Below are 144179 nucleotides of genomic sequence, written 5' to 3'. Positions count from 1 at the left end.
GCAAGTCATTCAAATTCAAATAAGGCAGCATGGAGCAGTGGAGAGATTACTGGACCGACCAGGAGGCAAGAGACCTCGTTTATCTTTTCAGCTCTGCTTCTAGCCAACTGTGTCATTTAAGAAAAGACCTTTCATCTCCCCAGGCCTCCATTTCCTTCTCTGGAAAAGAGGGGGATAAAGGAGTAATTCTACCGCCAACACCGTATACCCTGTGTTGTCCTATGTACCAAGATCCCATCCAGTTCTATCATTCTGTTCTAAGTTTTCATCCATCTCAAGCACTGTGGGCTATGTTCTAGAGTCTTACCCAGGCTAGGATGTTCTTATCTGTGTTCAGTCGTTCTATGTTGACCCATCCCTTCAGGTCTGACTTTTTATGTTCTTTTTTTTTTTTAGATTTGAAGACTGTTTTTATTCTTTGGTCTCCCCTTTGCTCCACTGTAGCTAGATAGAGAGATCTTAATAGCAGCCAATTTCTATAGATGCTGCAATTTTTTTAAAACATTATTTTATTTGGTCATTTCCAAACATTATTCACTGGAAACAAAGATCATTTTCTTTTCCTCCCCGCCCCCTTTCCCACCACCCTTCCCTCTCCCATAGCTGACGCACGATTCCACTGGTTATCACATGTGTTCCTGTTTCTAACCCATTTCCATGTTGTTGGCATTTGCATTAGAGTGTTCATTTAGAGTCTCTCCTCAGTCATATCCCCTCAACCGCTGTAGTCAAGCAGTTGCTTTTCATCTGTGTTTTTACTCCCACAGTTTATCCTCTGCTTGTGGATAGTATTTTTTAGATCCCTGCAGATTATTCAGGGACATTGCATTGCCACTAATGGAGAAGTCCATTAACTTCGATTGTACCACAGTGTATCAGTCTCTGGGTACAATGTTTTCCTGGTTCTGCTCCTTTCGCTCTGCATCACGTCCTGGAGGTTGTTCCAGTCTCTATGGAATTCCTCCACTTTATTATTCCTTTTAGCACAATAGTATTCCATCACCAACATGTACCACAATTTGTTCAGCCATTCCCCAATTGATGGACATCCCCTCATTTTCCAGTTTTGGGCCACCACAAAGAGCGCAGCTATGAATATTCTTGTACAAGTCTCTTTCCTTATTATCTCTTTGGGGTACAAACCCAGCAGTGCTATGGCTGGATCAAAGGACAGACAGTCTTTTATCACCCTTTGTGCATAGTCCCAAATTGCCCTCCAGAATGGTTGGATCAGTTCACAACTCCACCAGCAATGAATTAGTGTCCCTACTTTGCCACATCCCCTCCAGCATTCATTACTTTCCATAGCTTTCATGTTAGCCAATCTGCTAGGTGTGAGGTGATACCTCAGAGTTGTTTTGATTTGCATCTCTCTGATTATAAGGGATGTAGAGCACTTTTTTCATGTGCTTATTAATAGTTTTGATTTCTTTGGCTGAGAACTGCCTGTTCATGTTCCTTGCCCATTTATCAATTGGAGAATGGCTTGATTTTTTGTACAATTGATTTAGTTCTTTGTATATTTGAGTAATTAAACCTTTGTCAGAGGTTTTTTATGAAGATTGTTTCCCAATTTGTTGCTTCCCTTCTGATTTTGGTTACATTGGTTTTGTTTGTACAAAAACTTTTTAATTTGTTGTATTCCAGATTATTTATTTTGCATTTTGTAACTCTTTCTAAGTCTTGCTTGGTTTTGAAGTCTTTCCCTTCCCAAAGGTCTGACATGTATGCTATTCTGTGTTCGCCTAATTTTCTTATAGTTTCCTTCTTTATGTTCAAGTCATTCACCCATTTTGAATTTATCTTGGTGTAGGGTGTGAGGTGTTGATCTAAACCTAATTTTTCCCACACTGTCCTCCAATTTTCCCAGCAGTTTTTATGAAATAGTGGATTTTTGTCCCAAAAGCTGGGATCTTTGGGTTTGTCATATACTGTCTTGCTTGAGGTCACTTATCCGAGTCTATTCCACTGATCCTCCTTTCTGTCTCTTAGCCAGTACCAGATTGTTTTGGTGACCGCTGCTTTATAATATAGTCTGAGATCTGGGACTGCAAGGCCCCCTTCCTTTGTATTTTTTTTTCCATTATTTCCCTGGATATCCTTGATCTTTTGTTCTTCCAAATGAACTTTGTTATGTTTTTTTCTAAATCAGTAAAAAAAAATTTTGGCAGTTCCATGGGTATAGCACTAAATAGATAGATGAGTTTGGGTAGGATGGTCATTTTTATTATATTGGCTCGTCCTACCCATGAGCAGTTAATGTTTTTCCAATTGTTCAAGTCTAGTTTTAGTTGTGTGTTTTGTAGTTGTGTTCATATAGTTCCTGTGTTTGTCTCGGGAGATAGATTCCTAGGTATTTTATTTTGTCTAAGGTGATTTTGAATGAGATTTGTCTTTCTCGTTCTTGCTGCTGAGCTGTGTTGGAATTATATAGAAATACTGATGACTTATGTGGATTTATTTTGTATCCTTCAACTTTGCTAAAGTTGTTGATTATTTCAATTAGCTTTTTGGTTGAATCTCTAGGATTCTTTAAGTAGACCATCATGTCATCTGCAAAGAGCGATAATTTGGTCTCCTCCTTGCCTATTTTAATGCCTTCAATTTCTTTTTCTTCTCTAATTGCTACTGCTAGTGTTTCTAGTACAATGTCAAATAATAATGGTGATAATGGGCATCCTTGTTTCACTCCTGATCTTAATGGGAATGGATTTAGTTTATCCCCATTGCAGATGATATTAGTTGATGGTTTTAGATATATACTGTTTATTATTTTTAGGAACAGCCCTTCTATTCCTATGCTTTCCAGTGTTTTAAATAGGAATGGGTGTTGTATTTTATCAAATGCTTTTTCTGCATCTATTGAAATAATCATGTGATTTTTGTTGGTTTGCTTGTTGATGTGGTCAATTATGTGGATGGTTTTCCTAATGTTGAACCAGCCCTGCATCCCTGGTATAAATCCTACTTGATCATGGTGAATGATTCTTCTGATCACTTGCTGGAGTCTTTTTGCTAGTAACCTATTTAAGATTTTTGCATCTATATTCATTAGGGAGATTGGTCTATAATTTTCTTTCTCTGTTTTTGGCCTGCCTGGCTTTGGAATTAGTACCATGTTTGTTTCATAAAAGGAGTTTGGTAGAACTCCCTCTTTGCTTATTATGTCAAATAGTTTGTATAGTATTAGAGTTAGCTATCCTTTGAATGTTTGATAGAATTCACTGGTGAATCCATCAGGCCCTGGGGATTTTTTCTTAGGAAGTTCTTTGATGGCCTGTTGGATTTCTTTTTCTGATATGGGATTATTTAAGGAATCTATTTCTTCTTCTGTTAGTCTAGGCAATTTGTATTTTTGTAAATATTCATCCATATCACCTAGGTTGGTATATTTATTGCCATATAGTTGGGCAAAGTAGTTTTTAATGATTGCCTTAATTTCCTCTTCATTGGAGGTGAGATCCCCCTTTTCATCCTTGATGCTGTTAATTTGCCTTTCTTCTTTCCTTTTTTTAATTAGATTGCCCAGTACTTTGTCTATTGTGTCTGTTTTTTCAAAGTACCAGCTTCTAGTCTTGTTTATTAGCTCAATAGTTCTGTCACTTTCGATTTTATTAATTTCTCCCTTAATTTTTAGGATCTCTAGTTTGGTTTTCTTCTGGGGGTTTTTAATTTGTTCATTCTCAAGTTTTTTGATTTGCATTTCCAATTCCTTGATCTCTGTCCTCCCTAATTTGTTAATATATGCACTCAGGGATATGAATTTTCCTCTAAGTACTGCCTTGGCTGCATCCCATAAAGTTTGAAAGGATGTCTCGCCATTGTCATTTTCCTCAACAAAATTATTAATTGTTTCTATGATTTCTTCTCTAACCGATTTTGGAGTATCATATTATTTAATTTCCAATTAATTTTTGATTTGGCTATCCATGTACCCTTACCAATCAATATTTTTATTGCCTTGTGATGTGAAAAGGCTGCATTTATTATTTCTGCTTTTCTGCATTTGAGTGCCATGTTTCTGTAACCTAGCGTATGGTCAATCTTTGTGAATGTGCCATGTGGTGCTGAGAAGAAGGTGTATTCCTTTTCATCCCTATGTATTTTTCTCTATATGTCTATTAACTCTAATTCTTTTAAGATTTCATTCACCTCTTTTACCTCTTTCTTGTTTATTTTTTGGTTTGATTTATCTAAATTTGATAGTGGTTGGTTCAAGTCTCCCACTAATATGGTTTTACTGTCTATTTCCTCCTTCAGTTCTCCTAGTTTCTCCATTAAAAATTTGGATGCTATACCATTTGGTGCATACATGTTGATTAGTGATATTTCCTCATTGTCTATACTCCCTTTTAACAGAATATATTTACCTTCCCTATCCCTTTTTATCAGGTCTATTTTTGCTTTGGTTTTGTCAGATATCATGATTGCAACTCCTGCCTTCTTTCTATCAGTTGAGGCCCAAAAGGTCTTACTCCAACCTTTAATTCTAACCTTGTGAGTATCGACCCACCTCATATGTGTTTCTTGAAGACAACAAATGGTAGGGTTTTGGGTTCTAATCCAATCTGCTATTTGTCTACGTTTTATGGGTGAGTTCATCCCATTCACATTCAAAGTTATGATTGTCACTTGTGGATTTGCTGGCATTTTGATATCTTCCCCTAGTTCTGACCTTTCTTCTTTAGCTATTTCCTTTTGAACCAGTGATTTACTTTGGGTCAGTCCCCCTAGTCCCCTCCCTTGATATGCTTCCCTTTCTAGCCCCTCCCTTTTATGCTCCCTTCCCCTCCTCCCTCTCCTTCCCTCCCTTTTTATACTCCCTCCCCCCACACCCTCCTTAATTTTCCTTTCTTTCTTGCCCTGTTGGATAAGATAGAATTCAGGATCCCACTGGATCTAGATGTTCTTCCCTCCCAGATTTGATTTCACTGAGAGTAAGGTTTAAGTAATTCCACTTCACGCTCTCTTCCTCTCCTTCTCATATGAGAGTTCTTCCCCTCCCCTTCCCATGTGTATCTTTATATGGGAAAGATTATTCTATTAAGTTCCCCCCCTATTTCTTGAAGTAAATCTTGGTATTATCAATGGTTCCCCCCTCCCTTTTCCTTTCTTTGCCCCCACTTTCACCAAATCTTCTTGATGCCCCAATCTTTCCCTGTGCATTTTTCTTCTAACTACTCTTATGATGCATACAATTTTTGAGAGTTACACAAAACATTTCCCCCACATATTAATATATATAATTTGATGTAAATGTAGTCCTTATAGAAGGGAGTTTGACTTAAAGAAAAAGATAAGATTTATCTCCTTTTTCCTTTCTTTCATATTTACCTTTTCATGTTTCACTTGCTTTCTGTGCTTGGATATCAAATTTTCCACTAAGTTCTGGTCTTTTCTTAGCAAATGCTTGGAAATCTTCTATTTTGTTGAATGCCCATACTTTCCCCTGGAAATATATAGTCAGTTTTGCTGGGTAGTTGATTCTTGGTTGGAGACCCAGCTCTCTTGCCTTTCTAAATATTGTGTTCCATGCGTTGCGGTCTCTTAGTGTGTTAGCCGCTAAGTCATGTGTGATCCTTATGGGAGCCCCCCTATATCTGAAGCTCCTCTTCTTGGCTTCTTGTAGGATTTTCTCCTTTTCTTGGAAGCTCTTGAATTTGGCAATTACATTCCTGGGGGTTGTCTTTTGGAGATTTAGTATAGAGGGTGTTCTATGAACCATTTCTATTTCTATTTTGCCCCCTTGCTCCAGAACGTGTGGGCAATTTTCTTCAATAATCTCCTGTAGAATAACATCGAGGTTATTGTTTATCTCTGGTTTTTCTGGGAGACCGATAATTTGGAGGTTGTCTCTTCTTCCTCTGTTTTCCAAGTCTTTGACCTTTTCAGTGAGATATTTTATGTTTTCTTCTAATTCATTAATTTTTTGGCTTTGCTTTATTGATTCTTGCTGTTTTATGATCTCACTTTCTTCGAGTTGCTTAATTCTGGTCATTAGGGACTGGTTTTGCTTTTCAGCTTTGTCTGCCCTTCTATTGGATGCTTCCCTCTCTTTCTCCAATTGCGCAGTCTTATCTATCAGACTGCTGATCTCTTTCTCCCATTTTTCTTTCCAGAAGGTTTCCATCTTTTGGTAAGCTCCAGTTTGAGATCTTCCAGAGCTTGTTGATAGTTTCCTTTTTGGGAGGCATGTTCTGATTTTGTTTGGATTTCATCCTCATTATCTTCTTTTCCTTGGGTACTCCCACCATAAAAGTTTTCAGTAGTCACCTTTTTCCCTTTCTTTGTGGAGGCTTGATTTTGGGCCATGTGAGCCATTCCTTTGGTGGTTTTATTCCACTTTCATTTTTGGTCTGGGGTCTGGGTGATATGGGCGGATTTTCTGTGAATTTAGGTTGCCTCAGACTAGTTCTTCCCAGCCTCCGAGGTTTCTTAGAGCTCTGGGACCCTGATCACAGCCCAGGTGTTCAGCTCCGCCCAGATACTCAGCACAACCTCCCCGAGTACATCTCTGTGGGCCCCCTATGCTCAGCGCAGGATTCTCCCATGAAACTGCCCTCAGACGTTGTTTCCTGGCAGTCCCCAGATCTCAAGGACCTTGGAGTTCCCCCCCCCCCAGACAGAGACATTCCCCACTCACTCGCTGTCCCAGTGAGCACTCCGGTAGCTCACTCTGGTTTGGTGGGGGAGGTGTGGGGGGGGGAAGGGCGGCTCAGTTCACATTTCTGTGCAAGCTTTTCCTCCTTATTATAGTGTGGAAATGTTCAAACCCCACGTACCTTTGCCTCTTTGGGGTACTGGGGAGTCCCTCTGTTCCTCCAAGGTGATTTTTATGCTCCTTTGATGTAGTCTATTTCATTCGGTGCCGGGGAGAGGAAGCGTGTGGCATCTAGATTGCAGCCATGATTACCCGGAAGTCTCGACTTTTTATATTCTCAGACTCTTTCAAGCTCGAAAATGCTCTATTCTCTGTTCTAACATCTTTTGTTCTAGGTCCTTCTCACTCCTAACTTTTTTTGTTTGTTTTTTTTTTTGTTGTTGTTCTTGTTGGTGGTCTAAAACATGAATTATCACTCTGGAGCCTGTGAATGTGTGTTGTGCTTATTTAAATCTATTTTGATAACTATATTTCAATGCAATCAATTGCCTTTGTAACCCCAAGTATTTTATTTTATAGCGGCATTGGGGTGGTGTAGTGGATAGAATGCTAGACTTGTTATGAGGAAGATTTGCAAATTGTACAGTCAGATTCCAGATTGATGTCAAGAAAAATTTCCCCATTATTAGAGTTGTCCTGATGAAATGACTTAACCTCTCTCATTCTTGGCATCTTCATCTGTAAAATGGGGATAATAATAGTATTCAGCTCAGAGAGCGCTTTGAGCATCACATGAAATACCACTATGTAAAGCACTTTGTACATTTTAAAGCACCACACAAGTGTTAGTTATTATTATTGTTGTTGTTTTATTATTTTTATTTTTATTTATTTTATTTTTATTATTTATTACTCTAATTTTAAAACTTTTTTTTAGGGAAGGAGTCACAAGTCTGGCAGAGGAATTTATCACATATATGCACACAAGCTCATGGTGAAGAATCTCTGTTCTAAAGTCTGTTCCAGATCTAATATTCAGTATTCTGTTGTTCTATGTTCTTAGCTTCCTTCTGTCTATAATGACCATGTTCCATGTCTGCCATGCAATAAGCATTTAATAAATGTTTGTAGACTTGAGTTGGCTTGTTCTTAGTTTCCTTCCAGCTCTAACATTTGCTCTTGGAAGGTCACTGACACCTCTAGCCTTTTATGGTCTCTGATTCTGTGAAGTATGGCAACCACAAGATTGGACAAGAACTTCTCCATTTTTTTTAAAGATAGCCTAGATATTTTTTTAAGCCACATTTCTCCGGTCCAGGTTCCTCTATGCTGTGGGAATATACCCAGTAAAGAAATAGGGAGATTGCCCTGAAGTCCTCTGGAATAGAAAGCCAGCTCATGTCCTTGGGGTCCCCATGAGGAGTACATCAGGCCAACTCTTACCCCTAGGGTCCAGCTGTGAATCAAATATAAGAAAAATAGGGACATTAGTGGTGCCCAAGGGCTCCAGTGCAAAGAGGAGCTACTCTCCCCTAGAGATGGGTTTGTTTTGCAATTAAAATTGAATGTAAGGCCTTCTCTGTGAGTTCTGCTTGGGGACCCAGAAGGTAAAAGGATACCAGTAGACATCCTGTACCCTGAGTAAGCCACTCAGTAAGTGCTTTTTAACTCACTACCTTACAGAACAGGTCTGTTTCAAGGGACCTCCCTACTCTGTGGCAGTGGCATCATCTAAAGCTGATTTCTAAATCATCCCTTTACAGTGACATGATGCTAATTCAAATTACAGGTTCTGAGAATCTTGGAGTTGGAAGAGACCTAAAAGGCCATCTAGCCCTGCCCATAGCTGGACAAGAGGACTCTCTACATCATATCTGTCAAGGACTCATCTATTTCTTGCCACCTCAAGCCCTCAAATGAGGGGGAAACCACTGCATCCCATGACATTCCATCCCACTCTAGGACAGCTCTACTTATGAGGAAGTTTTCCTGATTTCAGTCTAATCTGGCTCTCTGCAATGTTTATTCAATGTTCTCTGGAACAAAGTTTTAAAAATTATAACTCTCCCCCTTGATCCATTTCCTCTCTGGGACAAACATTCCCAAATAGACCCTTCTAAGACATGATATCTCTCCATTCCTTTTATGATCTCAGATACTCTCCTCTGGAAACTCTTGAGCTTCAGCAATTTCCTTCCTAAAATTCTGTGCCCAGAATTGAACCCAGCATTCCAGAGAGCACCAACTTTTTCTCCTGGTCCATAATACATGTATCATCTACATTCCAATGGATCTGTGATAGGATCAGTTCAGAAGTTTGCTCCAACTGCAGATATCTACCCACCCATGTCGTCTAACCTAGGAAACTCTTATTCACATCTTCCTATATTAGCCAAGGCATTCCTCAATTTTTCCTGACATCTCAAGAATAACTGTAGAGACCACTGGTGGTCCACCTGTCATTCCTCACCATTGCCTTGTGGTCAACTCATTTTTCCTTCTAATCATATAATTCCTTGTTTCCATATTTTTTTGCCTGCTCCTCTTCCAAATTCCTAACTTGGTTACATAATGCTGCACATGGTGCCTGACACATATTGGTCATTCAGTCATTTTTTATTTATTTCTGACTCTTCATAACCCTATTTGGCATTTTCTTGGCAAAGATACTGGAGTGGTTTGCCACTTCCTTTGCCAGCCCATTTTACAAATAAGGAAACTGAGGCAAACTAAATTAAGTGGCTCGCTATGGGTCATATAGCTAGTAAGTGCCTGAGGTCAGATTTGTACTCAGGAAGATGAGTCCTCCTGACTCCAAGCCCAGAACTCTGTCCACTGTGCCACCTTGCTGCCCATGGAAGAGACAGGGAATTTATGCTCTAATGACCTCTTGGATCATAGAGTGCCAATGTAGTCTATGAGGTTTTCTTGATCCTGAAGTGCTTTAACATTTACTTCTCCAGTGGCTTAAGGCAAACAGAGATTAAGGTCACATAGCTAGTGTTTGAAGCCAGATTTGAACTCAGGAGCCTTAAGAGTTTCAGAGTACTAAATAATGTCACAAAAAAATTAAAAATGTTCCATTTTAAAAGACAGGAAATTGCTTGTTATTAATATGGGAAATAATTTATGAACCAAGGTTTTATATCCAAGCAGAACACTTTGTTAGAGCAAAGATCAAAAGGTTAGAACAAATAATTTCAAAACATTAAAATGGATATAGATAATTAATACAAATTATTGTAATATAGGTCACAATAAAAGAACTCCAACCTGACCTATTTAAATGACTGGTGCCAAAATGAGATATGGACAAAAGAAGGGACATAGACACAGACTATAATAATTCCATATGGTTTTCCTAAAATAATTAAGTTATTCCAACAAGGAAACCTCAAAGCACTTTGGTTACCAGACACATGACTTACCAAATGGAAAACCATAGCCCTGTACAGCAGCACTGACTTCAAATACAAACATGTAGTTAGGTTCTTACACAGAAGGATGGTAACTGATTTAGAGGACTATCACTTCAAAAAATGGTAAAAGGCAAAGATAATTTAAAGAAAACTTGGCAACAGAGGCAATATGGCACAATGGAAAGAACATTCATTGTCTTTGAAGTCCAAAGCCCATATTTACATCCTGCATTTGATGTTTACTGGCTGATTGGCCTTAGGCAAGCTGGGTAGCTTGAAATAGCTTGTAGCTAGTATTCTATTGCTACACAATGAAATCAAGATGTTCTGAGTTCAAATCCTGCCTCATATACCTATAAACTGTGCGACTCTGGGTAGACCACATAACCCCTGTCTCCCTTAGTTTTATCATCTTTAAAGTGGTAATAACAATGACACCTACCTTCCATGATAATTGGGAGAATCAAATGAGATCTTATTTGTAAAGCACTTAGTAATGTGCCCAGTACACAATAGTTGCTTTAAAATGCTTGTTGAATTATTTTTTAAAGTCGATTCACCTCTGCATCTTAATTTCCTCATCTTTATAATTAGAAAGCTAAAATTAGGCAGCCCTTGATGTTGCTTCTAGCTCAAAATCTCTGATCTTCAGATTCTACTATGCAAAGTCACTGGTAGGAACTTAAGGATGAAATCTGGAGAATGAGAACAAAGAGATGAAAGGTGGAAAAGACCTGGCAAAAAGTTTCTTTTTTTAATGTTTTGTCTTTATTTTCTTTTAATAACAAATATCTACATGTTCCCCAAAGTTATATGATTCATGTTGTCATCCTCTTTTCTTCCCTCTTCCCTCCCAAAATTGACAAACAATTCAAATCTTGGTTATACATGTATTAGCATACAAAATGTATTTCCATATTATTTATTTTTTTAAAACCCCAAATGATATACCCAAATAAACAAGTGATGAATCCTAGGTTATCTGCAATTTATACTCCCACAATTATTCTTTTAAAGGTGGACCTCATTCTTTTTCATAAGTCCCTCAAAATTTCCCTCCAGAATGGTTGAATCAATTCACAACTCCACCAGCAATGCATTAGTGTCCCAATTTTGCCACATTCCCTCAAATACTTATTATTTTTCTTTATTTCCTTATCTACTAAGAAATTTCTAACAAACTTTTCATCATCAAGGAAAATGGAGCCACCGAATATGGCTTTAACATTATAGTCTTAGATGTATGTATTTATAGAGAAAGTGGAAGCAAAACAGACCAAGTATACATGCCTAAGACAATACAATTTTGAGAGTGTTGGGGGATCAATTATCAAAGAATCTGAAGGGAGGGGAGAAAGACATCAAAAGTGGAAATAAAAATATTGAACCTCATTACTACCTCCAAAAAGGCAACAAAAAAAACTCCTACATTTCTAGAGCTCTCTATACCTATTTTTCTATTTATATGATATCTTTATGAAAATTACCCAGCCTATACACCAAGGGCATCCTTGATGGAGAGGTCAGGGAGAAGGATGACATGCAGGCATATCTTTGATAGTGGACACCTGAAAGGTCATCTTGATTCCACCTTCATACCTACCTTCGAAGTCTACCAAGGAATACTGGAGCAGTATCTCAGCCTGATTGAAAGGTGTTGGAGTAGAATATTAACCCTCAAATAGCTGGTTGACCCCTTATCCAGGACAATAAGCTATGGTCAGAGAAACCTTTCTTCCAGTGGTTTCTACTCATTCTTGCTAAGAAAGGGGGCGGCAGGAGTAATAAGGAGCCTGGCCAATGTTAGGAAGAAGGAACACCCTTCAAGGTACAGGGAGCCAATTGGATGATCCTCACATTCTCCATAAGACACCCAGTTAACTCCCATAAGGCACCATGTTGCTTAGGGGCACTTGGCAGCCAAGATTAAAATTATTTTTGGTATCTCACTTAAAGCTCCTTCCCTCCCTCCTTCTCTCCCTCCCCTGGCTACTGAGTGCCCAAACCCAACTAATGGATTTTCACAGGTGGCTTTCCATAATAAGCAACATTTTTGCCATCATACAGAGGACTTGCAGCATTCAGATTTTAGCCAATAAAGAATGAAGCCATTTCTTCAAGAATAAGAATGGATCCTTTTCACTAGTCTCCTTCCACCACCCCCCAAAAAATAACCCAGTAAGACCTGCCTCTTGCTCATACAAAGAATGTTGTCCTCTTTCTAACTGGCCCAACAGTTCAATTGGTTGGACTTCCCCTGGCAGTCCACATTGGTGGATATTTCAAAAGAGGAGCTGGATTTAGAGGCTTCAGCTACTAACTCATCACATCATCACAGGGCAGGTGGTTCTTTGTCTTATTCCTGGATGACAGCAGCCATGTGGCTAGCCAAGTGTACTTTCAGAGTTCTTCATGGTTGATTAGCCCTACCTGTAATCCTTTTTTATCAAGAGGAAGCTCCCAAATCAGTTCGATAGCCTAGGAGGGAGTCAATATTGGAATAGCCTCAAGTTTTGGCCTGACCTTGGGAAGCTACACAATTCAAAATTAATTTTCCACAAGCTAAATGCTATTAAGGGATTGAAAATTCTACTGTACTTGTCTGCTAATTATTTTTTAATTAATTCAGTAGATCAAAATGCCATTCTAAATCTATCTTCCAACAAGATCTCTCCCTGATATATGTCAAAATTGCACAATATCTCTTGAACTATAAAACAAGAAAAATGACTTTATTCCTTGACCCTCTGGCTACAGATATCAGTGGAGAGATAAAATAAGGAGACCTGTGCTCAACCACAGGCGACCCATTTTGGAGTGGCCTTCTTAGTGAGTGCCCAAAGGAAAACACAAAGTCAACAGAAATGATCCAGCAGCATCAAGTCTCCAGCTTAAATCCAGCAGCTAGACATGAATGAATGATCCATGAAGAGGAAAACAATCAGCTCTGCTATTTTCACTAGGGCTTACATCTAATAACATGAATGCCCTGTACACTGGCTGTACACTCCTCAGACAAGTGAAATACTACCATGTGGGCATTTTTCCCCTCCAGACTTTATATTAAAATCACTTCTTATGCTCCATGGTTTCTTGTTTGTTTTTAATTAAAGCCAAAAAACATCTCTTAAAAAGCAATGGAGCAAAGGTGAGCATCAAATTATGGCAGTGCTCACTCAAAACAGGATCTCTTAAATGAAATGTCCATCTCATTAAGACGCTTTTTCAATTAACAAGCATTTGTCAGATTCCCCATTTTCCTTCCAAAGCAGAAGGCAGCAGCTTTCATTCCAAAGTTGATGCTGAAACTTGAAAAGGGTTTATGATGAAAGCGCTCTCTGAAAGCCACTGCAAAGTAATTCAGGCTTGAGTTTTAGGCGAGCTAGAAAGGCTGGAGCTGTGGGTAAAGTTTATTCTCTGATCTGGCCAATAGCCCATGTTGGCTGCTCTAATAGATAGGACAGAGGGACTTGGATCCACCAGGATAACCCTTGGAACAGATGTGCTGAAAAGGTGATTTCTTTCCAACTCAAAGCTCTGATTTATGCACTTAGTCACACCATATAAATATACGTATATATTCAGCATATATGTATATATAGAAAGATATTTGTTTTTTTTAAACCCAAAGAACACAAAATATAATTCTACAAAACAGGAAAACAATGAAATGATGTCAACAGAAGCTAGGATTGACTTGAAAACTTTCCCTAGAGTTCAGTTCTAATCCTACTATCCTTTTTCTAGGTGGTCTCCTATTCTTCAATGCTAACAGTCAGTCCCTGGGCCTCAGTTTCCTCATCCATAAAATGGGAGGGAGTTGGAATTCATAGCTCTTGAGGTCTCTTCCATTTGATCCCATAACTATAATCTCATTATCCTACATTCTGCACAAGTACCCCCCAGAATGGCAAAATCTGAGAAAGGCTTTCTAGAATTTTCACTGGATCTCCTCTGAAGAATTCAATTCAAATCACAAAAAATATATGATTAAGTGAATCTTAAGAACAATGATAGATGATGGAGATGCAAAGAAAAATGAAATGGTTCCTGTTTTCATGAGCTTTCATTCTAGTTTGGGACTATGGTAACAACTACCCAGGATGAGAAGATAAAATTTCTTTTTAACCCTTACCTTCCACCTTAGAATCAATATTAGTACTACCTCTAAGGCAGAAGAAGATTAAGGGCTAGGCAATGGGGGTTAAGTAACTTGTTCAAGGTCAAACAGCTAGAAAGTGTCTGAGGTCAAATTTGAACCCAGGACCTCCCATTTCCCGACCTGGTTGTCTATCCACTGAAACACCTAGCTGTCCCAGATCCACTAATTAAAAGCCTGCAGCTCCATAGGAACCTCTCTGCCATTTGTGTTGGGGATATTTCATTCTTCCAAACCATATTCCACTGGTTTGCCTCCATATGGTAGCTTAGTGCCTTTAAAGATATCCTCAACATCATATATTCAAATAAATTCATGAGGCCACCTGAAACACTAGAGACCAGAATGATGTCTTGAAATGGGTTTCACTTTGGGAGAACATTGTAAAGGGAAGACCATTGCGAGTTAGTTGTTTTTATTAGGGTCTATTATTTTTTCAGCCCAGGGTAAATGATCCCACAACAACTTAGCATTTGAATAAATGAATGAAAATCCAATAACTCAGGCAGAAAGGGTGAATAATGTATAAATCTATGGGATGAACCCAGTTTTCTTGCAGCAACTATTTGTGTCCATAAATACCAATAGGCATGTAATTACATAGTAATTATCAGATACTTTCCTTGGGTGATCCAGTTATCTCTCCTGAAAATTGTGTATCACTTATTCCAAAAGCAATTATAAATCTTTCCACCTGAATACAATTATCATGAATTAGCAAATCATTGGCATCTTTAGGTGGAGAAAAACTGTGTAAGGTTAAAATGGACCCATTAACATGAGTCTACATTGGCATGTATTTGCAACAAGGATCTAGCTCACCCATGACATTAGGTATATTTATGTGTGAATGTGTAGGCGCATTTAGTTTCTCAGAATAAATATTCAGATTGAATTTCCTTTTTTACCTTGAGCAGAATTCCTCCTCAATGCAACTTAGCCACAATGGTCAATAATCAGGTTAAGGATAAAATAAGTTTAAACTAGAATGAATAAAGTTTGGTATGGATGAGTTTCTCCATCATTTTTCATATCACAAGTCTAAAATGTTTTGGGAAATGGACGTGGGTAGCCCTTAATTCAATAATTACAGAGAACCTGAACTTGAATCAGTCAATCAAAGACTTTTATACTCAGTTCAAAAAATCCTGGATTAATTTTTAATCTCTAAAAGCCATTGGATAAAGTAAATGATATCTAACCAGTTAAGGACTGCATCCTACCCTATGGGTATAAAACCAGCAAGCTAGTTTGGTTTGGGGGAATTCAGTGCCTGACAATGAAGAAGAGATATAGACCCCAAGAATTGAGCTGTCAAGAATCAATATCAAAGGGAGAACAGTCAGTCCATTTGTGACAGAGAAGGCAAAGATCAAGGAGAACCACTGACCCTATACACACCATAACGTATTTCTTTCCCCAACATTCTTACTAACCTGAATTTTACCTCAACTACTGGAAAGATTAGAAATTGGACAAAGGCAAAATAAAATTGAATTAAGACAAAGCCAAACTTCTAAGTATTAGAAATCAGCCTAGCAAGGGTTCAGGGTAAATATACTTCCAACTTTTCATTTAATATGAACTCTCTAAAGCAACAGAGGAAGGGACTATTATACTGCCATCATACCCATTATATGTAGTATATTTATGTTAAATAATTATATATTACTGTATATTACTATTATGTTATAGATGTATGTGTATGTGTACATATACAAGCTAATTATTGTAACTAGGATTGTAGAGCCCTAGAGACAAAGGGCTTGAGAAGAAAGGGCAATGGCTTCAATCCCTAGTTGCTTGCATCCTCATCAGGGATACCTACAATCCCTGATGTTAAATTTGTATCAATAAACCAAGGTCCTGTCTCTATCTTCTATTCTCATCTATGTTCATGTTCATCCTGGTAGAATATAAATTCCTTTATAGCAAAGACTAATTCATTTTTTGTCTTTTTATAGCCAGTACCTAAATGTGCCTTAAAGGGAACTCATTATTTTCCCCCCCAAATCCACATCCCTTCAGAACTTCCCTATTGATATTGGGGACACCATCATCCTCCCAATGTCCCATGGTCTCAACCTTGGACTCACCCTTCATTCCTCACTCACACTCATCCCATGGATCCATTCAGGTGCTAAATCTTATTGTTTCTACCTCCACAATAGCTCTCTCTGTATCCCCTCCTCTACACTCACATATCCATCATTCCTTGGGCAAATCCTCATCACCTCTCATCTAGACTATTTCAGTGATCCCTACCTTCAGGCTCTCTCCCTCTCCAATTCATCCTTCTCATAGCTGGTAGAGCAATTTTCCTAAAACACAGTCCTTCTATTCAATATATCCCTATGAGTGTATGCCATGTCCAAAAAGTCCTTGATTAATTCAGAATTCCAATTAATTTGACATTTAAATATCTGTACAACCTGGCCCTTTCCTACACTTCCAGTTCCCTTATGCCCACTCCCCTCCTTTTACTTTACAATTTAGTCATACTGGTTTACTCAACATTCCACACACAAGAGAACTCATCTCCCATCTCCATGCCTTTGCATTGGCAGTCCTCCATGCCTGAATATCTTCCTTCTTCATCTTCATCTTTTGAAATTCTGGGGTTTTTTTCAAGATTCAACTGAAGTTCCATCTTCTATATGAAACTTTTTATGATCTCCCACTCATTGTTAATGAATTCCTCCCCAAATTATCTTTCATTTATTTTGTACATTTATATTTTATCTGTATTTTATTTTAGAAAGGGCTTCATAAACACTGATTGATTCAATCAGCAAGCAATTTATAAAGCACTTATTATATGCACATGTGTGTATATATATATATATGTGTGTGTCATCCTTACATATGTACTTGTCTTCTCCATTAGAATTTAAACTCTTTTAAGAGTAAGAATTGTCTTCCACTTTTCTTTGTATCTCTAGTATTTAGCATAGTGTCTGGCACCTAATACGCAATTAACAAATGATTACTGATTCATTGAATTAAATCAAATTGTATTGAATTGAGGCATTAGAAGAAAAGCTTTAAAAGGTATATGGAAGTATCTTGTCTGCTTTTTCAAGTTAACTCCTTTTGAACTAGATTTCAAGATTCTTGGGAGAAAAGACCAGCCTCCTCTTTTGTTCCTCATCCTCCTTCCTCCAGTGTCTAAAACATGGCAGCTCTCAAATGTTACTTTTTTTGACTATGTAAAATTCCTACACACAGTGCAAAAGAGGAGAGCTTGAAATTCTAAGGCGCAAAGATAAAAAAGAATAATATACCAGGCATGGGATAGAAGCCTGTGCAAAGACTTGAAGGCTAGAGATGTGACATCATAGATGAGGTATGTCCAACAAGCCAGTTTGCCCTAAAGGCAGTGTATGCAAAGGGAGGAGTGTCTAATGTCTGACAGTCCCAAGATTTTACAGTGAGAGGGAAAAGAAACAAAAAAAAAATCTCATCTCACAAGAGGAATCATTTAATTCATGTTTTCCCTCTTCCTTGGAGGAACAGCAATCCAGTAGTTTGTCTTTTCCTTTTGTATATTGTTTCTTTCTTCTTCATTATCAATATTAACATCAGCTTCACTATCTTGTTTCCAATCTCTTGTTGTGTTTCCAGTTACTTCAAGTGCTTTTCCCATCTCATTTCATCTTTACTCATTTTTCCTTTTTTTAAACTTTCCCTATTTTTTATTTGTTTATGTTACATTAAAATTCTCAATTAAATCCTACCCAAACTAGAGAAGTTATCATTTGTCAAAAAGATATATGTATATATAAAACTATGTCTTGTTTGTTTCTACTGATCAGATCTTTCTCTGGAGGTGGACATACCCAAGTATATGTTTATTAATTTTTATTTCAAGTTACAAATTCATATATTTCTAAGTAATTAGAGGAGTCCTCAGTGACTATGAATCCAGTGACCTGGGTTCAAACTAAGCTTTGCTGTTTAGGACTTTGGGCATATAAACTTCTTTTCTGGGTCTCAGTATTCTAATCTGTAAAATGACTAAGTTGAACTTGACAATCCTTAGGGTTTAATCCAGTTTTAAAAGTATGATGCTCTCTCATGCAATTCCATTATTTTATAAACTATATATTTTAATAAGTCTCAGAGAGATCATTTAACATGGTCAAAGTCATACTGAGAATTAATGTAGAAGTAGCTAGGAGGTGCAGTTGATAGAATGTTAGAACTTGAATAATGAAGACCTGAGTTCAAATCTTACATCAATCAGCTAGCTGTGTGACCTGAACAAGTCACAACCTCTTCATGCCTCAGTTTCCTCAACTATAAAAAAGAGATAATAATAGCATCTACTTCACAGGGTCCTTGTGAGGATGAGATGAGGTAATATTTATATAATATAATGTAAATGGCATTTCTATAACATATATTTATATAATATAATGCAAATGACATAATATTTCTATAACATATATTTATACAATATAATGTAAATGACATATTTCCATAACAAATATATTATAATACATTATATTGTTTATAATTATATATAATTATTTATTAAAATCAATTAATATATAATAATGTAAACCACTTAGTAAATTTTAAAATACTATATAATACTAGTTATTATTTAATCATCATCATCATCATTATTATATAATAAAAATAGTTCTTGAACACAAGTCCCCTGACTCCTCTGAGTCTCTAGGAATTACTGACATCCATGTTAACAAATGCCAAAGTATATCGGTTACTGAGAGACAACTTGGCAGAGGAATAGCTAAGACAAAGCAATGGGTCTCTTCCCCAAGGTGCTTAATTTAGAGGGCACCAATCAGCAGCATAGAAATAATAAGATTTAGCAACAAGTTAGCAAGCATCATTCATTAAAATCCAAAGTTATAAGACAAGAGGCTGAAATGAGTTATTTTCCCCTTTTCCCATCTGAAAATAGTAATATTGACAATGAGGAGAGGCAGCCTTGAAATCAGGAAAACCTGAGTTCAAGTCCCAACTCTGACATATCTGAGCTATGAATCATTGGCAAGTCACTTCACCTCTAGTATGCCTGGAAGCTTTCTAAGACAAAAGTTTTAGAACACTAGCCAGTCCACATTGGTGAAGGGAGTTTCTTCAGTGGGAGTTTCTGATAGATATAGAGATAGTGGGAGAGAGAGAGAGAGAGAGAGAGAGAGAGAGAGAGAGAGAGAGAGAGAGAGAGAGAGAGAGAGAGAGAGAGAGAGAGAGAGAGAGAGAGAGAGAGAGAGAGAGAGAGATGAGCAGATAGATGGATAGGTGGATAGATGGATAGATGATGGATGGATAGATAGGGAGATAGATAGATAGATTATAGGCAGATAGATAGATAGATAGATAGATAGATAGATAGATAGATTATAGGCAGATAGATAGATAGATAGATAGATAGATAGATAGATAGATAGATAGATAGATAGATAGATAGATAGATGATGGATAGATGATGGATAGCACTTTAAGTATATATATAAATATCTACATCTCTAATGAACTATCTCTAAATTTAGATCTATGTATTTGTTGCAAACACCTTCACATTGGTGGGCTTCCCAGCGGTGTCCAGGGGCCACCATCTAGAGGACTGTCTCTCTACCCACTGAGCCCCCAGCCGCCCCTTAAATTCAAAGTCAAAGGCAGTGAAAATAATGACGTCTTTTTTTCCTGTCTAAGTTCTCAGCATCCCAGCGTCCCGCAGACCCGGGGGTAAGAACTGCTGGACTGAAGGATCTCTTAAGTTCCCTTCACACCTTCAGATGCTAAGCTCCAATGAGCCGAATTGCAAGGGAATGGCTCCAAAAGACACCCCAAGTCTGGGTCTCCAGCTTGCTAGGGTCTCTGCTTTGTCTGACTCCGCTAGGGACTCACGCTGCCTCGCTGCTTCCCACGGCAGCTGGAGAGGCCACTCCGCCCTCCGTGCTGAGCCCCGTCCCCTTCTGTGGGTGCTGCCAAAGGCAGTTTTGTCTCACTCCGGGGCCACGACTGAAGAGCTATAAAAGGTCACCCTTCAGCAGACAGACAGATGTTCCTAGTGGTGTGTATCCCTAAAACCGAGGTTCTCAGACAGAGCTTGGGGCAAGGCAGACCAGGCAGACAAAAATAAAGAAGGCAGCATTGTCCCTCTTCCCTGCCACTCACTCCGCGTGGCAAAGGGGGCGGGGGGAAGGGGGGGCAGCCCCTCGGAGCAGCGCACCTGCCCAGAAGTTAGAGAGGGAAAACAGGAGGTGGCCAAACGAGGGCTGGAATGCAGATGACTTCTCCCCATGGTGGAGGGGGATGAGGGCGGGGAGTGGGCTTTCCCATGGAGGTGTGGGTCGGTCGGCTAGACTCCCAGACACAGAGCCAAAGTCAAGGCTTGAGCAGGCTTCCTCGGTCTTTTTGCTTGAGGTCCATCCCGACAAATGGCAGCTCTGGGAGGGACCCTCCCCACGACCCCCCATTCCCCCCCTGAGCCCAGGGCTCCTATGCCATTCACACTGTGTTGGCTGCCAATGGAGTGTGACATTGGACATAAGGAAAGCAGAGGTAGTTTGTTCTTGCTTTTAAAGGCACAGTAAGGAAAGGGAGAAAAGATGGCATAACTGAAATGAAATAAAGGAGGCAGAAAAAGCCACCAAATGTTAAAGAAACCCTTGGATTCCCAGAATGCCTCTCCAAAGCTAGCCTGGTTTGGTGGCTAAAGCTCTGTGCAGAGTGGAGTTCAAATTTGACTCCAGACACTAGCCAGCCACCTAGCAATAACAGTAATAATAACTTTTACTTGATGTTTTAAGATGTGTAAAGTGTTTTACAAGTAATAACTCATCTTATCCTCATAATAACCCTCAGAGATAGGTACTGTGATTAACCCCAATTTTTACATGTGTGCAAATAGAGGAAGATAAAAGTCAAATGACTTGTCCAAGGTGGCACACTTAATAAGTGTCTGGCCCAAGGTTTTAGCCACTGCTTTCTCTACTGACTTCCCTGAACTTCAGGTTCTTCATCTATAAAATGGGGATGAGGGAAGTCGGCAGAGAAGTTGAATACAAAGACCTCAGTGAAATCTCTGAGACCCTGAGACAGTGTAGGGAAGTGGGAGACAGAGGACCCTGGTTTGAATCTTCCATCTGCTGTTCACTTTTTGACTTTGAACAAGTTTCTGGGCCATAGTTTCCTTATCTATGAAATAGGAGGATTGGCTTTAATGTTCTCTAGGATCCTACGAGTGATGCCTCATGGGATAAATTCCTGTGGCTTAGATTCTAACCCCAAAGATCTCTGAAGGTGTGTTTAATCATCATAGGCATTTAATGTGATGTACCCTGTGGTCTAGTTCATAAAGACCCTCAATATAGCATCAGAAGAGATGCCAGAGGTGATCTGGTCCATTTTACAAATAAAGAAACTGAGGCCCAGAGAAAATTACTTGCCCATATTCATACATGTAGTAAGAAAAGGCAGGATCTGAATAACATTTCTTGACTCCAATTCTAGTTCTTACCACTGACCCATTGCCCCCACTGAATGAGGGGAAGGGTAATTTTTATTCTATTTTCTGGACCAGGGCATTATGGAGGAGCACCTAGATAGCTCCATGGGTACAGCTGTGGGCCAGAATGAGGAAGACCAGAGTTCAAATTCAGCATCAGTTACTTACTAGCTATGTGACCCTGGACAAGTCACTTAACCCTATTTTCTTCAGTTTCTTCATGTGTAAATGCACCTGTCTGTATCTATCTATCTAGATCTGTGTATGTATAGCTAACTTCATGTTTCTAGTGCTTTTCACAGAGTCTGACACATAGTAGGCTCTTAATAAATGCTTTTTAGCTAAATGACTAATTAAATTGTATGGAAACTAGATGATGCAGTGGATAGAGGGCTGGGACTAGAGTCAAGAAGACTCATCTTCTTAAGTTCAAATCCAGCCTCAGACATTTACTAGATATGTGTGACCCTTATCCCAGTTTGCCTCAATTTCCTCATCTATAAAATGAACTGGAGAAGGAAATAGCAAACCACTCCAGGATCTTTGCCAAGAAAATCCCAAATGGGGTCATGAAGAGTCAGGCACGACTAAAACAACTGAACAATGAAATTGTAACTTCAAACACTCATAAAATGAAATTAATGCATTCAACTATCATTTAGTTCAGCTCTCTCCTTTTACAGAGAAGGAAACTGAGGTCCAGAAGCATTCTGTGACTTCATTAAAGTCTCATAACACATAATTACAGTGCTAGGATATAACATTTGCACCTGGAGCAAAAATAGGGGCAAAAATGCATAAAAATAGGATAGTCCCAACACAGGTTCTAAGAGAAGGGGCAGTGGGACTCTCATTCTCTCAGGAATTGGGGGGAAAGATGACCCACAATAAGGGCAAAATAGGGGGAAGCTGGGTAGCTCAGTGGATTGAGAGCCAGGTCTAGAGATGGGAGGTCCTGTGTTCAAATCTTGCCTCAGATACTGCCTAGCTGTGTGACCCTGGGCAAGTCACTTAACCCCCATTGCCTATCCTTTACCACCCTTCTGCCTTAGAACCAATACCCAGTACTGATTCTAAGACAGAAGATAAGAGTTTAAAAAAAAGAAGGGCAAAATAGCAATAAGACTCTGGGGAAGAGGGTTTCATCCAGGAAGGATTACATAATTCCACAGCACAGACCAACATTCACAGTGAAAAGAAATCTTGCCCTTCTAGGGAAGAAATACTATTTTACACACTTATCATGTCAATGTCTTAGTCTCGTTCACTCCATGCTACTTATAGTTCTACTCCTGGCTCCCTTACTTGAGTTCTTTATCTTATATTTCACTACTTTTCCAGTCCACACCCATCTTTTTCTTGTAATAAATTCTTGGTAATCAATTGGTACTTAGACAATATCAAAAACCTAATATTCTATAGCAGTGATGGTGAACCTTTTGGAGACTGAGTGCCCAAATTGCAATCCTCATGCTGTATGTGAGCCCCCTTGCCCCTTACCCCAAAGAGGAGAGGGAGGAAGCACTCCCATTGGGCTGCTGGGCAGAGGGGCAAGTGATGGGAGAAATGTCCTCGATTGCAGGTGGAGAGGGGGAGAGAAGTAACCGCCTCTGGCATGTGTGCCATAGTTTCACCAACATGATTCTATAGCTTGGCTATGAAGACTTACTGATATTCTTTTTTCCCTGTTCTCTTCAATTCTACAACTAAGAAGATAGCCCCAGTCACTGGGTTCTTTGATGATGAAATACCATTCAGCAAATCTCTACCATGAGCCAGTGAATGCCACTGTAGGTAAATATGAAGACTGATAAAGCATAAATCATGGTCTCCAGGAGATTTGACAATCCCCAAATGACAGAATCAGACGGGTAGGACTGGAAGGATCGACTAAGGCCAGAATTTTACAAATGAAGCCTGTGGACATTAAAATCGACTTGACTAGGTTGCACCTTGTGTCAGCGATCTCTACTTGAAGAGATTTCCCAGGCTGACTTCAATATCCTCCCTTTACAGATGAGCAAACTGAGGCTCAGAGCGACGAGGGGATTTGACCAAAGTCAAGCAGCTGGGAAGCCTCTGCCTCGAAGCATTCAATCAAAGCATTTCTTCCTCGATTTCAACATCATCCGCTGTTTGGATATCTTGCAGGGGCTTCTCTGCCTTTGTCCTTAAAGCTCACCGTGCTCAGAAAAGGGTCCATTTTCTGATGATGGGGAGCATCGTCTCGTCATTCCTCCCCATCCCCACCACCAGCAGCTTAAAGATATTGGAGGGCTCCCTTAGAAGAAATCAGCCAACGCAGAGCCTCCTGGGTAATAGATGGACTTCTAAAGCCCATGGAGGCTGTCATTCCATTTACAAGTGGCCTTCCCCACCACTTGAACAAAAGATGTCTGGCTACGTGTGGGTTGTGCGTGTGTGTGTGCGAGTGTGTGTGAGTGTGTGTGTGTGTTAAAGTCGTGTTCTGGGATGATTATAGCTCCCCTGCTGCTTGGGAAAGATAGTTTCACTTGTAACACTAATAACTTAAGCAGGGGAGATGCCTGGCCTGGTGAATGGAATGCACTTCACTGCACATCTTGGCTCGGCTGGAAATCGGAAACAGATGGTCCTTGCGGCTGGCTTCCCACTCGAGCTCACTCGGTGCCAGCCCGTGGTCTTCGGCGGGTTGCTGCTGGCACTCTGTGACTTGAACATAGTAGGACAGTGGCAAAAGAAATCAAATCTTTTCCATTGAGCAGCAAGCCATAATGAAATTGGACAGATCTGACATTCTATCCTCGACAATGAGTTAGAATATATTAACCTTTTCATTTTTTTAAGCGCCTCACTCACATAAGTGATGAATATGCTTATCAGAAAGTTAAAAAGAGGGCTCTTCTCGCTGCAAAGAGGATGGGGAGGTGGGGTGACAGTTCGTTGTCCCGGGTTCAAATTCTGATGGAGCCACTTACTACCTGTTTTGTTGGGGGATTTGGGGGGACGGTCTCTTTCTGCTTCAGGACCTCAGTTTCCTCTGATATGAAATGAGAGGAAATGATGAAATGACCTCCACTTCAAAATCGGCGTGATGGTCCTGGGTCATGTTCCATTTAGAAGAGATAGGATTTCTCTCAGAGGAGAAATAGTAAAATCAAGAAAATTGGATCTAGAGTAGATGGTGAAATGAATGGAGTTTGGACCAGAGACAGGAAGACCTGAGTTCAAATCCTACCTTAGATACTTACTGCATAACCCTGAAAAAGATTACCTAATGTTGCTCAAGTCCCTCTTCTGTAAAATAAGGATAACAATAGTACTTCCTTCCTAAAGTTATTAAAAGGCTCAAATAAGGTAATACATAAAAAATTCTCTGCAAATGATAAATGATGGCTCTCACTATAATTATCATTATTATGCTATTATCATTCCTATACATTAACATTATAGAATAAATATGTTCTATCTTTTATATAAACATGTTATATGTAATAAAAATAATAACCAATAACATTATGTGATAAACATCATGTAAAATGTCATCACTACTAGTCAGACCAACTGGATTCACATCATGGCTCTGACACTGTCTACCTGTGTGACCTTAGGAAACAAATGAACCCCTCTGAGCCTTTGTTTCCTCAACTGTAACCTAAAAGGGGTGGGATTAGCAACCTATATAGTCCCTTTCAGCTATAAGTCTGCTATTATGATCCTGCAAACCATTTCTAAATGGAAAAAAGACTAGAGACCTACTGACTTTTCTCCCCAAAAATAAAATCTGCTTTTGCAATATCCTGCCGGTGAGTTTGTATTTTGAAAAAATCAAGGTTCGCCTCTGCAAGAAAGCACCCATAGGAAAGGCAACAGAAACCTGCCACTTCTCAGGAGAATCCAGGGGGACGTCCAAGGGAGGGAGCTGGCGTTTTGCACGATATCATCCATCGTGTCAGCTCTGCAGATCTTCCCTCCCCAGAATGGCAGCAGCCAACGAGTTCTCTGTGTTGTCTCTCATCCCTTCTTGACATTGAGCTCCTTGTGCTTTAGCATCCCTGGTGAAGGATGTCCCCAGGAGCTGACAGGTCCCTCGGTAACAGACAGCCGTCACCAACAAAGCTGGCGTTCAAAAAAAAGTCCTCCCTTGGACCTCCAGCTCTTTATGTCTTCTTTGCTGAGCCTATGGGGAAGAGTGTCTCTGTGCCGAATTCTCCGTCTTCAAATGCTCTGAGTGCATTCTAAGTGCTCATTACCAAGAATACAGCAGTGACAGCAGAGAATCTTAGGACATCATTGCAGAATCAAAAGTGGTCTCCAAAGCCATCTGGTCTAACCCCAACCCCACTCAAAAAAAAAAGAGGGGGAGCCTCAATACAACACATCTGAATAGAATCCCACTTTTGCTTGAAAATCTCTGGGGAGAGGGAAACAACCACTTACCAAGGCAGCCCATCTCGCTTTAGAAGAATTTCAATTCTCAGGAAGATTTTCTTGGCAATATGACTCAGTTTGCCATTTTGTAATTTCCACCCATTGTGTCTGGTTCTGCCTTCCAGGTCCAAGCAGAGCAAATGAAATCACTGTTCCAAGTCAAATCAACCAGCATTTATTAGCCACCTATTATTTGCCAAGTGCTGTGCTAAGTCCCAGAGATACAAAAACATGCACCAATAGACCCTGCCTTCTAAGAGCTCACAATCTAATAGGGGAGGCAATATCCAAATAGCCTTGTATCTAGAAGATATATGAAAGCCTTCCAGATGCTTGAATGAAGCTTTCATGACCCTCAGAGTCTTTTCTTCTTGAGGCTATACATCTCTGGTTACTTTGACCTACAAGATATGGAATGACTTCAAAGCCCTTCACCAACCCGGATGCTCTCCCCTGGATACTCTCCAGCTAATCAATGCCCTTTAAAATATGGTATCTACAACTGGAAATGATATGACAGTGATCTGACTAAGGCAAAGAGCAGAGACTGTTGTGTTCTTAATACATTTAGGATTTTTCAGCAGGAGTAAGACGAGCTAAGGAAGCCAGGGTGCTAAGAGGCTACCATCCTATTCATAAACAGAGCTGGTCTTTCTTTTAGCAGAAATAAAATAACCACACTTGGAAGCCAGAACTGGCTATATTTAGGTTTTCAGTTCTAGGAAATCCACAGATAACAATTCCCAGCTTCCAGGTTTCCAAATGCCCCCTTGCTCAATTCTCGTTGGCTTCTCAGGTCTTATAACTGCTCTACTAAAAGCAAATAATTAAATCATTTGTAATAATAATCAACTGATTAATCTCATTTTTCTTCAGGCCTTAAAGATGAGATGTAAGATTTCATCTGTATGAGCAGTCCAGCCTCGGTACCATGATGATAGCCTTGAATGTCAGGAAAAACTGGTCTCCAATGCTTCCTCAGACACATTAGCTGTGTTACCCTGCTCGAGTGACTTAACTTCTCTGGCTTCCTCCTTCCTTCTCTGGAAGAGGAGGATAATGATATCATGTACATCACAGGGTTGTTGTGAGATTCCTGAAAGAGATGATGAAGACAATAAAGTCCTCCAGAAATGCCAGTGATTAGGAGTAACAACATAGATCATGATTCCCTCTACATCTTAATAGTCTTGGCCACTGTGGCCAAAAGTAGCATCCCCTGTGACCAATTTGATAATGAGCTGAGTGACTCTTCAGAAGACAGAGCCATGCACAATTCCTCAACAAGAAGCCTTTCCAGTTCATATTCTGAGCTCTCTAAAGGCAAGGATTGATTTCTCTCTTTCTGTCTTTTTTCTTTCTCTCTTCTCTTCCTCTCTCCATCTTTCTCTGTCTCTGTCTGTCTGTCTATCTGTCTCTCTGTCTCTCTCTCTTTAGTTTTTGTGGTCCTGGGGCTAATAATTGCTGTAATGCTTTAAAGATCTCAAAGTATTTCATTTCATTGCATCCTTACAGCAACCCTATAAGGTAGACAATATAATTATCCTCATTTTACATTTGAGGAAACTGAGGCTAGGAGAAATTAGGTTATTTGCTCAAGGTTACACAGGTAGTAAATATAAAGGGTAGGATTTAAACTCAAGTTTTTCTGATTTCTGGGCAGCTAGGGTGGCATCATTATGTAAAGAATGCCTAGCCTAAAGTCAGGAAGACTCATCTTCATGAGTTCAGATCTGGCTTCAAACACTTCCTAGCTATGTGCCTCTGGGAAAGTCACTTCAACTCCATTGCCTAGCTCTTACCACTCTTCTGCCTTGGAACACAATACTGATTCTAAGAGGAAGGATAAGGAGTTAAAAAATAAAATAAATAAATGAGTGTTGACTAAGTCACTTACTGTTGAATTTTCAGTCAGAAGACCTGGATTCAAATCTTAGACTGTACCTAGAAAATCTAAGTGAGGACACTGTAATACAGGCAAGTCTTAAAAGCCCATAGCAATTCAACTGGACACACAATTACTGTCTTAGTCCTTGGAAAAGTCAACTGACTTCTTCAAGACTCAGTTTTCTCATCTGTAAAATGAGCGGTTTGGTTTAGAAAACATCTGAGGTCACTTCCACATCCATGAATCTCTGATGCTATGATTTACTCTAAAAAGTTATATTAATTTATTGACTTTGTTCAGGATGATGGAGTCTCCTTAGAATATTTCACAGTGGTCCTGAGACTAAAGTTTCTCAAGATCAAAAATGTTCTGTATTTCAAATTTGCTATTTCTCATCCTTCCCATTGAAAGAAAGAGAGAGAGAGAGAGAGAGAGAGAGAGAGAGAGAGAGAGAGAGAGAGAGAGGGAGGGAGGGAGGGAGGGAGGGAGGGAGGGAGAGAGAAAGAGAGAAAGAAAGAGAGAGAGAGAAGGAGAGAAGGAGAGAAAGAGAGAAAGAGAGAAAGAGGAGAAATGAGGAGAAAGAGAGAAGAGAGAGAGAAAGAAGAGAGAAGAAGAGAGAGAAAGAAAGAAAGAGGAGAAGAGAAAGAAAGAGAGAAAGAAAGAAAGAAAGAAAGAAAGAAAGAAAGAAGAAGAAAGAAAGAAGAAAGAAAGAAAGAAAGAAAGAAAGAAAGAAAGAAAGAAAGAAAAGAAAGAAAGAAGAAAGAAAGAAAGAAAGAAAGAAAGAAAGAAAGAAAGAAAGAAAGAAAAGAAAGAAAGAAAGAGAGAGAGAGAGAGAGAGAGAGAGAGAGAGAGAAAGAGAGAAAGAGAGAAAGAGAGAAAGAGAGAGAAAGAGAGAGAAGAGAGAAAGAGAGAGAAAGAGAGAAAGAGAGAAAGAGAGAAAGAGAGAAAGAGGAGAAAGAGAGAAGAGACGAAAGAGAGAAAGAGAGAGAAGAGAGAGAAAGAGAGAAAGAGAGAAAGAATGAAAGAAAGAAAAGAAAGAAAGAAAGAAGAAAGAAAGAAAGAAAGAAAGAAAGAAAGAAAGAAAGAAAGAAAGAAAGAAAGAAAGAAAGAAAGAAAGAAAGAAAGAAAGAAGAAAGAAAGAAAGAAAGAAAGAAAGAGAAAGAAAGAAAGAAAGAAAGAAAGAAAGAAAGAAAGAAGAAAGGAAGGAAGGAAGGAAGGAAGGAAGGAAGGAAGGAAGGAAGGAAGAAGGAAGGAAGGAAGGAAGGAAGGAAGGAAGGAAGGAAGGAAGGAAGGAAGGAAGGAAGGAAGGAAGGAAGGAAGGAAGGAAGGAAGGAAGGAAGGAAGGAAGGAAGGAAGGAAGGAAGGAAGGAAGGAAGGAAGGAAGGAAGGAAGGAAGGAAGGAAGGAAGGAAGAGAAAACCCAACCCAGGAGAAAACAAATCAAAGTCATCCTTAAATTTTGTCTCCAAACTACTTTTACCAACTACTCTTTTTAAACCTATATATATATACATATATACCTATATATATACATATATACCTATATACAATACTATGTATTGGATTCAAGGAAGAAGAGCAGTATAAGGGCTAGGAAACAAGAGTTAAATGACTTCCCCAGAGTCCCCCAGCTAGGAAGTGCCTGAGGTCAGATTTGAACCCAGAACTTCCCATCTCTAGTTTTGGCTCTCTATCCACTGAGCCACCCAGCTGCCCCCTTTACCAACTACTTTTATACATATCTTGTCTAAGCAGCCCTGTATTAAGACAAGACTTGTTACTGATGTTTTACTGATGAATCAATAGAAATCCAGAGAAGAGAAGAGCATTTCCTAAGAACACACAGCTCATAAACAGACAAGGCTGAATCTGCACACTGTGCTCCTGCCTATCCACCATTCTTTCCACTAGAGGCCATCATCTCTCCCATATATCAAGTGCTAGATCTGGCCAGAGGACAACTCCGGCTCCCATCCTGCTTCTATCACTAGCTGTGGGGAAGCCATTCAATCTCTCTCCCTCCGTTTCCTCATCTGTAAACTAGAAATAGTGCTGCCTATAATGCCTGCATCCTAAGGTTATTGTGAGGCCCTAATGAGAGAAGTCTCTAAATAGCTTTGCAACCCCTAAGATGCTATGTCAATGGCTGCCAATACTATTAAAGTGGTGACAGATTATCTCTGGAAATTTTGAGATCCTCAGTTCTATTCTTCCTTTGGGTCTTTTTGGCAAGCTGCCTACAAGGAAGACTAAATCAAAAGTAGGATTCGGAGGAGAAGAACCTGACTCGTTTTTATTTAATTGGCATCGGGAACTCCCTCTACCTATTCAACATTTCTGCAATATGTAGTCTTAGAGAGTTATCCTGAACATTGAAAGGTCATGGGATCTGCCCAGTCTCTCACAGACGATTGGTATCTATTATAAGCAAGACTTGAATTCAGTTCTCTCTGACTCAAAGACTGGTTCTCAGCTCCCTTTATCAAACTACATTTCACACTCAAAAATACCCATTTAGGGGAGAAAAAGTCCAAAACCAACTATGTGGCCAATGATGGGGAAGATAAACGAAACAAGCCCTAGTGTATGAATCAAATGGTCTAATTCTGCCCTTTAAGGAAACAACAAATATACAGTGCAGTAGAAATAACAACAGTTCTTGGATCAAAGGAAGTGGATTCCAATCTTGCCTGCCACTACCTGTGTAACTCTGAGCAAATCACTTGATCTCTGGACTTTGGTGTCTTCATCATTGAATGAAGGCAGGAATCATTACCTAGAATCCACCCATGCCCTGTGGTCCCCAAAACCCAAAAGATTAAGGACTAGATGGCTTCTGAGGCTCCTTCCACCTCTAGCATCATGAGTCTGACTTTGAGAGTTCAAAGAAACAGGCAAACTTCCGTGAGATGATGGAGGGTCAAGAAGAATGTTCCAAGGAGGATATACCCAACCAGCAACAGTACTGGAAATGGAGACAACATTCGAAGACACCTGAAGCATCAAACAACACTGGCCAAAAACGATGGAGCTCACAGTCATCTCCCTGCCTATTTGTTAAAAAAAAAAAGGTTTGTTTCTAAAGAAAGTGACATGTGCAATCAGTCTGCTTGGTGCCTTTCTTGAACTGCTTTCAGGGAAAACATATTTCGTGATAGCTTTGTTTGGGTGTTTGTTGGGAAGTATCTCTTATGCTAGACCTAAATATATCAATTAAAATGAAGAATATGGGGGCATCTAGGTGGCTCAGTGAATCAAGAACCAGGCCCCTGGCAGGTCTTGGATTCAAATCTGGCTTCAGATCCTTCCTAGCAGGGTGACTCTGGGCAAGTCACTTCACCTGCCCCCCCCCATTGCCTAGCCCTTACCACTCTTGCCTTAGAATCAATACATAGCATTGATTCTAAGACAGAAGCTAAAGTTCTTTTTTTAATTATTGAAAATTCAATTCTATAGGCATGCATGAATAATATACTACTCGGGGTACACCATGCAAAGTCTGGGGGAGATTCAAAGTTTATAGGCATTATTTCTGACACATACACAAACAAGAATATAAAATACAATCTAAGAAATACAGATGAGATACAAACTCGGTGCTATGAGTGAAGGGGAGAGAGCAGGAGATCTGGAAAAAGAAGTATTATGTCTGACTTGGCATCAAGGAAGCCTTCATGGAGGAATGTCCATTTAGTCTGGCTCTTGAAAGACGGGCTGGATTTCAACAGGCAAGTATGGGGCGAAGGGGACAGCCTAAGCAAGCAAAGTCCACATGGAGAACCCATCTGAGGGGGGAGAGAAGTGTACAATTGGGTCTTGCACCTCAAGAACTTACAACCTATTACAAGAAACAGAATATATACCCAGAGGGCCATCTTGGTGATAGTTTGGGCAAAATTCAATTGTTTTGGAAAGAAGGAGAAATCAGAGGGTAGTTTGGGGTTTGTTTGTTTGCATTTCTTTGTATCTAGAGCACTTCACATTGTGCCTAGAACGTAAAATGCTTGTGGATTCACTGAGGGACTAACTAGGGAGGGTCAAGTTTAAGGCAGGCACCGGAGAAGGACATCACTGGGGTAGAAGGCTGTGGGCGACCTCCTTGCACTGGGATCTCTGGAAGACTGAAAGGTGAGATATAAAGAAGTTAAACCCTTGAGGATGAAGTATGAACTCCCCACCAATGGTGGTATTCAGGGAAAAGTTCCATTTGTCCCCTACTGATTATAGTTATAAGGGCAGCTGTGCAGATAAAGCATGGAGCCTAACAGGAGAACCTGAGTTCAAATTGAGCCCCAGACCCTTCCTAGCTGTGTGACTTTGAGCAATTTATTAATGTTTGCCTCAGTTTCTTCACCTGCAAAATGAACTGGAGAAACAAATGGCAAACTGCTCCAGGATCTCTGCCCAAAAAAACTACAAAAGGGTCACAAAGAATCAGACACAATTGAAAAACAACTAAAAATTAGATATATATACATATACATATGTGTGTATAGTCTATATAAATAGGCGTGAAAAGCTCACTGATGCTACATGCCATCACAGAAGCATTCAAAGTAGGTCATAGGAAGAGCATGGCTGAGGGTACAAAGAAGGGACCCCCAACAAGGTTCAGTGGAGTCAGACTATTGGGGTTCAAATCTTGTCTCTGTCTCTCACAATTTTCTGGGTCTAAAATAAAACAAAGAGCTTTGCCCCTGGTGGCTCCTCCCAGGTCTGAATCTGTGGTCCTAGAAAAAATAATCAGAGGACACCTCCTAGAAAAGGAGGTTGGAATAAGAGCTTTAAGGGACTGGCCTTTGGGAAGGAGAAAGGTTCACACAGCAAGAAGAGCTGAAAAATGAGGAAAAGACAAAGAAGGGAAAGGAGGGATTGCTTCCAAAATTTCTCCGGTGATTTATCTTGGTCCTTTCTACAGCATCACCTTTCAGGCAGCCAGAGGAAGGGTCATAGGCAACATCCAGTTTCAGACTGTCCTTTAACCATGTCTGTGTTGTTCTGTCCTGCTTTGAATTTACACAAAAACTCTCCCTTTGTATCACACACCTGCCACTCACCAGGTACTGGGGATTCCCAAAGAATGGGCTTGCGCTAGAAGAGCCACCTCAAGAGCCCTGTTATTCGGGTTCTGAGAGCTATTTCCCTTTCAATGATGATTCAAATTGGGGGAAGGAGGGGGAGTTGGCCAATGGCGCCCACATAAAGCCATCCAGCAACTGGAAAGTCTGCCTCTTCCTCACTTGAGACCAAACACCATCAGAAACCAAATTGTCATCCTAAAGCCTAAAAATGACCATCCAGTGCCCGTTTGTTTGTTTTTTAAACCCTCACCTTCCATCTTGGAATCAATACCGCATATTGGCTCCAAGGCAGAAGATTGGCAAGGGCCAGGCAATGGGGCTTGTTAGGTGACACGACTAGGAAGTATTTGAACCCAGCACCTCCCATCTCTAAGCCTGCCTCTCAACCCACTGAGCCACCTAATGGTCCCAACCAGTGCCCATTTTGCACATGCCCCTTTCAGAGACGCCATTGCATCTGTCTGCCACGTCCCTCTCTGAATGTCTGCACAGATCTATGGATAGATGTGCACATATTTATCTTCATCTTTTTTTTAACTTTGTTCAAAGCAGAAAAAAAATAAAGAAATAGGAAAGCCCGGGGACACTCGGGGCCATTGGTTGTTCCAAAGGCTTTCTCGCCTCAGCTGCATTCAGTCGCAGGTTGGGAAGGAAGATGTCGAAGGAGAAGAGTTAAATTCAAAACATGTACCCGTTTTCTGGTGTCATTTTTTTTTCCTTTCTGACTGAAGGCAAACCATTTGGCTGTTTGTTTCCAAAAAGGCATCTGTCAGCAATCAAAGGGGGAAGAAACGCATGGAGCAAATGCAATTGTTTGGAGTAGTATTTCCTGGATCATGTTAAATGCTTAAATTGCTCCCCATTATGCTCACCAAATAATTTTATTTCCCACAATCATTGCAATATTTAGCATGTTGGATTTAATCTTGTTTTAAGGCTATTAACAACGGGCAAGCCTCGTGAAGGGCCTAATTGCTCAATGGGAAAGACGGGCTTCCGCCATCCCCATCCAGCACAATGATAAAGTGAAACGTGCCTAATTGTTCTGGATTTAAAACACCATTATCCAATAATATTTATCATTTCTTTGTTCTGGACTACCGGGCCATCTGGAGTGAAATCTTCTCAGGCTTCACTCATTCACAAAGTGAAATCTGTCCTCTTGTTTCCCAGCTTACCTTGGGCACCATTCATAAATATTAGATGGGCCTGGGCTGGCGTGGGCCACAAACATGAAGCAGAAGAAAAATTGGGGGGCTGTTGATTGACAGCGTTGAAATGGGCAAAGCGAAGCGTTCACGGCTGGCTCTGAAATGTGCTCCCCCAGAAAAGAGCAAAGGCCAGGCAGGTCCTCCAGGAAAGAAGACGGGGAGGGTTTGCTTTATGCAGACGAGGAAAGAGGGACGAAGCGAACACTAATTCAGAGATCGAATCCTCCATTAAAAATAAAATATTTTTAATTGTTCATCGAGCCTGGTAGAGAGTAGGGTGGCTCTCTTTTTGGCACCTCTTTCCAGGCCTTTCCTCGAAATGGTCAGCTGAAGAAAGGCCAGCACACTGGAAGAAAACGGAAGTAACCGAAGAGGATAACTGTTTGGGCTGGCCAGCACCAGGCCAGCTTCTGGCAAGGAGTTTTCTTCTCTTCCTGGTTTCCTGAATTTCACTGAACACTTCCCAGGTCCCTTCAGAGCCCTCCTCTGTAAACAGAAATGATTCTCTGGTTCTGCCAGAGCTGCGGATGGCTCTGATGGTCCATTTTGTCTGTGGCCAGTAGTTATTCCCTCATCCTACCTCTGGCCCCAGAATGATGCAAAGCAGAGAGATTCGTGGTGGAGGGTGGGGAGGGGGAGAAAGAAAAGGAGAATGGCATTTATTGTTGGAATCCTTCATCCTCTGAGGACCATTTCCATGTATTAAATGATTTAAAGAAATCTTTACTAGGAGGCAGCTGAAGGTCAGAGGCCTTCCCAAAAGAAGGCAGGCTGGAAGAGCTATTTACTAGGTGTTGAATAGTTAAATTGACCCCTGCTAGGGAAAGAGTCTTACATGGGAAGGGCAGGGGAATGACCTGTGGGTTTAAACTCTGTCTCAGCTTCAATGAGAAGATGTAGTGTTCGTGAAACTGAAGATTATTCTGTCCCACGGACTTCTAGGAGAATAAAAAAAAATGGGGAAAACAGTTGGGCTGTGAATGAGTGAATTTCCGCCAATAGGGACAGCAGCAGCAGCAATAGATGGCCTTGCTGGGGCTTGCGGGCTCCCTTCTAGGGTATTTTCTAGAGCATATTTCTTCTCCCAAGACTTCCTTTTAAAAAAGCAGAGAACTACTGAAAAAACAAACTGCAGGGTGCATCTCACCAGCTACCTTTCGAAAAGGATTTCAGCAGGTCCTGCTTCCCCAAAGCCATCAAAGGATTAAAATATGCCATAAATCCTTCTCTCTGGAGTCCAGATCCTCTTATTTCAACCTCACTCTCTTGAGGAGGAAGGACTCCAAAGTGTTCCCTGTCACTTCAACTTCCCCTGTATTTGTCTAAAAATCCATCTTCTCCATCGCCCTTTCAGAGGGAGCCAGTGTGGTGCTTTCTTCACCCTGCCCTCCTCCCCACCTCTTTGAAAGAGAATGTGTTCAGTTTAAAAATAATAATAATACCTCCCCCCCCAAAAAAAAAAAAACATTGGATTAATGTAAGGAAATTAAACATGATTTCCAGGATAAGGAAATCTACACAGAGTGAAAGTTCTTGAAAATGACTGGTCCTTCTGTCTAAAAATATGAATAATTCTACATTTCTTGGGCATGCATGTGTGCTGGAGGGGTATTCATATATTTTAACAGGACCACAGGAAATATCAATATGATAAAAATTTTGTGAAAATATTGTCCAGGTGATTATTCCTGTGAAAATGTATTTACTGTAAAAAAAAAAATGCCAGGAGAACTCAAAAATGAGGAACTGGAAATATATGGTCTTCTGTTCACTACCTTACGAGTTCACACACAGACACTGGTACACGTATGCCACACGCTTAGATTATTTTTTCACAAAAATGTTTTTTTTTTAATTAACTCCAAACTTAGAAGGTGGAATTTTTCTTTTTCCTTTTTTCCTCTGCTTTGGATTATTATGGGTGAAATAGGCAAACCTACTGAAAATGTCTAAACCATCCGCTAGCTGCTCTTGTCCTTCAGAAAAAGTGTCCGTGAAAACCAGATACTAAATAAGCCAGAAAGTGAGAGAGAGAGAGAGAGAGAGAGAGAGAGAGAGAGAGAGAGAGAGAGAGAGAGAGAGAGAGAGAGAGAGAAGGAAAAAAAAAACCCAAAACATTGCATGATAGTCTCTAAGCAGTTCCATCTGTCAAGCAGAAATTTTAGGCTAATAGCCTGTGGCGATCTCCCTGCGTAGTCCACTACCTGCCTTTGTCCTATTAAATCTCTTTATTCTCCTTTTTAAAAAAAAAGGGGGAGGAAAAAAAAAGGAGGGGGGGGCTGGAAGGAAAGGAAAAACCTTGTAGACCAAAATCATCTGAGTGATGAAGCCCTAATTTTAACCGCCTCCCTTTGATGTGAAGCAGTGGGCTCTGGTGTGCTCCAAAAGGAGAGCAAAGAGAAGGCAGAGGAGCCCCAGGAGCAGATGACTTCTCATCTGTACCTCACCTTGCCACTGGGTCTGGGAGAGATTGGTTCATTGTCAAGGAGACTTTTTTTTTTTTACCCATGATTCCATATGGTATGGACCGGACTACATGTTGCCCAACATGCCATCGCAAATGTTTTCTCAATTAGGTGTCTTATCTCCCGTGAGTTAGCATCAGATGAGGCTTGCTGACAGCGTCATGGCAGCTAAAGCTTCCGATGGCTCCATCAAATGGCAGCTTTGCTACGACATCTCGGCCAGAACTTGGTGGATGGTGAGTTGGCAGCCGGGGCTGCCTTTTTTTTCCTTCCTCCTTTTTTTTTCCGACTTTCCCTCCCTCTTTGACAAAATGTCCCAGACCTCACATTCATCAAATTAACATTTGATTTTTTTCACACTCTTCCAGGGCCGCCAGCCTGGCTCCCCCCTGCTCCTTCTTGCCTCCTTCTCTCTTCCTCTACCACTCTGGGCTCTGAGTTCCCAGGAGTTGGCCACAGGACAGAGCTTGGTCCTGCATGGGGGGGGGGGGGGGGGTAGTGGGGGCGGGGGCTCTTTGAAAATGGTCATTTTTTTGAGATTTGTTTGAAATGTGGAAAGTTTTGTTGTGGAAGTTGGGGTTGAGTAGGGACTTGGGTTTTTGTCCTTGGTCCCTAGTTCTGGCCACCTCTGTCTGTCTCCCACACTGCTTGCTCTTGTTTCCAAGGACAATATTTTCTGCTGCCCTGAGTTGGAAAGGGGGGAGAGGAAGAAGGGGGTAGGGACAGTTCCATTCTGGGGTGGGTGGGGGGTGATTAAAAACTAAACAAGTGAACTGATAATGGACTGACCTCATCTAGAGTCCCACTAGGAAGATGGCCCGAAATCCTCTCCTGTGAGGTCCTCAAATCAGACTTCCCACCACTGTGCCTGTTGGAAATCGGGCAGGTTCCCCCTCCACGGCAGCACAGGCATGGGCAGCCAGGGCCCCCATCTTCTGCCGGACCATGAAAGTTTTAATCAAGTCCTCACTTAGAGCGCCCCAGAACGAGTTAACTCACATGTCATGGTCGGACAGGCCAGGCAACCTTTGACATCTCGCATCCATAAGAGGTAGAGTGAGTCAGGAGGATGCACAATGGCTCATTGTGGCGGGGGCTGCCGGTCCTGTGGTGAGGAGGAGAGTCCTCGAGTCATTACTGCCCTCGTTAGGGTGGTGTCCGTTAAGGATTAATTCGTTAGCAGCGCATTTCTCCTTTTCGGTAATTATTATTCTTGTGGCAAGCGTGAATTCTTCCAGGGAGAGAAAAAAGTTTGCTGCCAGGACAATGAATGTATTATCCGTTCCTAACTGGACCGTGAACTCCAGCTCATTTCACATAGATATCAGTTTAAAAAAAGAGGGGGGGCCGTGTTTGGGGGGGGCGGGGGACCAGCGAATGGAATTACAAAACAAGGCATGATCAGTTTCATTGTAGGAACCGCTGAAACTGTTTCCCTTCCCTGGTCCTGCCCTGGCTGATTTTCCGGGTCTTGGGGGGAAGTTTTGAGGAGTTCTGAGCACTGAGAGACTTTGAAAAGTGACCTCCGGAAGGATGGAAGCGGCTGCTTGGGCTGCATTGTGTAGGCACGTCCTGGGACTTGTGTGTGTGTCGGTGCGCGTCTGGATCTGGGTGGATGTGGACGGGTGCGTGTTTTACTTTTCATTTCTTAACTCTTCGGGAAAGCCTTGCCCGCGTCGGCGGCGGCGGCCGGGCCAATGTTGCCTTCCTCCATGCAGCTTTTGTCTAATTAGATTGGCGGGAGCCTGAACTGTCCTTCCCACTCCTTGGACTTGCTGCGTATTTTTCCTTGTCTGCTCACTCCACTGCTGTTCCCTGTGCTTTCCCTCGTGCTTCTTGGGAAATTCTAGGGCAAATGGACCGCGGAGGAGTCCAGGGAGGAAAGTTTGGGGAAGAAAAGGAGCGCGCGCTGCCGGATGGTCAGAGCTTTCTAGACTCTTCCGGCTTTAGAGCGAAATCTCCCAGCCTGGTATTTGCTGGGGCTCCTCAAGCGTGGCTCCATCCTTGCCCAACTGTCCTCTTTCTTTCTTTCTCTCTTTCTTTCTTTCTTTCTTTCTTTCTTTCTTTCTTTCTTTCTCTCTTTCTTTCTTTCTTTCTCTCTCTTTCTTTCTCTCTCTCTCTTTCTCTCTCTCTCTTTCTCTAAAGTTTGCTGGGAAGTTAGTTGCTTTTCATTGAAAATGATTTTACAGCTGTTTTACTGCTGGGGCTAGAAAGTATAAAAGTGATGGAAACATTTAGTAATGCACTTGACCAAAAATAAACACCACCAGAGCCACACATGTTGTTGTTTAGACTGAACTCCAGGGAATCGCTTCCAAACTCGGAGGTGCCCCGAGATTGAGATTGCTGTTCGGAAAGGAGCAAGAGAGCAGGCAGAGCGCTAGTTCTCTAAGGAACTTAGACAAGTTGCCTTAAAGGAAAAATCGATTGAGTTGGAGCTCAAATTAACAATGTAGGATCACAATTTGGAAACATTCTTTGCAAATAATCGCAATACATATTTCCCATCAGAGATGGAAAATCCAGTCCTTTGGGGAAAGAGAAGAAGTCCAATTAAAATGAAAGATCCAATTCAGATTACCGATTTTTTTCCTACTTCTCTCTCCCCTTCTTTGACTCTCTACCCATCCCCCCCACCCCTACCTCCCCTCAGAAAAAAAAAAAAGCAGGCAAATAAACAAAACCACCAAAAAACCAAAATAGTGGGAAAACTCCTCAATAAAGCAAATCTAACTTAGCCAGAATTATGGTACAAGCCTAGACTTTTTCATGGAAGGCAAAGAAAGCTTTGGAAATTACCTCATGCATCATCTGGTCGCACAAGGTCCCCCGCTGCAGAGTGAGAAACTTCAGTTGGGTCCTCCCAGCAAACATACAAAGGGAGTTCACTGAATGCCCCTTCCGCCCATGGAGACTCAGCTGCCAAGGCCGGGATATGCAATTTTGCTTTTTAATGAATCGTAAACAATTTGTATGGCAAACGAGTTTGTTTGTTTTTGTTCTGGGCATGTGTGGAGTCCGGTTGTAGCCAGTTACATAATCATCGACTGTCTCATAGCATAGCCAAATAATGGCGATATTCTGGACGGTTTTTTACTTTTTTTCCCCAAAATAAAGACCTGATATCATGAAAGAAACTGCTATATAAAAGGCTGACAATAACGACCTCTCTTTCCTTCCTCTTCCTCTGTCTTCCGTTTCTGCTGTCTCTTTCTCTCTTTCTCCACAAATTCCACTTAGCTCTTTCTTTCCCCATTGCTTATCGATAACTAGTTGGAGATCCATTGAGCTGATAATTAGCTTAAAAGGGAACAGATCTTTGTCATGGGGCTACAGAGCCCCACTCTTGTAGGAGAAATCATCAAGGGTCCTTGGAGGAGCCCTCCTTGCCTTCCAAGTTAGCCTTCCCATTCTGACATGTATGGGGTGTTTTAGAGGTAGAAGACACAACAAATACTGCATTCGTCTTTCCATACCGAAAAGGATCAGGGGGTCGAGAGCCAAAAGTCAAAGGAAAACTTTTTATTGCATTCAAGAACCTTGTAAACAAACTTGGTCTTTAACTAACAGTCTGGCTTCTTGGTATGTGTAGATTTTAACATTAATTACATCCGTCACTGCCACTTATGAGAAATCTTTTGAAATCTGAGCCTCCCCTCTAATGCTTTAATCACGCGAATCAAGAAATAGATATTACGTATCAATTTAGCCTAACGATGTTGTGACATCTCTCCCTGAAACCTCCTCGACAGGAAAATAGAGAAAACCTCCCCGAGATCCCCCTCCACTTTCCACGTTTGCAAATGACACATTAATTGCCTGGGCTACAAAGCCTGCTGCTGAGGAAATTTTGCACTAACAGATCCTTTATTTCTTTGAGTGAGTCCTATATGCCAGACACAAAAATATTCGAGGAAAGTCAATATCTCCACATATGCACCCATTCCTTGATTGCTAACAAGGTCTATGGGACAAATTGATCTCAAAACACCATTTACTGGTCGGCAGTCAAAAGAAGAGGGGGAAAATCATAGTGGGCAGGAATGTAGTCTGTGGAATTACTTCTTCCGTTCCCCTAACTGCTATTAGGACCCTTGGCATTTATTTGAGAAATGTTGTCACCAGAAGTCTTTTTTTCTATCAAGAGCCATCCATCTTTCCATCCAGATTCTCAGGGCACAATTTTCCTCAGGGAGCTCCTTGGTCAAGAAAGGCGTCCCTCCGGTACCCAGGACAGTTGCTACCATTTAGAAAGCTTACAAGATGTTTCGGTGAATTATCTTTAGGCCAAGTTTGACAATTCCAATAAATCCCTCAGCAGCTCCAGCAAAGTTGCAGAATGAATGGCAGCCTCACTGATGCATAGCTAAGAACTCATATTTCATTGGGATCCTTTTCCCGCCTTTGATGGATATTTTCAATTCATCTTGGAAGTTGTGTTTACAATCTTCATTTTCAATGTGTCAGCTCTGAGCTGAACAATGCTTACATGCAGGGTGGAGTGACCTTTTTTCTCCTCGCTTTGCCCCATCTCTTTCAAGATATTGGTCAAAATAGCTGGAGGCCGGAAAGGGTGTTCTATAATCGCCAGCTAACTAGGAGAAGTGTCAACATGAGCAGGACTTGGGCCTCTGAAACCTGACTAAACTCTTCCAAGGGGGAGGATACACTCTGAACAAGTTTAAAAAAAATTTTTTTTAACTTAAAAAATTGTTTTTAATTTCTATTTCACGTTAGAACGCAGAAGGCAATTTTTAGACATTTCTTTTGAGTGAAATGTCTCCATATGTGACCATTCAAAATATATCTATGGTTTCTTATTCCAGCTCCATTTATAAATGCATGTGGCTGTATACAATGATTAGTAAAAGTATAAACCCGCTGGAGTAGACACCATTGGAGGTACTTTTCAATTGGCAAACAATCGCTTCCTACAATTTCTTTTTTTTCTCACACTCTGTCTAATAAAACAATCATTTTCTATTGTTCTGAGCCAAGGCTCTGGGACGTTTTTTAGCAGTAATGCTCACTTTGGGGGAAGGAAGGCAGAGGGAAACAGCCCTTTCAATTATATGTCTATTTTGTGGTTGGTTTTTAGAAATCAAATCCACATCAGCCCAAAGTAACGTCCTCAGAAATGTGCTAGGCTGGGTCCATGTATTGGGGCTATCTTTTTAAACATCTTTATTTCCTGTTCCTACCCTCATGTTTCGCCTGTGAACTTTAGATGGGAAAATATAAGCTTTGTCCTGGCTGATTTTCTCCTCTCTCTTTCCTTCACCTGTCCCGAATATCATTTAAGGAATGGTTCTAATTTAAAATCCAAAGAGTCAGGGGCTGATTAGAAGACAGGAAATTGGAGGATTAAACTGTCTGGTTGAACTTCCTTTACTTATCAGCACTCAGTAAGTTACACTGGATTATAAACTCAACAAGACGGTTTTTACAGTATATTTTTCCCCATGGCTGTGTGGATATTTGTGCACGTTGGTGTGTATTTGTGAGCAGGTTTATGTGGAAATTCGTCTCCCTAAAATGGGAGTAGAACAAATTGTGAATTCTAAGCTGGTGTTTTCTTTCATTTTCCCTCTCACAAGCAATAGAGGGCTGGTTTGAGACCCAGGCTGCTGGGATCTGAGGCCACTGATGCTTGTTTATTCAGAGAGACTCTTAAATGAACTTTCTTTTACAAACACTTTCTAGAAACTGAAAAAATAAGGAAGCCCTTTAAAGAAGAAAGTGAGATTGGTGCCATTGTTTTCTAAGATAAAGATGGATCCAGTAAACTCTTAAGCAATCCTTCAGAATCAGAAAGTGGGGCAGATGCCCGTGAGGAAGGAACTAGGGAATCACTCCTTGGAGGCTTCGGGAGCCAAACTGTTTAGCTACTTCTCTTTTTAGCCAGATGAGAAACCTGCAGAAGAAAGGTAACAGGTCAGAGGATCATAGGTCAGAATATTGCAAGTGAGAATGTCCCTGTAACGTGGAGGTACAAAAAGAAAGAGACAGGCAAAAAGGGAGAGGGGGGCTAAAGGGGGCTTTGGTATAGGCAAATCAGCATAACTGATAAAAAGTCCAACAGTCCTAAATTTATTTATTGCTATGCCTTTCCTTCTGAAGCTTCTCCAGTCTGGGAAGGGAGTTTAGAATTCTAGTCATCTTATTGGGAGTCCTCTATGTGTGTGTGTCTGTCTCTCTCCATTTTTCTCTGTCTCAGTTTTTCTCCCTCTCTCTGGCTGTGTCTGTATCTCTTCGTCTCCTTCTGTCTGTCTCTTTGTAGCTTTATTTCTCTCTTTTTTATCTCCACCTCTCTGCATTTTTCTCTTTCCATTTTTCTGTCTCTATCTTTCTCTGTCTCTGTATTTCTTTTTCTTCATCTCTCTCTTAGTCTCACTCTGTATTTCTCTCCATCTTTCGATCTGTCTGTCTTTATCTGTGTTTTTCTCCTTATTTTACTTTTTGCCTGTTTGTCTCACTCTGTATTTTTCTCTCTGTCTCTTTCTCTCTGACTTTATTCATCTGGCTCTATGTCTGTCTGTCTCTGTCTCTCTCTCCATCTCTCTACCTGTGTGTCTTTGTCTCTCTCCATATTTCTTTTCATCTCTCTGTCTGTCGCTCTTTATATTTCTCTCTCCATCTTTTTGTCTCCATTTGTCTGTCTCTCTTTACCTCTGTGTCTCTCTGAATGTCTCTGTCTCTTTGTCTCTACATGTCTGTCTCCCTGTTCTCTGTGTCTACCTGTCCGTATTTCTGTCCATCTGTCTCTCTTTTGTCTTGCATGTAGTAAGGAGTTCAGAAATATTTGATGTGATAAATTGAGGTAGCATGGAATAATGGATAGGCTATTGGTCTTGGAGTCAGGAAAACCTGAGTTCAAATCCCTCCTCATTTCCTCTACTTACTATCGGCATGACACTGAAAAAAAAGCATCTAATTTCTCCTTGCCTCAGTTTCCTGTTCTGTGAACTGAGAGGGGTTTTCCTCCCTGAGCTGCTCCAAGCCAGGCCCCTCTAACTCTGAATGTGTGACAATGAGCAGCACCTTCTTGGAATCCCTGTTTCCTCTTGTGGAAAGTGATAAGGTTGGACCAGATGATTTCTGAGGCTTCATCTGATTCTAGATCCATGATTTACAATCCAGGTTCTCCTTCTGGAATCCTTGATGCTGGGATCAATTGAAAGGAGAAACAGCAATTAGTGTTCATTCAGTAATCAGTGATTATTTTTTTTAAACTTTTACCTTCTGCCTTAGAATCAATACTAAGTATAACTTCCAAGACAGAAGAATAATAAGGACTAAGCAATGGCAATTAAGTGACTTGCCCAGGGTCACACAGCTAAAAAGTATCTGAATCTAGATTTGAACCCAGGACCTCCCATCTCCAGTCTTGGCCCTTTATCCATTGAGACACCTAGCTGTACCCCTGTAATCAATTATTAAGCACCTACTATGTGCCAATCAACTGAACTAAAGCTTGGGAATATAAAGAAAGGCAAAAGGCAGTCGATGACTTCAAGAAGTTCACAGTCTAATGAGGGAGACAACAGAAGAAAGATTATGGCCAAATCTGTTATGGATTGAGATAATTGGGAGATAATCAGCAGAGGTAAGGCACTAGGACTAAGGGGGATGAGAAGGGCTTCTTGTAGGAGGCAGGGATTTTATCTGGGACTTGAAGGAAGCTAGGGAAGGCTGGAGGAAAATATGAGGAAGGAGAGCACTCCAGATACAGACAGGAGAAGTGCTGAGTAAGAGCAGGAATTGATGTTTGTCCTTTGGACAAAGATGGCAAAGAGCAGACCTGTACATAATCTTGAGAAGTCGTTTACCTAGAACAATGGCAAATTCAAAACTAAATGTCTGAGGCAGTGAGGTGGCTCAGTGGATAGAGAGCCAGTCCTAGAGATGGGAAGGTCCTGAGTTTAAATCTGGCCTCAGAAACTTCCTAGCTGTGTGACCCTGGGCAAGTCACTTTACCCCTGTTGCCTAGCCCTGACCACTCTTCTGCCTTGAAAACCAATACTTAGTATTGATTCTAAGACAGAAGGTAAGGGCTAAAAAAACACAAATAAGTATTGGATTCAAATGGAGAGATATGAGAAAAACAACTTACCCTTTGGCAGAGGGAGGAAGTCCACAGATATAAGTTACGCATTGCACATTTTCAAACTTTCTCAATGTACCAATCTGTTATATTGTTGTTTTTTTCCTGTCAAAAACAAAACAAAAAAAAAAAACAGAATTCACTATTTGTCATAGGAGAGGAGGAAAGAGAGGTGTATATAGGATATTATGGTGAGGTAAGAAAGAGAAAAAAATCAATTTTTTTAAATTAAAAAAAAAATTTAACGCTTATCTTCTGTCTAGGAATCAATACTGTGTATTGTTTCCAAGGCAGAAGAGCAGTTAAGGGCTGGATACTGGAGGTTAAGTGACTTACCCAGGGTCACACAGCTAGGACCTGATGACCTCCTTCTTTAGGTCTGGCTCTCACTGAATCACCTAGCTGCCCCTTCCCACAATTTTTTAAAGAAGCCTTTTTCCTATGAGACAAAAGGGATCATTATCATCGGTGGGTATTGTGAGAGCAAGAAAGGATCATGTTTTTACAGACTGAGAAAAAGTAAAAAACTTCTACAAAAAGTAGTGTCAGAATAAAATCTAGAATCCTATTCAAGTCCCCTGCCTCCTACATTGCTCTATTAAAAAAAAAAAAAAATATATATATATATATATATATATATATATATATATATATATATATATATATATATATATATATATAAACTTCAGAGGACCTTAAAGGTTACCTGGTCCAAGGACTCTTTAGAGTTGGGGGAGAAGGACCTCAAGAAACCACATAGTCCAATCTTCTTTTTAAGCCTTCATTTTACAGATGGGGAAACTGAGGCTTAGAATGACTTACCCAGTCATACAGATACTAATTGATGATATGCCCTTTTGAGTCATCAGGACTACCATTCTGCACTCTTTACAAAATCAGCTTCCTTGCAACTGAAATAGCAAATTCATCCCTTCAAGAGGATCCCCTTTGCGGGATTAAGACCCTTCCTTCCCCCTCATGCCACAGGTGATCATCTCCAATCAAAGGCACAAGAATATGACTTTGGCCAGCCCAGGAGAGGTCATTGATGCAGGCAGAGACCAGGATCTGCCCTACTTAGGAAGGGTGCTGAAATAGAGCCTGGGAACAGAAGGCGAGTGTGTGTTTCAAAGGATGCGATTAGTTGTATTAAAAAACCAGTTTTAATCAAAATATGGAGGGTTCTGAAGAGCTCGATGATGACTCTAATCCACCATGCACATGTACACCCTTCCTAGTGGGCCAAATATCAGGGAGATTCTCCATATGCTGCTCTGTGTACACTTAGCAAATGTTTCGCCGTCTTGAATGGATTATGCCATGGAAGTTCTGTTCTTCCCCAAACACAGGCTTCTGAATGTAAAATTTGGGCGAGTCGGTGCCGATGCCTCGGGTGCCCCCTTGACCCAATGACCAGACTCCAAAATTGCTAACTGAAGGTTTAGTCCAACAGGAAGGCAGCTCTGCTCTGAGAGAAGCCTCCGTGCAGAATATAAGTTGAGTTATTACGGGATGGAATTCAGGACACTTGCTCCATGTAAACATCTATTTTCCAGACAAGTGCCGACTGTAAACTTAACAAGCTGGCTCTGCCGGGGCCCTTTAGTGGATTGTGGGAGATGCCACATGGCATACAGATTTTTATTACTAATAATCCTCTCTTCCTTTGTGGCCCTTGATTCATGCTCAAGATTACCCTCTGGTTTAGCGAATGGATGATAATTGGGACCACCAATCAGGAGTCTGATTCACTCCAACCTGCAGGTCAGAAATTGGACTTAGGTAGGCAAGGAAGAGAGAGCCTGCCTTCCCACCCAGAAGAGTAGCATGGTGGCCTGAAGAGAGAGAGAGAGAGAGAGAGAGAGAGAGAGAGAGAGAGAGAGAGAGAGAGAGAGAGAGAGAGAGAGACAGAGAGAGAGACAGAGAGAGAGAGAGAGAGAAAGAGAGAGAGAGAGAGAGAGACAGAGAGAGAGACAGAGAGAGAGACAGAGAGAGAGACAGAGAGAGAGACAGAGAGAGACAGAGAGAGACAGAGAGAGACAGAGACAGAGAGACAGAGAGACAGAGAGAGACAGAGACAGAGAGACAGAGACAGAGAGACAGTGACAGAGAGAGAGGGAGAGATAGACAGAGGGAAATAGAGAGACAGAGAGAGAAAGAGAGAGAGATGAGAGAGGCAGAGAGAGAGATGAGAGACAGACAGAGAGAGAGAGAGGGAGAGACATAGACAGAGAGATGGAGAGAGGGAGAGATAGAGAGACAGAGAGAAAGAGAGCAAAAGAGAAAGAGAGAGAGACAGAGACAGAGAGAGAGGGAGGGAGGCAGAGAGAGAGAGAAAGAGAGCGAAAGAGAAAGAGACAGAGAGGAAAGGAGGGAGGGAGACAGAGAGAGAGAGAGAGACAGAGAGGAGAGAGACAGAGAGAGGAGAGAGAGACAGAGAGAAAGACATAGAGACAGAGACAGAGAGAGACAGAGACAGAGACAGAGAAAGACAGAGACAGAGACAGAGAGACAGTGACAGAGAGAGAGGGAGAGATAGACAGAGGGAAATAGAGAGACAGAGAGAGAAAGAGAGAGAGACAGAGACAGAGAGAGAGGGAGGGAGGGGGACAGAGAGAGAGAGAGACAGAGATGAGAGAGACAGAGAGAGGAGAGGGGGGGGAGGGAAAGACAGAGAGAGAGAGAGGTGAGAGAGAGACAGAAACAGAGACAGAGAGACATAGAACCCATTCTCCTAACTGAAAGGCTTTCATTAGAGGGCAGCTGGGTAGCTCAGTGGATTGAGAGCCAGGTCTAGAGATGGGAGGTCCTGGGTTGAAATCTGGCCTCAGACACTTCCCAGCTGGGTGACCCTGGGCAAGTCACTTCACCCCCATTGCCTAGCCCTTATTGCTCTTCTGTCTTGGAACCAATACATAGTATTGATTCCAAGAGGGAAGGTGAGGCTTTAAAAAAAAAAAGGCTTTCATTGCACAGGGAGAGCTGCCTTCAAGTTTTAGAACCTTTGATGAGGTTTTAGTGAAAATTCTCCTTAAAAACAGATAAAATATCCTATCTTAAGATTAGGTTTTAATAAAGAAATAACAGGGGCATCTAAGTATCTCAGTGAATAGAGAGCCATACCTGGGAAAGGAGATCTTAGGTTGAAATCCAGCCTCAGACACTTCCTAGCTGTGTGACCCTGGGCAAGTCACTTCACCCCAATTGCCTAGCCTTTACTGCTCTTCTGCCTTGGAATCAATTCTTAGTATCAATTCTAAGAGAGATGATAATGGTTTAATTTTTTTTTTACTAAAAGAAAAACAGAAAGGGGAAAAGGAATATGCATGAGCGAATCAGATGTCATAGAGGATAGAGCAGAGAACCTGGAACCAGGAAGATGAATTCAGTGATTCTGGACAAGCCAGTTCTGCCTCAATGTCCTCATCTGTAAATGGAGCTAATTTTAAAAAAAAATCTTTTACCCAGGATTGTTGTGAGGATCAAACTTTAGCATTATGTAAATGTTACTTATTATTATAGGCAACTATAATGCACAGAGAGCTCAGCTTGGAGTTAAGAAGACCCAAGTTCAAATCCAGCCTCAGGCACTGACTAGTTGAATGAGACTGGGAAAGGCCCTTAACAGCTGCCTGCCTCAGTTTTCTCAGATATAAAATGTAAATAATAATAACAACATCCTACCAGGGTTCTTGGGAAGATAAAGTGAGATGTTTGCAAAGTGCTTTGCAAACTTGAAGAGATACTGTAGTGATAAAGATGGCGTGGGGGGCTTTGGGGTAGGGGTGGCAGCATTGGATAGCACAAGTTGGGGAGAAGAGTGTTTATGGAGTGGTTAAGCTAGAGATGCCAAAGACATGCTTTGGTTTTGCCAGCCTCACAGTTTTGCCAAGGGATAGCTCTCCCTTTCTATCAGAAGAGGAAAAATTCACATTTCCATATTTTTCAAATTTGTATTGATATACTTTGGTTTTGCTTTCCTTTCCTTTGATTTTTTTATTACTGTTCTATGGTATTTTATTTTAAATTATTTTAAATTTCTCTTAAGATTACATATCAATACAATTTTAAAATTACTTTCTTAAATTAACAAGCATTTTTTTTATCTCTGTCTCATTCTCCATCCCTGGCCCCCAGGACAAAATAATAATAATAACAATAATAAACCTTTCATAACAACTGTATAATCAAGCAAAATAAATTCCCACATTGACCAAGTCCAGAAATATGTCTTATTTTTGCATTTGAAGTTCATCATCTCTCTGACCGGGGGTGGATAGCCTTCTTCATCATCAATCTTCTGGAATCATTGCATTATTCAGAGTTCTTCAGTCTTTCAAAGTTTTCTCAAATATATCTCCCTCCCTCTCACCCCCAAAATCCTCTTCAGCAAAAAGAAAAGAAAGAAGGAAAAAAGAAGTTGGGCAAAACCGTTCACTCCATCAATCATATGTCCCCATTTCCATAAACTCCCCATCTTTGCAAAGTAAAGAAAAAGCTTAAAGCTGCCGTTTTTAGATCGTCTTATATACAAGGGGAAGGGGGAGGAGGTCAAAGAACCTGGGTTTGCATCCACATGAATTTTATATGACCTTGGGCAAGTTACTTCTCTGAGCCTCAGTTTCCTCATCTATAAAATGGGGAGTGGGGACTGGACAATATGACCCATAAGACTTTTCAAGACTGAGATGTGTAGTCTTGTGATTTTATCAAACCAATGAGATATGGGTAATACAAATTCAATTATTCCCAATTTACGAATGGGGAAAATGAGTCTTGAGGACATCACACAGCCAGGAAAATGAATAAGTGGCCTCAGACCCAGTTGGTTGGCCTCTGTTGGCTATATCAAAATACCTAATATGTGATGTGAGTCTAGGAATCTTGACATTTTGCCCAGAGAATATGGCCAAAGTGGAATGCCCACCTGATCTTCTGATTAGGTTTCCCAGCCAGGAATAGGGCAGAAAGTATTTTGAATGAGCAGGAAAAGTAAGTTGTCTGCAGACTATGTCTGGAATCACAGTCACCTCTCTTCAATAGGCACTCTCCATGGCAGTTCAAAATATTTCCCCATCATTGCATGAGTGTCTTTCCAATAAGAAAAGTGCCTGCACATAGCAATTTGATTCCTTTCCATGTCAAAGAAAGGGCACCATTTTCCTGAATTAGTCTTTGGAGAAGGAGAAAAATCCTTACAAATGGAAGAAGAAATTCCTAGGTGAAAAAGGTCAGAATTCAAGGGCCACCATTCTCATGGACAATTTGGATGACCTTTCAATTCAATCCAATACACAAAGGGGAAAATGGCAAGTTCCAGAGCCTGCCTTCAGGGAGCTTATAATCTAATAGGTTTGGGGCAAATCAATGACCATTTATTAATTTGCCTATAAATGCACATTGGATAGGATGGAATCAGTCAACAAGCATTTATGAAGCCCCCACTAGATGCCAACCAGAGAGGCAATAATTGGTTAGACGACAGAGAGCTGGCTTTGAAGGGTTTCAGGCTTCATTCTGAAATGTACTGTCTATGTGACAATGGGCATGTCCCTTAACTCTCAAGGTTGTAGACCATTTCTAAGACTGTAAGTGGGTGGTCCAACGTACAGAGCACCAGGTCTGGAGTCAGGAGAACTTGAATTCTAATTCAGCCTCAGACACTTACTAGCTATATGACTCTGGGAAGATCATTTAATCCTGTTTGCCTCAGTTTACTCATCTGTAAAATGAGCTGCAGAAGGAAATGGCAAATCCCTCCAGTATCTCTTCCAAGAAAACCCCAAACAGGGCCACAAAGAGTCAAACATGACTAACTTGACAAAACAACAAGAACATAAGTCACGGAAGAGGTACTGCTTTGTTTTGGAAGAAGTTTCCTCATCTAGAAGTTCAGTGAAATGGCAAGTCCAGATCCTATCCTTATCCTTCTTTCCAATGGGTTACTCATTAAACTGGGCACTGGAAATAGAAACAAAAAAAATTCCCTGCTCCCAAGAAACTACTAGGGGGAAATGATTCTATGGGGGGATGGTGTATGTAGAAATCATATGCAAAATAACTTGGGGGAGAGGGATGGGCATTATAACTGGAGAACTGGGATGGAGCGCTCACCTAAGATGCAGTCCCTGGGTTCAGCATTTAAGGATGTCAGGAATTTTACTGTTTCTGGAATTTTTTTGTCCCCTTCCTCCAGAAAAATAAAAAAGAAACCCCTTCCCAGTAGGACTTCGCAGAGATGGTACCTGCAGAAGAAACTGTCAGGCCAGTTCTTACAAAATGGAATTGTGCTTTCTCTTCAGAGTCTACATTGGAATCAGGAAGATCTGAGTTCAAATCCAGTCTCTGATGCATGAATCATACAAGTCTCTCTAAGAGGAGAAATTGTCAACAGGTTGAAATCAGCCTAGGTGAAGGGATTTTTCCACCAGTGAAATTCTAGTTTTTTGACATACAGATGTATCATACTATTATCTCACTATAAAGCTCCTCCATCCCACCCCACTCTGGGTTCAATGCACTAGAAAAAGACTAAATAAGCCAGGGTTACAATAATGTCCTTCTGGTCCTCTCCATAGTCGAAGCCACTTAAAATTGGCTTCAAGGGCTATACAGCTTGGACAGAATTCTTCATTAGAAAAGTACAAATTCACTAACAATAGCTCCAATTGAAAGTGTTTCTTTTCTTTATTATCTCGTGTGACCCTTACAACTACCTTATAAGGCAGGTGCTATTGGTATCCCCATTTAACAGATGCAGAAACTGAGGCTGGTGTCAGTTAAATGACTTTTCCAGGATGGTGTAGCTAGTAAGTGTCTGGGGCAGGATTTAATGCAAGATTTCTCATCTCAAAATCCAGTGTTCTGTCCCCATTAGCCATAACACATATGGTGGCCAAATTGGGTTACTGGGGCTTACACACTGAGTGAGGCAAATGTGTGGTCAGATCATCTATGAAGGTCACTTAGTAAACCCAGGTAGGTGTGCTATGAAAGGCATATATCTTGGTAGAGGATGAAGTCATCTCTAGTTCTGACACATAGTAGGTGCTTAATAAGTGTTTGTTGGACTTATTGAATTTCTGCTTGGTGTGTAATTAGCAGTGGCTTCTAGTATTAGAATTTTCCGTTTTTCTGTCACTGCACCCTCTACTTCTTCAGGACTTTCAGGGATCTAGGTAATGGCAGAAAAGTAGCCTTTGTTCGTTGTCATAGTAAGATCTCTGGGGGAAGAATCAGGGGAGCTGGGTTCTCATCCTGTTTCACCCACCTATATGATGTCCAATTAGGCTGATAGGTGATGCCACAGTGCATGGAGTATACTGAGCCTGGAGTCAGGAAGACCTTAGTTCAAATCTAGCCAGATTTACTAGCTATGTGACTCTGAGCAAGTCAACTAACTGCAATCTGTTGTGATAAAAAGGTTATCTCAACAATCTGCCTCAGTCTCATCAACTATAAAATGGGGATAATAATATCATTAACTCACAGGATTGTTATGGGAATAAAATGAGATTATTCTTGTAAAGTGCCTAGCTGTTGTTCAGTTGTGTCATTCCTGTCTGACTCCTCCTGACCCCATTTCGAGTTTTCTTGGCAAAGACACTAGAGTGGTGTGCCATTTCCTTCTCCTGTTCATTTTTTTGAAGAGGAAACTGAAGCCAGCAGGGTTAAGTGAGTTGTCCAGAGTCATACAACTAGTTAAGTGTCTGAAGCCAGATTTGAACTCAGGTTTTCCTGACTCCAGATCTGGAACTCTATCCCCTCTACCATCTGGCTCCCAGAACATGGTAAGATCTTAACAAATGCTTCTTCTCTTTCTTCTTTCATTCCCTAATTTCCTTAAAATCAAAAAGTATTTTAAAAGTCTATTAGAGTGCTTTTAGATTTTTGTTCCTACTCTAAATGTTCCAAGATCCCCATGTTTTGATGGTTTCTCTCTCTGTTCTTTAATACGCCCTCATACACTCTCTGTCTGCTTTTAGAAATCACTTCTCACTTCAAATCTGCAGTCTTTACATGCAATTTTCAGGATGATTGATGGAGGTTGGGAAAGAGACCCCATAATTCTCACACAGAGTGATGGGCTTTGTGACCACTCTTTTGCCTGCTCCAGAGGCTTTCTTAACTTACTTTTGGACTCACGATTATGCTACGTAGGACTAGATTTGACAAAAGTCTAACTTCTATATAAAAAATGATTACTAGTATTGGTATGCCTGCTTGCCAGGGAGATGTTCCTACTCTACTGGGTTAGAAAAGAATTAAACTAAAGCTTGGTTTTTCCTTTATAACATTTGATTATTAGGATCTGTGCTTCGATCTGAGGATCACTGGGAAAATCTCCATGTCATCCCATCATGCTGGGAGGAAACCCAACCCAATTTTCACCAACCCAAATGCCACAGTGGCCAGAATTCTCTCAGAGACTCATTGCTTTAAACTATGCATTGTCCTTTCTTTGTAATCCTTTCTTAAGTGCAAATAATCCATAATAAGAATACAGAAGTTAAATCTCTTATGCCATAGAAAACCCTAGTTTATTCTTTGCTGGCTCATCAGACAACTCCTAACCCTATGTTAACTCCAAGCATCTTTCCTGTTTTCTCAAAATATTTTCTCTTAGTGACCTCATCTTCTTCCATGGGTTTTCCACCTCTATGAAGATAACTCCCAGACCTAGATATCTAGCCAGAGTGTCTCCTAATCCTCAGCGCACTTCACCAAATGTCTCTTAGACATCTCAGACTGGATGTCCTATAGGTACCTCAAATTCAGAACATCCAACCTAGAACTCACAAAATTTACTCTAAGTTTCCCTGCCGTTCAACTGGATTGGCTTTTTACGATGCACAATGTCTTCACTGGACTGGCAGCTGATCTGAACTGTTCATCTTACGCTTCAGTGTTTCAACCAGAAGGGTCAATATGCTCCTAGATCAGGCTCAACAAGAGACTCAATCATTTCCCATATATGTGCTCATTTAGATTTTCCTTCCTCAAGCCCCCAAGGCATTTTCACCTCTATTTCTTGGAATACCCAGCTTCCTGGGCACATAGTGGATGCTTAATAAATCTTTATTGGATTAGATTGGGTCAATTTAAGAGGGACTTCTATGATAGACCATACATGGGTTCCCCAAGTGTTAGAATCTCCTATGCACATGTGCAAACATGTACACATATACACACAGTTATTTTGCCATATATTCTATATTGACTTAATTGTGTATATGTCATTTCTCTCCAATAGAATGTAAGTTCCATGACAGCAAGGACTTCTTCACTTTTGTATTTTATCCCCAGAGCCCATAACAGTGCTGAGAGAACACAGCAGACACTTTTTCAATACCTGTTAATTGATTGTTAATTGATTCCTCAAGGTGATGAAAGATCACTATTATGCAGTTGCCAACCTCAAGGAACTTTCAAATTCAGTAGTTAAGAAGAGGACAAGTAGTAAAGGAAACCCTGGGTTCACATCCTCCCTCTGACACAATATTAGCCATATGACTGTGACAGTTATTTAATCTCTTTATACCTCAGTCCCTCCTCTATAAAATGGGTGTGTATATTATATATATATATATATATATATATATATATATATATATATATATATATATATATATTTGTCTTCTCTTGCCTAGAGCCAAACCTTCACATCTCATCCTAACTGTTTCCATCCCAAACCACCTCTATCCCTGATAGCCTCCCTCAGTAAGAATGTTAGCTCCTTGAGGCCAGGGACTAGTCGCTTTTTTATTTGGATGCCCAGGGCTTGGCACCATGCTTCTCACAGAGAAAATCATTTAATTGGTGTTTTCTTTATCTATATATCTAGTTGAGCCCTGAAATCCCCAAAGACCTTGTTTTGGCCATCTCACAAGCTAGGAAGCTGTACGAATTTCATCAAATCACAGCCCCCCAATATTTTCAGGTTTAGAAAGTATTTTCTACCATGACCCTGTGATTCACCATGCCATGCTATCTATGGGAATAAGGACAGGCAAGAGCGGTCAAGTGGATACAATCTATGTGACCCCCTGGCAACTCTCTAAAGCTAAAGATGTGGAGAAGATACTGACTTGTACTGGTAGAACCAAGTCAGTAAGCATTTATTAGGTACCTACTATGTACCAAAAGGGAGACTAGGTGGCAAAGTGGATAGAACACCAGAGTTGAGAAGACTTGAGTTCAATCCAGCCCCTTCACTGGTGGCCTCAGTTTCCTCACCTATAAAATGAGCTGGAGAAGGAAATACCAAAGCGCTCTATTATCTTTGCCAAGAAAACCCCAATTGGGATCACCCAGAGTTGTATGTTCATGACTGAAATATGTACCAGGCACTTTGTAATTTATTCAGTAGAGCCTCCCTATACAGATGAAAGTATAGGTACTGTCCAAAAGGGGATGGGGGCTTATATATGTCTGTGCATATATATATATATATATGTATATATATATATATACATTGCACATTTATAATTACATAAATGAAAGTCACCCTGGGGGAATGTATGAAGTCAAATAAACCACACTCTTCCTATTATTTCCCAAATAAAACCAGGTTAAAGTGAACATCAAAGAGAGCCTTGAGGAAGAAGCATTTCAGGAGAGTAGCATGGAACCCAATTTAGGTGTGGGATGGGGAAAGGGGGAGAGAATAGTGACCACAACAGAATGATAGGAGAGCAGAATCTCGGGGCCAAATGGACCCTCAGGGGACATGGAGTCCAATTCACACCAGCACAAAGAATCTCCTCTACATCATATCCAACGAGTAGCCACTCAGATGCTGCTTGAAGACCTCCAGTTGGGGGACAATCCACCAACTCCCCAGGTCAGCCCACCAGTTATTAATGATTTAATAAGTGCCTACTATGTGCCAGGCACCGTGTTAAGTGAGAGGAATACAGAGAAAGCCAAAAGACAGCCCCTCTGTGTGAGAAGCTCATAGCATAATGGGGGAGTCAACAAGCAAACATTTATGCACCAAAAAGCCAATGACAAGTAAAGTAGAAGTAATCAACAGAGAGAAGGCACATGAATTAAGGAGGATTCTGAAAGATTTCCTGAAGGAGGGATTTTAGTTGAGACTTAATGGAAGTCCGGAAAGGCAGGAAGGAGATGGAGAGAGTTCCAGGCATGGGGGATGCCAGAGAAAATGGCCAGACTCTGGAGATGGAGTGTCCTGTTCAAGGAATAGCCAGGGGGCCAGTGTCACTGGACTGAAGAGTACTTAGTCAGGAGTAAAGTGTGAAAAGACTGGAAGGCAAGACAGGTTAGGAGAGGCTTTCAATCCCCAAGAGAGGATTTAAGAGATTGTGTAGGTTATGAGGAGCTTTTAGAAGGGAACACTCCAGCCTAGAGACAAATGGATGCCATAGTAGATAGAGCACTGGGCTTGTACCCAGGGAGATCTGAATTCAAGTCAAGTCTCAGACGCTGATTAATTGTGTGATTCTAGGCAAGTTACTTCACCTCTGTTGGCCTCAGTTTTCCCAAATATAAAATAGGGACAATAAGAGCCTGTACTACCAGCTTTCTTTGAAAGATCAAACAAGAAAATATTTGTAAAATAGTGCTTAGTATGTAGTAGGTGCTTAACAAATGTTTATTACCTCTCTCCTCTGGAGCTTGAGTCCTGAGGGTGATCTGGATAGATTCACCCTTTAGGTCTGACCAGACCCATTCCATTTTGGGATAGAGCTCATTGTTAATAAGGTTTTTTTCTGACATACCAAAAGCCATCTATCTACAGCTGCATCTATCTTTTGCTGATTTTGCCTCCTATGGTCAAGCAGAAGATTTCTGTCCCTTCTTTTAGTCTTCTCCAGGCTAAATATCCCAGGTTTTTTCCAACCAGAAGTTGCAACCCACAGACTTAAGACTTTCACCAATCTGGCTGCCCTCCGCTGGATTGTCTGCAGCTTATCAACCATGATGACAACAAGAGAACATGATCCTCCAAGGGGGAACTGACCAGAACAGAAAATAGCAGACCCAGCCCCTCTTTAAATCTGCAAGTTATGTTTCCCTTAATGCAGACCAAGTTCAAGTTACATATATGTATATATGTTGGAATAGGGCAACTGGGTGGCCCAGTGTGTAAAGGGCCAGGCCTGGAATCAGGAAGAAGTAAATTCAAATCTGGCCTCAGACACATACTAGCTGTGTGACACTGGGAAAGTCATGTAACCTATCTGCCTCAGTTTCCTCATCTGTAAAATGATCTGGAGAAGAAAATGTTCAACCACTCCAGTGTCTTTGCCAGAAATGTTCCAAATGGAGCCACAACAAGACAGATATGACAGAAATAAACTGAACAACATGTGTAGATATATACATATTACATGTATACCACATGTGCATGTATTATGCTCACATGTATGCATATATATATATTGTGTGTGCATGCCTGGGTATACATACACATATATCTGTTTCTATATATGAATATACACACATAGACATAGACATATACTTTAAATTCAATACCACAATTTCATTGATATAGGAAATGCATCCAGTGAAGGAACCCCTTCAATCGAGGGGAAAAGGAAAGGAAATAAGTTTCATAAAGTGTCTACTCTAGGCCAGGCACTCTTCTATGTGCTTCACAACTCATAGTCTTAGAGAAATATTGTTGCCACTTTACAGATACAGAAACGGAGACCCTAGAATCATAGATTTAGTGATAGAAAAGACCTCACAGTCCATCTCATCCAACCCTCTCATCTTATACATGAAGATACTACAGTCCATGAAAGGAAAAGACTTGTCTTAGGTCCCATGAGTAAGAAGCCCAAGGCAGGATTGGAACCCTAATCTTCTCACTCCACATCCTTCCCACGATTCCATGGTGTCTCCCAAGGCCTTACACCAGTGACCACCAGCCTCTGCTTGAACATCTCCAGGAACAAGGAGCTCACAGCCCACGATGGGGGCCATCTTGCCCTTTCTAAGCAGTTCAATCAGTTAGAAAGACTGAAATCTGCCTCTCTCAAATTCCTTTCTCCAGTCTATAGAGTCCAACTTCACTGTATTCAGCAAGGTTGATTAAATGTTTAGCCTGTATGAGTCATTTAGCTCAGCACTATGGAAGAAGGAAGGAAGGAAGGAAGGAAGGAAGGAAGGAAGGAGGAAGGAAGAAGGAAGGAAGGAAGGAAGGAAGGAAGGAAGGAAGGAAGGAAGGAAGGAAGGAAGGAAGGAAGGAAGGAAGGAAGGAAGGAAGAAAATCAGTCCCCTGCCCTCTAGGAGTGTATAGTCTAATGGGGGGGGGGGGGGGAACCAGGGACACAAATAAGCCTACTGCGAGGACATAATAAATACAAAGGGAGAAATCCAGGCAAAAGTCTTAAAAGCTCTAACTTGGTCAAGTGAGCTAAGACTGTCAATAGGTCTTCAAATTCTTTCTCTTCTCAAAAATGAACAAAGCTATCTATCATTTTTAGCCCTTCTCTAAAAAGAACCATCCTACTTGGGAAATACAGAGTTTTCCCCCTTTCCCAACCTAGCTAGAGGGATGGCTGGATGGCATCTTTCTAATAGATGAAAGGAGGAAAGAAAGCTTGGGGCAGAAAGTCCTGGGAAGTTGGAGCTCACCCATTAAGTCTCAGATCCACCATTTATTAGCTTATGGCTTTAAGCGAGCCAACTCTCCTCCTGGACCTGTCTCTGATTCTCTAAATGGGAGATCTGTCCAATATTCCCTGTTAGTCAGTAACCATTTATGAAGCACCTACTATGCCCTCCACATTGTGCTAAAGCCCTGAGGATACAAAGAGGCAAAAGATAGTCTTTGCCCTCAAGAGCTCCTAGTCAACTTGGGGTAGACAACAGGCGCATAGCCCTGTACGTGTGAGAGATAGACAAGATACATTGGAGATAAGCAGCAGAGAAGAAGGCTAGATCCCCTTTGCCTGCGCTCAGTGGGGAGAATGCTCGTGGCTCACCCTTAGTAAGGAGATCAGCATCCCACTTGGAAAGTTGACAAGGTAACGGAGCTCCTTGCTGTCGCCTTACGCCACCCCCTCTCTCCCTCCAAGCTCCTTCTTGCACCCGGCTCAGGCTCATTGCTGTCTGTGCATGACTACCCTCCGCATTCTCTCATGTTGCTTTTGGCCTGTGTCAGACGGCTCCTGGTGCAGGGAGTTCGCTGCCGTTCCGGGCCAGACATCCTTTATCGTATTGCATTCTATCACTATCTTATCAAGCAAGCCGACTCATATTCCTCTGCTCCAGCGGCCTTTCCCTGCTTCCCCCGGCTCTTCGGAAGCGGAGCTCATAGGCTCAACAGAGGTTCCGACCATGCTCTTGGAACACTGACTAGTCGGGTCTATTTCATAATAGGGAAGCTTGAATTTTGAATGTCTCAAGAGCAAAGATATCATCCCAGCTCTTCTGTTCCCCCATCTCCCTTCCACACTGCCCATTTTCCCGTGCCAGAAGAGAGGCTAGGGCAAGGCTACCTTAACATTTCTGGCTGAAGGCCAACGGAAAAGTCTGGAAGTAAATTGTTCAGAGAATCTTTCTAATTTCAGATTGAGTACAGTCCCCTCACTCAACAGATGAGGAAACCGAGCTCAAAGAAACATGGTATAGCCATAGTCCCTATAGTTAATAAATACAAAAATAGGATTTGAACCCAGGTCTGGTTGACTCCAAGTACAATTCCATACACCCTGTGCCATAGTGGTTCTATGAGATAAGTTGTAGAGAAGAGCCTAAACCCCAGAGAGATTAAAGGATTTGTCCATAGTCGTAACACTAGTATACATCAGAGGCAGGATTTTGTATCATACTCTGGCTGATTACAAGACTAGCTCACTTCCCACCATGCCATACTGTCTCCTTATTATTACTAATTGCTAGTATCAATGATCTTATTACTAATGTGAAAATATATTGAATTGATAAATGTCTCATTTCCAAGATATGTGGGTAATGGAATCAAATTGAAAAGAATAAAAACCATTTCTCTACTGATAAATGTGTAAAGGATATGAGCACACAGTTTTCAGAGGAAGGAATCCCAGCTAGCAATAGCTATTTTTAATGCTCTAAATTGATTAAAGGAATGAAAATTAAAACAACTCCAAGTTAGCACCTCATTCCCATGAGATTGACAGATTTCAGGAAGGAAGGAAGGAGGGAAGGAAGGAAGGAAGGAAGGAGGGAAGGAAGGAAGGAAGGAAGGAAGGAAGGAAGGAAGGAAGGAAGGAAGGAAGGAAGGAAGGAAGGAGGAAGGAAGGAAGGAAGGAAGGAAGGAAGGAAGGAAGGAAGGAAGGAAGGAAGGAAGAAGAAGAAAGAAAGAAAGAAGAAAGAAGAAGAAAGAAAGAAAGAAAGAAAGAAAGAAAGAAAGAAAGAAAGAAAGAAAGAAAGAAAGAAAGAGAAAGAAAGAAAGAAAGAAAGAAAGAAAGAAAGAAAGAAAGAAAGAAAGAAAGGAAGGAAGGAAGGAAGGAAGGAAGGAAGGAAGGAAGGAAGGAAGGAAGGAAGGAAGGAAGGAAGGAAGGAAGGAAGGAAGGAAGGAAGGAAGGAAGGAAGGAAGGAAGGGAGGGAGGGAGGGAAGAAGGAAGGGAGGGAGGAAGGGAGGAAGGAAGGAAGGGAGGGAGGAAGGAAGGAAGGGAGGGAGGAAGGAAGGAAGGGAGGGAGGAAGGAAGGAAGGGAGGGAGGAAGGAAGGAAGGGAGGGAGGAAGGGAGGGAGGAAGGAAGGAAGGAAGGAAATAGCAAATACTGAAGAGGAAGGAGGAAAACAAATACATTAATGAACTATTAATTAATCTGAGAACTGGTCCAATGACTCTAAAAAGAACTTTGGAACTATGCTCCAAATATATTAAAATGTACACACCCTATAACTCATATATACACTACTTGGATTATACCCATATACCCATAGAGAAATCAAAGACTAAAATGTTCAGTTTATAATAGTTTACCATGACAAAAAAATTGAAATGGAGGGGGTTCCTATCAATTAGGTAATGGTGAATGACTTATGGTGCATGAACATGATGAAATTCCATTAGGCTGTAAAATGTTATGAAGGGAATGGTTTTAGAGGAGCCTGAAAAGATTTATATGAACTGATTCAAAGTGAAGTGCGCAGAACAAGATGAATAATTTATAAAATAATAATAATATTACAAAGACAACTTTGAAAGACTTGGGAACTCTCACCAGCACAATGACCAACCACAATTCCAGAGGAACAAACATAATACCTCAGGATAGAAATGTAAAATCTCAAAATGCAGATTGAGGCATATTTTTCTGGATATGACCAATGTGAGAATTTGTTTTGTTTGACTGCATCTATTTATAAAAGGCATTTTGTTTTGTTTTTTCTTTCTCAATGGAGTTTGGGGAATGGGGGAGATAGAAGAAAGGCAGCAGATTTTTATTGATAAAAAAGCAATTAAAACATGTAGCATAGGGGGCAGCTGGGTAGCTCAGTGGATTGAGAGCTAGCCCTAGAGACGGGAGGTCCTAGGTTCAAATCTGGCCTCAGACACTTCCCAGCTGTGTGACCCTGGGCAAGTCACTTGACCCCCATTGCCTAGCCCTTACCACTCTTCTGCCTTGGAGCCAATACACAGTATTGACTCCAAGATGGAAGGTGAGGGTTTAAAAAAAAAAACATGTAGCATTTAAAGAACTGGATGATAATAGAAATATGAAGCATTTATATTACACTTCAGCATCAACAAAACGTTTTACATACATTATTAATTTAATCTCTGCAAAAACACTATAAGGTAGGTACAATTATCTTCATTGTATATCTAAGGAAACTGAGGTTAAGAGAAGTGAATGAGTCCCATTAGATCACAAGGCTAAGTGTCTGGAGCAAGATTTAAAATGTCATCTTTCTGAATCTATGTCCAGCACTCTATCCACTGTGCCACCCTACTGGAAGTATATTCACACATTCTTCAGATTGTACTTCAGAGGAGCTATTTCATCAAATTGAGAAATGTTGCCGTAAATGACAACTGATCAGTCATTGAATGGGCATTTATGAAGCACCTATCAAATGCAAGGCATTATGCTAGGTAGGTAGGCAGTGGAGATGGAACAGCAAAATTGAAAAAAAAAAAAAAAAGGCCATGCCTTCCAAGAGCTTATCTTCTTTCAGAGAAACAAGAAGCAAGATCCAATCAAAAAAAAGGCACTTGTCTCTGATATTGTCCAATCTCACCTTGCCTCTTCAATGGCCCTGTGATCTTATTGATGGAACATACTCTCCAGTGATACATAAAACCATACTTGCCCATTCATTGTCCTCTTATAAATTTTCCACCTTGGCTCTACCCAAAATGCTGGAAGACTTCCTCAACTCCCCTTGAAGCATCCATTATTTCCAAAGAAGAGGCTCAAGTTCAAAGGCCACTCACTGATTTAGGAGATTAGAAGTCTGGCATTAGTTTTCTAGAATATTTACAATTTCCATCCAGTCATGCTTGGGCTAGAATTTAGCACCTGAGTATAAAGTTAATCTCGACCTGAACTCCTGAGAAACCCTCTGAATTTCAGTGAGATTAAAAACCTGGGAAGTTATCAGAATCTAACCTCCCACACCTGAAACAGATTACTATTGAATATTTTCAAACCTAAGCTGTCTACATTCTCTTCTTGGTAATACAATCTTCCTAACCACTCTCCCTATCTCAAGTCTCTTTTGAGTAGGTTTGAATGTTGAGCTCCTGATCAGGCCAGTTTCCTCCTCAAAGGCCATCCATAGCTTCCCAGTGCCTACCAAACAAAACCTGGAATTCTTTTGTTGGCATTCAAGCCCCTCCACCCCACCCCAAATCCAGCTCCAACTGACTTGTCTAAATTCATCTCACACTATTCCTGCCATAATCTATATGCCCATTGAATTGCACAAAATCAACCAAACATACCCCCATTTGCCAATTTTCATGTGATTGCCTAGGATTACTCACCACTACCCTAATTTATCCTTATTCTTATTATACCTGTTCTTGAAGGCCCCAAACAAATGTCACCTCCTTCATGAAGTTTTCCTTTATACCTTCACCTGAATATGCTCTCACTCTCATATGATAGCATGTATTCCCATTAGGCATTAATTCTATTTGTATGTGGAAAGGTGGGGTCTGGACCCCCATTAGAAATTTCATTGATCTGGGAAGTTCCCAGAACAGAAAGTCCCTTCACCAATGCAAATCAATTCCTTTGTCAGAATCATGCTTTGCCTAGGACCCTAGAGCTAAGACAATCCAATCCAATCCACTAAACATGTATTAAGCATCTACTACTATATGGTCGGCATAAGCACTGAAGACATAATTAATAAAAAAGAGAAAGTTCTTGTCCTCAAGGTGCTTACAATCTAAAGGGAGAGATAACACACCAAAAGGAGGCAAGAAAGAGATGGAGGGGAGGGACACCAGGAAGCATCTTGTCCCATGGAGTTCAAATCATGCAGAGCAGCAGAGAAAATGGAGTGGGGTCTGAGAGTCTGGTTTCTGCACTCTTTAAAGGAAGGCATGAGGAGGAGTTTGGTACTCTGCCCTCTGGTCTTCCAGTCAGAGAGGAACTGTGGAAGGTGACATGATGAACTCGTCCTGGAAGGAATATCTTGTTGCCTGGAGTTGAAACCAGGCAGGGAAGCAGATGCCAAATGAAGTGTATCTGCCCATAGTCATCACATAGGCACTGTGTGTCAGAGGGAGGACTTGAACCCAGATCTCCTCAACTTCAAAGCTGATCCTTCATTCACTATGTGTATGTCATATCCCATTTGCCTCTTTCTAGGTTTTAAGCACTTCAAATGCAGAAACCAAGTATAATCTATATTCCTATCTCCCCCAGACCCTACTAGAATACTCTGTATACACTATCCACTTAATAAGCAATAATGGAGAGCATTTATAAGTGTGTGTGTGTGTGTGTGTGTGTGTGTATAATGATTTAAGGTTGCAAAATGCTTTACAACTATGTCACTTTAACAACCACAATTGCTAAATTTATTAAGCACCTACTATGTGCTATACACTATGCAAATATTATCCCTTCTGATCCTCACAAGTATGCAAAGCGGTGCTATTATTATCCCCATTTTACAGGTGAGGAAACTGAGATGGAGTAAGTTGCCCAAGTTAACACAACTGAATCTGGACTTGAACTAGAACTAGAACTTGAACTAGTCTTTCTGACTCTAGGAGGAGTATCTATCTACTTTGCCTCCTGGCCCAATTAGTTTCCTGAGTGAAGGAATAAAAGGGCTCCAACTTAGGAATCTCTACCCCTCTCTTCTCTTCCTCAGTGCTTAAGTTTGTAAGAGTTTAATAGAAGAGGGGGGAAGAGGGGGGCTTACTGGGCAAGTGACTTTACCCTGTTTGCCTTCATTTCCTCATCCATAAAATAAGCCCAAGAAGGTAATGGCAAACCACTCTAGTATTTTCCTCAATGTGGTTGGGTTTGTTTTTTTTTTTTAACCCTTACTTTCCATCTTAGAATCAATACTGTGTATCAGTTCCAAAGCAGAAAAGTGGTAAGGGCCAGGCAATGGGAGTTAAGTGACTTGGCCAGGGTCACACAGCTAGGAAGTGCCTGAGTCCATATTTGAACCCAGGACCTCCGCTCTTTAGGTCAGGCTCTCAATCCACTGAGCCACCCAGCTTCTTCCCCCAGTATCTTTGTTAAGAAAACCCAAATTGGTGGTGAAGAGTCAGACATGACTGAGTCAACAACAAATAAAGACTGGCCAGAAGATGAATTATACCAAAGGAAATGTCCCCAGCCCTTTTCTCACAGCAGTTCTGTGATGATGATTATCCTCATTTTACAGGTGAAGAAATGGCACCCAGATGTCAAGTGACTTGCCCAAGGTCACCAAGTAATTAAATTAGGCCAGCGGTCCTTTCCTAAAAATTCAAGCTGGGTGCTCCCAAGGCAAAGAGCTATAAAAACTAGCGGGGGAGGGGGGGCAACAATCTTCTAGCTCCCCCTCCCTTGTATTAGCCCGAGGTGAGATGAACGCATACTTCCAGGAAAGAAGCAGATCCCTGTTCATAAGGTGTGGTGGACCCTTCCGCCCAGCCAACTGGAATCCGCGATTGTTCGCTGACACCCTTGGTAAAGGCTGTCCTAATAGTCCTCGCCACCTGCTTCTCCTCGCTGCTGCGAGGGTCTGTGTTCCCTTCGGAGAGGGGCTGGGCATCCTTGAGTGAAAGGTGTGATCTACAGTATTCGAATTCCAGCCACGGGGTAGCATATGGAGGGAGAAAGGCAGTGTATGGATACGTATGTTGCTGCTGAAACTCCATGCGCATTGCTGACTTCCCATTATTTTGCCTTTAAGCTAAACGGCACGGGTCACATATACGGCATATGTTGTTACCACTCGCCTTTTCTGGCTCCCGATAATTGAGTGAATAACTGGTATTGTCTCGCCCGCCGGCGCTGAGCGTTTCCCAATCCCCAGCCCAAATGGCGGATGCTCATCTCGCCTGGCCCCAAACGGAGAGGCCTCGGGTTTTCACTTTCCCCAGTCGTGCCGGGAGCACAGACGCAGCCAATCCACTAGTGGACGTTGGGAGAGCGGGCGTGTGTTCCAGAATGGCTGGGAAATTATTTAGTTCATCATCCCTAATGAAAGGAAATCATGACGAAGGCATCCCGGCATTCACTAGAGCGATAGCGTTCAGAGACGGCTTCTTAATTGGCCTCCACCAAGGCTTCCGCTTTGTCTCTTTCCCCAACAATCACTACAATGCGAGTTCTCCTCCCGGCCCGAATTATAATCCCTCGTCCTGGATTTCTGTCAGGGGCTCACAATAACCCTTGTGTGCGCCTGGGCCGGTTCCATGTTGGGGGGGGGGGGGGGAGGGGAGCCTCTTCCCCAACTGGATTTTAATTAGAAACCAGGTGGTAGGGAAGGGCAAGGTCGGTCCCACTCCTCACCGAGAAGGCAGGGAGGGGGTTTTAGTAACACTGTATTAGTCATGAGGCAGAGACGGAGCTCTGTTGACATGACTTGAAAGTAGCATTGTTGAAGCAGTGAGGATGTGCGAAACACTTGCTAAACTAAATGAGTTTTGCAGTTGCATGCACATTTGTGTGATCCTGTTTATTGATGCCTGAAACAATTTGCAAAATAGAAACAAATCCACTAAGGAGAAATATGCTCGAATTATTTGTTTATGTGACAATTTTTTAAAAACACACAAGGAATCCAACTGCCACATTTCATGCACTAAATATACCATATGCGGAGGCTTCGCCTCAGAAAGTAGCACAGCAACCTTTCCAGTCCGAGCTCCCTGGAACAATGAGGAAGCACCCAGACCGGCGGCCGCAGAGTCCCTCACTCCCAGACCCAGGAACTGGCTGCTGGGAATGATGCTGCAGGAAGGAAGGAAGCAGCCTCCAGAGCCAGCCAGGATCCCGAGGCACCAGGGATGAGGTGGCAGGGAAGGGAGGGAGGGAAGGAGGGAAGGAGGGAAGGAGGGAAGGAGGGAAGGAGGGAAGGAGGGAAGGAAGGAAGGAAGGAAGGAAGGAAGGAAGGAAGGAAGGAAGGAAGGAAGGAAGGAAGGAAGGAAGGAAGGAAGGAAGGAAGGAAGGAAGGAAGGAAGGAAGGAAGGAAGGAAGGAAGGAAGGAGCTCTTTTTTGCCCCCTGAAGAACTTGAGAAAGGATGGAGGCTCTGCAGAAGATATGAGGTGTGTAAATTTCTCTTGAAGAAAGAGATCTCTAAGCAAGGACAGTTTGGTTGTAGAGGGGACCCAAAGCTCAAAGCCCTCAGAGATCATCCACTCTAACTCCCCTCCTATTAGGAATGAGGGTACTGAGGGCCAGGAAAGTTTAAGTGGTTTGCTTAAGACATAAAATTATAGGATGTGTTGTTTCCAGGCTGGAAGAGAGCTCACAGGCCACCTAGACCAACAGCTTCATTTTATAAATGAAGAAACTATGACAGAAGCTAAACGATCTATAAAATCAAACCATCTCTTCCAAACCCCTCATTTTTCAGATGGGGAGTCTGAGGCCCAGGGAATTGAAGTGACTTGTCCAAGATCCCCCAAATAGTGGGATTTGAACCCAAGTCCAACTAGGACTGGGCACCTTAGTGCAATGCCTGGAAAATAGTGAGCTCTTCATGAATGTCCACTCACTGACTGTCCTTTTCACCTTTTCAAAAATCATCAGTGGCTCTCTATTGCCTCTAATATTTGTCAGTTCTTCAGTCCATCATCTAAAGCTCTCCACACTCTGTCGTCCACTACCTTGCCAGTCTTATTTCCCAATTCTGCCCTTCATAAACTCTCAATTCCAGTCTAGTTTGCTGTGCCCTATGGGAGATTTCCCACCTCCCTGCCTTTGCCATAGCGAGAATGTCTTCCTACTTAATCACTTCTTAGAATCCCAGAATTCCTTTCTGCTTTTCCCCCAGTTAGAAGCCCTCTCTCCCTCTAGAGGTTCTTTTGTATTTATTTGGGTTTACTGACTTGAGTACACTGAGTTACCAGCACCACTCCCCATGTAAACTGGAGGGCAGGAATTGTTTTGGTTCTACCTTCAAGGTCTTACCTAAGACAGTGCATTGCATGCAATAGGTTCTTAATAATAAATATTTGATTGAATTGACTTGCATTCCTTTCCTAGGGATATTTTCCCCTGCCCTTTTCCTCCTCCCTCCCTCTGACCCTCACTCCAGGAATTTTATTCTTGAACTACAGAGTCTAAAGATTGAATTTCTTTTTCTCTTTAGGCCAGCCATGCAATGCCCTTGCATGGTTCTGTAGCCTTTCCCCACTTCTCTGGACTCTTTCTCCAGGGGTGCTGGGGTGGGAAGGAGAGCAGACTTGTTGCTGTCTTTCTCACTTAAGAAGTACAAGAAGCCAGGGATCTGCCAGCCCTAATCCCAGGTTGAATCATTAATCCAGATTGGAGGTTAATCAATTGCAAATTCCATTAGCTTCATACAGAGGGAAAATAAAAAGCAGCCAGCTTCATATGGTCTCCAGAAATCAGGTGCCTCACCAAGGCAAGCCTTCAGGTATCTGCTTAGTTATTCATCTCCCACCAGCATGCCCCCAGAGCCCTAAAGGAACATTCCCTAAGGGGAGAGGAATAAGGAAAGGAGAACAGATTGTTTAGAGAGCCTTCTGTTTAGGACAGAAATGGAGAGGGGGAAAATCCACCTTCCCTTTTCTGCAAAGTAGCAGAATTGAGACCTTTTCTTAAGGTGGTCACACCTCCAAGGGATCATAAAACTAGAAGGGACCTTGGAGGTTATCCAGGACAGGATTAAGTGACTTGGCCAGAGTCACTGAGCTAATAAGAATCTAAGACTAGATTTGAACTTGGGAAGAAGTCTCCCCATTCTGGTCCAGCATTTTATTCACTGCAGCACCTAGTTGCCCCATTTTAAAAATATACATACTTTATATAAGAGGCAACTAAGTTCCAGAGCAGTTCTATATCTTGTCTAAGGACACACAGGAAGCAGGTGGCAAAGTTAAAATTCAAACACAGATCCTGTTATTTCAAATTCAGCTTCCTTTCTCCTTCACTATACTGTCTCCTCCACTTTTCACAGTTGAGTAAACTGAGGCCCAATGAAGGAAAGGAACTTGCCCAAGGTCACAAAATTAGTAAAGAGTCAAGTCAGAATTTGAACCCAGACCTTCTGATTACAAACTGTGTGTATATGCATCCTGCATAATTTCTACCAGTAGAATGAGGTCAGAAATGGTTTCATTTTTTTCTTTGTATCTCCAGTGTGTATGAAAGTGCCTGGCACAGGATGGGCATTGTTTTTTAATAGCTGGATCTCCCTATCTCATCCAGCTGGAAGTATAGCAGCCACTCATGGGCCCAGTCCCTCAGCTGGTTAGCACAGGAATCTTGACCTGCTTTATCTGTGGACTGGGCTGATTCACTGGTTCGGCAGGCTGGTACCCTTCCCTATCCCAGCTCTTAGAGGCCGCCATATTGATGCTAAACTTGGTTCTGACATCTAGAGTTAGCCCTACTGCCATTCAGAACACATTCAGAAGCCAAACTGAGACCTCAGCTTCTCCCAAGTATTTGTGATGGACTCTTCAAGAATACTTAGAGAGTGATGAATAATGACTGCCATTTTGTAATGAGCAAACTCCAAGATTTGCCAAAGACCCTGGAATCCATTTTTAAGTTCATCATTCATTGTATAAGGGACTTGCCTGAAGACCCAATTTTGGAGAGCAAAGCCAAAATTACAGATTTCATCTAATTCTACAGATTAGAAATCATCTAATCCAACACAATGGGGATGCTGAGGCCCCTCCAAGGGGATGGAAGATCACAGCAGCCCAATATCCTGGGTTATGAATGGAAGAGGGAGAGTTGAACAGAGGCCTTTGACTCCAATTCCAAGGCTCTTTCCATTGTACCACACGGCTTTGCCAAGCAATTCATCTTGCAGAATTAAGTTCAGAAATGCCTTCTGGACTACTGGGTTAGAATGGGAAGGGGAAATGTTTGGATGGATTCAGACACTTACATTGCATGACTTTAAATGCCAACATGTCCATTGACACTCAAAGATCCAGACACAACAGTGTCTCTGGAAATTCTTAATACTTAAAAAAAAAAAAAAGCCCACTCACCACCTGTATGCCCTTGGTGAAGGTTAGAGTTTAGCACAGTACGTGACACAATTTCACTCAAATGTCTTTCAGCTGTATCCAACTTTATGACCCCATTTGAGATTTTCTTGGCAGAGATATTGGACTAGTTGGCCATGAGGAAACCAAGGCCTACAGCATGGCATGGCACATAGTAGGTGCTTAATAAATATTTATTGACTGATTGGTATAAGATTTCCAAGTCTCAGTTTCCTCATCTGTAAAATGAAAATATTCAACAAAATGGCCTCTGAGGTTCCTTGTAGGTCTATTTCTATGAGGTAATATATGAAAAACAGGTTTAAATTATTTAAAGGATTTTTATTAATTTATTTGTTATCTTTAATGCTACCCTATGAGTTATTGAGAATATTCAAACCCAGTATCTAGTGGAGGAGTAATATAGTGAATAAATCACCAGATTTATTATCAGAAAGACATGGGTTCAAATCCATTAAATACAATACCATTCCTCTTTTAACTATCTCCTATTTATTTTGTTTATAACTTGCTTTGTCTATATTTGTGTGTATATTATTTCCCCTATTAGATTGTTGTTTTAATTTGTTTTAAACTCTACTGTTAATAGAAGTAACTAAGGGTAGACAATTCTAAAACTGGAAGGCTAGACCAACAAGATGAAGTGACTTGCCCAGGGTCACACAACTAGGCAGTGTCTGAGACCAAATTTGAACTCAGGTCCTCCTGACTCCAGACTTAGCTCTCTATACACTGAGACACCTAGGGGGTCCCCTCTCTCATTAGATTGTGAACAGCTTGAGAACAGGGGCTGTCTTTGGCCTCTTTTTGCATCCCTGGCCCCTAGCACAGTACTTGGCACCTGCTGTTGTTCAGTCATTTCAGTTCATGTCTGACTCTTCCTTTTGGCATGGTCTAATTATCTGGTCCTTGGGATCCTTTCTCTTAGAATTTCAACATCTTCAGGGTAGGCTTTTCTTGACAGAAGTATCAAGAGCACTTTGCCATTTCCTTCTCTAACTCACTTTACAGATGAGAAAACTGAGGCAGACAGAGTTAAGCAACTTGCCCAGGGTCACACAGCTAGTCAGAGATCAGATTTGAACTCATGTCTTTCTGGCTCCAGACCTGATACTCTATCAGCTGTGCTGTCAGGTGACTGATAAATGTTTATTACATTTAATTGAACTGAAAATCTCACCCCATGACCCTGTCAGAGTGACCCTGAGAAAATCATTTAACCTCTGCCTCAGTTTCCCCCTGCAGAGATGATGGTGCTCTCTCTGTAGTCCCCGCCTCTCAGTTTTGTTCTGAAGCTTAGGGGATCATGGCCCTACTGTTATTATGAATGCAATAGTTTAACAGCCCACCAGTCTTTTTAAGTTGAGATCTTAAAAGTTGGACTTGAGAAATGAAAGAAATACATATTTGACTGTAGCAATGAGTTAGAAAAATCACCTTCATTATTCACACATGCTTCCCTCCAGAAGACCAGGGAAGGACTTGGATTTAGCTTGATCTGGGAATTACAGCAGTGTGGTGGACAGCGCCTGCTAGGTCATGGGTCCTAGTCTCAACTCTGCCTTTCCATCATTAGGTGATCAAGGGCAAATGATTCCCCCTTTCTGGGCTTAATGGCACTGTCTGTGAGATGAGGGAGCTGGCCAAAGAGATTTCTTAGGTCCCTTCCAATGATGATTTTTTGAAACTGATGTTTATACAACAATTTCTATACACCTTGGCACATCCTAGCTGTTCAATAAATGTTATTGACTGACTGACTGCCAATGTGACCTCAGGCTAGCTGGTACTTAACCTGCCTTGGCCTCAGTTTTCTCATCTGAAAAATGGCATGGTCTAATTAAATGGTCCCTGGGACCCTTTCTCTTAGAATGTAAACACCTTCAGGGTAGAGGAGTGATTTTTATTTTTGTCTTTGCAAAGTGCCTGACATATAGTATAACCTTAATAAATGTTTATTGTTTGATTCTACCTCTATAGCTCTGATCCTATGGCCTCACTTGAGACTCCCAAGACTCTTAAAAGTAACAAAAAAAAAATAAATCAACATTTATTAAGTGCCTACTATGTACCCAATACTATCTTAAATGCTAGAGATACAAATATAAATGAAAACAAAATTAATTGGCTTCCAAGAATTTATTACCTAGTGGATAACAATGGGATTCTTTCTTGTTTAATTTGTTTGTTTATTACATTACAATTCCCAGGAAATTCTCTCCCTTTTCATCTCCCCCATTAGAGAAGGCATCATTTAACAAAAAGATATGTGTATATAAAACAACATCTAACATTTCTTTTTTCTGTTTTTTAACATTTTTTCTGCTGCTGTATATAATGTCCTCTTGGTTCTTCCCATTTTACTTTTCATAATTTCCTATAGGTCTTTCCAAGGTTTTCCAATATTAGCCTATTCATTATTTCTTGTGGCACAATAGTATCCCATCACAATCCTATTCCACAACTTGTTCAGCCATTCCCACATGATGGGCATTCCTTCAATTTCCATTTCTTTGACACCACAAAGACAGCTGCTAGAAATACTTGAGAACATATAGGTTCTTTTCCCTTTTCCCGGATCACCTTGGGAAATAGACCTAAGAGTGGCATTGCTGGGTCAAAAGGTATACATAGTTTTATAATTCCCTGGGCACAATTCTAGATTGCTCTCCAAAATGGTTGGATCAGCTGGACAGTTCCACCATCAGTGTGTCACTGTCCCCATTGTTCCACATCCCCTCTAACATGTGCCATTTTGCCCCTTTTTATCATTTTAGCCTGTCTGAAGGTGTGTGATAAATTGTGATTATGATCATATTATTTCTATTTTATAGAGGAAGAAACAGCCTTAGCAAAGAGAGATGACTTGTCTGTGGTCCTTGCCCACTATCGTTACCTGGATTTTGAACCCAGATCTTCCTGGCTCCAAGTTTAATGTTCAATTAAGAATATAAACTCCTTGAGGGCAGGGGTTATTTTTGCTTTTCCTTGATGTTCCTAACTCTAAGTACAATGGCTGATTCATGTTAAGTACTTAATAAATGTTATTGATTGATCAGCATTCCTCTCTCAAAAAAGATATTCTCAACCTGAAGACTATACATAGTGAACAAAAATGGTTTTCTTCCATTCACTCCACTCCATATAAATTTCTTACATTTCTATTTTTGTTTGTGGTCTCTTCCATTAAAAAAAAATGTATGGTCTAAGGGGCAACTAGTGGCTCAGTAGAAGGAAAGTCATGCCTAGAGATGGGAGGTTATGGATTCAAATCTTACCTTAAACACTTCCTAGCTGTGTGATACTGGGCAAATCACTGAACCCACATTGCCTAGCCCTTACCGCTCTTCTGCCTTGGAGTATCAATTCTAAGAAAGAAAAGGGTTTTTCTTTTCTTTTCTTTTCTTTTTTAAGGAATGTGTCCTCCATGGAGAGTTTTTCTTTTTCTTTTTCTTTGTAATCTCATCCTTAGTAGAGTTTCTGGTACATAGTAAGTGCATAATAAATGCTTGTTGATTGAATGATTGATCTATACACTCCACCATATTGCCTCCAGTCTTGTGATTGCAAATGGCAAAGTTTCCCTCTCATCCAAATAGGTTTCCCCAAATTTCTCCTGCGAGGAGGTTTGTTGACTTTTTTTTTATTTTCCCAGCTAATTATTTACCTCATCCTGCTCCAGGTTAAGGAAAATATTGTCACCAATAGAAACAGGAGGGGGGGAAATTCCAAACATCCCATTGCTGGGAACTCTCAAGGCATCCTCCCCATCCTAAATAGGGCCCTTTCTAATCATAGTTTGTGGTGGAATGAAAGATGCGATTGTTTGCGAGCGCTGAATATGGGATCCATGCTGGCTTCGGGGGCCAGAGGTCAGCCTGCCCAAAGGTCCCTCTTTCTCTGGCACTGCTTCCTTTGTATAGTATAGTTTGGCAGCGATCTCCTCGCACTGCCGGCTACCTGCCAGTGCAGCTGGTACTCTGCAACTGCCTGGTGGAGACAACAAAGCATCACTCAGCAACCAGCAGCCCTGCATGGGGCCCCTTTTCTCAAATGACAAAGAAAGATGGGCTATACATTCGCCCATCGCGGCCCATTAAAGGGATTCTTCCATTGCATTACTACAAGTTATTGTTAATTATGTAGAAGTCACTGGAGCCGGGAGAGCTTTCTGTGAAGGAAGGGTTTGCTCTGAGCTGGGAGTGCAGGCGAATGGCCAGGGCCAGGCTAGGGGGGCTGAATAGGGCCCGCTTGGGTCTAGCAGACTAGGGCTGTGGGCTGGAGAACCAACGCCTCCGAGGTCCCAGGGAAAACACAGAGAGGCGTCCATTCCCAGCCAGTCATCCGGGCGGGCATGGCGGACTCTGACAGGGAGCAGTCTTCCAGCTGAGCCAAGAAGGAGCTGCCCAGCAGCAGCAGCTTCCTCCTGCCGGCGGCTGTTCTGGGGCGCCCCATCCCCCACCCCTTCCCCATTCAGGAAGCTGCCATCAGGGCTTTTCCGTTTTGTTTTCCTTTGCTTCTTCCCCCCATTTAAGACTAATTTTGAGCAGTTTATCACTTGGCTGTTACGCATTTGCTCTGGGCTGGAATCAACAATTCCTGCACGGTGCAGATAAGACCCGTTTGGAAAGATGGGGAAAGAGGCTGAGGAGCCGGCCGGTTACCCGCGGGTGAACAGCTCCAAAACGAGTCTCCCCCATTTCGATCAGGGGTAGAGGAGGAACCCAGGAGGACCCTTTAGCGGCACGATATCTTGGAAGGCTGAACTTTCAGAGATTTTCCAGGACGTGGACCCATTCCCTGACCCCCTCCCTCTTCTAGTCATCCAGACAACTCACAGCTAGGGAAACCTTCCCTGAGCGTGTCCAGAGAGGCTTCCCTTGGTACTGTTCCGACAAACACCTGCCCAATCCTGCCGTGTTACTGAAGCCAAAAGATACCTGTGGGGCCTGGGGGGGAGGGAAGAGAGGGAAGGAGGGAAAGCGCACGTTCATTCATTTTAGCATCCTTTTCCCGCCCCCACCCCGTTTCCATGCAGTTGCCAATAACTTTGGAGATGGAAGAGGGAGGGGGGAGGGGTCAGTCCCCCTTGATTTATTTCCACTTTCTTGCCCCTTTGTACGATTCGCTATCCGTCATCTGCACGTCTGGCAACTTTGTGATATTGTGCACCAAATTCTGTCAGAGAGACAGTCCCTGTTTGGGACCATTCCATTGCAAGGGCCAGGCTGCACTCCCCACCCGCCCCCTCCTCGGCCCGCTTCCTCCCCCCCCCCCACTCCCTCTGCCAATCTTCTTCAGATTAAAAGAAAATCCCAGGGAAACAGGACACAATGGGGGCACATGAAAGTCCCCAGGCTTTAGTTTCTATCTTTCCTGCTTGTGTCTAATTTTCCATTTCGGAGTTGTTCTGATCTCGGCTATTTGCAATTGTTATATATAATTTAACATTATACAAAAGTATTGTCATATCAAACATAGTGAAATGGAGTCCAAAAACACCATCTGGTATTTGGGAATGCACTGTGAGTTGGGAACGTGAGAAGAGATATTCTTTGCCACTTTGCTTGGGACCCAGCCATTAGCAATGTAATTGCCAAGAAGAGGTGACAGGCCCCAGGCTTTAATGCAACTGGGTTGTTGGGTTGTTTTTTTTTCCCTCCCTCCTCTGCCTATTAACTCTTGTGAGTCCTGAGCAAGCTAGAAAAGGCACTCTAAGGACAGAACAGTTAAGAGAAATGCATTCTCCAGAGCAAGGGGAAAGACAGGAAATGATCCCCTGTATTTTGGGAAAGAAGAGTAGACTAGGAAATCCAATGAGCTGGAGAAAGGACACAGGCGCTTGGGGAGGGGGGGGGAGCAGGGCTTCTCCTCCTTTCAAGTTCAAAGATGATCCGGGCAGTGGATTTGCCATGATTAGAGCCCCACCAGCAAAGTCCTCATTAATGCCCCCTAATCCACCCCAAGTTACAGAAATCTCAATTGTGAAGCTCCTTCTCTCAACCTATTTGATTTCTCACCATTTCCCATCCACTCCCCCTAGATTTATCCAAAAGGGAGAATGAAAAGCCTCTGTCCTTCATCCCTCTCCCCATATCCGCAGCAGTTTGGGAGCCTGGCACATGGAAGAAACAAAGGAAAGCAGCATGCATGGCACCCATCCATCCGTGGATGGGCATTCCGCTTGGCCAGCTCTGCCAAGAGAGCCGTTAAAAAAATCATCATAATACTCCTGTGGGACAAGAATAGGGCTCTAGCCTCCTACTGGAGGGATAACAGGGAAGAGAACTTTAGAGCTAGAAACAAAAATTACCGAACAGCAGGAAAAAAAATCCCACCACCACCACCACCCACCCACCCACCCAATTTTTCTCAGATCCCTATTCAATCTGGCATTCACAACCCAGCCCCGTCTCAGTTTCAGACTACAAAAATAGTTTACAGGGGTCGCCGTCATTTTCCCTTTTCCCCGTGTTAGGATTTAGGATGTGCTACCCAGAAGTGCCACTGAATTTACACGGAATCAAATGCTATCTGGTGGGTGGGTGCAGAGCTTGCCAACTCGGGAGCGGTGAAAGCGAACCCTCTTAGTCTAGCTCCTGTTTTTAAATATTTATATCTCCGGCAGACTTTTTTTTATTTGGGGCGGGGGGCGGGGTGGAACCAAAGCAGAGAGTCTCTTGCTGTCTGTCATTCCACCCAGGCAGAGCAGTGAGATTCTCAGGACCTTCACTTCCTCAAACTGAACTCCTCAAAATGGGTGGTGAGGTGGTGGGGGAAAGGAGAACAATGCCAAGTTCCCTTGAGCCCTCCTGGTTTTATAACTCATCATAACATCATAGAGTTATAGCTTAGAGGGACCTCAGAATGTCGGAGGTCACTGAGGCCAACCCCTTTATTTTACAAATGAGGAAACTGAGGCACGGAAAGTTTAAGTTATTTTTCCCAAAGTCCCACAGCTAACAAGCACCTGAGGCTGGTTTCAAACCTGGATTTTCCTGATTGCTGGTTGACCAGCAATGCTCCCAGTGCAGCCAAATCAGATTAAAATGTAATTAGAAAATATTTAATAAAAATCAATAAAAATGCAATGGAACATAGACAATGCTAGTGTGTGGTTTTTTAAGCCCTCAGGGATCTTCTTGTATATTTCAGTGATTCCTGTTTCTGTTGTTTTCCACTTAACTGGCCCACTGTTTCCCAAATGGGAAGTGAAAGTTACTGTAACCCTGACTTTGAACAAGCCATCCCCCATTCTTGGAGCATACGTCACCCTCACCAATGTATCTCTTCCTTCAAGGCTTCCTAGTGGAGCTATTTAAGGTGTTCTCTGCAGTCCCATTATTGGTCAACAGTGCCCTCTCCCTCATCAAATGACTTTCTATGAACCTATTTCCTTGGACAAGTAGAATGTAAACTCCTCCCAGGTAGGAAGTGTTTCATTTGTTCTTGTCTTTGCATTGCTTTGTATTCATTTTTGAATCTGTATCCTAGCCTTTTGCTTTCTACATAGCAGGTGCTTATTAACTATGAATTGAAATAAATTAGCTCTGTGAAGTATGTTTCATCTAAACATGGTTTCACTTGGCTATTCCTCTGCTCAGCAATCATCAGTGGCTCCCTGTCATCTCCAGGAGAAACACGGAACTCCTGAGACTGACCAAGTCTCCACAGTCTGGCCAGCTTCAGCCTTATCACCCACTACTCCTTTACATGAGTCTTTCTGACCTTCTAAAGGCAATTGACAAGTTCTATTTGTCAAGGAAATTTTTCTGAAGCTCCATTTTGAATGCTTGCTCATGAGAACTCCCCACATATACATCCCCAGCTGTCCCAAACCCCTCTGAATTTCTCTCATGTTCTCCTCTCCAAATCTCACCTTTAAAGTCCATCTGGAAGTCTGTCTGCTCCAGGGGTCTACTCTGACCCTGCCAGCCTGTAAGGGGCTCTGCCTCAACTTAGCCCCTGGCAATATTGCCTCCTGACATCTTTCATCTTAACATTTTCTCATGGACTGGGATTTGGTGCCTATGATCTGTGCTACCAGGGAAGCTGAGGCTCATGTAACCCTTGAGTTTAGGAATTCTGTAGTCTGGCTAAAGCCTCTATGGGGTGCATACTAAGTATGACACCAGTATGGGCAACCCCCTAGAGAAGAGGGCCACCAGTCACAAGCAAAGCAGGTCAAAGTTATGCTCATGGGCAGCTGTGAGTGACCACTTCGATTAAGACTGGGAGATGTAGTCTCAAAAATAAATAAAAAAGACAAATAAGAAAACTTTTCATTTGAATATATTTTCTCTCCCCAGAGAGACTATGGACCCCCTCGAGGAGGAACTGTGCATTTTAATGGAATTATAGAGTAATTATATAGTAATTAAATAATATATTACCCAAAGTTAATCATTTTATAAATGAGGAAACTGGGGGCTCATGGGATCAAATGGGTTGTAAGTCAGTAAACATTTCTCAGCCTCAACTTTCTTATCTGAAAAATGTGATCATAATAACACTTCCCTCACAGAGTTTTTGTGAATTCTGATGAAGCATTATATACAAAATGTTTTGCAGATCTTAAAGTACTAAATGAAATACATTAATTGCGAAAATTATCATGGCATTTTGGATAGTTCCTCTATTTTGACTATTGGTTTCAGAGCAGATAATGACCAGAATTGGTAGAGGGGATTTTTCTCCAATGAGAATTATCTACATTAATGAAATCACAACTGATAAGGACTAGTCCTTTGATTTTTTGTTTGTTTGTTTAGGCTATTCTCAGATAAGGCAGCTAAGTGGTACAGTTGATAGAAAAATGAGCCTGGAGTCAAAAAGATCTGAGTTCAAATCTAGCCTTGGACACTAACTAGCTCTGTGACCCTAAGCAAGTCATTTCATCTCTATTTGCCTCAGTTTCCTCAACTGGAAAATGGGGACTTTGAAGAAGGAAATGGCATACTACTTCAGTGTCTTTGCCAAGAAAACCTTATTAATGGGATCATGAAGAGTCAGATATATGATTAAATGACTAAACAACAACATTTCCAGATGAGGAAACTCCTTCTACCAATGGAGGTCAATTCCTCCTTGCTAAGTTTTGGACTAGTGGAGTTGCTAAGAGCAACTAAGAGATTTATTGACTTAACCAGAATCAAACACTCAACATGTAACAGGGGCAAGCCTTGAATTCAGATTTTCCTGGCTCTGAGGCCACCCCTCCATCCAATATGCCATGCTGTTTCCAATAAAGCAATACCAATTATAATGGACATTGATTCAGTCTTTTAAAATGTTCAAAACCTATTCAGTATATCAGTAGTTGCCATGGTGCTTTGAAAAGGTTTAAGACACTCAAGATCAAAGAAACTACTGTGATGATACCTATTCACCTTGTCCAGGCCTAGGAAATTAGCTTTCCTAGGAAGGAGAAGGTACCTTTTCCACCAGATAGGTACAAGACAGGAAGAAATAAGGAAGAAATCATGGCAGACTGCCCCTAGTAATTTAACCAGGTAAGCAGTTATAGTGGGAATTGGTCCAGCACACCCTAAGAATGTCATTACCACCCCTACCACCATCTAGCCCTTGCCCAACCCAAGAGCAGCTGAGCTCTGTAAATAAAGCCCAATCATTTTTTAAATCTTTAACCTGTCCAACTCTCTGTCTCTCTATGTCTATCTTCTATCTCTCTCTCCTTAGATATTTCTCTTTCACTTCTATCTAACATTGGGTATTTAAGGTTTTGCTTTCAAATAGCATTTGAAATCTCCAGCTCCAACTCATTGATCCTAAACTTCCAAAGCTCTTGGAAACTTGTTCTATATGCACATAGATTTTGGATTTGCAAAACTCTTCACATATATGATCTCATTTGAGCCTTAAAACAATCCTCTTGTTTTTGTTCTTCAATTGTTTTCCACTGTGTCCAATTCTTGATAATCCCACTTGGGGATTTCTTGGCAAAGATCCTGGAGTGGTCTGCCATTTTCTTCTCCAGCTCATTTTACAGATGAGGAAACTGAGGTCAATAGGGTAGTGTGACATGCCCAAAGTCATATAGCTAGAATGTGTGTCTGAGGCTAGATTTGAACTCAAGTATTCTTGAATCCAGTGCCTATGCTCTATCTACTGCATCACCTATAGTGTTATTATTATTCCCATTTTGCAGAAAGGTAAAATGAGGCTTGAAGAGGTTATACAATTAGCCTGGGACCTTATCCACCATATGTGTCTAAAGTGACATTCAAATTCAGATCTTCCTGAGCCTAAGCACATCACACTACCAACTTTTATCTCCTTATCTCTCATGCCCAGCTCAGTGTTTAGCTTTTAATTAAAAGATAGCAGGACTCCTGAGTCCTCCAATTGGAAAATGAAAACAGAAGTAAAATGCTAAAGACTGGAGCAGTCCAAAGTAAGTTTCTAAAGTTCTGAAACCCAAATTAGGCTGTACAAATGCCCTCCCCTCTTTAGGCAGTGGCCTCTTCCTCTAAACTCATTTAAGCTCCCTTCTCCTTCTAATCTCAATTCTCTTTCCTGTTTGTCCAGTGTTGTTAGCCATGAGACATTCCACACCATGAATGTCAACATCGTTGCAGTTTCTTGGGTGTAGACATTGTTTCCCACTTTCAAGTACCTTTAATCAGTTTCCATTTACTCTATAGCAATCTTGTGTGTACATAGTTACACCCTCCATCCTTTCTGGGGCTGTGAGCTCCTTGAGGACAGGGTCTCTCTTTGGCCATTCTTGAGATCTCCAGGGATTAGTGTTTACTGAGTAATGTTTGGTAAATATCCGCTGGCTAATGGACTCCTCCTAAGTAGGGACTCTTGTTCTTTATTCCTATTTTCCCAGGCTCTAGCCCAGTGCCTGTTACATAATAGACACTTAAATACATGATGATTGATTCTTGTCCTTGTCATCCAGGGATGACGGCAGGGATGTGCTGGAGTCTGCTGAAATCAGCTTATGAGAGTGTGAGCATTCATATTAGAAATCAACAAAAGCTCCAAATTAAGACTTGGCTTATTGTTGTGTGGATGATTTAGACTTAAGAACGTGATGGAGAAAATATTAATAATGCAGATTAAACCTAAAAGTATGTATGTGTTATACATATTAATGATACATGTAAAATATATATGATATAAATGTATATTATATATTTATGTTTAATCTGTGATATAATTAGTATATTTGCATATAATTATAAATATAGCATAATACACATTACAAATATATAAAATATAACCTATTTTACAAATAAAAGGTATTTGCATCTAAAATATTTAATGTATAAAAAAATTTTCTGGGAAAATCCAGTTGTTAAACATGTCCTGGCATAGTCCTGGATATACCCCACATTCTAGAGCCTTTCCTTTTGGCTTTCAATATTTTGTGAACAGTAGAGCTTAAAGGCAAAATGAGAAAGTGATTAGAAAAACTCCGGAACTTTTTTGGTTCTGAATTTGGTTTTGGCACTGAATTCAAGCTCTTCTTCTCATCTGTACAGGCTGTATATCCCCCAAGCAGGGCGCTGACTTCCCAGTGTTCTAGGCAATTCTTTCTATCTAGAAGTTGTAAAGACCTCCTGCACTGCCACAGGGGGCTTCTTCATTGTGGATTCTCTATGTTATTGAAATCACAGGATCAGTTTCTCTTCCTATCTACCACTGCTAAGGAATCAACATACATGGGCATCACTTGGACTTTCCATCTGTTGTCTCTCACCCATGCTACAACAGGTCTATCTCCTTTTCTAGTGTCATCCATGCCCATGATGAGATCACCTAGGCTATTTCTTAAGTGCAAGTCATCATTTTTGATAATGTGCTGTGAATTACTTAGCCTTCTCAGAAGTTTTTCCATTGCTTTTTGGTTATCCATAATTTGGAATCTTTGGACACCATTATGCTCCACAATTGGCAGTCAGAGCATGACCAGAAGAATCCTGGTGTTGAAAATATCTGTTTTTTTGCCATGTATTTATTTTTTGTTATGGGGTGTATGAGTCAATTATCAAAAGAAAGCCAAAAACATAAAAAACAAATGGAAGAAAAATTAAACTTTGGGAGAAAGAAAAATTCAAAATCAGAATCAAAATATCAACAATCTATGTATATAAAATTTCTGAGTAAACAAGAATAACCTTTGACAACGCTGAACAATTTCCCAAATGTGATTTAGTCTGTTCATCTCCTCCCATTCACTTCTGGGCCTGAGATTAATTGAATGCAATCAAATTCAGGAGAAAGTAAACTTTATAAGGACTCTTTTGGCTCTGTATCCCTTATAACTGGCACCTATAAGGTATGTTCTATCACTTGTTCACTTCATTTGATGTCTATTTATTTTGTCACCTATTCTGGAGGAGGGGGCGAAAGACCTTTTGTTTGGGTTTGTGGAGAATATAAAAAGGAATAAGATACAATTCTTGCCTTCAAGAAGCTTGACATAACTTTAGGAAAATAAGAGAAGAGCTATATTGCACAAGGTAGAGTATAGCAATGCAGTTAGAGAGATACCAAGCAATATGGTAATTTGCAGGCAGGAGAGATCACTTCCAGCTAAGAGGATCAGGAAGGTTTTATTAAGGAAGCTGTATTTAGTCTGGACTTTGAAGGATGGTACAGAAGTGGATAAGAAGAGCTCAAGAAGAGGGAGAATTCACAGAAAGCCCACATCATCAGATTTGGAGAAATGGAAGAGCACCAGATGTGATCTAGTACAACCCTTACCAGAAAATTAATCCCTTCTGAAATGTGCCCTACCAACTCCATGCAAGTATTCTCAAAAACTGAGAAAGAAAAGATCCTACCAAAGTCCTTTGATGAAATAAATACAGTCCTAATACCTAATCCAGGCAAAGATAAAGCAAAACAGAACTATAGATCAATATCAATTAATTTTGATTAAAATAGGTTTCAAATATCCTAACAAAAAGGCCATATGTTATATCTTTTTGAAATCATTCACTATACTCAAATTCAATTTATACTAAGGTTTGGTAATAAGAAAATAACTAAAAATTAATCATACTAATGATATCTCCCAAGTACAGTCACTCAGTCCTTGGGTTTAAGGCTTTGAATGAGGGAGAATACACTACTTCTCAAAGCAGTCCATTCAAAACTTAAATAGCTGGGATTATCACCCCTGGAGGAAAAGTGCTCAAGTAAAGCAAAAAGGGAATAAGCATGTACTAGGAGCAACACTTTGAATGGAAAGAAAGACAAGTGAAGATATGACATACATAGTGGAAAGTATCACCTAATTTTCTCAAACATCTTTTAAGGGGAAATCAATATAAAAATTTGAATTAGAGTTTCTTGAGAGCAGATTTTGTTTTCACTTTTTTCTTTGCAGCACTTAGTACAATTCTGGGCACATCTATTTTGGGGTTGATAAAGAAACAATAGTTGATCTTTTGGTTGAAATACTGACCTCTGTTTATACAAGAGGTCTCAGTTCCCCCTCTATGAAATAAAAGGATTGGGATAGGGGACTTCTAAGGCCCCATCTGGCTCCTACATTTCTATTTTTTTTCTAATCCATGAAAGTCACAAGTCCAGAATTCTGTCCCCATTTTGACAGTGACTAATTGCTAAGCTCCTTGAAAAGAGAGACAAAATGGTTTCCAAATACTGGGGGGGAAATGGGGAAGAAGAGGGAGAACAGCTTTTTTCCTGTGAAAAAGACCTGAAGGGAATTCCAGTTGGGACCTGCAAGCAGAGATGGGACTGCAGGCTTTGTGAGTCAACAGTATAATGCGTTATTAATTCATTTTTTCAGTCATGTCTGAATCTTTGTTTGGAGTTTTCTTGGCAGACACTGGAATGACTTACCATTCCATTCTCCAGTTCATTTTATAGATGAGGAAACTGAGGCAAACAGTGTTAAATGACTTGCCCAGGGTCACACAGCAAGGAAATATGTGAAGCTAAATTTGAACCAGAGGCCCAGTACCCTATTCACTGTGCAGCCTAGCTGTCCCAAGGAACAGGATGGGCAACTTCAAATATCAGAAAAGCTAACATGTAAAAAATGGATTCGATTTGCTTAACTTGAATCCAAGAGAAAAAAACAAAACTCCAACAATTTTAGCGGACTTTAATGTCAATGAGTCAATGGAGCAGAACACATTGACAAGCAAATACACTCCATGTGATCTCAGGGTCAGATATATGAGTGCTTCTATGAATATCTGCTATCAGTAAGAGGAGTGGTGGTGGTGGTGGTAGTAGTAGTAGTAGTAGTAGTAGTAGTAGTAGTAGTAGTAGTAGTAGTAGTAGTAGTAGTAGTAGTAGAAGAAGAAGAAATCAAAGCAGCTGCAGGAGCATACAGAAAGAAGACTGCTTTCTCTGCAGTCTTGGTCAGACCACATTCAGAGGACTGGGATGACTTCTCAGTGATTCCTTTTAAGAAGGACATTAGCAAATTGTCACTGAGCCAGAGGACTGCTGGGTTGTTGAAGGGACTTGATCCTAGCTTGGGAAGCATAGCATAGGTTGGATTCATTTTCAGAGCTGGGTTACACAAAATGGAGATGTCAAACTTGCAGAAACCCTGAAAAACTCCCCATTTCAGCAGGAACCCAATTATAATGGGGAATTTAAAAGTTTAAAAAAATAATAAAAATACAATATAAGATAGATTATGTTAATTTGTGATTTTCTAAACCAATATATCTGGCCAGTATCCATTCTAGCTGAGTGTGACCCTAATGACTGCTGAGGTCCATTCCCATTCTAAAGCCCTCTGATACAGATCACAGCGTCTGATGGAATTCCAGGCTGCCACCTATGATCAGGAAGAATTCAAGGAAAATGAAAAGGTGGCCTTGGAACCTCTCTCCTCTCCCTAACATAGTGTAGCCATTCTGGCCCTTTCTTCTGGCCTGCAGGCCAAGGGGCTGTGACTTTTCCCCCCTATCTCTCAGCCCTGGAGGGCCCCAGTCTGGGCTCTTGCCTGTGGCTTCTTCTGCCAACATTGATGGCAAAGTTTCTGGCCAGCTGTCCTTTCCTTGTCTCCAGCTGCAGTGTAGAGGTTAAAACCAGTCGTTGCACCATGAGGGGCACAGCTCACTTCAAAAACACCCGGGCTGTTGACTCCCATCTCCACCGCCGTCAGTCTCCCAATTCATCTTCTGTTGCCAGTCAGAGGGTGCAGATGCCAGGCAGTGGAAGATATTTTTAAAGTGGCAGCATCTGGCTCCTTGGCAGCCTCCTCAGGCTGGTGGGTCGGAGTTGCCTCTGGGTCTGTCACATGGTTTGGCATCTAATTCATCGCCTGAGCTGTGATGTTGGACATCTTTTTTTTTTTGGTGGGGGTGGGGAGTTATCTGGGCATTCCCTTGATTCACCTTTGCTCCTCAGTTGGACTTTCCTCATCACTTGTCACCAAACATCCTGTCCTTTTGTCACTTGCATTTGTTTTGAACAGAATATGAAATATGAAACACAATGCTAAAGCACATTTTCCTGAAGCCAGTATGGGTTTGAAGAGGTAAACTACTTGGTACCATTGTGACTGCCCAAATTTTGCCTACCCCAAACATTCTGGTTTGCTGGAAACATTGTTTTGGCTTTTGCACTTAGCTTGGCCTTGACTGGCCCTCAAATATCCCCTATGGGGTGAAGAGGTTTTTTTTGTTCTGTTTGGAAAGACTCTGACACTTAATTATCCAGAAGGTTCTGGAATGAGCAGAGGGTTTTCTCCTTTCTTTTTCTTCGAAAGGGGGCATTTTAGAAAACTCATAAAGATGGAGGCATGAAGCATGATAAAGTGGCCAGTTTTCCAAGTCAATTCCAGGAGCATATATTAAGCACCTACTATGGGCCAAACATTATACTGAGGATACAAAGACGAAACACAGACAGTCTTGGTTTCCAGGAGCATATATTGTGATTACACCCCCATCTCAAATAGGCACTCCCCAGAAATGCAATAATGAAGAGTTGATACATCTTATGTGTCATTCCTACTCAGATATATAGCTCATGAGCCCCCACCAATATGTTTCTTTTTTGCCAGCTAAACAGAGGACATCTTGGCTTAAACAAAAGACATTGAATCAAACAGTCTAGCAAAAGAAGTGACAAAGAGAAGATTGTACACTTTTGGTACTCTCTCCCACAGATTGCTGCATTACCTGAAGAGGGGCAAAAGTACAGAGAACATGGAACACACATTAATGGCATCTATACAAGGAATATTCATGCCTAGAGACTATACTCCTCCTCCCCCTGAGTTTGATGCTTTTCTTTGGCCAAAAAGAAAATCCTTGGCTTCTCCATAGATACACAAGGATTTCATGAGTGGTCAGAAATGTTGATCATCTTTGGGGATGCAGGTCCAATGTGGACCTGCTTCTTAGCTTCTGACATAGCTGCTTGGCTCAATATGAACACAGATGAGGGCCTTTTTTTTCAGCCAAGAAGCCCCAACTGAATCCATAGGCAATACCTAGGAGCACCCCTGTGCTAGACCAAGTCCCCTCTGGCATTTTACCCAACATCCCAGAATGGGAATCTGATAACAGCAGGTGGACACCCAGAGGTTTCTGAAGAAAATCCAGTTAGAGGAGAGCATGTTTAAGGAAGGTTCATTTAGTGGGAAATTCTCCTAGTGCCAGTGTAAGGGACTCACATGTGGAAAGTGGCATCCCCTTGAGGTTTAGAGAAGTAACTAGGCTGAGATTCAGGAGAATTGAGGACCCATTCTGAACTGCCACTCCAGAATGGCCTCCTGACAATTACTTGTGACTCAAGTTTTAATTGTATGAAAAAGTTCTGAAAAAGGTAGAAAGTATGTTGAGGGATTCAAGAGATGGAGGGAAGAAAAATGGACTAAGGTCTCAGAGGACGATGAATTTTGGATCCTAAACTCACAAAAACATCAAAGACCACCCTTACAACCAGGAAATTAGGCAATTCACAGTCTTGCATTAATAACAATAAGAGAGTTTGTTATTTGGCCTAACTGAAAACCCAGGACAGCCCTGGAAGAAACCAAAGGCAAGAGTGGTCATCCTTTACTTTACAGGTGAGGGAACTGAGCCTCACATCAGGGAAATGACTTGCCAATTCATTCATTCATTTAACATTTCTTAAGCAACTATTTTATGCCAGACACTGTTTTAGGGAATGGGATAAGGTTAGTACTGGACTTGTGATTTCACCAATATAGGGAAATTCCAAGCAAGGAAAGTTCCTCTACCAATATCAAAACTTTCTCTAAAATTTAGAGTTGCCTGGAACAATGATGAAGTTAAATGATTTGTCCAGTTACGTGATCAGTGGGCATCAGAGGAAAAACTTGAACCCAGATCCTCCCATCCCAAGGCCAACTCTCTGCCCATTACACTATCTTCTCTAGTACTAGGAATACAAATCAAAAAATGAAAGAATCTCTGCTCCCAAGATGCTTCCATTATCTTGTCAATAGTCACAAGAATTCCCACCCAGGGCTCTTGACTCCAAGTTGGGAACATCCACTTGACCATGAAGATTTGAGGAGAGAGAGAGCAGAGATAATGCCCAAATATTTCCCACACTATTGACCATAGTGTCTGAAATTCAATCATTAAAAAGGAATCCATTTGGACTTGAAGGATAAAAGTAATAAGCAAAGATGAAGTTGACTTACCTCACCACATTTTTCTTAGTATTAACCAAAGTGACATACTATCTCCATTTTGCCTCTTATCTTTCCTTTTTTAAAAAAATCATAATTTATGACACACATTTGATATGAAGTACAGAATATGATTCTGGCCAGACCAGGGAGAAGCAGTTATCTTATTCATTGCTTGGAGAATTACAAACCAGGGAGATCTTTTTGGAAATCAATTTGTGTTGTGTATTCAGTGACACATAAAATAATCAGAGCCCTTTGGCCAATCGTTCCATTCTTGGGGCTATATACTGTGAGCATTACTTAGAAGGGGGAGGTGGGGAAAGATATCTATTCAAACTATTTATGGCAGCATTATTTGTCATTAAAAAAAAAAAACAGGAAACAACATAAGTATCCAGCAATAGGGAAATAGTTAAACTGTGGTAGAGTAATGGAATGGAACTCCATAATGCACCCACGATTCATAAAGAATATTAAGATAGCCAGACAGAGCTTTATGAAATAATAATAATTACCATTATTATTGCCTCTGGGAAACTACAAGTCTGGTAAAACAATAACAAAGAACGAACCTGTGGTTTCACTGGTATAGGAAACATCTTGGCCAGGAACTGTTTTTCCCAATGAAGGCTGACACCTTTGATGCAAGTTCTGGTCTCAGAGGACTGGCTAGTGATTTGCCCAGGGTCACTTACTATGCTTAAGAGGTCAGATTTGAATTTGAGCTAGCACCAAAGCTAGCAAAGCCATGAGCCCTCCAGTAGAATAATAATAGCTCATGGTTCTATAGTAAGATGAGGTGTGGAAAACACTTTCCACAAATGACATTTGATTCTCTCCATCACCTTGGGAAGTCAATGCTATAATTATCCCCACATAACAAAATAGGAAATTGAATGTCAGAGAAGTCAAGTGACTTATCCAGAGTCATACAGGTCATTGAATGTCAGAGACTGAGTCAACACCAAGTCTTACTGAATCTAAGTCTACTCCAAAATGCACAAGTGCACACACACACACACTAGAAGAACTGAGGACACACTGATTACAACCACATCAAAGGCAAAGGAAAGAGGAATACTTTTTCTCCTTTAGACTAGGACCTTTTAAAAAATGCCCCTCCTAAGAGAGAAGGACTAGATATAACAAATCCATTTTTCCTGGCTATCCCCACACCTGGAGACCTCTCCCTCCTCATCTCTGCTTCCTGGCTTCCTTAGCTTCCTTCAAATCTCAGCTAAAAGCCCACCATCTACAGGAAGTCCTTCCCCTCTCTGGAACTACCCCCAATTTATCCCATCTTTGGCTTGTTTGTAGAGTTGCTTTTAGATTGTTTCTCTCCACCAGTCTTTGAACTTCTTGAGGTCCGAGATTTTTTTATATCCCTGGTACATAACAAGTACCAGGCAAACAGTAGGCGCCTAATAAATGTTTACTAACTTGACTTTCCTAAAACCACATGAACCCTATTAATACAAGAGCAGAAAATGAGTCCAAAGAATAAAATAGCCATCTGTATTGGGGCTTGGGGAAAGTCATTTAACCTTTGGTGATATCTACATCATCCATGAAAGACATACGTCTTAGAAACTCGGTTTTCTCATCTATAAGATGGGGTCAAATTAAATGAGTCTTAAAGTCCTAGCCAACAATAATAATCTCTGAGCCTATGATTTTATCTCCTCATTTTGTCATATTTCATAATTCAGGGATTTGAAACTAGGGAAGGTACTTTAGGGGCCATCTCACTTTTGGGTACCATTTTGGATGGGATGTTTAATTTGGGCTTTATATTGTTATGAAGATACTGAGGCATGGAGGGGGTGGGGAGCATGATTTGCCCAAGGTGACACATAAACTAACAAGCATCTGAGTGGGATTTGAACCTAGATCGTCTAATTCCAGATCCATTTCCCCATGCTCCCTCCACAGCCTATTTTAGATGATTATCCTTTTGGTCATATGAGGAAATGAATAGGAAAGTCCTTTGAAAATGTCAAGGGCTATATTGGGACAACCAGAAATCATCTCAAAGTCTGATTTTCAAAGAAGTTCCCTAGAATATGCCTTGGTCCCACCGACTTATTTTCTTAGAGTAAATGTGACATTTATACATCGTTCCCCACCTCCACACATGTACACACACACACACACACACACACACACACACACACACACACCAAGGAGCCAAGTATGCCTTTTCTTTTATTTGAGAGTTCCCATCCTGACTCTGACACCAATTAGCTACATTTAATGGTCAAATCATTTCCCCTCTAGACCTCAGTTTTTTTTTTATCTGTAATGATGGAAGTTAGACTAAACGAAACAATCTCTGATTCTGATTCAGAATGGGAAGTCTAAATAAAGAGCAAAGCGAGTGTTAGGACATCCCTTGAGGTATATGAGAGGGGATGTGACTGCTTGGTTCTCCCTCCTTCCCTCCTGCCATCATCTTTTGTTGAGAAAGAATTTCCAAGTCTGCTATTGGCATTATTTCACCTGACCCCCTTTTTTTAATTGTGCAATTATTGCTTTACTAGTTTAATCTTAGCAAGTCTTTAGAGTGGGCCATTTAATTACAGCAATGCTTTTTAAACGAAAAGCCCTCAGTATTTCATTTTGATAGCTGCTCTATGGTAGATAAATACTAATTATTCCATTAACACATACTCTTCTGGAGGTTTCACAGGCTCCTCTGGTGACTGTGTGCCTAGGAAACCAAAAGGGTGACAGAATAAAACAGTCAAAGCTCATTAATGGCATAAGTGGAGGGAGATAAATTAGGAGACCTTCCAATTTATGGGCCTTTCCTTTCAAAGGGGGAAAGTGGTGGCTTTTATCACTTCCTGGTTTGTTCTCTCCTTTGTGTGTGGCATGAATCTCCATGACTTATTCTCAGGATCCAGCATCCCCTGGCTTCATGTCCTGGAACAGGCAAAGGACGTACCAAAGTGGGGGAAACTTGGGCTTATCAACTTAGGTATGACAGTGCCTAAGCTAAACCAAGAAAACTCCAGATGGGTTCATAAAAGAGTAGGACACAACCGAAATGACGAAGCAACAAACATCAGAGAGTTTGTTTTTCCATTAAGCTCAAAACAATTTCTCTGAAATTTCCACCAAGTTGCTCTGATTCTGCCTCCAGGGGCCAAGCAGAGCCAGTTGTCTACAGAATAACCCTTCAAATGTACACAAAAGTTAAAAGCTAAATACAAGGAAAGGGAGAAAGAGCAAATTGGAACTTACCAAGCTATGGACAAATCCGAGAGATCGTTCATTTTAGTCAACTCCCAGGTGGAGAACAGCAGTCCTTAGCATCGTTGGTGCTTTACCCCTTTGGTAGATGGATTCTAAAGGAAATCAATTATATTGAAATATAAATAACAAAACAATTTATAATTAGCAAATTAAGAACTCCTATTGTAGACTGATTGGAGGGCTTCCACAACCATGTCATTATCCCAAGACCAGAACCTTATCAATCAGAAGATTAGCAAACAAAGAGGATCATTTAAGCTATTAACGCTTAAAATCACCCTAAAACTTTTGGGACATCCGATATATGGCATATATTCACCTATTATCTGTCTCCCCCATTAGAACTCAGGATTCTTGTAAGGAAGAATTGCTTCTTTTTTTGTCCTTATATATCCCTTATGGCTGGCACCTACTAAATACCATTGTCTAAATAGCATGAATTAATTAATAATTGCACTAAATATTATTAAACAATTTTAATATTATAAAATAAATAATTCACAATATATTGATTATAATTAATTATACTCATGACAGATAATTCATTTATAAATAATTGTTGGTTGTAGAAGATAGCACTGGGACTGTTGGGTTTTGGTTTTCTTTTTTAAACCCTCACCTTCTGTTTTAGAATCAATATTGCCTATTGATTCCAAGGCAGAAGAGCAGTAAGGGCTAAGCAATGGGGGTTAAGTGACTTGCCCAGAGGCACATAGCTGAGGTCAGATTAGAACCCAGGACCTCCTGTTTCTACCTAGATGTCCCTAAGGGCTACATTTTGAAGGAAAACAGCAACTTCAAGTGTCTCAGGGGATGAGAGATGAGCATTCCAGGCAAGGAGGACAGCTGGTACAGATGTGCAGAGAGAGGAAAATGGAGCATCCTATGGACAGAACATCACCAAGTACAGCTGAACTCCAGAGTGAGTGAGGGAGTCAGTCAAGTAGACTTGGAAGGCTGGAAAGGTAGTTGGGAGAAGGGTATAAAAAGTCTTCAGTGATCAACAGGAGATTGATTACCTGTGATCCCAGAGGAAGGAGAGAGTCGCTGGAGCTCACAGAGACAACCCCACTCCACCGTCTCCTGATTCTCCATTGCTGGTGGGAGCCAGTTTGGGTTCTATAGTCAAACCACAGAAATCAAGGAAATTTCAAGCAATGAAATGAGAGGCTATCAGGCCTTCCCTATTAAGAGATGAGAGAAGGAGCAACAGGTGGTAGGACCTTTGATTTACAGTACAGGGAGAGTTTTCCAGTGGGTAGGAAAGGGGTTGTAGTCTAGGAAAGGAAAGAGCCTTGAACTCAGAACCCTGTACCTAACACAAAAAGGCCTTGAATTTGAACCTCGTCTCTTGCATCCATCACCTAGGTGATCTTGAAGAGTCAATTTACTTTCCCTGGCCTTGGTTTCCTCCTTTTTAAAAATGAGGAAGTTGGACGAGAGATCTTTAAGATTCCTTCCCGTTCTAAAGCCATGATCCTATAGTTGGAATTCTAGTTCCAGTTTTGTCACTCACTTCTTGAGAGCCTCTCTGAGACTCAAACTTCTATGGGTAAAATAATGGGGTTGGATTAGATATTCTTTAATATCCTTTCCCGATAAAATAAGCTATAAAAGAACCTTGCAGGATTTTAGAAACCTCTTGTGATCCTACGAATAAGAAAAGAATCCTGGGCTTGGGCGTTGGAAGACCTGGGCAGGAGTTCCAGCTCTGATCCTTCCCAGTGAGGTGACTTCAGGCACTCCCCCTGATTTCTCTGGGGCTCAGTGTTACACTTCACCAATCTTAGCCTCATTTTCCTCATCTGAAAAATGGGGATAATAATACCAGCTGCCCCCAAGGCTGTTGTGAGGAGCAAATCCCAACTAGGATCCCACCTTCCACAGCTTTCCCTAATCCACCTTCACTCCAGTGTTTTCCTTCCTTTAATTATTTCCTATTTCTCCTAACTAGAGTTTGCTTTGTAGATATGTTTGTCTGTAGGCTCCCTAATTAGATTATCAGTTCCTTGAGGGCAAGGACTGTTTTTTGCCTCTTTTTGTAACTCCAGCACTCAGCACAGACACTTAAGAAATGATGACTGATTGAATGATATATGTAAAGTCCTTTGCACTCTATAAGAAGAAATGCAAGCCCAGGACTAGAAATGGGAGGTTCTGGGTTCTAATGTGACCTCAGACACTTCCTAGCTGTGAGACCCTGGGTAGGTCACTTAACCCCTATTGCCTTGTTCTTGCTGCTCTTCTCCGTTGGAACTAATGCCCAGTATTGATTCCAAGATAGAAGGAAAGGTTAAAAAAAACAAAGAATAAATGCAAGCTATTATTATCATCACTTCAGTGGCTCATTGATCATTTACCAGGTATACTTTGGTACAGATTCTTTTCCAGACTCAATCCAACAAAAGAAATGTTAGTTGCAAATTCACAGCTGCAGGTTTCAAAAGATGGAATATTTTAATGATAATCCATAACCAGGAACTCCCTGATCCAGTCCTTTTCCCATAGGAGGGTTCCTGGCCCCTCTTTATCAGGCAGGAGTCAGAGGAGGCGCCTGGCGAGGTCCCCTCCAACTCTGAAACTCCTCCATCTGCCATTCGTGGGCCAGGGAAGCTCTAAGGTCTCATCAGGCTCTTGATGGTCTAGGAGTGAACAGAGTTCTAATGGGATGCCCACAGGTGCAGCCCAGCTTCTTCTTCTCTGTTTAAAAGCCTCCTCTAGACTCCCAACGTTTATACATTAAACATTGAGCCCAATGGAGGAAAAGCAGTAGGAAATCTCAGATTACCTACACAGGGCAAAAAATAGCCTTACAGTAGATGTATACAATTTCTCAAGGAAATGAGCTGTCTCTCCTTTGAAGGAACATGTGGAAGCTAAGTGGAAGGAATAATTAGATTAAATGGTGATGTAAACTGGAAGAGAAACATTACTTCCTGACCAGCACCAAATCTCTTACAGGTGTCATGAGGCCTGGCCAGGGCCATGATTGGGGGGCTTTAAGGAACTGGCCTGTAACTCCATGCAAGTGATTGAAAGGTGGAGTTTCCTGGGGGGCCCCCGGCACCCTGAGAGCATCTTGGTGAAATGAGCATTTGTTCTCAGTTACTTAGAGGAAAATAAAAAACAGGATTCATGGTAAATGGATGTTTTAATGGCTTATTTTGTTGCCTATGGGGCAAATACTTGCCCAGCTTAATTTTCTCTTTCCTTCTCAGTAGAGGAAGGAAGCCAGGCTTAAAATCACAAGAGGACCAGCCTAGGCATACCAGGCCTCCTTGCCCCCTTTTGCAGTAGGAAGCCATGGACGCTGGTCAGGAGAGGGTGACTGCAGTGAGCTGCACAACTCCAAGATAGAAAGGACTAATATCAAGATTGGGACATCCCAGGGGTGTAGCCAGAACAATCACCAAGGTTCTCCCCTGCCTTCCGAGGAGATGAGGAAACATGTTTGATGTCCCATCTCCCATCACCACCCTTTTGCCCAGGCAGTCCCCCATGCCGGACATGCTCTTTCTACTTACTTCCAACTGAAAAAATCCCAAGCTTCTTCAAAACTTATTTCAAGTGCCACCTCCTACACAAAGCTTTCCCAGCACCCTTCACCCTTTGTTTCTTCTTATTTGTTAGACTATCATTCTTCCCAATAAGATGGAAGCTCCCTGGGGGCAAGAACTGTTTCATTTGGGAGGGGGTGTATCCCCAGTGCTCAGCACAGTGTCTGGCACATAGTAGGACCTTAATTGATATTTGTTGGATTGGATGGAACCATCCAGACACATATTATCATTTTTCTGAATAGCACTCATGGGTACCAGGTAAGGAGCTGAAGACTCCACCAGAATGAAGTTTCCCAGGTAGCAAGTTCCCTTTGAATTGGCCTCATAAGATTCTGCTCCACCAAAAAATTGGACAATGTGAGAATTGGAAGGGATATAGGAAGCCCTAGGATTCAACCTATAAACAAGAGGAATCTCTGACAAAGGCTCATCCCTCTCCACTTAAAGACTTCCATAGAGGGGATCTCCAAGGTCAAGAAGGTCTAGGAGTTCTTCTTTGTCATTCTGTCCTTGAAGAACTCCAAAGATCAATATTTAAGTCTTTGCAGCCCTCCTAGTGGCAAGAATTCCCACCTCATTTTGAACCACCATGATACATGCATAAACCAGTGGAATGGCTTGTCAGCTCTGGGAGGAGGAAGGCAAGGGGGGAATCATGAATCGTGTAACCATGGGAAGATATTCTAAATTAAAAACAAGAATTCCCACCTTAGACTCTTGGACTCTGTCTTTCTCCACTAGAATTGGAGGAGAGTCTTTCACAGGGTACACGTTTACTGGATGTTTGTTGAACTGAATTTTGGCTTTGCCCTCTGTGGATGAGCCTTGTTTCCAATGACTTGGTTATGCAGAGGATTCTCAGCTAGGAGGGAGAGAAAATGCTGGATGAAGGAGTCAAGATCCAAAAACATCTCACCAGACTAGACCAGCTCTATCTAATCAGAAGACATTCAAGAGAGACCAATGGAAAGCCTTACACTTGGGTACAAAAAAATCAGTTTCACAAGTACAAGATCAGGGAAACTGAGCCATTTGTATGAAAGAGATGTAGAGATTTCAATAGACTGCTGTAAGAAGTTTATTATGAGTCATCAGTATGAGATAGAAGCCTAAAATATTAATAAGATCCTTTCGATACAGGATGAGAGGCAACCAGGTTTTGAAATAGTTAGATCATGGACCTGCAGTCAGGAAGACAGTTCCAATTCTGCCTCAGACACTTAATATTTGTGTCACCCTGGTTAAGTCATTTAACCATTGTTTTCCTCAGTTTCCTTATCCATAAAATGGGAATAATAATCACACCTATCTCCCAGGATTATTATGGGAATAAAATTAGATCATATTTGCTTTTTAAACCTAAAAGCACTATATAAATATTATTATTACTAGCCATCGATTCCAGGAATAAGGAAGCAATAGTCTTTCTGCATTCCACTTTCATCAAACAATATCTGGAATATTGGTTTCAGTTCTGAGTCCCAAAGTTTTACATGGATGTTGATTAGTGGAAGGAACATTCAGAGGACGTCAAACGGAATGTTGAAGGGCCTTGCGTCAAAGGATATAGTCCTCTCATTCATCTAATACTACTTATTAAGCACCTACTTCATACTAGGCACTGGGGATACAAAGTCAATTTCCTTGAGCCTCAGTTTCCATATCTGTAAAATGACAGAGTGGACTCAATGGCCTTTAAAGCCCCTTTTAGCTCAAAATCTGTGATCCTCTGTGTCTTCAGGTAGAGGATATGAGACCATATTCTGCTGACTGCCCCGGTTCACCAAAAAGCATCAAGAAAACCAAGCAAATTAGTAAGGAAGAGCATCTTTTGTTGGCTCAGCCTTAATCTAGGCACTCATTGCAAGCTCAGGATTCATCCACAAGGATGAAACGCAGAAAAAACAAAGCAGGATGATGAGCTGACAAGCTGCCTTCTCTTATGTAGACACGCCTTTCTTGCTGAAGAAAAGCCACCTCCCAAGCTGCATTCTAGGGTGCACTGAGGGGACCCAGAATCCATACCAGGTTTATTTGCTTTTCTAGACTTTTGCTTACATCAATGTCCTTGACCTGGAATGCTCTTCCTTTTCTTACCTTTTCTCAATTCTCCTGATCCTTCAAGTTCCCCCTCCTCTCTAAAACCTGCCCTGGCCATTCTTGCCCTACAGAATGGGATTCTGATTCAACATCAACCAGTTCTGTGCCAACTGCCTATATACAGTGCCTATAACATACACTTATGCATTGTAATGTCCTTGGAGCATCATATTGCTCAGAGAAGTCTCTGAGTCTCAGTTTCTTCATCTGAGAAAGGGTCACAAAATAATTATAAGATCTTCTTTATCAGGTTTTTGTGATAAAAGCTCTTTGCAAACTATAAAGATTTCTAGATTTTCTCTTAGTGGGAAGAAGGGGTCTAGTGATTTCATCCATGTAGGTAACTCAAGTATATATCCTCCTCTCTCCAAAGCAAATCATGAACTCCTCTGTAACTTAGAAGCATAACATTAGTGGGTAGAGTGCTAAACTTGAAATCAGGATGTCCTGGGTTCATATCCTGTCTTACTTGCTTAATCTCTCCATGCCTCAGTTTCTTTATCTGAAAAATGGAGGTGATAATATCACATCTGTCAAAGGATTTTGTGTGGATTAAATAAGGAAATGCATGGAAAGTACTTTGAAAAACTTCAAATGCTCCATAAATGTTGATTGGAGTCCCAGAAAGGGAACATCAATTGTCCAGGCTCATATGGACCAAGTTTGTCAGAAGTAGAAGTTGAACCAGTTCTTCCTGGCTGTGAGGGCAGCTCTCCATCCACTGTGTCATGCTCTCTCTCTAAATTACTATCATTGTGATTATCTTTACATTTGTATATGTGTGGCCAGTCTTCTCATTTAGAGCGTAATCTCTGGAAGAACAAGGACCTTGTGGCATAACTCTCTCAAGTCACCCAACACTTATTAAAGTGTTTTGTTGTTATCATTTAGTCAACTAGTTTTGTCTGACTCTTCGTGACCTCCTCTGGGGTTTTCTTGGCCAAGATACTTGAGTGCTTTGCTATTCCTTCTTCAACTCATTTTATAGATGGGCAACTAGGGCAAACAGGGTTAAGTGACTTACCTAGGGTCACACAGCTACTGGAGTGCTTTGCTATTCCTTTTTCAACTCATTTTATAGATGGGCAACTAGGGCAAACAGGGTTAAGTGATTTACCTAGGGTCACACAGCTACTAGAGTGCTTTGCTATTCCTTTTTCAACTCATTTTATAGACAGGGAACTAGGGCAAACAGGGTTAAGTGACTTACCTAGGGTCACACAGATACTGGAGTGCTTTGCTATTCCTTTTTCAACTCATTTTATAGATGGGCAACTAGGGCAAACAGGGTTAAGTGATTTACCTAGGGTCACACAGCTACTGGAGTGCTTTGCTATTCCTTTTTCAACTCATTTTATAGATGGGCAACTAGGGCAAACAGGGTTAAGTGATTTACCTAGGGTCACACAGCTACTAGAGTGCTTTGCTACTCCTTTTTCAACTCATTTTATAGACAGGGAACTAGGGCAAACAGGGTTAAGTGACTTACCTAGGGTCACACAGATACTGGAGTGCTTTGCTATTCCTTTTTCAACTCATTTTATAGATGGGCAACTAGGGCAAACAGGGTTAAGTGATTTACCTAGGGTCACACAGCTACTGGAGTGCTTTGCTATTCCTTTTTCAACTCATTTTATAGATGGGCAACTAGGGCAAACAGGGTTAAGTGATTTACCTAGGGTCACACAGCTACTAGAGTGCTTTGCTACTCCTTTTTCAACTCATTTTATAGACAGGGAACTAGGGCAAACAGGGTTAAGTGACTTACCTAGGGTCACACAGATACTGGAGTGCTTTGCTATTCCTTTTTCAACTCATTTTATAGATGGGCAACTAGGGCAAACAGGGTTAAGTGATTTACCTAGGGTCACACAGCTACTAGAGTGCTTTGCTATTCCTTTTTCAACTCATTTTATAGACAGGGAACTAGGGCAAACAGGGTTAAGTGACTTACCTAGGGTCACACAGCTACTGAGGGTCCAAGACCAGATTTGAACTTGGTTCCTCCTGACTTCAGCACTCTATCCATTGGGACACCTTGCTGTCCTACTAGACATTGGAAATACCAAGACCTGTCCTTGTAAACCTTACTTTCTACCAAGGACTATAGCCCCCACACAGTGGAGGAAGGTGATTTCAAGGAGGAGGAAAGATTACCTGAGAAATAAGGAAGGACTTCCTTTAAAAGGTAACACCTTATCTGAACCTGAAAGGAAATAAAGGATTCTTAAGCCAGAAACAAGAAGAGAGGACATTCTGGGCTCTCTCGGGATCTGATGTGAGGAAAGACATAAAGACAGGAGATGGACCTTTGCTAATGCTAGTTGGAGCTGCCAGTGGCGTGTCTATACTGCCCTACATCCCCCAACAACACAGGCTTCTCATAAGAGGTATTGTTGCTTGACTGATTGACACCGATTACTATACAGGACATGCTCCCTTCTTGGCTCTAGCCTCAATATAGTGCAACAACTCTTGCATTAGAAGGAAGCCTTTGAAGGAATATGGTTCCTTCTCCATGAGAAGTCTATACGTACTGCCATTAGCAAAGGCAAATGGTGCCCAGCTCAGCTTTTGGCTTGGAGGCTGGGAATGCAGAAGCGCGCCCCAGTCTCCAGCACCTTGACCTCCTCCGCTGCTGATTCCCCCCAACTCTGCCAAGCTAATTGCCGAGAGAGTAATCTCATTATTGGTTACCTGTCCTCGACAGACCCTCACCACAGGACAGTCTATTAGAGCTGACTGCTTATTAGTCTTTGCCATCCTGAAGCCGAGTGTAACTGACTCGGGTCCATGTGTTAAATACTCCATCTGTAGCTACCCGGGCAGGGTGAAAGCCTGCCAATGGTTGCTCTCTCCTGGCCGCCAAACCTCTCCCAAAGAACCATTCAGTCCAGGGTCTCCAGTTCCCAAAATCTGCCTCTCAGACCCTCCAAGAAAGAGCCCGCACGGGAGCTTCCCTTCCAACCCATCTGCGCCAAGAAGGAAAAAGGCACCGAACGGAGCCCCCGGCGCCCCTGCTCCGGAGGGCAGAGCCCGGCTGTATTTATTAACTGTCTGACGGGTGATACGTGTTTCCATTGATGTTTTTGCTGAGGTGTAAATAACTTGATGTTCTCCATAAAGTTTAATTCCTACAGCCTGCTTCTTGGCTTGGGTTTTATTGACTTTGGGACTTCAGAAACCGTGCTGTACCTGCTAGATTAATTGGGGGCTTTGAATCGGCGTCCTCTCTCTCTATTCTGCCAAGGAATTTACTCGGACTTTGGGGGTCAGTGAGAATCCCATGTGTTGTGCCGTACCTACCGCATCCGCCAGGATGGATCAAGGCCCTTGTCAGAGCTGGCAGTGGGAGCGATGTGGCCCTCCGTGTTTGTGCCAGCCCGAGGATAGGAAAAGGACCGAAAGAGCTTCAAGCAGGGCACTCGGAGTTAGAACAACCATCTTAAATGAAGGAATTACCTTTGGGAGAAACTGCTGACCGTGGAGACACTTATTATTAAAGACTGAATGAGAGGGAAAGTAGGGTGACATGTTCCAACTGGGAAGACAAGGAGGACAGAAATTATGACCTAGGATGATTGGCTGGGGGAAATGGGGATGCTTAACAAGAAAGTTGGTGGGGGTGGGAAGAGAAGGGATGACATGGTCTCTGTCTTCAAGTATTTGGAAGGCTGTCATGTGGAAATGGGATTGGTCAGGTTTGGTGTGGCTCTAGAAGGTAGAGTCAAAAACCTTTCAATGGCTGCCAAATCATCAACTGACTCAAATCCAGATATTTTAGCCCAACATTGAATGCCACCATACACTATGTCACATTAAGGGCCCCCACATTCTCCGTGCTCCAAGAAAATTAGACTAGGGGATAGCTGGGTATCTCAGTGGATGGAGTGAGAGCCAAATCTAGAGACAAGAGGTCCTAGGTTCAAATCTGACCTCAGACACTTCCCAGCTGTGTGACCCTGGGCAAGTCACTGAATCCCCATTGCCTAGCCTTTACCACTTTTCTGCCTTGGAACCAATACATAGAATTGATTCTAATGCAGAAGGTAAGGGTTTAAAAAAAGAAAAAGAAAATTAGACTATTTGGAGGAGTATAAAATCATCAGAGTTGAAAGGGATCTTGGAGGTCATTGAGTCTAAACCCCTTGTTTTACAGGTAAGAAAATGAGGGAGCAGAGGTTAAGTGACTTGCTCAGGGTCACACAGCTAGTATCTGAGACAGGATTTCAACTCAGGTCCTCCTCATTCCACTTTGCCCAAACATTTCTTACAATTTCCTTATTAAACTCCTGCTATGTGTTAGCTAAAGCTGGCAGAATGGCATATTAAATAGAGTTAACTCTGGGTGAAGATGGCTCAAATCCTGCCTCTGACATACCCAGGCTATGTATCCCTGTCAAAGATACTTAATCTCTCATTGCCCTAGGAAACTCTCTTTAGAAGCTGAAGATCAGGTATCTATTAGCATTGATAGAGGGAGTTTCCTCATCTGTAGTTCTCTTTATGAATCATATAATAGATCCTGGCCAAAAAAACAAAATGTGCTGCGCCCCAGGGATACCAAGACCAGGCAGAACAGTCCCTGATCATATATAGCATGTAAGCTTCCTTGAGGGGCTGTTCCATTTGGTCTTGGTGTCCCCAGCCCCCAGCATAGTCCCTAGCACTGAGTAAGAGATAAATACAAGCTTATTGATTGATTGGGAGGAAATACTATGTGCTTCAATAAGTCCTACATGCATATATACATATAGGTATGTTTATAAAAAATAAATTAGTAAAGAGATAAATATATCTTTATCATTTATCATATGTATTTATATATTATATTTATTATATGTTTATTTAAATATAAATGAATAACAAGAGAGAGAGAGAGAGAAGAGAGAGAGAGAGAGAGAGAGAGAGAGAGAGAGAGAGAGAGAGAGAGAGAGAGAGAGAGAGAGAGAGAGAGAGAGATGAATAAGCACAAAGAAAGTAATAGTGGTGGTGTAATGTCAAACTAACAAATGGAGTGATCAGGAAAATCTCTTGGTAGGTGTGGGACCTGAATAGTCTTCAAGGGAAATAGATGTAATTAGAGGGAAAGTATTCAAGACATGGAAGTAGTATATGGGATGTCAGGTATGGGGAACAGCAAATAGACCAGTTTGGGTGGAATATCATTTATTGGGGGGTGTCATGTATGATCCAACCAGGAAGGTAATTTCCCTTCTTTGGACCTCAGTTTGCTCCTCTGTAAAATGAAGGGGCTGGACTAGGATATCTCTAACGTCCCCTTCCAGCTCTCAGTTGGTGATCCTATGATATCCTTAACAGGATTATCGGTGCCCTTTCTCTGTCTTTTCAATTAGAGCTGCCACCATTGACCTTTCATATAGAAATGTCTGTGTTGTTCACTTATTGGGGTCAGTTATCACAATAGAAATTCTTTAGTAACCTAAGCAACTGGGGAGAGAGCTAAGTATGTACCACTACTCCCCACCCCCAAAGGCCAGTAGTCATTCTGCTCCCTGGAAATCCCTTTACCCTAAACACAATCCCAAGCTCCCTGTGTGGGCTTTGTTCTGGTGTATCCAGCTCCTAGGATAGTGGTGAAACCAAGAGAACAGGGGGCCAATGGCAGCTGTGGTACTATTCATTCATTCATTCATTCATTCAGCAAATACGTTCTTAACACCACATCCAGAGCTGGCTACCTTGAAGAAACAGGAAGGTGGTGTAGCAATGGAGATTCATTTAGTGCATAGATTGACTCAGATAGTTAGTGAGGTCCTTTAGAACTAATTCTTGGATTCTCTGATTCTGATTCTGAGACAGCCTCTACCTCAATAGAACTCATTGTCCAGTGGAAGAAGTTGTGTCATACAGAAATAACACTTTAAAGCTTGTGAAAGAATATGTACATGTATGTGTAATGTATATAAATTAGTGGATACACAATACAGAGTAGTTAGAAGTTAATGTTGGGGTGGGAGAAACATTAGATGCTAAGGAGACTCCTTGAATTAAGTCTTAAAGGAGACCAGGAATTCCAAGAGGGAGAAGATGAGGATTAAGAATCTTGCAGATGTGTCTTTGTGTCGGGAGACAGTGCTTGCTGTCTGAGAAACAGCAAATGGACAAAAATGACTACACTGTAGAGTACGTGGAAGGATCATGAAACAAGACTGGAAAGGTGGAAGGAAGCACGTTGTGAAGAACTTTAGAAGAGGACACCCAAAAGGTTCCCTCTAGAATCTGAGGTCTCAACCTCTCTCTAGGGGCCAATCCAGGTGAGCCAGGACAAGTTGGAAGAGTAGCCCAAAGGGGCTGCAAGTCAAAGCAGTAGGGATTCAAGAATTCAAGGGTACTGGAAAGTTGAACAAATTAACTAAGGGATCAAGATTGGGAAGCAAGGGGAAGATAGCCAGAGCCTGGGGAATGGACTGGGCAAATATAGAGGGGATGAGGATATTGGAGGGCAGAGGGAAAATAAAGAAGGGGTTTAGTAGTTTAAAGGCATATTGATTGTGGAATGACAGAGGCTGATCCAAATTCACATATTAGAAGGGATACCAACAAGTATAGGCAGCCAGTTGGCTCAGTAGAGAGAAGAATGAACTTGGAGTCAAGAAAATCTGAGTTTTAATCTGGGAGATGTATAACCCTAGACCAGTCATTTAACCTCTTTGCCTCAGTTTCCTTACCACATTTATAAAATGGGGATGATAAAATCTATCTCCCAGAGTTGCTATAAGGATAAAATGATATAATTGTAAATCACCTAAGACAGTGTCTGGGCCATAGTTAGTAGTGGTAGTGGTAGTGGTAGTACTAGTAGTAGCAGCATCAGGAGGAGGAGGAGGAGGAGGAGGAGAAGGAGGAGGAGGAGGAGGAGGAGGAAGGGAAGGAGGAGGAAAAGGAGGAGAAGATTTGAAGAGGCAAGGGAGACTGAATTATTTCTAAAGGATGTCCTTGGGGTCAATAGATAGTAGGCACCGGCATCTAGAATGGGAGTTAACTTTGAAGAGATTAAATATCCTAGAAGGGATTGATGATGCTGAGTGAGGTTATAGGGGGGAAATAGTACAAAGGAATGAGCTTCCTTCTCCATCAGGATCAGGAAATTGGTAAGTATCAGAAAGGGGACCAAGGAGGGGCATCAGGTCTCAGTGAGTAAGTGAAGATGGAAAAAGCATGAGAGGAAGTGATACACAATGAAGGGACATTTATTCATTATAGAGCAAGAATTCCAGGAGGCACAGCAAAGGAGACTGGCAGATTTGGAGTGGGCTATGATGGACCTCAGGTTGGGAATGGAAGGGAATGAGGGAGCAGCCAACAGAGGATGAAAGAGGAGGGGTATTTATCATCAACATCTGGGGATCAAGTATTAAAAGGATGAGGAGAATAAAAGATGAGGATTAGCTAACCACTGAGGCAGGAGTCCAGTTTCAGTATCAGTAGCTGGAAGGAACTCTGCTGATGAAGGCAAATGACTCGAAGGTTCAAGGTCTCCAGGCAAGGTTTTTCTCAGGTTGGCCTTTGATCCTCTGGGGCCACAGTCTAGTGTAGACTAGATAAATCAATGATCATATATGAAATGCTTATTATGTATCAGACATTGTATTAAGTGTCAAGGATGCAAAAGCAAGCCAAAAGATAGCCCTTGGATTCAAGGAGCTGACATTCTAATTGGGAAGCAAAACTATAAAAGAGAGCTGAAAAGAGGAAGGGAAGGGCTGAGGAGACATGGTGCAGAGGGCTTTGGTGGATTGGGATTGGTAGTAGAAAGCTCACTGACTTTGGAATCAGGGGACCTGAGTTTGAATCCTGGTTTGGCTGCTTCCTCTATGACTTTGGGCAGGTCACTGTCCCTGTCTGGGTAGAACTATGTGTTGGCAGGACTGTTTTGAAACCATTTAGTGGGGAAATTGATAGATCCCACCATTGACTCAGCTTTGTGGTATCACATCTGAAGCTGTATTACTGGCTTTGGGTATAGACATCTGGACCAAGAGTCCTGGCCAGAAGTCATCAAAATTGGCCATGTTCTCTGCACCAAAGCACTGAATGAGTGGCCAGCTTGAGCCTTCTTCTCTGGACAGGTAGCCAGAGGTCACAACTGGCCATCCCAGGGCTTTGTCCTAGCCCCTCTGTGGGCCTCTGTGTGGGAACAGAATTGCACTGTGTTGCCTGCAGTCAGAATCTGTGCTCAGACCCGATGTTCTGTGTAAGATTTCACGAATGACGAAAATAACTTTCTCCTGATGTATTTAACATCTGGCATGCCAGATTTATGCTGAGAGCCAAAAAATCGCTACCTTGCCAAGCAAAACCTCACTTTGTTAAGCAAAGGATTGGTGTCGAGTTTGGGGGCGGCCAGCGTGGGACTCTGTTCTGTAGCGCCCCACATTTGAGAAGAGTGAGGACTCTGAGAGGCTCTTTGGGCTTTTGGGGGCCCCCAGAGTTGTAGTTTGGCCCCAACATCTTCCTTGAATGGTTCTGAAATGTGTGACCCTCGAGCCCTTCCTCCCAGCTGCCCAGGGTTTGTAGTGGATGAGGGAGATCACCCCACATCCCACATGGTGGAAGCCTGTGAGTTGCTATGGACACTAGACCGGTCCATTAGAGTTAAGCAGTGGGGCCAAGCATCAAAGAGGAGGGCAGATAGAAGAAGTGTTGTTGCTGCAGATAAGAAGGTCAGGAAGCCCCTAAAGATACCACCCAAGGCATTTGGAGATGAGAGGATACTGGCTTGGCAGTCTGGCCATAAGCCTCATCCCTCCTTCCCATAGCGATGCTCCTCCTCCCCTTCTCCAACTCAAAGGCTGACCTTGACAATCCATTTCTAGCTTGAAGATCACAGACAAGTTTGTCTGAATCCCCACAGTTGTTCCTCCTTAGATTCTGTCTTGTAGTACTTACTTAAGTGCCTACTAGATCTTCCCAATTGAATGTAAGCACCTTGAGGGCAGGTCCTTTTTGTCTTTGCATCTCCAGGGGTCTAGCACAGAGCTTGGCACATAGTAGGACTTAATGAAGGTTTGCTAAATTGAATCGAATTGTACTGAAGTCATTTCATTCTTTGCCCCTCCCTCAGCCTTGATTTTTTTAATCTGTAAAATGGGAACAAGGTTTACACTACAAACCTCACTAGATTATTGTGATGTGTTTTATGAACCCTAAAGTAGTACATGATTAAAAACACTTTGAGGACAGGGATAGTCTTTTGTCTCTCTTTTTTTTTGTATCTCTAGATCTTAGCACAGCAGCACAGCACCTGAATAAATATTTATTGTTAGTTGATTAATTATCCTTTTTTTGGTGGAAATAAAGGTGAGGAAATGGAGCAGTTATTTCTGAACCCCCTTTTCTGCAACTTAGTCTTCATGAATTGCCTGTAACACCAAGAAGTGAATTAATTTGGGATTTACTACCTGGGAGGCAGCTAGGTGGCACAGTGGATAGAGTGCTAGATTTGGAGTCAGAGAGACCCGAGTTCAAATTTGACTTCAGACATTTACTTGCTGTGTGACCCTGGGCAAGTCACTTAATCCTATTTGCCTGAGTTTTCTCAACTGCAAAATGAGCTGGAGAACATAGTGGCAAATGACTTCAGTATCTCTGACAAGAAACTGCCAAATGAAGCCATGAAGCTGTAAAATGACTGTACAATAACAACCTAGGTGACCTTGGGCAAGTCACTTATACTCCCCAAGTCTCAGTTCTCTCATCTCTAAAATGAGAAACTAGATAATAATTAGCATTGGATCAGATAATAATTAGCATGTGAAGAGTTGTAAGGTATTTAACATGTTTTCTCATTTGTCAAAAGGACCCTGGAAGGTAGATGCTATTATTATTCCCATTTTATAAATGAGGAAACTGAGGCAAACAAAGGTTAAGTGATAGGCTCACGAAGGTAGTAAGTATCTAAATCAGGATTTGAACTCAGGTCTTCCTAATTCCAAGTCCTATATCCATATAGCTGCTATTAGGTTCTCTTTCGCCAGATCTTCCCCCATCCACTACAATACACCATCTCACTATTGTTCTATAAATGTTGGTTATTATTAGAAGGCAGAGGTAGGAGTAGTGGATAGCAATGCAAAGAGAAGGATTTAGGGTTACTGTAAGGGAAAACTTAAAAAAAACTTAACTTCTGTCTTGGAATCATTGTTCTAAGGCAGAAGAGTGGTGAGGGCTAGGCAATGGGGGTCAAGTGACTTGCCCAGGGTCACACAGCTGGGAGGTGTCTGAGGCCAGATTTGAACCACCTCTAGGCCTGGCTCTCCATCCACTGAGCTACCCAGCTGCCCCTTAAGGGAAAACTTCTTAACAATTAGAGCTATCCAGTCTGAGGTGGTCAGCCTCCTGAAGTGATGAGTTCTCCTTCGTTGGAAGTCCTGAAGCAAACACGATTTGGTTATTTATTTGGTAAAATTTCGAGAGGATTCTTGTTTCAGTGCAAGTCCCTTCCAACTCCGAGATTCTGCATTTTTTTAACCAGGTTCTACCCAGATACTAAAGTTAAGGGGATTGATGAGAGCTGTCCAAACACAACACCCTCAGGCATGGCCCTGAAGAGTGTGAATAGTCCTTATATTTATTCTATCCCAGGAAGATTTCCACACAATGTATGAGATTAGTCCATCTCTTTTCTTTGTATCACTTTCTCCTCTCCCCATCTATCTTCCCCAATGTTTCCCTTCACTCTTTCACTTTCTCTCTTTGCTCTAAACATCTCTCTCCTCCAGCTCCAGAAGGTTCAGTGGTTGAATGTTCAGCTAAGTATTTAGATGGCATAGATAGACAATCAGGATAAATCAGGGCTTGATTTCGTATTTTGTTGATTGTCTGGAATGAACAGTGTTAATAACGTAGATTAAACTTAAAGGTGTGTGCAGGGCTATGGAGCGTCCTTGAAGAATTGTTGTTAAACATTTACCAGCCCCCCCCCCCCCATTGCATACAAACATTGCTTGAGGCACCAGCAGGAGGGCAATAGAAGGCTCAGAGAATGGAGTCATCAGCAGACTAGAGACCCCGTGACTATAGGCTAACAACAACAGCAGCAATGGGAATGATGATAACAATAATGATGATGATGATCATAAATGCTATTTCTATGGTGGCTTAAGGTATAAGTTAACAACAACAATGGCTATAAAGGTAATAAGGATGATGATGATGATAATTGTCATTAATATGGTACATTAAGGTTTGCAAAGTACTTTACATCCATAATCTCACTTGAGCTCCTGACATCCCTACTCTCCTTTTCAATCTGTCTCTATTTTCTTTCTTCTTTCTCCTCTAACTCTTAACCTTCCTCTCTCACTCTTTCTGTCTCTTCACTTCCAATATCCTCCTCTCTTCTCTCTTCTTTCCCCTTTTGTCTTTTCCTTTATCACTCTGTCTCTCTCCACTCTCCTCTCTTAATTTCCTTGTCTCTCCCCTCCATCCTCGTTTTTCTCTCTCTTCTCAGCCTCTCTGCCTATCTCCCTCTCCCTCTCCTTTCTTCCTTGGGGTGCTAGAGAGCAGCCTCCACCCAACCCCCTGCATTGGGAAAGTCTCCCCTCCTTATTATCTCTGTCTCCGCCATTCTTGGATGCTGGCCACCACAAACAGAATGTGAGAAAGCAGAAACTCATGCATTTCTTCCAGGGAGGAGAAGGAGCTTCTGTTAGTGAATTTAGTCCTGGGAGTTGAGTTTCTCACACCTCCATTACATTTCCAAATGGTAGGTATAGGCTGTTGCTTTTCCCCTTGGTTGGGCTGCGTAGCACATCTCATCAATTAAAATGCACCCCCAGTGTAAAATCACAACAGGGCCAGGCAAGAAGGGTGCTAGCACGCGATTTTTTTAAAAAGATACTTTTGTTCCGAGTAGTTGAGATCTGTTATGTGACAGCCTTATGCTACAGATAACACCGCTATCAGTGAGTGTTAATTGAACGCAACATGTGCTTAACTAATGGCTATTAGCACTGGTTTAGGATTACTACCCTCAAGACTGGAGAATAATGAAAATAACTGGCATCTGGACAACATTTTACAGTTTGCAAAACCCTGTAAAGTTTGCAAAGCTTTCTAACTATATGAACTCATTTGGGTTTCTCAACAACACTGTGAGGGAAACACTCTAAATATCAACAGCCCGGTTTTATAGATGAAGAAACAGAAACTGACACAGTGGAAATGACTTTCCCACAGCCAATCAGTGTCAGAAGCAGGATCTCAGCCTAGGTTTCTCCTGACCAGAAAGTCCAGCTCTCAGCCTAAGGCAGCTCTATGGCAATGGAGTACTAGGTTCAGATTCAAGAAGATATGAGTTCAAATTCTACCTCAGACACTTATTAACCATGTGCCTCTGGGCAAGTCACTTCCTCTTTTGATGCTTCAGTTTCCTCATCTATAAATGGAGCACCTGCCTCACAAGGCTTTTGTGCTACATGAGGAGCCTTGAGGTAGCTCCCTCAATCCTGTAAGACCCAATATCTGTTGTAGGTATAGAATCTTTGGAGAAGAACTGAGACAGTTTGAATTAGCTTTGCCCCCAAGTGGATTGATTTTGGACCAAGCTGTGGAATGCTTTGGGCCAGGAGAACACAAAAACAACTGTTAAGACTTCCAGAGTTTCTGCAACTCGAAGAAACCTCTTGCCTCTCTCCTTTTAATCTCCTTGCCAGCTTTTTCCTTATTTCACTTTCCTGACTGACTGCTTTTTAACCACTTTATGTATGGTCTTTTACCTGGAGGTTATTGGGTGCTCTTATTTAAAAATAAACACTATTTATCTGAGCTCATAGACTCCAGTGGAAATAAAACTATGATGTGGACAGGTAAATTATACATATACATGTGTGTGTGTGTGGTAAGCACTCTGAAAACCTTAAAACATCTTATTAGTTCTGATTATTTTATCATCCTCCTCTTTGCCATCCTATATAGCCCCATGGTATGAGAACAAGACTGCTGTGGGTTCCCATGTAGGTTCTCCATTAACTTTCTGTGTGACCTCAAACAGATGACTTAGCATTTCTGGATGCCAGTCCCTGAGCCCAACCACTCCAATCTCTACTGATAGAGGAAGCATGTTGTCTTTGAAAGAGCATTTGATTAGAAGTTAGGTCTAAATTAATTAAATAAATAAATATCTAAAATAATTAAATAAATATTTTTATTGATAAATAAAGCCATTTGGAGAGAAAGAAAGAAAGAAAGAAAAGAAAGAAAGAAAGAAAGAAAGAAAGAAAGAAAGAAAGAAAGAAAGAAAGAAAGAAAGAAAGAAAGAAAGAAAGAAAGAAAGAAAGAAAGAAAGAAAGAAAGAAAGAAAGAAAGAAAGAAAGAAAGAAAGAAAGAAAGAAAGAAAGAAAGAAAGAAAGGAAGGAAGGAAGGAAGGAAGGAAGGAAGGAAGGAAGGAAGGAAGGAAGGAAGGAAGGAAGGAAGGAAGGAAGGAAGGAAGGAAGGAAGGAAGGAAGGAAGGAGTTGGGAGTCCTACCAACTATGTATTAACTATGCAACTTTATGCAACAGTTTCCTGATCTTCATAAAATGGGAATAATATGTGAATTGCCCATCTTCTAGAATTTCTTTAAGGAATGTACACATCTTACAATAATACTATATAAAAAGGAACAATTGCTAATATTATAATTACTGCCATTGGATTGATCAATTAATGTAAGGATTTTTATCACTTAGATACTACAAAAGGTTTCACAATTTCCTTGGTATAGGTGCTATCCCTGAGGAAGCAGGGCTTCCTGGTAGACACTCTTCAAGAGGTGCTGTGACCAAAAATTCTATTCCCTTGCTGACTGTCTGGTGATGAGTTTTTTTGAACTGAAGTAGGCTGGTTCTCAGGTGACAGACCAGTCAATATTGATCACCAGCTTACATTTGAAACATTGCCAAGGTTGGTAGGACCTTCTAGAGATTGAGGACAGAGTTGCTGGAAACCAAGGCTTCCCTATGTTTGATGATGAAGCTTCAAAGAGGCCATAGCTAGAATAAAGGTACCTCTGCCTCTTGAGTAGTTTTTAAAAAAGAATGCAAATGATTTGAATAAGCATCATGTGACTAATAGTTGACAATAATAACTTAAGTGACCTCTATCTCCCCCTACTCCTTCCTCAAGGGAACAAGATGAACTTGAGCACACACCTCTGAGAGGGCTTCTAATTAACTTTCCCCAACCGCCAGCACACATAATGACAGAAGGGACATGATTTATATCCCAGTGGGATCTACTTATATTATATTCATATTTACACTTTTAAAATTACACTTGTACTTTTATATTTACATTTTGATACTTGCACTTATAATTATGCTTTTATTCTTATGCTTGCAATTACATTTTACTTGTACTTAGACCTGCACTTATAATTATACTTTGATACTTGTTCTTATAATTATATTTATACTTGCATTTACAATTATGTTTTTATACTTGCACTTATTATACTTTGATACTTGAGTGTGTACTTGAACAAAAAGCTTCTGTGCTTTATCTCTATTCTATACTTGCAACTCTAGTTATATGTTATATTCACTCATGCTTTTCTATTTATCCTTGCTCTCACATTTCCATATTTATATTTCCACTTAAGCTTATTTATACCTGAAGGAAATAAAATCAATTGCCCTGATGGAAGCCCTAGGTGACAAATAGGTAAGGAAAGCTGAAACCACACACCCCCCAACCTGGCCTATGTAGTAGCTCCCCTTTTTTCTGGTAGGATATAAGCTCTTGTAGGACAGGGCTATTTTGTTTTTGTCTTTGTGTTGCCAGCACCTAACACCTATAGTAAGAGCTTAATAGAGGCTTGTTGAGTTGAATAAGTGGGACTGGATTAAATTCGATTTGAATTGGAATGAGCTAGATTAGGTTGACTGGATTAATATGGTCATTTTGCCCATACATGTTTAAGTAATGGAATCAGAGAATTCCAGAGTTGGAAAGAACTTCTGAAGATGATTAGTCCGACTTTTATCTGAAAAAGAATCCCCACTAAAATGTACCTGATGAATTTGTAACCCAGTCTCTGCTTCAGAGCCCTAAGGAAGGGGAGCTCAAAACCTCTCACTTCAGCTCTTTTCAAGGACCGCTCTCAGAGTTTGGAAAGTTTTCCTGACATCAAGCTGAAATTTGTCTTTTTAGCTCTTCTGATCCATTGCTCCTGAATCTGCCTTCTGGTTCTGCCAAACAGAACAAGCTTAATCCCACTTTCTCTTGACAAACATATCTGAAGACAAATATCATGAGCCTACTGTACCCTCTTTTCTCTAATCTAAACATTCCCCTTTCCTCTGACAAATCCTTATGTGGCATAGACTCAAGCCCCTTCACCATTTTGATGGCTTTCCAATGGATATCCCCCCACTTATCAATGTCTCATTCCTAAACTATGGCGACCAGAAGTGAACATAATAATCCAGGTGTGATCTAATGAAGGCAGAGTTCAGAGAAAAGATCTATTCTCTGTATGTCCATGGAAGTAAAATCCATTTAGGGTAAGAAATAAATTTGAGGGATATAGGCAATGGGAGCACAGATGGAGGTTATAGGTGCAGCCTCCTTAAACAGAGGAGTCTGAGTCAGTCCTGAAACAACTAGGGGTTTAAGAAAGGAGGAGGGATTCTGGGAAGTATGCAGAACATTCTGTTCCACAGGATCCCTAGGGACTCAAGAGTCTACACACAAACAAAACAAACACCCAAGGTGTAAATTAGTCCTATCTTTAAATATATAGATTGACTCATGCATAAATTGGCACATCAGCGTACAAAGATATACCATAGGGAGAATGTTCCCGAATATCTTACACACACATACAAGTCTGGTTCAAGTTAGAAATACCTGATGTATTGAAAACCATCCACACAAAAGTTCATTCATTCATTCAACAAACATTTACTCAATAACTATCAGTCATGAAACATGTTATGGTGCAATGGGGGAGGGAATAGGGGGTAGAGTGTCAGCCTTGAATCAGGAAAATCTGAGTTCAAGTCTAGTCTTAAACATTTATTACTATGTGACCTTGGGTAAGTCACTTAACCCTGTTTGCTTCAGTTTCTTCATCAGTAAAATAAGCATAATAAAAGCACCTCCTTCTCAATTTTGTGGTGAAGACCAAGTGAGACAATAATTTTGGAGTGTTTAGCACAGTGCCTGAAGTATAGTGTTATATAAATGGTAGCTATTATACAGCAAGAAGGATGTATAACTGGGAAACAATAAGTGCATTCATTGGTATCCATGCAATGTTGAGCAAATTACCAGAAGCCTACCAATATCTTAGATGGGCCCACTTTGGAAGCTGGAGAGGGCGCCAGGAGCAAAAGTCAGATAGTATGGGAAGGCATGAATTTATTGCCTTCTACATGATTGGAGGACACCTCTACATTGAATTGGCTCTTGTGGCAGGTAGAGTCGCTGGGAGTCTTCATGGAGCCTCATGAGCCACTTGTCTGGTATGTTAGAAATCAGAGGTATTAAACTCAAATAGAAATGGAGCCACTAAACTGTACATATGGATTCCCATGGGCCCTGTATTGACTTGGAAAATATAGGTAATAATAGCATCTCTGTTGTATTATATTTTTATTTATTTTGTTAAATGGTTCCCAATTACCTTTTTCTCTAGTTTGACACTAATCATTGAAGCCTGTACATGATGATTGACTTGATACCTCTATTGTAGAAAGTTTTGATCTAATCTGGGCTGGGCTTGACATCCCTTCCAACTGGGAGATTCAGGGATTCTTTATTGGAACAATAGTGAAGTCTTTGTTTAAGACCATACCATTGGTAATATCCCATATCCACACTGAAGCATGGTGTATGAGGAGACTGGACTATGGCCATAGGAAGGGAAGGAGTATGTACAGGGTACAGTGCTAAGCTCAGGAAGGGATATCAGGTTTGGTCATCACCATCTCTGTCTCTGCCCTCATGAAGTATGTGTCATCTTCCTCTAACAAGAATATAAGTGAGGCAGGCAAACATGTGACTTGATCAAGGTCATGTAGCTAAGCATCTGAAGCAGGATTCAAACCCAAGTCTTGCTGATTCCAAGATTAGTAATCATTCTATACATTATGTCATGCTGTCAACTTTACAACAAGCCTTGGGCTTAAGAGACTCCTAAAGATGAGATAGTCTCTGCCCTTAAGGAGATTACATTTTATCTAGGGATATGACATATACATTTTATGAGATGCCCAGACCATGCTCCCTTCACTAAGCTCGGCTTTTTACTCCAGATTTTTCCATTTAGTCTCCTAGTAGCTTTGTCCCTGTATGGGTACCATTCATCTCCTTTAAGTTCTCTTGTTCTCTTTATGTTTTATCCATTTGAAGTTAAGATTCTTGAGAGTAAGAGCTATTTTTGCTTATATTTCTATCCCCAATACTTAATATTGAGTACTTGGCACACAATAAGTACTTAATAAATGCTTTAATCTACCTACTTGTTTACATAGGTGAGCATATGTAGCTTGTATACAAAATAAATACTTGATAATTTCAGAAGGGAAAGACACTGACAGGTACAAAATGTAGAGCAAAGCTTTATATGGAAGCATCACTTGGGGAGTGCCTTGAGAGAAGCCCAGGATTCTCAGAGATGGCAGTGAGAAAGGATGGCATTCCAAGAATGAGGGACAGCCAGTACAAAGGTTTAGTTGAAGTAAGATATGGAGTTCTGTATGTGAGGAAGAGCAAAAAGATCAGCATAACTGGACCACAGAATGAAAGAAGGGAAGGTAATATGTAAGTGGCCTGGAAAAGTAGGAAGTGGTCAGGTTATAAAGGACCCCATGTGGGCTGCTCTAGGTAGGAGGAGATAGCAAGAAGACTATTTAAGTAAACATTCTCCATGAGCTGCTGGGACCAAAATTAATCATCTCCTAGGGACCAATATAGTTATAAATCTCTGTGTCTTAGATAGATCAGGCATACAATCCCCTTTGGACCTGCATCAGAGGTCTCACCTCTTGAACTCAACAGAACCTCCAATGGGAAAGCTTCCAAGGACCCAGTGTCATCTGCTCACCATGATACATCTCAGAGGAGAACTTCCAAGGAGGATGCAAAAATCGAGCTTTTAAAATTGCTTGTCTCTGCCCAATAGACCTGACAGAGGGGCCCCATGTTTCTATCACCAGATTTCCTGAACTTGAACAATATCAGACTAGCACTGTGACAAAAGTATTTACCTGAGGGGAACGTGACCCAGTATCTAGTCTAGGCTGGGCTGTTGAGTTGAGGTGTGAACCTCACCTCTCTGACTCTGCCAAATGAGATGATGGGTTTGAATGAGCTCCAAAATTTGTTCCAGCTTGATGAATGCAGGCATGAATGAGTAAGTGAATGAATAAAAGAATGAAAAAATATTTAAGAAGTGTTTACTATGCTAAGTGCTAGGGACACATAAAAGCAGACAGCCATCACCTTCAAGGACTTTATATTGTAGTATGAAATATAACACATGAGGGGAGCTAGAATAGATCTTTTGATTTAGAAATGGCCAAGACGAGGAAAAGGTGCCGCCTCTGGATACCTTGCCTAGAGAAGGAATCCCCAGTAAGCCAAGCTAGGACCCTAAAGAGGCAGAGTAACTTAAAGACTAGAATACTGGGTTTCAAATCAGGAATACCGAGGCTAAATCTCATCTCTGCCCCTTCATAGCTGTGGAACCATCAGTGAGGCTCTTGAAGTTTCTGAGCCTGGACTCTTCATTCATTAGTGGGGATAAATAGGCTGCTCATTGAGGGCAAAAACTGTCTCCATTTTCACATTCTCGTCATCAGCACCAAGGACAGTTTCTGGCACATACTCAAAGCTTACTAAGTGATTTATTGGTTGATTATCAGGCCCTGACTTCTTCACTGAGTTACTGAGGGGTTCAAGTGGAATAATGTCTGTAAAGCACTTTGCAAACTCTAAAATCCTGTAGGATTGTCAGCTTGTCTGGATCGTTATCTGTATTAGCTGGTGATGGGAGTAAAAAAGATCTGGATTCAAGTATTGCCTCTGACCTGCAGGAGTATTGACTGCATGACCCCCACCAAGTCTCTTAACCCTCTCAGTGCCCCAGGCAACTCTTGAAGACCCTAGACTGCTGAATAGTTACCATCTGGATTGGTGGAGGAAATTACCTCAAAGGGGGAATTCCTCACATCAAGGGAATTGCTGGAGATGACCTCAAAATGAGTAAATAAAATGAATATGTGTCACCTATTACTATTACTAAGCTAATGGAATATGGCCCATTTACTGTTGCCTGGGAAGAAGGCTTTGTTCTGAAAAATCTTAATCCTAATAATCTCAGCTCTGGGAGGAGATAAAACCATTGAGGAAAGGACCATTTCCACTTAGTTTGAACCTCTAGAATCTAATATGTGCCTAGCACAGAATAGATCCTTAATAAATGATTCCTGGGATGAGAATCATGAAGTTAGAAGATGCCTTGATGTTATAGATGAAGAACCCAAGACACTGATAAGGGAAGTTACTTGTCTAAGGTCTCACAAGTAACTTTTGATTGATTTGTTTATTGGCTTGCTAACTATGAGATTTTTCGATCACTTTTCAACTCTCTCCTCAGAGCCCTCATCTAGAACATGAAGTGATTAGATTCAGTGACTCAAAGATCTTTTCTTCCTCTAAATCTAAAATCCCATAATTCTTCAATTCTACTGAAACACCTTTGAAAAAAATATGGATGGTGTGAGTGGTTGTTCTGGGGAGAAGGTAATACAATAAATGCCATAGGGAATTCTCCCTGAAGCCCACAGGATGTGATCTTGTATCCAGTGGATCTAGGTTCAAATCCAAGCCCAGCACTTTCCTTACATTTTCATGGGCATATCTCTTCTCTTGGCCTCAGTTTCCTGACCTATAAAATATGTATACATAGGATTTTGCTCCCCAAAACTCTCTTTCCGAGCTTCCCATGTTCCTTCTCACATAAAGTGCTAACGTAGGGAAGGTATGAATTTTGTGTAGTTCCATCCTCGCTCTCTTTTCCCCTGATCATGGCTGGGAATATTGGCTTTACTCAGGTTTTTACTTTTGTTCTTGTATTTTTTCTACTTCAAGTGATTATGAATAAAACTTATAAAATATAATACTTGGAGCTATTGGATATTAATTTAAATCTTACAAATGGGATTATAATATGTGGACTAGCTATGTTCTAGAGTTATTCAGAGGCAAGAGCTTTCTAAAATGATAAAGTGAAATAAGAGGACATTATACACAGTAACTGCAGTCTTGTGGGACAATCAAATGTGATAGACTTTGTTACTAACAGCCATAAAATGATCCAGGGTGGTTCTGAGGGACTTGGGACAAGCTCTCCACCTCCAGAGAAAGAACTGTTGGAGTAGAAACGCAGATAAAAACCTATGATTCTGCATTTGTTTATTTGGATATGTGTCTGGGAGTTTGGGTTTCATAAGATTATTCACTTACAAAAATGAATAATATGGAAATGTTTTACATGATAATACACGGATAATCCAGAAAAAGAAAGAAAGAAAGAAAGAAAGAAAGAAAGAAAGAAAGAAAGAAAGAAAGAAAGAAAGAAAGAAAGAAAGAAAGAAAGAAAGAAAGAAAGAAAGAAAGAAAGAAAGAAAGAAAGAAAGAAAGAAAGAAAGAAAGAAAGAAAGAAAGAAAGAAAGAAAGAAAGAAAGAAAGAAAGAAAGAAAGAAAGAAAGAAAGAAAGAAAGAAAGAAAGAAAGAAAGAAAGAAAGAAGGAAAGAAAGAAAGAAGGAAAGAAAGAAAGAAAATGATAAAGAAACAGGAGCCACTGGTGCCTGTTTCTGTTTGGCTTAGTCTGCAGGGGCACAATACACTAGCTGAAACTTCCACGAGAGGGTGGATTCTTTTTGGAAGGTTTATGAAGCCAAGTATCTCTACTTTCCCATTTGATCATTAATAAACTTCCCAGAGTGCACAGCCTGATGAAATGCACCATACACCACAGTGAGGTGAGAGGTTCCCGGTTTGGGTTTTTTATGATAATGAGCAACTCTCATGAAACCAGATGACTTCTGAGGCAGCTGGATGACTATGTGGATCGAGTGTTGGGAACTCAGGAGGACCTGAGTTCAAATATCACTTCAAACCCGGGAGATTCACTTATCTTCTATCTGCCTTGGTTTCCTCATATATAAAATGGACATAAGTATAGCTTCTAAATCCCAGTTTATTGAGGATCAATTTTTTGTAAAGCTCTTAGCACAGAGTCTGCTGGCACATAATAGCGTTCCCTCCCCAGGTAGGGTCCCTTCCAGCTTTAAATCCTTTCATATTCTCTTCCTCTGTGCTTCCCCTTTGGATGTGGCCTTTTTGTCTTTTTCTATGGTGGCCAGAAATGATGGAGGAGCTGGTGAGTTGAGCAGGGAAGGACCGGGAGCAGCAGATTTTGAGCTCTTAGCTTGGTGCCCCCACCCAGCGAGGCAAGTCTCCACGAGACACAGGTGTTCTGAACCCATCAAAGGGAGGCCCTGCTTCTCCTGATTGCAATTTTTGAAAAGCCTACTTGAAACAACCTCTAGTCTTGCTTCAGCAACATCCAGGGCCCCTCTGGGAAGCTCGGACCTTCCAGTGGGAGCATTGCGGGGGAATGATTGGAGAGGGATGGCCAAGGAGGACCTCCTCTTGGTCATAGCTGGGTGAGCAGGTTGGCCTCCAGGAAATCACGAAGGGGCTCTGAGGACATCCTGCCCGCCTGGCCTCGTGTGAGCTTACGCTTGCTGCCATCTGTTTTCGATCGAGGCTGAGCCCAGGCTGGTGTGTGTGGTCACAATCACACGGAAGACGGCTCTGCCAACAAATATGAAAATGTCATCTTTCATCCTGTCACGTTTTTCTGTTTAACGGACCCACAAAATCCACACAGAAATGGATGCCCCACCTCTGCAGCCCCTCTTCCCGCTCTCTCCCCGAAGAGAGAGACGTCCAAGAGCATGTCCTTCCCTTTGAGGCTGGGGTTTTGTCTAAACCCACTACATCTACAGATGGGGCTAACCCAAATAGGAAATATGAGCAAAGTGGTTGCATCCTTTTGCAATCAACGATCATAAAAACTGGCCCTCGTTCTGTTCGAGGAGAACACTCTTCCCGTCTCCAGCAGACCCCGTTTTGTTTTACATAATTGTAACCATCTCAGCATGTCAATTAAGACAGAATGTTACCTTTGGGATGGGATCAATTAAGGGACCGAAGATTGAATTTGGAAGCATGATTAGCCTGATTCGCATTTTGCTCCAGTTAAAAAAAAAAAACCATCCAGTGGTCCGATGCTGCCCGATCTTCGGGGTCCATGTTATAAACTTATTTATCTCTTTATTTTCAAGCAGAAACAGACCTGGGAGGCCAATCCATAACAATAACCATAGAAAGATGGCGAGAGGAAGGAGGGAGGGGAGGGAGAGGAAGAGGGAAGGGGGCATTCCAATTTGATTAGAGGAGATTGTGGACTTCTACTATGAGAAAATAGTGAATGAAGTCTCATCGGCTGCTGGATTTCTTAGAACTGAAATCATTATGGTCTGGCCAAGGGCCAGGTGCTCCTTTTTTTTAGGTTACAATTCAAAACAGCACTCGGAGCATTCGCTAGAACTGTAGTCATCGGTGTAATGTCACCGAGCCTGGCTTCTGAAAATAGACAAAGGACTTTGTGTCCCAAAATGTTCTTCTGGCGGAAAATTGATAGCAGCATGAGATACGCTATTACTGGGCCTGGTTCTGCCTCTCCCATTTGTGCTGACTAAAGTGTTTGAGGGAAGAGATGGAGAATCCAAATCTGACAGGGTAAGCTGTGGAGTGCTGTCTCAGCCATGGAGGCTTAAAATAAATGCAGGATGGAGGGGTTGATGTTCTGAATAGGAGCGTAGTGAGCTTCGTCAAGGATGACAAAAATATAAATTTAACACGGGACTGGGAGCCGGAGATACAAAAAGAAAAATTAAATAATCCCATCTTTCAAGGGAGCTGCCATTTCACTTATAACCTAGACTCAAGGGAATAAATAAGAAGCAATGTCAAGAGGCTGCTCATCACTGGATGGGTCCGAAACGACCTCAAATAGAGGGCAGAACCTGAGCTGTGATTGGAAGGAAGTTGGGGATTCCATGAGAAGGAGGTAAAGAAGATGCCCTTTCCAGACATGGGGGACTAGTTCAAAGGCACCAAGTGGGGATCTCAGATGTTTTAAAGATGGTGCAACTGGCAGACCCATTGGACTGGAATAGAGAATGAATTCAGGGCTATAAAAAGATAGAATAAATCACCAATACTTGAAATTCGCACTCTACTCCTGGCATTGGGGATACCAGTACAAAGAAGGAAAATCCTTTCTCTCAAGGAGCTTCCATTCCAGTGAAAGGAAATGTGTGTGTGTATGTGTGTGTGTGTGTGTGTGTGTGTGTGTATCATAAATATAAAGAGCATAAATATACAAAGGAGTTAAGGTTGCTTAGGAGGCAGGACACTAGAAGTTGGGGGGAGGAGGAAAGTACCCAGAAAAGACTTCCTGCAGAAGATGGTACCTCAGCATCATTTAAAAGGAAAAGAACTCTAAGAGGTGGAGGTAAGGAAAATGCCAGATGGCCAAGGTAGGTGGAAGCCAGATTGTGCAAAGCTTTAAATACCAAGCTGAGATTTTTTATTTCATACTAGAGAAAAGGGGGCTGTAAAATAATTTTTGAGTAGGGGGAAGATATGATCAGATCTGGGTTTTAGAAATATCAGTGTGGCAGCTGGGTGCAAGATGGCTTGGAGATCTGAGAGGCATGAAGCAAGCGGATCTGTTCTGAGCCTAATAAATATATTTGCTTCCCTAACTATAATGTTCTGATTTCACCAACAGTGATGCCATTAAAATCTTGTACATACTTCTTGTTGGTTAGTCATTTCAGTCATTTGCAATTCCATGTGACCCCATCTGGGGTTTCCTTGACAGAGATGCTACAGTGGTTTGCCATTTCCTTCTCTGATTCATTTTAAAGCTGAGGAAACTGAGGCAAATAAGGTTAAGAGACTTGTCCAAGATCACAGAGCTAAGACACTGGAGTGATTTGTCATTTCCTTCTCCAACCCATTTTACAACTGAGGCAAAGAGAGTTAAATGACTTGCCAAGGATCACACAGCTAGTAAATGTCAAAGCAGATTTGAACTCAAGAAAATGAGTCTTTTTGACTCCAGGCCCAGTATTCTATCTACTACACCACCTAGCTATCATCCATCATCCTTTTCTCTCTCTCTCTCTCTGTCTCTGTCTCTGTCTCTGTCTCTGTCTCTGTCTCTGTCTCTGTCTCTCTCTGTCTCTGTCTCTGTCTCTGTCTCTCTCTGTCTCTCTGTCTCTGTCTCTGTCTCTCTCTCTCTCTGTCTCTCTCTCTCTCTCTCTCTCTCTCTCTCTCTCTCTCTCTCTCTCTCTCTCTCTCTCTGTCTCCCCCTCCCTCCTTTTATTATTTCTTCCTGTTAGGAATTGTTGCCAAGCCAAGATAAGTGAACAGAGGCACCATATTGAGATATAAGTAAGTCAAGAATGCTTTCTAAATGCAAATTAATCCTAGGCCTTGGCCTTTGGCCTGGCAAATTTGGTGATCCATACCCACCCTTTCAAATGATGCCCATGCTCATCATCAACATCATTACCATCACCTCTGAGGAGTTAGATTTATGATGATTTTCCTGAGAAGCAAAAGAGATTTCAACAGAACCTCTTTCTCCATAAATAACACATCAAAATATAACCAAATAACGTGGCTGACTTTGCCAGAAGGCAAACCTCTCCATCTGGAGATAATATCTTCCAACTGAGAGGCATTCAAGGTGCCCTTCTCTGGAGAGTAGGCAAACAGACCACGCCCTGGAGGAATGGCCTCCTATGCAAATAGATTCCATGTCCCCCACTCATGTTTTAGGAGCTCATGGACCCAGGAACTTGGCATCACTTGTTCCTGCTGGAGAGGAATTTATTGAATGGGTTCTTTACTATTCAGAGAGAGCAATGTGATCCTTTTGCTGAGTAGGGTCTGATTATACCCCAAGGTACTAGTGAAGGTGTCCAAAATAGCCCATATCATGCTGAATAGAAAAGAAAGCAGAATTCCACATTGATCTCTCATGCTCCATCTGCCCAATGGCAGCAATGGCAATACCATTTGAGCCAATTTCCTGCAGTCTGTCCAATTTCTAGCTGGAAAGGGACTCAGAGGTCCACTGCCCAGCCTCACCTTATTTTCTACCGATGAGGAAGCATGGTCCAGGAGAGGTTAACTATCTTAACTAAAGAATATAGATGTAAATGGCAGGTTTGAGGATCAAACTCAACTCCTCTGGGGCTAAAGCCATCACTCAATTGGAGTGATGAAAGCTTCCTGGATTAGAGTCACAGAATGTAGAATGAAATATGTGAGAGAATCACAGACATGGAATCAAAAGAGTCCAAAGAGACCATTGGGTCCAATCCACCTCAAATTTACAGGTGAAGAAACTGAGGCTGAGAGGAATCAAAACAATTTGCCCAAGGGTGTTTAAATAGCAGATAGCAAAGCAAAGATGTTGGTCCTGATCTTCTGACTCCAAAATCTGGTGCTTACAGAAATTCAAGTCTTGGAAAGGCCCTCCGAGGTTCTCATCCAACCTGTACTAGAGCCAAAATCCTCTCCATGGCAAACTCAGCAAATGCTCATCCCACCTTTGCTTGAAGATTTCTATGAAAGGGAACCCATGCCACTTTTGGAGAACTTCTGTGGCTAAGGACTGCAACCTAAAGTCTAACTCTGTCCCCTTTCTACTTCAACCCATTATTTCAAAATATCCTTTCTGTTACCAAGGGGAATATCATCCCACTTTTACATGACATCCCTTCAAATATTTGAAAATAACTAGCATAGTCCCCACACTACCAAGTCTTCTCCAAGTTAAACAATCCACTTCTTCATTCTTCTCTGGGATCCACTCCTAACTTCCTAGACTTCTTCCTCTATTATGACTTCTATTGTCTACTCTGTCTATCTCTACCCTTGTTTGTCAACTCCCTTTTATGTGTGGTCTTTACCTATTAGAATATAAACTCCTTGAGAACAGGGATTGTCCTTTTTGTTTGTATTTATGATCCTGGTACACAGGATCTGACATACAGTAGACACTTATTGAATGCTTGTTGATTTGACTTGATTAAATACATCTAATTCCTTCAACTGGTCCTCTTGTAGTATGTCCTCTTGACATCCTAGTTGCCCTCTAGTTTGTCATAGTTCTATTAAAAAAAACTGAAGCTAATTATTGAAAAAAATCCAGGTGTGGACTTTTCCTTTAAAAATCATCTAGTCCAACTACCTTTTTTGGAGGGGTAGAAACTGAGGACCACAGAAAGAAAATGACATGTCTAAGGTCACATAGTTACTTAGTAAAAGAGTTGTGACTGGAATCCAGATCCTTTGAGTCAATTCTCTTCCACTACAGCACTACACTGAATTCTTATTGTGCATACAGTCAATCAAATCATTTGGCATTTCATTATTCTAGCCATTTAGTATCTCATTTATTTATGCAACACTTTTTTAAAACCTACTAAGTATGACACTGAAACAAGCCCTGTGGTGGAAGCTAAGTACTCCATTTGTTAGTCCTCTGGTTTATTCTCTAGGTCTACAGTATGAAGGACACCTGTCTTCCCAACTGAATTGTCAACTTCTAAATTGCAAGTAGTGTGGCAAAGCACCTAGCATCCCCTACTGCACATAGCATCACTAGGCATGTAGTAGGAACCAAGATATATTTGCTGTCAGATTAACTGTTTAAGTAGTTAAAGGCTTTTGAAGACAATACAGAGAGCGGTTTGCCATCAAGAGATAAAAAATTCTACTTTGTACACAGTAATATCGTTAATGAATGTCTGGATAAGAGAGTGAGAAAGAAGGAAAGAAAGAGAAGAGAAATGGAAAGAGGGGGAAAGGAAGGAAGGAAGGAAGGAAGGAAGGAAGGAAGGAAGGAAGGAAGGAAGGAAGGAAGGAAGGAAGGAAGGAAGGAAGGAAGGAAGGAGGGAGGGAGGGAGGTGAATGGATATTGACTGATTTTCCATGTATACAATACTGAGTAGAGAGCAAAAGTTAATTTTATATACATGAAGCTTGGAATTATTTTTAAATAAAAACATCTAGAACAAAACCATAGATCCACTTGGCAAACCATAAATACAAATTTATTGATTACAAAAAAGACTACATTGGAAACTTTATGGCTAGGGCAATTCCTCCCAGTTAGGTCCAGTTAACCCCATGGTCATCACATTAGTCACCCCAGGTGGAAGTGCCAGCTTCAGGGGAGCCTGAGCCTGGAAGAGGCTTCCATATTCTTAATGGAAAGGTCCTTCTTTACTCTGACTGACTTTTTATGGACAGATACTAGCTAGAGGCAGGGGCCTATTTCATTTTGACATTAGTTGGTGGGGATTATTTTAAGCCAAGGAGAGGAAAGAGGTGGTACACTTCAGAGATGATCCCTTCAGCATCTTTTAGGGAAGAGATAAATGGATGCTCTCATCTATGCCCATTAGCTTCTCTTCCGCTGACCCATGTATGAGTAGAGTAACTCTGGAAATCAGCCAGGTATCAGCTTCAAAAACTTGAACCACTTGACATGTTCAACCTTCAACCCCACAATCATGACAGTAGGTTCTAACAAATACACCACCCTCTAATAAGGTAAGTCCCTCATGTCAAAGACATATTCTAATAATTTCTTCAGCCTGGATCTAGAGGGAAAATCTAAGCATCAGGTAGGGAAGTTAAGGTTGTAGATTTGTCTGGTATAAGAAGACACTTTTTACTTTTAAATCTTAATGTAGAACCTCCTTGGGATAAAGTGAGTTCCCTCTGGTGGAGCCATTCAAACAGATGTCTTTGTGAATGATTAATGGTTGGAAATGTTTTGAAGGTGACTTGTGCATCAGGTAAGAAGTTGTTGGCCAAAGTGATCCATAAGTGCCCTCCAGGTCTAAGAGTCTCTGATTTCTTGAAATGTACTTTAAATTAGCAGAACTTTACACTTTTCTTGTCTTGTAGTAATTTTTCGGTATGTATTATCTCTTTTCTGGACTATATGGTCTTAGTCTTCAATTGAAGTCAGCAAGACACTGATTAAGAACCTACTGTATTCCAGGCACTGTGCTAAATGCTATGTTTAGAAAAACAAAGCTGAAAGCATCTCTGCTTGCCTTCTATTAGCTTACATTCTTTTTTCTACCAACCACAGTGACCTAGGTTTCAATCTCCTTCGGCTACTTACCACCACTGTGAATTTGGTTTCCTCACTTATAAAAAAAGATTGGGGGTTCATGATGTCTCTAAGGTCCTTTCCAGGCTTAAATCCTATGAAATATATAGTATCTAGGTTCAATAAATATTATTTGAATGGAATTGGATAAGTCTGACTCAAATGGAAGAACTGAATTCAATTGAAATTCAGTGCAGCAGTTGGATGATTAGATGCTGTCAGGAATGAAGAGTCCAGGATAAGTTCTAGATTACAAACCTGTTTGCCGAGGATGGTTATGTCCACTACAGAAATTAGGAAGAAAAGTAGGTTTTAGGGGGAAGAAAAGGAATTCTGCTGTGAACTTGTTTCATTTGGGGCATGTCATTTATTCTATCTGCATTTTAGGAACTCTGATGAAATCCTGGAAGATCTTAGTTCACAGAGCCTGGGGGCAAGAAAATCTAAGTTCAAAGCTTCTCATAAACACTAACTGTGGGGTAGATAGCTAGATGGATCAGTGGATTGAGTGCTAGGCATAGGCATAGGTCATGAGTTCAAATCTGGCCTTAGATATTTCCTATCTGTGTGACCTTGAGTATGTCACTTAAACCCCATTGCGTAGCCCTTATCACTCTTCTGCCATGGAACCAATACACAGAATTGATTCTAAGACAGAAGGTAAGGGTTAAAAAAAACTAGCTGTGTCGCCCTGGGCAAGTCATTGCACCTGTGTAAGAGGCATGAAGAGAGAGAGGACTTACAAGTCAAGCATGCAAGAAACCAAACTGGGGACCTGATCTGCAAAATCAAGGTGAAGATTCCAAACAGAATGTTCCCAGGAGGAGGCAGTTGAAGGGGGAGGAACTGATTCTCTCTCTGGGGTTGACTGACCAGGAGACTTTGGCTCTCTGGGGGTGACTGACCAAGAAAGGAGGCAAGCTTGGCTGAAGGGGGAAGAAGCCGAGAACTATTATTTAGTTTCTGTCCCAGGCTAAAGGACCCTTGAGGGGGGCTTCTGAAATTAGGCTGAGAGACCTTGGTGGCTTTGTGGAGAAGAAAAGAATAACAGTTGTCCTCCATCTCTCTGACTGTCCCTCTGTCACAGGTGTGACTGGATTGATTTCCCAAATTCCTCCTATCCCTCATTATAGATTAGGGAAACCCTCATCCCTCCTACCTCAGTTTCCTATCCTGTTGTTTCCCAATAAACCCCTTACCTGAGAAAGAAAAAAGAGTATCTTTATAGTCCGCTCGGGGGGAGGGAGGAAGCCAAAGACTTCAAGAAGTGGGTAGTTAAAGAAGGGAGTGAGGGAGGAAGAGGGTAGGAGAAGGTTAGGAAAATATTGATCCATTAGCCATCAAATAGTGATCAGTATGCAAAACCCAGTGCATTCCCCTGTAGCAGCATCACTCTATCTCAAATGTCTCCCTACAACAGCTCTCTCTAGTCACAAGCCAGAGTACATCAGTCACTGCAACAAGAAATAGTTTACACAGATTATCTATTCTATTAAATTTGGCACCCCAGATGGGACACCTCTATTTGCCTTGGTTTCCTCACCTTAAAATGGGAATAATAATAGTATCTACTTCCCAGGACCACTGTGAGGGTCAAATGAGATATTTTTAAAGCATTTAACAGGACCTGGCACATAGTAAGCTCCATATAAAGGTTATTTATTATTAATATTATATTTGTAAAGCATTATATAAATAATAGCTATGATGATGATGATGATGATGATGTTGATGATGATGATGGAAGTATCAGATTAGCATAGTTTTGAGTTCCTTGTTGCCTACACCTAAGAAGTGTGAAGTCCTGGAGTAGAAATATAAACAAGCTCAGGCTCTAAGGGCCAACAAGTGTGAGAGCCTGCCTGACTTTGTTACACTAAGGCCATTACCCCTGAGGTCTTATTTGGGTATGATGTTGTTAGTCAAGAAGCAATTTGCTGCCTAGTGGGTGAGCTTTAGCTTCAAATCCTGAGCCCAGAAGATCTGGGTTCTCATAACACACTGATCACTTACTAGTTGTCTAAGACCATAGACAAGACACTCTATGCATAGACTAGATAGATAATAAAGATGACAGAGAGATAGAAAGGCAGAGACAGACAGACAGACAGATGGATAGACAGATGGATGGAGAGAGAGAGAGAGAGAGAGAGAGAGAGAGAGAGAGAGAGAGAGAGAGAGAGATGGATAGATAGACAGGTAGATGGATAGATGGATGGATGGAAGGAAGGATAGATAGATAGATAGATAGATAGATAGATAGATAGATAGATAGATAGATAGATAGATAGAGATAGATAGATAGATAGATAGATAGATAGATAGATAGATAGATAGACAGATAGATATATGAATATATACATACAAAGATCGGTAGCCTAAAAAGTAAAAACATTTAATAAACATGCACACATATATATGTTATTGAGACATTTTAGTTGAGTTCAACTCTTTGTCACTCCTTTTTGGAGTTTTCTTGGTAAAGACACTGAAGTGGTTTGTGTTTTTTGAAAACAAGTTCCCTGACCCCAGGTTAAGAACTCCTGCCTTGCGATAGTGACTTGCTGGGGATGTAATGGTGATGATGATGATGATGATGATGATGATGATGATGATGATGATGATAGCATTTATATAGTACTTTAAGGTTTACAAAGTGTTTCACAAATATTATCTCCTAATTAATTTTAAGAAATGGGTTAGGCTAGATGGCCTCTGAGTTCCTTCCAGTTCTGAGATTCTCTGCTTCTATGGTCACTCACATGCAAGGACTCTTCCATTTCCAGCATTCTGTGGTTCTATTTCCCAGTAAAGGTCCCATGCTTCTCATGGGGGATGGCATAGACAGTGAAAGCTGGTTAGCCAAAGGGCTCCCCTCTGGACTGGTTCCCTGTTATGATTACTAACTCCTCACATGTAATTATTCATCTTTCTATATCTCTTCAAGCCTTACAAAGCACTTTTCTCACACTCACAATGGATGATTAGCAGAGAATGGGGTAAGGAAGGGCCTTGTACTCCTTAATTTATGGTCAAGAAAACTGACCCTCAGAGAGGCTGAGTGATTTGGGCATCACTGTGAGCTCAAATAATTCACTTCACTTTTCAGGGCCTTAAGTTTTCTTCTCTGTAAAATGAGTGAAATAGGAAGTTATATGGCCTTTCACAGCTCCCCTTTTCCCCTCTCTTTTGGAAAATCTATCTCCCTATTTCACCCTGGATAAAAGAGTAGAGGCCATTCATGGGCCCAATCCTGTTACTAACCAGCTGAGAAGCTTTGACCTGCTGTTTCTGACTTGAACCAGTTTGCTCCTCACCCTTTTGGCCCCATCATAGTCTCAGTTAGTATGGACAGTGAATCTGCTTAACCTTCCTGGACCTACGAATTCCAGAGCTCCAGGGATCCCTCAGACTCAGCCTTCCCATCAGCAAGGATTACAGGTGTGTAGCACCATGAAGGGTCTCTTCTAGATCTTATTAGATGATCCTTAAATTAAACAATTCTTAACAACTGGAGGTGAATGAATAAAAGAAACATTTATTTAGTGCTTGGGCTACAACCAGAAAAGTGAGTCACTCTGCTCGTATGAGCTCCCATTCTAGCAAGGGAAAGCAATATCCATATAGGTATAGGTATAGGTATAGGTATAGGTATAGGTATAGGTATAGGTATAGGTATAGGTATAGGTATAGGTATAGGTATAGGTATAGGTATAGGTACAGGTATAAATATAGGTACAGGTTTAAATATAGGTATAGGTATAGGTACAGGTACAGGTATAGGTACAGGTACAGGTACAGGTACAGGTATAGGTACAGGTATAGGTACAGGTATAGGTACAGGTATAGGTATAGGTACAGGTACAGGTACAGGTATAGGTATAGGTATAGGTATAGGTATAGGTATAGGTATAGGTATAGGTACAGGTATAGGTACAGGTATAGGTATAGGTACAGGTACAGGTACAGGTATAGGTACAGGTATAGGTATAGGTACAGGTACAGGTACAGGTATAGGTATAGGTATAGGTACAGGTACAGGTACAGGTATAGGTATAGGTATAGGTACAGGTACAGGTATAGGTACAGGTATAGGTATAGGTATAGATATAGGTACAGGTATAGGTACAGGTATAGGTATAGGTATAGGTACAGGTACAGGTATAGGTACAGGTATAGGTATAGGTATAGATATAGGTACAGGTATAGGTACAGGTATAGGTATAGGTATAGGTACAGGTATAGGTATAGATATAGGTACAGGTATAGGTATAGGTATAGGTGTAGGTGTAGGTATATATGCAAGGTTTCAGCTACATGTCAGAAGCAGTCTCAGGAAGCCTTGGGGACCAGCAGCATTCCCCATGTCCAGTTTCCTCCCAGAAGGAAGCAGGTCGCCTCTATCAGCGATCCTGTGGGTGGCACTGCTCTCCCTCCCTCCCTTCTTCCCCAACAACCTGTCTGCTTCATGTGTTTGCCAGGTGAACATTTCAGAGTTCTATTTTCAACAAGTTTCAATCTTCTCCAGCAGAATCAGATTCCTGGTTGGGATCACTGATGTTTTCAACACAGAGAGCGTTTCATTTTTGGGGACGGATATCTGACTCCCAGCTGGGTTGGGCTGGGACATCCTTCAGCAGCTCCAATTATGTCTGTGGGTTGCAAGACGTGGCCAAGATCCCCCTTCTCTTCTCCGCTGCCCATCACTCACACCTCAAGTTTTTTCCTATTAGAAGAAGTTCATCTGTATTATTGAATCCTTCCAGAAGCTTCTCCTGTCCTTTCCAGCTTTGCCCACTTCTTTCAGGTAGAATTAAGAAGGTACCTAAGGGAAGAACATGATAATAAGTAGAAATAATAGAGCAAAAGGAAGGAAAAAGCTCATTTCTGAAGCTCTCTGGGGCTTACAAATTGCATTCCTTGGAACAATCTAAACAAAATGTAAACTCTTTGAGAGCAGGAACTGTTCCTTTTCCATCCTTATATGCAAAGTCCTGAGGGGGTTGAATGATAAGTTGATAGGGAACATGATTGTTCCCATTGAACAGATGAGGATAGGAGGCACTACAGAGTAACATAGCTAGTCTCAGGTCATCCATCTAGCTAATGATAAGTGGGGATGGGATTCGAACTTGGGCTCTTGATTCCAAGTGTCATGTTTTCTGGAGTTTAGTTGGTTATTTCTATCAATAAGCATGCTAAGCACCCAGGATAGGAACAAAGGCAAAGCAGTCCTTGCCCCCAAGGAGTTTCCATTTTAAGTAAGGACAGTCTTAAATAGGTATGCCAAAGATGCATGCAGTGTTATTTGTGGAACCCGGAACCCATAAGTATTCCCTGGGGGCCCAAGTTCTGCATACGGTGCTGGTGGTACAAAAGTGAGAATCAAACATTTTCTGAACTCATTGGGCTTAAATTTTCCAGGTCTGATAGTGGAGGGAATAGAGCATAAGGGAAGATAAATACAGAAAAAACAATGACAACGATGACAATTCCACAATATACAAAGGAAAGCCAAAATGATATTAGGGATGGGGGGAGAGGGCAGCTGGGCATTAAGAAAGATCATGTCACAAGTGGTACTTGAAGGTCAGAATTCTAAAAAGCAGAAGGAGAAGGATGAGTATCCCAAGCACAGGATATAGCCAAGGTAAGAGGGTTTTAGCCTAAAAAGGAGAGGAGAGAGAGAAGACTATGCAAATCCCCCAAGCTAGATATCACTTAGAATAGTCATAATGCAGGACAAGGGATGGCATTTAAAACTTTGAGAAAGTCATAGAACTGGTCTCGAGTGTCTCTCCACAAATAGGTAATATAATAATAAGCTAATTTATAATAAATATACAATTACTTATAATAAAGATAAAACCATTTATATTTATCATATATATAAATTGGACATTTTCCATTGCATTTATTGAAAGTTTGTTTCATAGTTATTATAAAAATAGGTTATATTTATTATGAATATAAAATGATTTCTATGTAGCCTAAATATAAAATCATTTATATTTATCCTAAGGATGAAATTATTTTTTCTAAATATGAAAATATTTTATTTGCTTTAAATATGAAATTACTTGCATTCATTCTAAATACAAAATTATTAATATATATTCTAAATATAAATTTACTGTTATTCTAAGTGTAAAATTAAGTATAGTTATTCTAAACAAACATGTTTTCATTTTATTTGTATTTACAATAAGTATGAATACAAAATATTTGTATTTATAATACATATGAATGTAGAGTATTTCTATTACATATAATATAAAAATATTTCTCTTCATAATAAATATTAATGTAAAGTACTTCTATTTATAATATGTATAAACATAAAATATTTCAATTAATAAGAAATATAAGTATATAATTAGTTCACTTTATGACAAATATAAATTATTTTAAATATAAATGTATTTATAAGTACATTAAATTTATATTTATTGAATAGAAATGCTATTCTATATTCTATTTAATATTCATGCTATACAAGCCTTATAGCATTATATAAATGCTAGATATTCTTATATATACAGATGAGGAAATAAACTAGTATAAAGTAATATGGGGGGAGGACAAGTGAGCACTAGCAGGTGAGGTTATCAGGAAGGATCTCCTATAGCAGGTGACATCTTAGGTGAACCTTAAAGGAAGCTAAAGATTCCAATAGGCAGAGGTAAGAAGGGATGGCTTCCAGGCAGATGGAATACAGAGAGCATCTCATCAGGGACCAAATCTTTACCAGATCTCTCTCCATCAATGAATTAATCAGTAATCATTCACTATACACCTACTATGTGCCAGGCACTTTGGGATGCCTCTACCTCCAGATTTCCTTTTGGTGCCAGCATTGATTGCTTAATAAAGAGTGATATGCCTTATTTACTCTTGGGGGTAACCAAATGGTGAGTGGTTTTTTAATCAGTGTTGCATAATTGCAAATAATCTCATTGCTGTTACTATTAATCAAGGATTTAGGGAGTTCCCAAAATAGATACTCTTGTGACCACACTCTATACCACTATGATTTCTCCTTCTTAAGTAATAATAACATCAATAATAATTATCATTTATATAGGTTTTTAAGTCTTACAAAGCACATTTTATCTCATTTAATGCTCACAACAATCCTCAAAGGATTGTTTATTATTATTCTCATTTTACAAATGAAGAAACTGAGGCATTGGGAGATTAAATGGTTTCCCTGGGGTCAAGACTCTGAAGCAGGATTTGAATTCAGGTCTTCCTGACTCCTAAGTTCTTTCTACTGTACCACTTAGCTGTCTAGTAGACAGCCTTTGTGAGATGTTGAGGCCAAAAAAGCCAATCCCCTTGCAGTCCATCTGGCAGTGAGATTCTTGGACTTTAGGCTGGTCCTCTGACAAACAGATGTCCAGTCTGTCACTAATCCAGTAGTGTGAGCCTTTCCAACTTGGTAGAGCTTTCTCAGGTTTGTGTTGTGCTAATGTAGCCTTTGAGAACCCGGGATCAATGACATGCCAAGATAAGGAATGCACGGGCACTGAGCCTCACCAACAGTGGAAAGGATCAGAAGTGAAGGAAGCCAGCAGCCATTGGATTCCAAGCTTGTGGGACCAGCACCAGACTGTCTCTGAAGGCTGACACTAACCAGATATTCTTTACAGAGCATTATAGGGCTAAGCTGCGGGTTCAAGAACTGTTACTCCCATTCCCCTCCTTCTCTGCTACCCCTACCCCTGCTACTGCTGCCCCTCCTTCCCACAGTCTTGGCCCAAGGCTTGGAGCTTTAGTAGAAAATGAGCGGATGAGAACAATTTGCTCCAACGGTCATGAAGGAGGCTGAAACAGGTCTCACAGCACATTCTTCGAAGGCATCCCCTACATCGCAGGCCATCTCCGGTCATCCCGACTTTTGTCTTGCCTCTGGATTTCAAGGACTTTGTAAGAGAGAGTGAGGATAAGGACTTTGGACAACCCTGCCTCCCTTAAATCCCATTGATGAGCAAGTCAAGACATCACCCGGACACATCATTAATCCTCTTAGAAAGGAAGGACAAACACCAGTGTAGCATCAGAGGAGCCTGGCCCTAGACTGGAAGGGACTTGACCCAGAGTAGTCCCATATTGGTGTGAGCCAAGGACCCCACTCCCATCCCTCCTTGGAACTCTCTCTTGCCACCTTTGGTCCTAAACAGTTTTAGCATTCATCAATCACTCATCTTTCTCCTTCTCCAACTAAATGCACACACCAAAAAGGAGGATATAATAAGGAGGCAGCAGGGATGTTTCTGATTGTGTGTGTGTGTGTGTGTGTGTGTGTGTGTGTGTGTGTGTGTGTATGATGATAGGGGATGACAGAGAGAGCAAGAATTCAGTAACTAGGGGCAGCTGGGTGGCTCAGTGGATTGAGAACCAGGCAGATATAGGAGGTCCTGGGTTCAAATCTGACCTCAGATCCCCCCTAGCTGTGTGACCCCGGGCAAGTCACTTGACCCCCATTGCCTAGCCCTTACCATTCTTCTACCTTGGAACCAATATACAGAATTGATTCTTAGACAAAAGAGAACATTTTAAAAAAATAATTCAGTAATTATAAATCTACTGCCTTTAGCCTTTGGGTCCCTGCCTTCACCCTATTAAACTGCATTCATTTTACAGGCAATACAGATGTTGGGGCCAACTGAATTTATTTTTTTAACCCTTACCTTCCGTCTTGGAGTCAATACTATGTATTGGCTCCAAGGCAGAAGAGCTAGGCAATGGGGGTCAAGTGACTTGCCCAGGGTCACACAGGTAGGACCAACTGAATTTACAGATGTGTTCTGCTCTCTTTACAATGGCATTTCCCAGCTCATATGATTCTTCCTCCTCCACCTTGATCTTTCTTCTTTCCCCTCTTTCTCCACCCATATCCAAGAGATATTAGAAAAACATTATGAAACTCCTCTGGGCATCGGGATTTAGTGACCTCTTGTAGTCCCATTCCCCAGTGCCCATGTCACACACTTGAGACTTTCCTTGCAAAGAGGGTCACGATAGCATCTGATCCAGCCTCCAAACATACTTAAATGAGCCACATCTGGAAATGTTTAGCAGACTACAGGAAGGAAAACCCTCCTGGAACCTTTCACTGTGTCCAAGAGTTTGAGGAAGAAAAGAGAGAAGGAGACCCAAATTCTCAGACCAGGCTATTTAGTAAACAAATATTGATTGAGCCCTTACTTCTTTGTACGAATGTTTGCTAGACACAATGGAGATATAAGGAGGAATAAGACAGACCTCTCATGGAGCTTACAGGTTAGTTAGGAGGAGAGATAAGACATACACACAACTAAAACAATATCAGAAGAATTTGGGTGTAGAAGAAACCTCAGAGATCATTGAGTCTGGCCCACCATTTATGTATGGCACAAGTATAATCTGGAAACGTGATGAGAAATCAAAGGTATGATTAGAGCAGTAGATGAGGTGACAATTTCCTATTATTGATCAGCGTGGAAGACTTCCTGAAGGAAGAGGCTTTTGAGCCTTGAAGGATAACTAGAAACTACACAGGAATAGCTGAGGGAAAGGTTTTCCAAATGAAGGAAACAATGCAAGCTAAGGTGCAGATGTCAGAAACCACATTTGGAAAATAGCCAGAGGTCTAGTGGTATTAGTGTCCCAAGTAAATGAAGGGGAGCATTGAGATATTGAGTAATGCAAAGTCATGAAAAGCTTTGAAGACCAGGTTAAAGCATTTGGACTTTATTAGGATGGCAATAGGGGGCCATTGAAGTTTGCTTTACCCCAAACTCTGCCTTGCCCCTGCTACTGAGGAAGTTGGAGATAGTAAGAAAATATACAAATAGATATTGGTTTTCTTGATGAATGATATTTCTTAGAGAGACTACAAGTCATAGCTCACTCCTCAATCTTCCCACCTATAAACAACAATCTTTCCATCTCCTAAAGGGATGCACACCTCCCTTTTCTGTCATCCTTCTCCCCAGTATTCAATGAAACATTAAATTATCTCCTTCATACCTCTCTGGGCTTGATTCTCTTGACTATTTTCTCCAGCATTCCCTGATGTGGTTAACTTCTTTCTAGGTTCCTCTTATGTGTTATCTTCCCCTGTAAAAATAGCCCTGGGGACAGCTAGGTGACTCAGTAGATTCAGAATCAGGCCTGGAGATGGGAATTCCTGGGTTCAAATCTGGCCACAGATACTTCCTAGCTGTGTGACCCAGGACAAGTCACTTAACCCTCATTCCTACCCCTTATTGCTCTTCTGCATTGGAATCAATACACAGTATTGACTCAAAGGTAAAGGTTAAAAAGATGTAAGCCTTTTGAGGACTCAGGCTGTCTTTTTGCTTGTCCTATATTTACATTGTTTAGTACAATAATTATTGACCATAGGATCATTAAGTAATAGGCCCAGAACTGGAAGAAATCTTGGAATCCATCTAGTCTAATCCCCCCTTCATTTTAAAGGGAAAAGTGAGCCCCAGGAATTTAGTGGCGCCCTCAAGGTCACATAGCTAGTAAGTAGCAGAGATGGAATTAGAACTCAGCTCCTGACTCCAGAGCAGGGTTCTTTCTATCCTACCCTCATTGTGTCCTTGATGAATGGTCAGTGATCATCTCTGCTGTTTCCTCCGCCATGTCTGATACAGTGCTCTGCACACGGTGAGTGCTTGATTTCATTCTACAAACAATTTTTGAGTACCTACTATGTGCCTTGTGCTAGGTGCTATAGGGAACATAATATGGATAGGAGACATGGTCCCTGCCTTCTTGGAGCTTGGAATCGCCCTAGGGGAGATATTTGAGGCCATCTAATCCAATCATTTTACAGGAATGGGTAGCCTAATTTGGCAACAGTTCATACAAGAGGAGAGGCAGGCAGCATGAGAGAAGAGAGAAAGCTGGTCTTGAAGCCAGAAAGACCCAAGAGGTGGTTTCAAGGCTGCCCTCTGACCCACATCAGTTGTCACCATGAGCAAAGTCCTGAACCTTCTCAGTGCTCTGAGTTTACTTGGATTGATAGAGGGAATTCCCTCGCCAGGAGCTCTCCAACTCCTGACTCCCAGCATTTTCCCCAACTGTCCCCCATGTTTGGAATGATCTCCCTCCTCAATTCTGCTTCCTTGGTTTCCCTTGCTTCTTTCAAGTCCCTAAAACCCTACTTTCTACAGGAAGCCTTTCCCAGTTCCTCTTAATGCTAATGCCTTTCCTCTGTGAACTATTTCCAATTTATCCTGCATCAAGTTTGTTTGTATGTGGTTGCTGTCTTCCTATATTAGACTATGAGCGCCTTGAGAATAGGGATTGCCTTTTGTCTTTTCTTGTATCACTAGAGCTTAGCACAGTGCCTGAGTGTTATCTGCCCTTCATTTTCTTTCTTTTTAAAATTATTTTGATGAATTTTTTTCAATTATATGTCTTTCATTTTCAGAGGACCAATGACATCACAGGGTCATGTCTTGAATTGCTGGTGAATAGGAATTAAGGGAGGCAGAGTTGCACCAAAGTTGCTGACACATAGTAGGAGCTTAATCAAAGTATTTGGAGCAACTGATTCATGCTCAAAATGCAGTTTGGAGATGCCTGGGGTTTTCTGAGATCTTTCTAGGGTGCCCATGACACCAAAACTATTTCCATAATAATGCTGAGATGTTTAACATTTGAATATAAATATCTATATAGGCAACCAACATAAACAAAAGCTCTTTTGGAGGGGAGGAGTATCCAATTTTTAAGAATAAAAATATTTAATATTTTAATATGTATTTTATAAAATATTTATTTAAGGGGGGCCAAGAGCAAAAGGTTTGAGAGCTGTCCTATATGATGATATCAAATTGCAGGAAGAGCCCCTGACTCTATCATATGGGGAAAGTGTTGAGTGTTTGAGGAGACCTCAACCCCAGCAGGATCTTATTTAGTGCGGAATTAACTTATGAGTAGAAGTTATACATAGACAAATTTAAACTTAACATAAACGAGAACTTTCTAAGAATTAGAACTGACAAGCAATGAGACAAACTTCTTTGTGGGGTGGGGAACTCATGGGAAATGTTTAGAAAGAGGTTGGATGAGACCTCGGAATATCAAACAAGGGTAAGGAATTGGACCTTCCTCCAAGGTCCCTTCCAAGATTGCCCCAACTCCATTTTCATAATTTTGGCTGATATTTGTAGAGATTTTGCATAGATTATTTGAAGCTTGAAAGAATCTTAAAAGTTATCTATGCCCATTGCCTTAATTTACAAAGAGAGAAACTGAGGAGAAGAGAAGTCAACTGTTTTACAAGGCAACACATTTTGCAAAGTCAAGATTCAAGTCTGGGTCTTCTGATTACCATTCCAGCACTTATTCTGATATGCCATGAGGATTTACAAAATGATTCTTGAACATTGTCTCACTTGATTGATTTGAGCACCCCAGTTAAGAATCACACACTTTCAGGAAGCCTTTCCCCATCTCCCTTAATGCAAGTGCCTTCACTCTGCGAATTATCTCCAGCTTATCCTAGTTGTAGCATTTTTAAGAATGTATTTATTTTTAACTTTCATTTTTTAATCTCAAGTTCCAAATTCTCCTCCTCTTTCCAGCCCCTCCTCTACCCATTAAAAAAGCAAGCAATCCAATGCCTGTAATCCATGTGAAGGCATGCAAAACAGATTTCTGTTGTATATAGTGTTTTCATTGGTTCCCCTCCATTGGATTGGGAGCTCCTGGAGATCAGAGACTACTTTGTATCTCCAACAACTCAGTACAGTGCCTGATAGAGAGTAAGAACTCAATAAAGGTTTACTGCCTGCTTGACTAATTGACCAACTAGAGTAGTAGAATCAGGAAGATGTGGATTCAAGTCATCGTTCAACTATATATTAACTGTGTGACCTTGGGTAAGTCTTTACTGGAGACATCTAAGACCAAAAGTTTCAGGTAGGGGCTGATCTGCAATGGTAGAAAGAGCATTTGACACAGGTAGGCAGTAAGTGCGGAAAACCAGATTAAAATATAATTGGGAAATACTCAACAAAATAAATAAAAATACAATAAGAGAACATTATATTTTTTAAAGAGTCCATATGAGGCAGACAGGGATCCTTATGTACTGATTAGTCAGGCAAATTTTAAGCACTGATCTCTATCTCTGTCTCTGTCACTATTGCCGAATTGTCTCTGTGTTTGTCTGACTATATCTCTCTCTGTCTCTGTCTCTCTAACTTTCTCTCATTCTCTTTCTCTCACTCTTTCTGTCTCTCTTCATTTGCTTTCTTCCTTCTACCTCTCTGTCTCTGCTTCAAGATCAGTGCTCTAACCACTACACCATCTGATTTCTCCTCACTCTCCAACTGCCATATTTCTAAGGATTTAATTGGGAAGGGGGAGGAGAGAGGTACTGAAGAGAAAAATCTTGATTTTGATTTATACAGTCACTGTCAATGGACTCCTGCTGCCATGTCCTCAGTGGAATAAGAGCCAAGCAACAGAACCACCTGCTTCAACGGGGACTGATTCAATGACTTCCCAGTTGATTTTAAATTAGCTTCATGGACTCAAATCAGCTAATCAAGGAAGGCTTGTTGATCAACTATGGTATTAAATCAGTCAAAATGAGATGTTCTATTCACCAAGTAATTGCATCTAAAGTCCATAAGTACCCTCCCAATTATACCCTTTGGTGTTTAGAAAAATGAGAGAAGACTTAAGATGGAAGGGAGAACAAAGGACTTGGGACCCAAGAACTTAAACTCATCCATTTTCTAGATCAGCAGAATCAATCCATAGGCAGGTCACCTTAACCGCTGGATAGCTATGTTAATGTCAACGATTTGCCTAAAAAACACACTAGCTAAAGACCCTGGTAGGGACAGCAATCAACCAACCCATAGCTGGCAATCTTGTTTACACTGCTATCATCCAGCAAATGGTTTGTTGGTTTAATTCAAGTTAATAAATATTTATTAAAGCCTACTATGGCCAGGTAAGAGGCAATGAAAGACTTGAGTTCAAGTCCCACCCTTGGAACATTTTAGATTAGGACTCTGGGCAAGTTGGGTAAAATCTCAGTTTCCCAATTTACAAAGAGGAAATGTTGGTATTTTCATGGCAGACATCCAATAATCCAACACAGCATCATTCATTAAGTACCTATAGATTCAAGATATTATGCGCAGTCCTGCCCTTAGGAAGCTTCCATTCTAGAGGGATGGGGGGAATGGAGAGAGAAACCACATATAAGCAGATCCACATATAAGAGATAATTTGATGGAGAAGAGAGCATGAAGAATCAGGATTGTCACCCCCACCCACCCTACCCCAACCTTAAGATTTGTTGCATGAATCAAACTTGAAAGAAAATAGGGATTCTGCATAGCTGAGGTAAGGATCGAATTCATTCCAGGCATTGGAAACAGCTCTTGTAAACGAAATGTCATATGCTGGGAACAGTTTGGATGCAGCATAGAATACATGGAGGGCAGTCACATGAAATAACCTAGAAATTTAGACTGGATCCAGATTACGGTTTCGTAAGTTTATTGATCACAGTGATCTATTTAATGCCTGTGCTTTATTGCTCAGTCTTTTCAGGTATGTCTGACTCTTCCTGACCCTATCTGGGGTTTTCTTGGCAAAGATACTGGAGTGGTTTGCCATTTGCTTCTCTGGTTTATTTGACAGGTAAATAAACTGAGGCAGATAGGATTGTGACTTGCCCAGGGTTACACAGCTATTAAGGGTCTGAGGTTGGATCTGAACTCAGGTTTTCCTGACTCCAGGCCCAGGACTCTATCCACTGCACCACTTAGATGACCTCATGTGCTTTCAGGATATTAAATATTAATTGGGGGGGTGTGGAATTGAAAGAGGAGATAACTGAGTGAAGGGAACCACTTAGGAAGCTGATACAAAGGTATGGGCAGAAGTAACAAGGACTTAAACTAGAGTGGTCACCATGTGACTGGAGAGAAGGGTTTGGAGGCTAGAGAACAGGACAGGGCAGAACTAGGCACACCTGGCAATTGATGGAATACTGGGAGGGTGGAGTCAATGGAAACGACTAGGTTGTGAGCCTGGTTGACTGGAAAGAGAGTGGTGCCCTCAACAGGAACAGAGAAGCATAGGTGGCATCCTGTTTGCAGCATGTTGGGTTGAAGATGTCTATGGGCCATCAAGGTGGAGATGACCAATAGGCAATTGGTGATGTGGAAATAAAATTGAGGAGGAAGATAAGGGCTGATAGACCTGCAGAGAGGTAATGATGAGATCATCAGTGAAAGGGAAAGGAAGGAAATAAGCATTTATTAAGTGCCTACTATATCCCAGCAACTTTGCTAAGATTTGATCCTCACAACAACCCTAGGATGTAGGGGCTATTATTATTATCCCATTTTATAGGTAGGCAAACTGAGGCAAATACCCTTTACATGACTTGACTGGGGCCATACAACTAATTAGCATCTGAGGCTGGATTTGAAGCTTAGTCTTCTTAGCTCCATTGCTCTCTCCACTATGTCGCCAAGTTGCACTAACCATTTATTAAGTAGTTACTATGAGCCAGGCACTGTGCTAAGGACTGGAGATGCAAAAAAAGGCAAAAGACCATTCCTGCTCTCAAGGAGGTCATAGTCTAATGGTGGAGATAACAACTCCTATAACATAGCAAAAAAAAATAACATAGCAAACAACTATGGACTGGATTAATGGGAGATGATCAACAGAGGAAAGCTTTCGCATGGGGTGCAGAACTATGGCGTGCAATGAACAATTTAAAGAAATGGCATTCCATGAAGAGAAGACTTGGCAGGGCAGGGGCAGAGGCAAGGAGGGCAGCTCTCTCCAAATATCTGTAGCACAATTAACTGGGAGGAAACTAGATTTGTTCTGATGTCTATAGGGCCTGAATTCTTTATCTGAGGTTGCTTTAATAGTGTAATAAATCTATATATTTCAGTATAGTAAAGTTATCTTGTCAATCCTCTCTGTTTTATTTTATACATTTAAAAAAATTCCTCTGAAGAGTCTGTAGGCTTCACCAGTCTGCTAAAAGGGTCCATGACAAAAGAGTCCTGGCTTCCATAGGGAAGAATTAAGCTCAATAGGTTGCCAGGGAAAGTAGTGAGCTTCCTGCAAGATCTAAAGCTTCATAAACACTTTTCAGGGATTCAATAGAATCATGGTGTCAAACTCAAAGAAAGAGCATCAAGAAAAGTATCTAGGGCTCCCTGCTGGCCATATATTGACTTAGAAAGCCACATATCAACAGGATTTTTGTTCTATTGTATTTTTATTTATTTCGCTAAATATTTCCCAATCGCATTTTAATCTGGTTGGGTAATACCCCGGAATCTTTGACCCATCTGTTGTAGAACAGCCTCACCCAGAGTCATGGGACTCCAGTCATGGAGTCGCCATGAAGTCACAAATTTGTGTTGAGCTTGCTCTCTTTGCCTCTGAATCCTAATGATGCTGAAAACAGGGTCCAAGATTCAGAGGTGGGAAGGACTGGCCCCCCAGTCGGCACCCCCTGGAACATAGGGATGGCCCTGGCATTAGTAAATACTGCTCCTCATCCTTGATGGATGAGGTCCAGGTGTTGGCACTTCTGCAACTCTGGAAAGAACAGAATGACCAGTTGTTTGGTTGTTTTTCTTCAAAGAACTCAGACTCCGCTGGCCATGATTTGGGTTGGGGTGAGAAAAGGACTTTGGGACAAGGCTCTATTTCAAAATCACATTCAGTTACTTCCTTATTAGAAACCAGTCCCAAGGGGCTAACAGATATAACGCTGCTCTCGAATCAAGCTAAGAAGCAACATTCCCCAAGGGAGATTCTTAGTGATATAGCATAATACTTGAGTATCATATATGATAGGTAGGAAGGTGAGATAGACAGAGGACCAGCCTGAAAGCCAGGAATGTCTGGGTTCAAGTCTCACCCTTGACACCTTCTGGCTGTGTCATTTTGGGCAAATCCCTTCCCCTCTCGGGTGCCCAGGGCAACCCTCTAAGTTTAAAGAACAACCTGAGTGGAGAATGGAAGTTTCTCATCTGGGAGTTCCCTGGACCAATGAAATTGCAGGTTTTGATCCTATCTCTGGAATCTAACACAATACAGGATATGCTAAATATCTTAGTACACTTCTAAGCTATTAAATCTTCAGGGACACCTTATGTAATATAATAATACACCATGATCGTGATATACGATATGGAATGGCATGGAATAATTTGATGATATGATATAATAGAGTACAATGTGATGTGTGATATACTCTGATACAATATGTCATAATGATACGATGTCTCAGTAAAATACATGGCATGATATAATATGATATTGCACAGAATGATGCAGTAATTGTATAATATAAAGGAGAGAAACCAAAGCTATGATTTCATTGGAACTCCCAAATAAGGAAAAACCCTCCATCTATGGAAGTGGGTCCCTTCCATTAAATCTGTAGTTTTAGGTATTTGCCAAGAGCCCTGATAAGGTAAATGACTTCCTCAGGGACACACAGTTTTATGTGAAAGGGAGAACAGGAACTCAAATCGTCTTGGCTTTACAGTCAGTTCTCTCTCCATTCCATGTACTGCCGATTACATCTACATATATTATTTACTACTATGTACTATACTATACTATTCAAATATGGAAAATGTTAGTGATGTTATTTTATTTCTTATTAATGATTCTAATGATGAAAGAGAAATTTGTCAAGAGGCCACCCTCTCTCTCCCCCTCTCTCTTTTTTCCTCTCTCTCTCTCTCTTTCTCTCTCTCTCTCTCTCTCTATCTCTCTCTCTCTCTCTCTCTCTCTCTCTCTCTCTCTTTTTCTCTCCTTCTCCCTCTCCATCTCTCCATCTCTCTGTCTCTCTGTCGGTCTCTCACATATACCCACACATACACACTTTTCTTATCCCCTGCTAATGAGCCCCTCTGAACTCATCCCTGCTGTCAGTAGGAGGAAAGGCAAAAGAGGGTAGAGGGGGGATCATCAGATCATAGACTTACCTAATTGGACTCAATAAGCAATTATTGAGGAGTAACTAGGTAACACACTGGAGAGAATGCCAAATCTGGAGTCAGGACATCCTAGGTTCAAATCTGGCCTCAGACACTTCCTAGTTGTATGACCCTGGGCAAGTCACTTAACTCCAATTGCCTAGCCCTTACCATTCTTCTGCCTTGGAATCAATACTTAGTTTTGATTCTAAGCCAAGAGGTAAGGGCTTAAAAAAACTAGCAATATTTGAACTCTTGTTATATTCTAGGAAATGTGCTAAGCTCTCTAGAGGTATAAAAAAATTGGAAACACTCCTTTTTCTCAATGAACGTATGCTCTAAGGGGAGAAGGGGAGACGACATGGATATAATTAATACAAAATATAACAATAGTTCTATTTACACAAGAAATGCTTTACTTGGGTTATCTTGTTGGGGACTCCAATGGACCCAGGGAGGCAGGTGCTATTGTTTCCCCATTTTATAGATGAGGGAACTGAGTCAGACAGAGATTAGGTGATTTGCCCAGTATCTCACAGTTAGGAGTTGAAAGAAAAAGAAAATAGCCATTTTATTCTCTTTAAGTTCAATGGAATTCAGTGGAAAAAGTCACAGGACAAATCGCTACCCATCCATCATATTTTTATGTTCAGTGGTTGACGGACTATTTCTCAGGGGGATAAAATGAGAGTCTTTTGTTGTAAATGAAAGTGCTAAGATGGAAGGTCATTTTCCATGGTGCTGTTCAGTTATTCAGATGTTTCCCAATCTTCGTGACCCCATGGACCAGAACTATCCATGGGGTTTTCTTGGCAAGGATACGGAAGTCGTTTGCCATTTTCTTCTCCAGTGGATCCTTCTTTCAGGTAATCAGAAATTAAGCGACTGGCCCAGGGTCACAGAGTAAGAAGTATTAGGATTAATTATCACACATAGATTTCCGAGTCCAGGGCCAGAGCTCTATCTACTGAGTCACCTAGCTGCCTCCTAGCTGCATTTTCTGTAAACACACTGAAAACATATTACTTGGATTTATCAAGTTTTTACGAATGTATTAAGTATTTACAATGCTTACAGTACTAGGGGTCCAAAAAACCCAGCACCCTGTCTTCAAGGAGCTCCCATTCTATTGCCTAAGACAAAGGGCAACCAGCTTGGCTCAGGCAAGCTACCTACAGGGTAAGAGGGAGGTCATCTCAGAGGGAAAACTCAAACAATAGAAGAAGGGAAGGTTGTCAACTGACACATGAAGGAAAGCAGAGAAGCCAGAAGATGGAGGTGAGGGAGGAGAGCATCTCAGGAATGGAGACAGCCAGTGGAAAGTCTTCAGGTGGGGAGATGGAGAATGCCCTGTGCAAAGGATAACAAGGAGCCAAGTGTCCCTAGATTTTAGAGGGAATAAAGGAAAGGGAAGTGTAAGAAACTAGAAGGAAGGAGGGAAGGGCTTTAAAAGTCAAACCGAGGAAGATGGAAAAGAAAGCAAAAGCTAGGAATTTACCAATAAGTGGCAAGTAACTACATCCAATTTCAATGGGTGATGCTCATGCAAGCCTGTCACCTGACTGCTTCCTATTGTACCTAGTTATCCTTTCTATGTAGGCACCGAGCTTGGCTATATGTACCCTGCTGAAGGCTTACGATTTCCATTTCAATGTGGTGCCCTCTAACGTCCCATCTGGGGGACAATGGCCCAGTTGCTGAGCTTGCCCTCACTGTAGATCTACAAAGTCCCTCTTCCCAGCCTCGCCTCTGCTTGGCACAGCTCTTGATGGGAACCCTCTCTCCCCACACACCCTTTCCAGGAGAGGGAATCAAAAGCATGTGCTGTTGCATCAATTTTTCAGCTTGCAGAGAGAAAATG

General features: G+C 41.3%; 2 long non-coding RNA genes across 2 annotated transcripts; both read right to left on the bottom strand.

Annotated features, from left to right (window-relative positions):
• Positions 1-24975: 24975 nt before the first annotated feature.
• LOC130453570 (uncharacterized) lies at positions 24976-40213 on the bottom strand. Its single transcript, XR_001627610.2, has 2 exons — positions 37509-40213; positions 24976-27171 (listed from the first exon to the last, which is right to left on the bottom strand). It is a non-coding gene; the product is annotated as an uncharacterized LOC130453570 (long non-coding RNA).
• A 34-nt stretch (positions 40214-40247) lies between these two features.
• Positions 40248-91507, bottom strand: LOC103102270 (uncharacterized). The gene is made up of 6 exons (XR_008915845.1): positions 91384-91507; positions 90353-90456; positions 45160-45262; positions 44833-44928; positions 43761-43883; positions 40248-42633 (listed from the first exon to the last, which is right to left on the bottom strand). It is a non-coding gene; the product is annotated as an uncharacterized LOC103102270 (long non-coding RNA).
• Positions 91508-144179: the final 52672 nt, after the last annotated feature.

This window comes from Monodelphis domestica, chromosome 2 (assembly GCF_027887165.1).
Source record: "Monodelphis domestica isolate mMonDom1 chromosome 2, mMonDom1.pri, whole genome shotgun sequence".
NCBI classification, from domain to species: domain Eukaryota; kingdom Metazoa; phylum Chordata; class Mammalia; order Didelphimorphia; family Didelphidae; genus Monodelphis; species Monodelphis domestica.
This window is presented reverse-complemented; position numbering and strand designations above follow the sequence as displayed.